The sequence below is a fragment of the Anabrus simplex genome, chromosome 1, assembly GCF_040414725.1.
Source record: "Anabrus simplex isolate iqAnaSimp1 chromosome 1, ASM4041472v1, whole genome shotgun sequence".
NCBI classification, from domain to species: Eukaryota; Metazoa; Arthropoda; class Insecta; order Orthoptera; family Tettigoniidae; genus Anabrus; species Anabrus simplex.
In genome coordinates, this window is record NC_090265.1 from 1,727,254,236 (window position 1) to 1,727,398,414 (window position 144,179).

Sequence of the window (144,179 nt, forward strand, 5' to 3'; positions counted from 1 at the left end):
AGGAGTCTGCACAAGGTTTAACGTCCCCATCAACATCCCTTACTTAATGCTGGCTTTTTTTGCATGCCCTCGAAACTACCTGAGAATGTAATATGCAACAGTAGGATCGCCCCCATCCGACAAATGAATCACCCTCAAACACTCTTGTACCCGCTATCATTCTCGCTACTTCGGGAGGTAGCGGATTCGAACTCCTACTGTCGGAAGCCGTAAAAAATAGCAAATGCTAGGTGAGGGACCTGCGCGATCGTCATAACGTTTAATTACATGATCTGGCCGGATGCCCTTCCTGATGGCATAAGTTGCCAGGATTTGAATCACGGTATCCATCATTGTGTCTGACTTGCGTGTATGCAAGCTCACGCGTATTTTTTTTGCTGAGATATCATGCTACTTCCGTACGCCAGCTATAGCGGAAACTCGCGTTCTGCGTCTATTTCGTCTTACAACTAGGAGGAGACAACATGTGTACATATAATTTATGATCTTTCATCCCCCTATTTTTTTAAGAAAACATGTAAGTATGTAGTATCTCGCAACATTCTTATCCGTGTGTGTGTGTTTCGAGAAAAAAAGAGTAACGTGCATCAGTGTTCTAGTCGTGTTGCAATTACTAAGCGAGTGGCCGAGCGAGTTGGCTACGCAGTGTGCTTTCTTGATTTTCGCATGACGTATATCAGTGTATTTGCAATTACTAAGCGTCTTAGCAGTGCGGTGAACGAGTTAGCTACGCGGTAGAGATTTTTTATTTTCGCACTAAGCAAATCATTTGAAGTGTTGCCGAGTTAGCTATGCGATATGTGCACAGTGTGTTCTTGATTTTCGTACTAGGCAAGTGATAGGCGAGATAGCTATGCGATATGTGCACAGTGTGTGTTTTTGGTTTTTTACACCAGGTAAATCATTGAAGTTGTACTTTTGCTCTGAACACATCAAACAATGTTCTAATCACATACTGTATCGAGTACAGTGTTCGATTCTAGTCTTGCTATGTTTCAATCTAATGTTCTCAGAACAAAGGTATCCCCTAACATGTTGTATCGGATCACATGTTAAGGTTAACGACATCGAGTGTTCGATTCTAGTCTTGTTATGTTTCAATCTAATTTTCTTAGAACAAAGGTACCCCCTGACATGTTGTACAGTGTTCGGTTCTACTTGTTTAGTGATCTGAACACATCAATCAATGTTCTGATCACATGTTAAGGTTAACGACATCGAGTGCAGTGTTCGATTCTAGTCTTGTTATGTTTCAATCTAATTTTCTTAGAACAAAGGTATCCCCTAACATGTTGTATCGAGTACAGTGTTCGGTTCTAGTCTTGTTATGTTTCAATCTAATTTTCTTAGAACAAAGGTATCCCCTGACATGTTGTACAGTGTTCGGTTCTACTTGTTTAGTGATCCGAACACATCAATCAATGTTCTGATCACATGTTAAGGTTAACGACATCGAGTGCAGTGTTCGATTCTAGTCTTGTTATGTTTCAATCTAATTTTCTTAGAACAAAGGTATCCCCTAACATGTTGTATCGAGTACAGTGTTCGGTTCTAGTCTTGTTATGTTTCAATCTAATTTTTTTAGAACAAAGGTATCCCCTGACATGTTGTACAGTGTTCGGTTCTACTTGTTTAGTGATTTGAACACATCAATCAGTGTTCTGGTCACATGTTAAGGTTAACGACATCGAGTGCAGTGTTCGATTCTAGTCTTGTTATGTTTCAATCTAATTTTCTTAGAACAAAGATATCCCCTGACATGTTGTACAGTGTTCGGTTCTACTTGTTTAGTGATACGAACACATCAATCAATGTTCTGATCACATGTTAAGGTTAACGACATCGAGTGCAGTGTTCGATTCTAGTCTTGTTATGTTTCAATCTAATTTTCTTAGAACAAAGGTATCCCCTAACATGTTGTATCGAGTACAGTGTTCGGTTCTAGTCTTGTTATGTTTCAATCTAATTTTCTTAGAACAAAGGTACCCCCTGACATGTTGTACAGTGTTCGGTTCTACTTGTTTAGTGATCCGAACACATCAATCAATGTTCTGATCACATGTTAAGGTTAACGACATCGAGTGCAGTGTTCGATTCTAGTCTTGTTATGTTTCAATCTAATTTTCTTAGAACAAAGGTATCCCCTAACATGTTGTATCGAGTACAGTGTTCGGTTCTAGTCTTGTTATGTTTCAATCTAATTTTTTTAGAACAAAGGTATCCCCTGACATGTTGTACAGTGTTCGGTTCTACTTGTTTAGTGATTTGAACACATCAATCAGTGTTCTGGTCACATGTTAAGGTTAACGACATCGAGTGCAGTGTTCGATTCTAGTCTTGTTATGTTTCAATCTAATTTTTTTAGAACAAAGGTATCCCCTAACATGTTGTATCGAGTACAGTGTTCGGTTCTAGTCTTGTTATGTTTCAATCTAATTTTTTTAGAACAAAGGTATCCCCTGACATGTTGTACAGTGTTCGGTTCTACTTGTTTAGTGATTTGAACACATCAATCAGTGTTCTGGTCACATGTTAAGGTTAACGACATCGAGTGCAGTGTTCGATTCTAGTCTTGTTATGTTTCAATCTAATTTTCTTAGAACAAAGGTTTCCCCTAACATGTTGTATCGAGTATAGTGTTCGGTTCTACTTGTTTAGTGATCTGAACACGTCAATCAAGGTTCTGATCATATGTTAAGGTTAACGACATCGAGTGCCGTGTTCAATTCTAGTCTTGTTATGTTTCAATCTGATCTTCTTAGAACAAAGGTATCCCCTAACATGTTGTATTAAGTACAGCGTTCGATTCTAGTCTTGATCACTTATGTAGTGTTCTGAACACACCAGACAATGTTTTAATCACATGTTGAAGTTAACGACATCGAGTGCAGTGTTCGATTCAAGTCTCGTTATGTTTCTTTCGTAATCCGCAAGTCTAAACATGCATATCGCTGCACACTCTTGCCTTCGCGATGCGTGTTCGATAAAGCTATGCCTAGACAGAGGAGGAGGAGGAGGAGGAGGCGGAGGTGGTAGGGGAGGAGGAGGTGGAGGAAGAGCAGGAGGTAGAGGAGGTGTCGTATAGTCTCCTTCAAGATAGTAGATGAGAGGTTAGGTTAGCGAATGCACTAATGTTTAATGATGATAGCTAACGAAATTTCAAATTATCCGTCACCACAATTCAAAGGGGTAGCAGCACGGTGCTCTGTTGATTAAAGATGGGATCTAAATAGAATTTGAAATTGCCGCCACCGCATGTTAAATGTATGTAGCTAGAGATAGCACCACGATGCTCTGTTGAATAAAGATGGTGGATGATAGCTAACGGAAGTTTTTCCAAATTATCCGCCACCACATGTTAAATGTATGTAGCTAAAGATAGCAGTACGATGCTTTGTTGATTAAAGATGACGGATGACAAGTAACAGAACTTTTCAAATTGCCCGCTACTACAGAGAGCAGCACGGCGCTCTGTAGATTAAAGATGGCGGATGACAGCTGACGAAATTACCCGCATGATAGCAGCACAGTGCTCTATTGATTAAAGATGGCGGATGATAGCTGTCAAAAAAGCACGTGGCTTTGTTTACTAAACAAGAGCACGTAGAATTTTTCAATTTGCCGCCACCACATTTCAAAGGCATCTAGCTAAAGAAGGCAGCACGTTGCTCTCTTGATTAAAGATGGCGGATGACAGCTAACAGAACTTTTCAAATTGCTCGCTGGTACAGAGAGCAGCACGGCGCTCTGTAGATTAAAGATGGCTGATGACAGCTGATGAAATTACCCGCATGATAGCAGCACAGTGCTCTATTGATTAAAGATGGCGGATGATAGCTATCAAAAAGCACGTGGCTTTGTTTCCAAACAAGAGCACGTGGAATTTGCCGCCACCACATTTCAAAGGTATCTAGCTAAAGAGTACAGCACTGAGGTTTGTGATGCAAGATATCGGATGACAGCTGTCAAAAGGCACGTGAGTTTGTAAAGCACGTGGAATTTGCCACCGGCACAAAGAGGGCAGCACGGTGCTCTCTGGCGTTTGACAGCTGTCAGAAAAGCACATAGGTTTGTTTCTAAACAAGAGCGTGTAGAATTTACTACCACCACATAGAGGGCAGCACGGTGCTCTCTGGATTAAAGATGGCGGATGATAGCTGACAAAAAAGCGCATAGGTTTGTTTCCACACAAGAGCATAAAGAATTTTTCAAATTGCCGCCACTACATTTCAAAGGTATGTAGCTAAAGAGTGCACCATTGAGGTTTGCGATGCAAGATGGTGGATGACAGCTGTGACGTACCGGTACCACATTTCAAAGGTAAGTAGCTAAAGAGGGCAGCACGGTGCTCTCTGGATTAAAGATGGCGGATGACAGCTGTCAAAAAAGCACGTTGCTTTGTTTCCAAAGAAGAGCATAAAGAATTTCTGAAATTGTCCCCACTACATTTCAAAGGTATCTAGCTAAAGAGTGCAGCACTGAGGTTTGCGATGCAAGATGGCGGATGACAGCTGTGACGTACTACATTTCAAAGGCAAGTAGCTAAAGAGGGCACCACTGTGCTCTCTGGATTAAAGATGGCGGATGACAGCTGTCAAAAAAGCACGTAGATTTGTTTATCTCACGCTAGTGAGGTTAAGTTGGTAGCACTAAGGTTTAGGCCCGCCAAGATGGCAGCACTGCCGATGACAGGTAATGAATTTACATCTACTACGATAAAGAGGGCAGCACGGTGCTCTCTGGATTAAAGATGGCGGATGACAGCTGTCAAAAAGCACGTGGATTAGTTTATCTCACGCTAGTTAGGTTAAGTTGGTACCACTGAGGTTTAGGCCTGTCAAGATGGCAGTACTGAGGTTAGCGATGCGTTGTTGTCGATGATAGCTGTCAAAAAGCACGTGGCTTTGTTTACAAATTCAAATTTCCCGCGGGTGGTGGAGGAGACCTCTGGGAGGCCTCTGGCTGTGGTGGTGGTGTAGGAGGCCTCTAGGAGGCCTCTGGCTGTGGTGGTGGTGGATGTGGCCTCTGGGAGCCTGCGGTGGCGGTGGCGCTCGAATCCCTGTATTATACTACTAGCATGGGTTTGTGCACCGCGCGAGTTGGCCGGGCGGTTAGGGGCGCGCAGCTGAGTTCTAGCGGCTGGAAGGTATTGAGTTCGAACCCCACTGTCGGCAACCCAGAAAATGGTTTTCCGTTGTTTCCCATTTTCACACCAGACAAATGCTGGGGCTGTACGTTAATTATGGCCACGGCCGCTTTCTTCCATTTCCCAGGCCTTTCCTATCCTATCGTCGCCATAAGACCTATCTGTGTCGGTGCGACGTGTGCACTACCTCCAACGGTAATATTCCATACAATTATGTGTAGTAAGTACATTAATTTACCTGTATTGGTGCAAAATTGCTACACAGACACTTTTAAAGTCCGCAACAGGTTTCGATTTGTTCTAATGGATTAACTCCAATACGACCGTAGTGATAACAATTATTATTGTTTCTGTTGTACTGAACCCCCACTCCAAAATCTCCTTTTTAATTTAGAATAATTTGCATGTATTTTTACTGACGCCAAGATATGAACTAACATTCTTACAGAAGTCATGACTGGAAGAGTGCCAAGGTCTCTCTCTCTGATAATGTCTTGGCTCGCAATGATTGCAGCCAGGAATTATAAATACTATCGCGTTCTCAGCTGTTAACCTGAGGTCAGCTCATAGAAAATGAGAGAACACATCTCAATTGTTTTGGTAAAGGTTCAGAAGATACTTTCACGCACTTTTAACTATCCAGCGAACTTCTGTGGTCTGTCTCCGTACAAAGCGCTGTAGAAGGTTTCACCATACTTGTCCCTTACACTTGTTATGTTGACATTTATCCTCTTAGAAAAGGAGAAACCCCAATACAAATTCATTTTTCAAAACGAAACTGAATTTAAACGAAGTTATTTGAGGACGGGCTTCTGCACACACCTCTCAGGTCTAACGGGCATGTCTCTGATGAAAAGAAGGAGAAAGACCCTAAAAGTGTCAAGGAGGGTAAATTAAACAGCCCGCGCTAGGTTCGGAACACTCCTGACGTGTTCCTTATTGTATTGGCTCATGAAGGTCACTTCTAACATAAGTTAAACTAATAACACAATGGCGTCTCCTAGATGCCGCGCGACTTATCGTGTCGAAATTAGAGCGCGACCGACGGAGGGTTAAAGTACATTGCTGGGTCTTTTCAAGGTTGATTCTGAGTCCATTTTTATGGCCCATGTTTTACGGGATGTTCCAAGGGTCAGAATGTTCGTGATCCTGCACATAAAGGGTATACTTTTAGTTTTTTTTTTTTGCTAGTTGTTTTACGTCGCACCGACACAGATAGGTCTTACGGCGACGATGGGACAGGAAAGGGCTAGGAGTGGGAAGGAAGCGGCCGTGGCCTTAATTAAGGTACAGCCCCAGCATTTGCCTGGTGTGAAAATGGGAAACCTCGGAAAACCATTTTCAGGGCTGCCGACAGTGGGGTTCGAACCTACTATCTCCCGAATATTGGATACTGGCCGCACTTAAGCGACTGCAGCTATCGAGCTCGGTATATATACCTTTAGTTACTGGAAGGCTGTTGTTAATGACTTAGAAATATCTATCTATATAAATAAAGTGGAAGGGGCCCATGTCTGTAATTTTGTGCAGTTTGCCAAGTTTTGAGTTATTTATTCCGTTTCAGGTTAAAGACCGCATCAGAGGTTTTTTATTTTCGTGTCTGTTTGCCTGTTCGTCTATTTGTCCGTTTGTTGCACCATCGCAGCGAAACTGCTCGATAGCTCAACCAAAGTGTGTATTTAGAGACCACTTTTCCAGGAGCAGGTTTTCATATGCATAGATCTAAAAATCACTTAATAGACTGGATATTTTTTGGAAGACCAGAAAATATTATTCCACTTTTCTCTTATTCTATTTAGACTATAGTACAAAGCACGTAAAACTTTACACAGGCAATGGCTCATCACTGCTGCCAACTTGACTGGTTACATATTAAAACTACGAGACAACAAACTAACCTTAATGTAAGTATCAATAATGGAGATGACCTTACCCAAGTAAATGATAATAAATTATCAATCAAAATATTCGTAATTAAGTCGGTTTTCAAGATTAATGAGGATTTAAGGATATACACACACTCTCTCTCACCCTCACTCAATTTATTATATTTCTGCCTTTATTTTGATACACGCAGTACTATAACCGTATTCTTTGGTGTTTGGCTAGTGTAAATAATTGAGCTCCCTTCTTGAAATTTTCTATTGCTCGTCGGACTGAAGAGAAACCACGCTGTAATAATACACAAAAGCAAATATATTACATGTTCATATGCCGTAAGTCAATAAGAATGCACAAAGGCTAAGTCTGCAAACCGTACCAAAGTCGTTACAAAACAAGTTTAGGTTGATAACGTTAATTCCTTCCTTTTGGACTGAACTGATCTTTATAGAAGAGGTAAAGTTGCTTTAATTTACGGAGGAGTTCTTGCTGATTTTTCTTTTGCTTAGGTGTACTTGTCACAGGTGAACAATGTAGTGGAAGTAGAAAATGTTTATTGAAGTCTTTATTTGTAAAGTGTAGTAATATGTTTTATTTTTAACGACCTAACCTGTACAGTGTAATATTTATAACATGTGTATTTGTAAATAGTAGATTTCAGTTCTGTACTTACTGGAAGTATCTAGAAAATTGTTACATGAATTTTTGAACAGGATGTGTTGCCTTTTGTTGGTTATGTGTTCTAGAAGGTATTTTCTAACTATTCTGGAAATGCGTATTCGAGAAACTTAGTTAAAGTTCGCGACTGAAAGTAGGAGTTGTGATTGGTGGATCTAGGTGGCGATTGGCGAACTCATGCATTCTGATTGGCTACTCCAAGGCCAGGGTTTACCTTCATATAGAGTGCGAGGCAGCATTTCGTCGTCTTGTCAGGTCTTGACTAGTCTGTCTTGGTCTTGTCTTGGCCTGGTCTGCCTTAGTCTGTCTGAAGTTTTACGTCGTATGCGATGCCTCGCTAACGGGATGGGCCACCTTCGGGCAAGCACTCTTGAATTCCGTTTCGGCTAAAATTTCCGTAATGTTCGGTTGTTATTTCGTACAGGAGTCTGCCCTAGCCTAACCTAGATTCGCCAAATTAATTATTTATGACGCCGTAGCTTTTCATCTGGGCTTGCCTGTTTGTTTTCGAGGCATTCCCATTTCTTGTTTGACTAAATATGTAGATGATAGTTTAATATATTTACCTTGCGGTTTGCCTCTGGTAGTTCAGTGTCACTTGATGTATGCTAGAGTCTTGGAGAGTACGTTTACTTCACTGTAAATTGCATTGTACAACTGAATTTGTAACTAGATATATCGTTGGTCTAAAATTTTGAACTTGTACGAAGGTATTATCAAAGTATCTCTAAGTTATGTGTATCACAGAACTTATAGTTCGTAAGTTGCAAGTTGGCGGATTTTGTTCGGAAAGTTTTTGTAAGTTCCATTTGTAAATAATATTTTTCAAATTTAAGGATCACGGTTGCTTATTTCGGAATCTGCAATCTAAGCCATGTCCATGCCCTCGGTAGGCTCTAGCTCCTTCCACCTTCCTGGTTTATTGTCCACTAGTTGGCCCTACTAATATTTACGTATGTTGTTGTCGCGGAGATCCGCGTACTTTCAGCTAATGTTTCGCAGAGTGTGTAGTGGTTTCTGATATTATGTAGTTGCTCTTACAATATGTGTTTAGAGATTTGTTTTGTGTAACCACTGTAGTAAGGTTACAGTACTAATTGAATTCTATACGTAAATATTGGACGAAATAAGATCGTGATTAATTAACTGCTTCGTTCATAATTTCACACCCACTACGTCATTAAATGTATTATTCGAACCTCCCACAATTCTTCTCACCTGGTATTACAAAAACCCATTTACAAACTCACAGGAAAGGAAAATAATATGCTTTAAATAAAGACGTGAATGTAACCCTAGTAATTTATCAATACGGCAGTGACAATACGTAATTCGCCAAATCAGGAAATAAACCATGACTACATTTTGCCAACGTGCCAGATTGACAGTCACTGTAAGACGTCGTATCAGCAAGTAGGGTCCCTTGCCTACTTCAGTGCCAGTTAACGACACTGAATCGAACCCAACAGTTGGAAAATGAACTATACATCACTAACTTTACTATCAACAGGGGAGAAAGAGTAAGGTTGTACCCTGAGTGTACAGGCGTACGTGCCAGGGAGTATGTACGTAAAACGTCCCTCATTTAACATATTTTTGTTGTCTACATAATTTCGCTTACTCTTCAAATAACAGAGAAACTTACTATCTTCTACGGGCTTCGTTTCCCCCAGACAGTGACGGACGCCCTCACAGATCGACAGCGAACCTACCGGTAGCGTGCTTGCCTTTCATATGCAAACTCTTCCTACTGGTCACGTGCCTCAGAAATGGCTCCTCATTGGCTGCATGGCTCATGCTTTGGACAATTCACCTCGCGTTATTTGGTACTTATTGACATGAAGCGAGATTTGGTCCGTTATGAAGCTCCCTGCCATCATCACCTTTAGGGAATAGGCTTCTCAGATGTGTGATGGTCCTCGTCTTTTTCCTTAAATTAGAGCCCGTCGTGTGTTCCAGCTAAAAGGGGACCCGTATCACAGGGAATTGGCTATATTCCTAAGATGACGAGTAACAAGCCAGTTCTCTTGCTGCGCAACCACCTTCTGTTAACACTAATAACAGGGAAAATATTAAGAGGCCTGGCATTTCGAGAATTGCAGATATCGGTGAAAGAAAGACACGGGCCTCGAAGGACTTGAAACAGATAATTCCTAGGTCTCGAAAACCTGACATAGTCGGGGTCAGACAAGAACAAGAGTTGACCAGCAGATGCCAGCTAGGAAGGATGAAAGCTAGGAGCTCAACGTCATATCCAGAATCAGCTACAAGAACCGTCGTTCGCCAACTCACTATCCTATCTTCAGAGCCCCTGGTCCCCGATACCGCCCGCACTCCCGGTGTGTCCCTAGGTTGAACAGTGAATACATGTAAAGTATAATGTCCCTAGGCTGAATAAGGTTTAGACGTAAAGAACAAAGTCTCCAGGCCAGCTGAACAATGAGTACATGCAAGATACAAAGTTCCTAGGCTGAACAATAAGTACATGTAAAGCACAACTTCCCTAGGTCAGCTGACCAATAAGTACGTGTAAAGTACAAAATCCCCAGGCCAGCTGAACAATGAGAACTTGTAAACTACAAACTACCTACGTCAGCTGAACAATTAGTACATTTAAAGTACAAAGTCTCTCGGTCAGCTGAACAATGAGTACATATAAAGTTCAAAGTCCCTAGGTCAGCTGACCAATAAGTACGTGTAAAGTACAAAATCCCTAGACTGAACAATAAGTACATGTAAAGTACAAAGTCACCAGGCCAGCTGAACAAGGAGTACATGCAAGGTACAAAGTCTCTAGCCTGAACAATAAGTACATGTAAAGTACAAAACCTCTAGGTCAGCTGATAAATGAGTACATGCAAGGTAAAATATCCCTAGTCTGAACAATAAGTACGTGTAAAACACAAAGTCCCTAGGTCAGCTGAACAATGAGAACATGTAAAGTACAAAATCCCTACGTCAGCTGAACAGTTAGTACGGTACATGTACAGTACAAAGTCCCTTGGATGAACAATAAGTATATGTAAAGTACAAAGTTCCTAAGCCAGCTGAACATTGAGTGCATGTAAAACACAAAGTCCCTAGGACAACTGAACAATGAGTACATGTAAAGTACAAAGTCCCTAGGCTAGCTGAACAAGGAGTACATGCAAGGTACAAAGTCTCTAGCCTGAACAATAAGTACATGTAAAGTACAAAGTCACCAGGCCAGCTAAACAAGGAGTACATGCAAGGTACAAAGTCTCTAGCCTGAACAATAAGTACATGTAAAGTACAAAGTCCCTAGGCCAATAGAGCAACGAGTATTTGTAAAGTAAATAGTTCCTAGGCCAGCTGAAATATGAGTACAAAGGAACAAAGTCCCCAGGCCAGCTAAACAATGAGTACATATAAAGTACAAAGTCACTAGGCTAGCTGAACCTTGAGTATTTTTAAAGTACAAAGTCCCTATGCCAGCTGAATAATAAGTACACGTAAGGTACAAAGTTCCTTAGGCCAACTGAACAATAAGTACATGTAAGGTACAAAGTTCTCTGACCAGTTGGACAAGGAGTACATGTAAAACACAAAGTCCCTAGGCCAAATGAACAACAAGTATTAGTAAGGTACAATTTGCCTAGGCCAGCCGAACAATGAGAACATGTAAGGTACAAAGTCCTCAGTCCAGCTGAACAATGATTACGTGTAAGGAAAAAAGTCCCTAGGCCACCCGAACAGTGAGTACATGTAAAGTACAAGGTCCCTAGGCCACCTGAACAATAAGTACATATAAGATACAAAGTCCCTAGGGCAGCTGAACATTAAGTACATGCAAAACACGAAGTCCCATGTCTAACGGAACAATGAATGCGTGTAAAGTACAAAGTCCCTAGGCCATCTGAGCAATGAGAACATGTAAGGTACAAAGTCCCTAGGCCAGCTGAGCAATGAGAACATGTAAGGTACAAAGTCCCTAGGCCAGCTGAGCAATGAGAACATGTAAGGTACAAAGTCCCTAGGCCAGCTGAGCAATGAGAACATGTAAGGTACAAAGTCCCTAGGCCAGCTGAGCAATGAGAACATGTAAGGTACAAAGTCCCTAGGCCAGCTGAGCAATGAGAACATGTAAGGTACAAAGTCCCTAGGCCAGCTGAGCAATGAGAACATGTAAGGTACAAAGTCCCTAGGCCAGCTGAGCAATGAGAACATGTAAGGTACAAAGTCCCTAGGCCAGCTGAGCAATGAGAACATGTAAGGTACAAAGTCCCTAGGCCAGCTGAGCAATGAGAACATGTAAGGTACAAAGTCCCTAGGCCAGCTGAGCAATGAGAACATGTAAGGTACAAAGTCCCTAGGCCAGCTGAGCAATGAGAACATGTAAGGTACAAAGTCCCTAGGCCAGCTGAGCAATGAGAACATGTAAGGTACAAAGTCCCTAGGCCAGCTGAGCAATGAGAACATGTAAGGTACAAAGTCCCTAGGCTAGCTGAGCAATGAGAACATGTAAGGTACAAAGTCCCTAGGCCAGCTGAGCAATGAGAACATGTAAGGTACAAAGTCCCTAGGCCAGCTGAGCAAAGAGAACATGTAAGGTACAAAGTCCTTAGGCCAGCTGAGCAATGAGAACATGTAAGGTACAAAGTCCCTAGGCCAGTTGAGCAATGAGAACATGTAAGGTACAAAGTCCCTAGGCCAGCTGAGCAATGAGTACATATACAGAGGTGTGAAAATTATTAGACTCAACACTAACTTTTGAAAATTTCCTTTGTCACATTACGTATTGTTTGCTTGACATTAGAAAAAAATGTGCTGCAGTGGAGCTCTTGTACGTCTTGCTTGTTGTCTGTGTAAAGTAAATTACAGAACTCAGGTTATATTTTCTTTCAATTGCGTCAGTGACGATATTATAGTCAGTAGACTCGTCTATCAATATTAAATTCCAGTATTGAGGATTTTCAATTTCTCTTTTGAGTGTAATTGGATAAAATGGAATTACATGAAGTGGTTCTGTGATATTTTGCGTCACTTGAGCGCTGGTGCTTTATAGCTCACTATTTACTATCCAAACTCTTCGAAACTGATGTAGGATTAGCAACAGACAAAAGAGAAATATTTAATCTCAACGTAATATTTTAAAAAATACGAAAATGCAGTATTTCACAAAGTTTAGGAAGTGGGATGAATATTTGACCGAGAGATAGGGGGTTCATGGAACAAAATAGAAAGGCAAATGCTGGGGCTGTAACGTAATTAAAACCCTTTCGTGGCCAGTGGGTGATATAATTCCCACTAACTTTCTTCCGCTATTGGGCCACTAGGTGACCTGATTCCCACATTATTTGTGCTGCTACCTGGTGTGGACAGCAGAAAATCTTGGAAAAAAATCTGCTCGGGTATATTTGCAGTTTCTAGGTTGGTGGACGTGTTTGTTTACATATGTGTAGTGTAATGATTGACAGGAGCGCGCATTTTTGGGAAGTGAAGTGATTTTCTGCAGCAGAAAGCTGGATATTTGTACTTCTAAACTACAGTATTTACGTTATCATAAATTATTCTTTAGTGCTTCAGACATACTAGATTGAGCATATTTTTGTCTCAGTATTGGTAAATAAATAGGATTTACACAAAAGTGAAATACAGGAACATAAGTTCTTCATACGGCCATGATTACTCATCTCCAGAATTATTTTATTTCATTTTACTATGTTCCTGAATTCCAGAAATTCCATGAAAAGTAAACTATTTTATTAGTAGCTTGTTTCATAACAAATAAATGTGTTCAGATTACCTTTCCAATATATAATTGTGGATCTATTATTCGTTTGGCTTTATATTTGTAGACCCCTTATTCTACCTGAACTTATGGTTACAGCTGTATTCAATGTAAATTAGTTACACTTCTTGTAGTATAAGATAAATGCACATATTCACATTCTATGTCTTGATTTTTGTGTGCTAGCATTTGGCTATTGGAAAGTATTGTTCCCACATTTTTTCACAGTTCCAGTTTAAAAAAATATTTTTAAAATAGCCTCTCTTTCTTTGACATTCCATCACTATAAAAATATATTTTGTTCCCCAAAATTCATTTCTTAAATAATTTGGCCATGAAAGGGTTGACCACAGCTGCTTCCTTCCTTTCCTATCCCACCATCGCTATAAGACCTATCTGTGTCGGTGCGACGTAAAGCAAAATAGCAAAAAAGAAAAACTAGAAAAGCAAATGAGGGCAAAAAACAAAAACTAAGGCAATTTAATTTGTGTCTTCTCCTTTGAGTCTAATAATTTTCACACTTCTGTATAAAAAGAAGAATAACATGAAGGATCTTATCTCAAACTGCTTATGTTTCCTTCAATCCTTTATCTCTAAGTGCACACACACACACACACACGCACACACACACACACACACACACAGAGCGAGAGAGAGAGAGAGAGAGAGACTTTCGAAGAAAATTAATTCATTTATAACATTAAATTCAAAAAGACTCGTTGTAGTTTCAACCAATACCAGTTCTGGCATTTATCACGTCTAGTTGTGTTCTGTAAGTTACAAAGTCCCTAGGCCAGCTGAACAATAAGAATATGTAAAATACGAAGTCCCTAGGCCAGCTGTACAATTAGTTGATGTAACTTACAAAGTCCCTATGCCAGCTGATTAATGAGTACATTTAAAACACAAAGTACTTACGCCAGTTGAAAAACGAGTACTGGTAAGGTACAAAGTCCCTAGGCCAGCTGAACAAAATTGTACATGTAAGGTACAAAGTCAATAGGCCAGCTGAAAAATGAAGCATGTAAGGTACAAATTCCCCAGTCCAGCTGAACAATAAGTACATTTAAGGTACAAATTCCCTAAGTCAGCTGAACAAAATTGTACATGTAAGGTACAAAGTCCCTAGGCCAGCTGACCAACGAGTACATGTAAGTTAGAAAGTCCCTAGGCCAGCTGAACCATGAGTACATGTAAAGTACAAAGTCCCTAGGCCAGCCGTACAATTAGTACATGTAAAGTACAATGTCCCTAGGCCAGCTGAACAATTAGTACATGTGAAGTACAAAGTCCCTAGGCCAGTTGAACAATTAGTACATGTAAAGTACAAAGTCCCTAGGCCAGCTGAACAATTAGTACATGTAAAGTACAAAGTCCCTAGGCCAGCTGAACAATGAGTACATGTAAGGTACAAATTCCCTAGGTCAGCTGAACAATTAGTACATGTGAAGTACAAAGTCCCTAGGCCAGTTGAACAATTAGTACATGTAAAGTACAAAGTCCCTAGGCCAGCTGAACAATTAGTACATGTAAAGTACAAAGTCCCTAGGCCAGCTGAACAATGAGTACATGTAAGGTACAAATTCCCTAGGTCAGCTGAATAATGTGTACATTAAAATACGAAGTCCATTGAGGGTGAGGTGATGATCTATTGGGGATCTATTGAGGAGCATTTGAGGGTCAGGTGAGTATCTACTGAGGAGTGTGATGATCTAGTGAGAATCTAGTGAAGAGTAGGTGAGATTCTAGTTAGGAACATGTGAGGATCTGGTGAAGAGCAGGTGTGATCAAGTGTGGATCTTATGAGGAGCAGGTGATGATGAAGTGAGTATCAGGCGAGGATCTAGTGAGGAGAAGGTGAGGTTCAAGTGAGGATTTAGTAAGGAGCAAGTCTCGATCTAGTGAGGATCAGGCGAGGGCTTAACAATGAATATTTATAAGGTACAAAGTCAATAGGCCAGATGAACAATGAGTACATGTAAGTTAGAAAGTCCCTAGGGCAGCTGAACAATGAGTACATGTAAAGTACGAAGTCCCTAGGCCAGCTGAACAATGTGTACATTAAAGTACGAAGTCCAGTGAGGATGAGGGGATACTCTATTGGGGATCTAGTTAGGAGCATGTGAGGGTCAGGTGAGCATCTAGTGAGGATCACATGAGGCTCTAGTGAGGATCTAGTGAGGAGCAAGTGGGGAACTAGTGAGAATCAAGTGCGATTGTGTGAGGATCTAGTAAGGATCAGGTGAGGATCTAATGAGGATCAGATGAGGATCTAGTGCGGATCATGTGAGGATCTAGCGATGAGCAGGTGAGGAGCAACTGAGTACCAAGTGAGATCAGGTGATGATCTAGTGAGGATCTAGTGAGGAGCAGATGAGAATCTAGTGAGGAACAGGTGAGAATCTAGTGAGGAGCAAGTGGGGACCTAGTGAGGATCAAGTGAGATCATGTGAGGATCTACTAAGGATCAGGTGTGGATCTAATGATCAGGTGAGGATCTCGTGCAGATCAGGTGAGGATCTAGTGATGAGCAGGTGAGGAGCAAGTGAGTATCAAGTGAGATCTTGTGATGGTCAAGTGAGGATCTAATGAGGAGCAGGCGAGAATCTAGTGAGGAGCAAGTAGGGACCTAGTGAGGATCAAGTGAGTTCAGGTGAGGATCTAGTGAGGATCAGGTGAGGATCTAGTGAGGACCTAATAAGAAGCAGCTGGGGAGCAAGTGAGTATCAAGTGAGCTTAAGTAGGGATCTAGTGAGGAGCAAGTGAGTATTAAGTGAGGTTAGGTGACGATCTAGTGAGGATCAAATGATGAACAATTGAGGAACTGGTGAGGATCAGGTGAAGATCTAGTGAGGATCAGGTGAGGATCTAGTGAGGAGCAGGTGGGGAGCTAGTGATTATCAAGTGAGATTGGGTTAGGATCTAGTGAGGAACAAGTGAGGAGTAAGTGAGGATCTAGTGAGGATCAGGTGAGGAACTAGTAAGGATCAGGTTAGGATCTTGTGAGGATCATGTGAGAATCTAGTGAGGAGCAGGTGGAGAGCAAGTGAGTATCAAGTGGAATTAGGTGAGTGTCTAGTGAGGATCAGGTGAGGATCTTGTGAGGATCAGGTGAGTATGTAGTGAGGATCAGGTGAGGATCTTGTGTGATCAGGTAAGGATGTAGTGAATATCTATTGAGGAACAGGTGAGGAGCAAGTGAGTATAAGGTGAGATCAGGTGAGGATCTAGTGAGATCAGGTGTGGATCTTGTGAGGAACAAGTAATGATCTAGTGAGTATCAGGTGAGGATCTAGTGAGGATCAAGTGAGGATCTATTTAAGATCCAGTCAGGATCAAGTAAGGATCTAGTGAGGATTGGGTTTGGATCTAGTGCAGATCTAGTGAGGAGCAAGTAAGGGTCTTGTGAAGATCAGGTGAGAAGCAAGTGAGTATATAGTGAGGATCAAGTGAAGATCAGGTGAGGATCAGGAGCCCTTGTTCTTAATAGTTTATTCTTCCTGACATACTGTATGTCTTGGGTGACTTAATTCCTTTACAGCTGAATTTAAGGAAGAACCTCATTTTTCAGTAAAATACTCCCTGTTGTAGCGAGGGGCACGGGAGCTGACGAGACTCACTCTTGTCTGAGACATTCTTTATTGTGGCAACTTTCATTGACAACCAATATGGAGTCAACCTTAGGGGAGATCACAGGATATTGGTGAAGGTCAGAACAACGAGATTGATATCTCGGGTCGACCCTGCTCTTATAGGCCACATCTACCCTGACATTCAACACACTGACCAGTTGCGTAGTGAAATTAATTTACTGACCCCTACGGATGTGTCACGTTCAGAAATTAGGTGCCACTTTTTGCATATTTAGTCACCTTAGGTTCTAAGAGGAAGGAAGGAATATTTTGTTCAGTTAGTCGTGGTCAGTATCCACTCATGTACTTATATTTGGTAGTTTGTGAACAACTTCTATGCACATGTTTCTTGTCCCCCTTAACGTCAAACTGCAAACATGTGTTCACTATTTTACTATCACTTTTGTTATGACCAACAACAAGTGTGTCTCGTAGCTGGGGGCAGTCCTGAAGGTGATTTCCGTGGTTTCTTATATTCGCACCAGCCAAATGATTGGCTGTACTCAGTCCTTGTCCCGTTCTGTAACGTAAAACAAAAGCAACAACAACAACAACACAGAGAACTTCTTCCAGAGGAATAAAAGTGAAAATTTACGGCCGGATGCCCTTCCTGACTAAACCCTACTATTCTGTAATAATAGAGAAAATGGCAAACACTCAGTCCCCCAGATCGTGGAGTATCTGGTCAGCTCTGGTTATCGTCCACATGGTCATTGATTCTCACACGTGTTACCACTTCACGTGTGCCGAGTGGTGATCTTTCAATGACGGAATCCGGTCCGGATTTGGACTCCCATGCCTCTCTTTTTCGGAGCTGGGAGGTTTATACGATGCCAAGAGTAACAAAGAAAGTAAGGGGTTAATACAATTACAACGGTAAAAATAGCTCAGGGAGTGATTTAGGACTAACACCATATTTCCTCTAGAAATGGCGATGTGAGTTTACTTTTCTCTAGTCTGCCTCAGTTATAAGTTAGCACAATTAGCTTTATCGCGGCGTCTGCACCTTAACTTTTCGGTCATAACTTCATGAAATAAAACGAGAATCTCATGCCACTAATTAGCTGTGCCTCCTTTATCATAGATTAAATGCAGCCTTGAAGATCAGCGTTAAATTAAATTTCTTTCCGCATAAAATATAACCACATAACTCCTGCTATCATAATGCGCGTAAATTATTATATCATTACTTTTACAGAACGTCATGACGATCAATCATACTAAAATTAAACTGGAACGAAGAAGAATTCTCTGTCGTGTTCTCTCAGACACGTGGCTCATAAGGAGAAATGTTTCAAGGCTACTGCCACGTATGCCCTTCACTGATCATACCCGTGTGTATAGGTCATCAACAGGGCTCGGATGTGTAGAAAAAGTCATATTTTTTCTTTGTCTCTATTTTCTTGCCTGATTGGATTTTGGTCCAAACCAGGTGATTATCGTCATAATTAAGTGAATTTTAATTGTCATACAAATGCATATTTTGGCAATTTTTTGGTCATAAGGCCATATTTTGAGTTATTTTCGTAGAAACGTCATATATGGGTAATATTTTGGGCGATTTGGTGACAGCTGTAGCTGTGCAAAATCATCGTCAACTTCCGAATGAGAACTGGTATTTTTACAACTGCTTTTCCGTATCACATCTGTAGTTAATACAGTGGAATACTCTGCCTCTTCTATCAAGATTGCGCAGGAATTGCTTTCCAACAGTTTGTTAGAAAGTCTGGCATATATTCAGTCGAACTTAAGAATTATATGGAGGGCGATTACTCGCTAAGAAGATGCTAGCTTAGAAATTCATGCAAGTATTAAAATTGTGAGAAGTATTGAACTTTCAGTACAACAATATCAATCAATACTGATCTGCATTTAGGGCAGTCGCCCAGGTGGCAGATTCCCTATCTGTTGCTTTCCTAGCCTTTTCTTAAATGATTTCAATGAGATTGGAAATTTTTTGAACATCTCCCTTGGTAAGTTATTCCAATCCCTAACTCCCCTTCCTATAAATGAATATTTGCCCCAGTTTGTCCTCTTGAATTCCAAATTTATCTTCATATTGTGATCTTTCCTACTTTTATAAACGCCATTCAAACTTATTCGTCTACTAATGTCATTCCACGCCATCTCTCCGCTGACAGCTCGAAACATACCACTTAGTCGAGCAGCTCTTCTTCCTTCTCTCAATTCTTCCCAACCCAAACATTGCAACATTTTTGTAACGCTACTCTTTTGTCGGAAATCACTCAGAACAAATCGAGCTGCTTTTCTTTGGATTTTTTCCAGTTCTTGAATCAGGTAATCCTGGTGAGGGTCCCATACACTGGAACCATACTCTAGTTGAGGTCTTACCAGAGACTCTCCTTTACATCCTTACTACAACCCCTAAACACCCTCATAACCATGTGCAGAGATCGGTACCCTTTATTTACAATCCCATTTATGTGATTACCCCAATGAAGATCTTTCCTTATATTAACACCTAGATACTTACAATGATCGCCATAAGGAACTTTCACCCCATCAACGCAGTAATTAAAACTGAGAGGACTTTTCCTATTTGTGAAACTCACAACCTGACTTTTAACCCCGTTTATCATCATACCATTGCCTGCTGTCCATCTCACAACATTTTTGAGGTCACGTTGCAGTTGCTCACAATCTTGTAACTTATTTATCACTCTATAGAGAATAACATCATCCACAAAAAGCCTTACCTCCGATTCCACTCCTCTACTCATATCATTTATATATATAAGAAAACATAAAGGTCCGATAACACTGCCCTGAGGAGTTCCCCTCTCAACTATTACAGGGTCAGACAAAGCTTCACCTACTCTAACTCTCTGAGATCTATTTTGTAGAAATATAGCAATCCATTCAGTCACTCTTTTGTCTAGTCCAATTGCACTCATTTTGCCAGTAGTCTCCCATGATCCACCCTATCAAATGCTTTAGACAGGTCAATCGCGATACAGTCCATTTGACCTCCAGAATCCAAGATATCTACTATATCTTGCTGGAATCCTACAAGTTGAGCTTAAGTGGAATAACCTTTCCTAAAACCGAATTGCCTTCTATCGAACCAGTTATTAATTTCACAAACATGTCTAATATAATCAGAAAGAATGCCTTCTCAAAGCTTACATACAATGCATGTCAAACTTACTGGCCTGTAATTTTCAGCTTTATGTCTATCACCCTTTCCTTTATACACAGGGGCTACTATAGCAACTCTCCATTCATCTGGTATAGCTCCTACGACCAAACAATAATCAAATAAGTACTTCAGATATGGTACTATATCCCAACCCATTGTCTTTAGTATATCCCCAGAAATCTGATCAATTCCAGCCGCTTTTCTAGTTTTCAACTTTTGTATCTTATTGTAAATGTCATTGTTATCATACCGGTATGTAAATTTTATTACTTCTTTGGCCTTAGTCTCCTCCTCTATCTCGACATTATCCTTGTAACCAACAATCTTTACATACTGCTGACTGAATACTTCTGCCTTTTGAAGATCCTCACATACACACTCCCCTTGTTCATTAATTATTCCTGGAATGTCCTTCTTGGAACCTGTTTCTGCCTTAAAATACCTATACATACCCTTCCATTTTTCACTAAAATTTGTATGACTGCCAATTATGTTTGCCATCATGTTATCCTTAGCTGCCTTCTTTGCTAGATTCAATTTTCTAGTAAGTTCCTTCAATTTCTCCTTACTTCCACAGCCATTTCTAACTCTATTTCTTTCCAGTCTGCACCTCCTTCTTAGTCTTTATTTCTCTATTATAATAAGATGGGTCTTTACCATTCCTTACCACCCTTAAAGGTACAAACCTGTTTTTGCATTCCTCAACAATTTCTTTAAACCCATCCCCGAGTCTGTTTACATTTTTATTTATCGTTTTCCACCGATCATAGTTACTTTTTAGAAAGTGCCTCATGCCTGCTTTATCAGCCATATGGTACTGCCTAACAGTCCTACTTTTAAGACCTTCCTTTCTATCACATTTATTTTTAACTACCACAAAAACAGCTTCATGATCACTAATACCATCTATTAGTTCAGTTTCCCTATAGAGCTCATCTGGTTTTATCAGCACCACATCCAGGATATTTTCCCCTCTGGTTGGTTCCATCACTTTCAGAATCAGCTGTCCTTCCCATATTAACTTATTTGCCATTTGTTGGTCATGCTTCCTGTAGTTCGCATTTCCTTCCCAATTTACATCTGGCAAATTCAGATCTCCCGCTACAATCACATTTCTTTCCATGTCGTTTCCCACATAGCTGACTATCCTATCAAATAATTCCGAATCCGCGTCAGTGCTACCCTTTCCCGATCTGTACACTCCAAATATATCAAGTTGCCTATTATCTTTAGAAATGAGCCTTACAACTAGAATTTCATGTGTCTCATCTTTAACTTTTTCGAAGCTTACAAATTCTTCTTTCACCAGAATGAACACTCCCCCTCCCACCATTCCTATCCTATCTCTACGATACACACTCCAGTGCCGTGAGAAAATTTCTGCATCCATTATATCATTTCTCAGCCACGATTCAACTCCTATTACAATATCTGGTAAATATATATCTATTAAATTAATTCTATTCCTTTCTTTACAATACTTCTACAGTTCAACACTAACAATTTTATGTCATCCCTACTTGATTTCCAGTTCTCTGTTCCCTTATCACCGCTCCCTAGACCATCCCGTTTCCCTGAATGTACCTCCCTATTACCCTTCCAAACAAATTTCCTAACTTATACGTACCACTGCGGTTTAAATGAAGGCCATCCGAGCGCAGATCCCTATCTCCTACCCACCCATTAGGATCTAGAAATTTCGCTCCCAGTTTCCCACATACCCAGTCCATAGTCTAGTTTAAATCCCCAACCACCCTCCAGTCAGTATTCCTCCTACACAGTATTCCACTAATAACAATCTCCGCTTTCTTAAACTTCACCCGTGCTGCATTTACCAGATCCCACACATCTCCAACTATGTTGGTACTTATATCAGCTTGCCTTACGTTGTTGGTACCAACGTGAAACACTACCACCTTCCCCTTCCCCTCCTCCCTCTCTTCTACTTTCCTCAACATTTTCATTTAGTATTTTTATTAAGCTTATTAGTATTTTTACATTCTTATTTCTTTTGTTGTGTATTGATTTTTTTTTCTTTTTCCTCAAACCTGTATTATGTAGGCAGTTACTTTTTCTTTCATTCTTCTTTGCATGTATATATTGTATGGAATAATAATAATAATATGTGTGTGGTTAAGTGTAAGAAAGGGCCAAGAGCCCTAACTTCGCCACAGAAAATAAAGGATTTTTCTATCTATCTGCCTCAACCTAATTCCTGGATAACATTCTACCCTGGTTCCCTTTCCTCCACACACTTTCCCCACGTGTCTAACGATGGAATCCCCCATGACCAGAGCCTCAACCCTACCCACCTCATTTGATCCCCTCCCCTCCTGGTCAGCCCTATCTTTCCTTATAGCTGCAGAAGCTACTTCCTCCTCCCTTTTCTCCTTCCCATGACCCTGTTCCACCTGTATTTTCCTATCCTCTACTCTAAATTTCCCTTTCCTACCTTTTCCCTTCCTCCTACTCCCACGCATCTCAGCAACAGTTCCCTGTCCCTCATCTTCCCTCTGTTGTTCTACCTGGAGTGACTCGTACCGATTTCGCACAGACACCTGTCCTGAATTCTGATCCTGAATAGAGCCCTTAGCCTGCAATCTCCTTCCCCTTAGAACATTAGACCACCTGTCTTCTCCAACTCCTCCCTTTCCTTCCCCTCCCTCTTGTACACCTACTGTAACCTGTACATTGTTTGAGGGAGTCCTATCTTCCTTCCTGTCTTCTGTGAGAATCCTAATTATCTCCCTCAAACTTTCCAACTCCTCCCTCATACCCCTCAATGCCTCACCACACCCACAATAAGTACACTCGCGCTCCTTAGCCATTCTTTACGGGGAGAAAAATTAAATTAAAAAATAAAATAACTTATTTGCAAAAAAAAATGAACGGAGGGATATATTGTCTGAGATAGTACACAACAATAAGGTATTTAATATACTACTACACTACAATACTACTTAGTCGTGCTCTATTTTTATTTGTTATCCTACAACCCCTGACAGGATAAAAACTGCTGTTAATTACTGAATGTCGAAAGTACGGTAATACACAAGAACTACACAATTCCAAACTGCAATTAAGCCTATCCTAATTACAACAACAGTATTTTAGTAAGAGTTTCTACGGATACCTCTACTACACCAGTACTACACAAATATTTTACAATAATAAAATAAGCACACTAAATTCTAATATGATATTACTCGTATACTACTGTAGAGTACACTACAGTAATTTGTAAACTACTTTCAGACGTATCCTAATTACGATACCGGTACCGTACCGTATGTCACTACTAAGCACAACAGAAATGAAATTTGCAAGAACTACTGTACTCAAAGATTACCAACGAAGCTAAATGCTTAGACAAATTATTATTAGTATTACGGTCTAATAGATACACACGAAATATAACACACGAATATAGCGGGCAAGATACGGCACTATCTAAATGTACTGTATCTATACTACAATGTATCTACACTACACTACACTGCGTTTAGTTAAATGCTTAAGTATCAAAAGGATTGCCGTACAATAATAAAAACACGAATATAACTGGCAAGATACTATCTAATATATTATACCTTATCTTCACTACAATTCTACTGAAATGTGGTTATGTGATTATTACAGCTGGTGGATTACTATTATTTTCCCTACTCCACGGGACGGAGAAAAAGAAAAGTGTCCTTAATTAGGCCTACTGAAAAATACGAGGTTGTCTACAATAATTTCTCAAATATTTCTATCAAAACTACTACTACTACTACTACTCCAGGGACTTGAACTCCAATTACTGGGATATATGAACTTTATTATTATTAGCTAACCGCTCATAAATACTGAAAGATCGAGGGAGCGAAATATAAATTACGGATACTAACTACCTACTCAGAAGTACAAATGAATAGAATACAAGGTCAGCTGATTTTTATTTATATTTACTTGACTACACTACACCCTTTGTTCACGACTGTAGCCAACAATGCAATATTTGAATATGAGGAGCGGCAATAATCAATAACAATACAACGACTGTTAACTATTACCGTGTACTCTCTTTAACTTCTTTTTAAATGGAAGTTTACAGGCGTATCGTGTTTTTTAATGTAGTAAATTATTACCTTCGCGATAGTTTGAACGTATATCTATACGAAATACCGAAGAAGTTGCTGCAGAAGTTACGGTACTATTCCTTATGATAATCTGCCTTTGTAAGTACAACCAACGAACCTACAGATATTTACAAATATTTTTAAAGTTAATATTATTACCTAAAGTATTTCCTAAACCTAAATTCGAAACAAGGTACACTAGCTAGCCTACTTAACCTAGAAAACATAATTTACTGAAGACCAACTGAACAATCACATTGACTTTTAAAATGTTGTGTGATCTGATAATCTTAGCGAACTTAGTACTTTATAGGCATGTACTCACAAATGTTTGATAAGTGAATCAAGGACAATAGACTGTGAACAACTGATAAACATGTATATTCAGAAAATGAATATGAAAGTAAGAATAAAGAACTTAGTTAACAAATACGTATCAAAGGATTTGCCGTTTCGAAGTATAACTTATTTTACAATTGCCATATTTAGATTAATTTTTTCGGGTCATATTTTGTCACCTTTACGTCATATTTCGTCAATTTTGAGGTCATAATCCGTCACTTTTGAGGTAATATTTGCTTGCTTATTTGGGATATTTTTAGGTCTTAAACATCCGAGCCCTTGTCATCAACTACGCTCATACATCCCTTTTAATGAAATCGGGATTTCACTTCACTTCAGCTTATTTGTCTGTAAAGATTATCACCTTTAAATTACTGTTTTTGGAAGTAGTTCTTAAAATGTTTACAGTCTTTTGCTAGAATTTGTTGCGAATCTCACGTTGTTTCCTCTTCAGATTCTTTACTGTAGCTACTAGAATTCTGTTTTCTTTTCTGAGTCTGCGATTTGCACGTTTCAAATTTCTCTATTCCCTGCAATTATGAACAAGAACAAGACAGAACTGTCTGTTGGCGACACAACACTGCTTTTTATCACATTGCTGTCACAGCACACAAAATCAGAAATTCTAGTATCTACACTAAAGAAGACGACACTGCTCATTATCGCATCACTGTCACAGCACAGAAAATCCGAAATTCTTGTATCTACACTAAAGAATACTTTTTGCAAGTTGCTTCACGTCGCACTGATACAGATAGGTCTTATGGCGACGATGGGACAGGAAAGGGCTGGGAGTGGAAAGAAAGTGGCCGTGGCCTTAGTTAAGGTACAGCCCCAGCATTTGCCTGGTGTGAAAATGGGAAACCACGGAAAACCATCTTCAGGGCTGCCGACAGTGGGGTTCGAATCTACTATCTCCCGAATACTGGATACTGGCCGCACTTAAGCGACTGCAGCTATCGAGCTTGGTACACTAAAGAAGACGACACTCCTCTTTATCTCATCACTGCCACAGGACACAAAATACGAAATTCTAATATCTACACTAAAGAAGGCAATACAGTGAGGTTTACAACAACTTCAAATATTTGATCCTAGAAAAACTGTTTCCGAAAGTGATAATCCAAAGGTGATTTTATTCGAGGACAAGTTGCCTGCTTTCGGACAACTTAGGCTGAAGTGAAGTAGCCGTCAAATACCGCACTTCCTGGCTAGGCCAACGTCTGTCTCCGTTCACACTTCACAGCGCTAGCTTGACATGTACTCAAAAGGAAACATTGTCGGGATTTTATCGCAGTGACTATCAGGCTTGGTTGTCTTACTATTCATGTTTATTTATTTATTTATTTAATTTATTTATTTATTCATTCGTATCAGAAGCAATACATCTATAAATAATTAGTTAAGAATGAGAAATAATTAGATAGGCCTAACTGGTAAAAAAAAACACTGTGTCAGTAACAGTTACATCATATCGGACCAGAATTTGGCGAGATCTCGACCATTTGGTGTGGCCTTCACTAAATCTTGCATAGTGCAAATGAGAGATGGCCGGAGTTGCAATGAAAGAGGTGCGCCATGGTTTTATTCTTCTCCGCAGGCACAGGGGGTTGACTCTTCAGATAGACCCAACTTCTTCATGTTGTTCTTAGATTGAGCGACCGCAGTCTGTTCAGACTCTTTATAACCGGCTGGAAGAGTTTCAGATAGATCCATCCATCCACTGAGATGAAGGTTTCTGGATCTCCAGGAAGGTAGTCTTGATGATTGAGGTGACTCCGAAAGGCACTCAGTAGAATGAACAAAACTTCTCCTCGATTTCACTTGTTGTTGAGCAGGTTGACAATCATGTAATGGATGTGTTTGGGAAATGTCTACTTTAGAGTTTTCATGTCTGGGAGCTACTTCACGTCTAATATCTGGAGGAGCAATTCCAGCCAAGCAATATACCTTATCACAAGGTGTAGATCTTAGGCAACCAGTTATAAGCCGGCAAGTTTCATTTGAAGCAATATCTACCTGCTTGGCATGACACGATCTATACCAAACAGGGCATGCATATTCTGCTGCAGAGTAGCTCAGTGCTAAAGCAGTAGTTCTCATTGTTTGACTATTCATGTTATGACTATTCGGTCTGTGGTTCAGTATTTACTTTCAGGAGATTCTGAAAGTAATACAGTGAATTTGGACGGACTTGAGAAAGTCAGTTACATTCTATGTCTTCGAAGGTTTAGCAGCTCATTTTGTAAATTCTTCAGTGACAATGCGACAGAGTCTGAGTTTAAAGAACTCACACTGAAAGTCATTACTGAAGTAGAAGTCACTGTTTTTACTTTTATTATAATAGTGGTGGTGGTGATCATTGTTTAAGGGGGAAGAATATCTGGGCAAACACCCTCTATTATCAGCAATCAGAGGGAAAGAATGAAAGGTGTCTGACACTTCGAAAAATGAAGGTATCGGCCGAAAGAATACAGGCCAAGAAGGATTTGAATTGAGAGACTTCTAACACCACTGGAATGGGAAAAGAGCAAGAGTTGACCAAGGGAGGTTGGATAGCATACAGCAAAGTGAGGATAGCCTAACGCACTGCGAGGAACCAGCTATGAGCGCCACGGTCGCCTACCCACAATTGGAAATTAAGAGCCCCTGAGGCCATATTCAGTCGTCTTTTACGACAGGAAGGACATACAGCCCGCAACCTCGGCCGGTGTGATCATATCAGGCATAAGAACGTGAAGAGTGTGCATTGTCCCTGAGCAGTTCTAGCTCTGAATGCTGTACGAAAGGTGTAGTGTGGCGATCTGTTAGTTTATTGATAGGCAAGAATCTTCCAGCTATCAATGTGAATGTGAAGTCCGCTCTGACTAGATTCACACGACAGTCACGTTTTGTGAACAGAGCACACACATCATGCCTTCCGTTTCATTGAAACGTCAAAACGTTGTGACCGCGCTTGGACCATCGTTAACCAATGTGAGAAAAAGACAAATGTGGGTAAAGAAATGGCTAGTGGAACGAGAAGCATTTAGCCACGTGATGTTATTAAAATAACTGGATTATGATGACTTCCGTAATTATTTGAGCACGGACTACAAACGTTTCAGTACATTGTTACACCTAGTGAGTCCAACAGCCAATGCGTCGCTTTCTATAACTTTTAATTCCTCCAGCAGGATCTGAAGAGTATCCTTGTTATTCGACTTATCCCACAAACAAGTTCCAAAAGCTCCGCAATGACTTCCCGTTCAGCAGTCACGGACTCTATGTAGGTCTTCTCTGGTCAACTGACAAAGTTCCAGACGATCTGATGGGAAAGGTGGCCATCTGACGTCGGACGACGCAACTACACACAACAAGATTTAGCGCCCCATCTGCCCAAATACACGTGACTGCCTGATCAAATCAGGTCGTCTGTACGGCCTTTTAGTTTCACCGATTTATGTGATGCAGACAATGAAGCTCTGTAACTGCTTTGCCTCGGTCAGTAGTATCCGAAAGCATCGGAGTAGCGCTGTAATCGCATTATCCGATGCAATCAACAGAAGGGCCGCCTCCAGTTCAGAAAATTCGCTCCTGCTTACCGTGAACACCGAGCTTGTGTTTCATCTGGTACAGATAGGAGTGCTGATTCCTGAGTGCTAAGTGTACAATACTGAGCTCCCACATACTAGGAACTTCGAGCTTGGTTTACATCTGATACAGATAGGAGTGTTGAGTGTACACTCTGAGCTCTCTCTCTTGGTAGGAACACTGAGCTTATGTTTCATCTGAGTTCATCTGATACCGATAGAAGTGCTGAGTGTGCACAATTGAGCTCCCACTTACTAGGAACACTCAGCTTGTGTATTACCTGATACAGATAGGCGTGCTGAGAGCTGAGAGTGCACAACCGAGCACCCACTTACTAGGAACACTCAGCTTCTGTATCTTCTGATACAGATAGGAGTGCTGAGTGCTGAGTGTACACTACTGAGCTCCCACTTTAGGAAAAATCAGCTTGTGTATCATCTGATACAGATAGGAGTGCTGAGAGTGCACTACTGAGTTGCCACTTGCTAGGAACGCTCATCTTGTGTATCACCTGATCTAGATAGAAGTGCTCAGTTTCTGAGTGTGCACTACTGAGCTCCCAAATAGTAGGAACACTCAGCTTGTGAATCATCTGATACAGATAGGAGTGCAGAGTGCTGAGTGTGCACTACTGAGCTCCCACTTACTAGGAACACTCAGCTTGTGTATCACCTGATACAGATAGGAGTGCTGAGTGAGCACTACTGAGCTCCCACTTACTAGGAACACTCAGCTTGTGTATCACCTGATACAGATAGGAGTGCTGAGTGTGCACTACTGAGTTGCCACTTGCTAGGAACGCTCATCTTGTGTATCACCTGATCTAGATAGAAGTGCTCAGTTTCTGAGTGTGCACTACTGAGCTCCCAAATAGTAGGAACACTCAGCTTGTGAATCATCTGATACAGATAGGAGTGCAGAGTGCTGAGTGTGCACTACTGAGCTCCCACTTACTAGGAACACTCAGCTTGTGTATCACCTGATACAGATAGGAGTGCAGAGTGCTGAGTGTGCACTACTGAGCTCACACTTACTAGGAACACTCAGCTTGTGTATCACCTGATACAGATAGGAGTGCAGAGTGCTGAGTGTGCACTACTGAGCTCCCACTTACTAGGAACACTCAGCTTGTGTATCACCTGATACAGATAGGAGTGCTGAGTGAGCACTACTGAGCTCCCACTTACTAGGAACACTCAGCTTGTGTATCAGCTGATACAGATAGGAGTGCAGAGTGCTGAGTGTGCACTACTGAGCTCCCACTTACTAGGAACACTCAGCTTGTGTATCACCTGATACAGATAGGAGTGCAGAGTGCTGAGTGTGCACTACTGAGCTCCCACTTACTAGGAACACTCAGCTTGTGTATCAGCTGATACAGATAGGAGTGCAGAGTGCTGAGTGTGCACTACTGAGCTCCCACTAACTAGGAACACTCAGCTTGTGTATCACCTGATACAGATAGGAGTGCTGAGTGAGCACTACTGAGCTCCCACTTACTAGGAACACTCAGCTTGTGAATCATCTGATACAGATAGGAGTGCTGAGTGTGCACTACTGAGCACCCACTTACTAGGAACACTCAGCTTGTGTATCAGCTGATACAGATAGGAGTGCAGAGTGCTGAGTGAGCACTACTGAGCTCCCACTTACTAGGAACACTCAGCTTGTGTATCACCTGATACAGATAGGAGTGCAGAGTGCTGAGTGTGCACTACTGAGCTCCCACTTACTAGGAACACTCAGCTTGTGTATCACCTGATACAGATAGGAGTGCAGAGTGCTGAGTGTGCACTACTGAGCTCCCACTTACTAGGAACACTCAGCTTGTGTATCAGCTGATACAGATAGGAGTGCAGAGTGCTGAGTGTGCACTACTGAGCTCCCACTTACTAGGAACACTCAGCTTGGGTATCACCTGATATAGATAGGAGTGCTGAGTGCTGGGTGTGCACTACTGAGCTCCTACTTACTAGGAACACTCAGCTTGTGTATCACCTGATACAGACAGGAGTGCTGAGTGCTGGGTGTGCACTACTGAGCTCCCACTTACTAGGAACACTCAGCTTGTGTATCACCTGATATAGATAGGAGTGCTGAGTGCTGGGTGTGCACTACTGAGCTCCTACTTACTAGGAACACTCAGCTTGTGTATCACCTGATACAGATAGGAGTGCTGAGTGCTGGGTGTGCACTACTGAGCTCCTACTTACTAGGAACACTCAGCTTGTGTATCACCTGATACAGATAGGAGTGCTGAGTGCTGAGTGTGCACTACTGAGCTCCTACTTACTAGGAACACTCAGCTTGTGTATCACCTGATACAGATAGGAGTGCAGAGTGCTGAGTGTGCACTACTGAGCTCCCACTTACTAGGAACACTCAGCTTGTGTATCACCTGATACAGATAGGAGTGCTGAGTGCTGAGTGTGCACTACTGAGCTCCTACTTACTAGGAACACTCAGCTTGTGTATCACCTGATACAGATAGGAGTGCTGAGTGCTGAGTGTGCACTACTGAGCTCACACTTACTAGGAACACTCAGCTTGTGTATCAGCTGATACAGATAGGAGTGCTGAGTGCTGAGTGTGCACTACTGAGCTCCCACTTACTAGGAACACTCAGCTTGTGTATCACCTGATACAGATAGGAGTGCAGAGTGCTGAGTGTGCACTACTGAGCTCCCACTTACTAGGAACACTCAGCTTGTGTATCAGCTGATACAGATAGGAGTGCAGAGTGCTGAGTGTGCACTACTGAGCTCCCACTTACTAGGAACACTCAGCTTGTGTATCACCTGATACAGATAGGAGTGCTGAGTGAGCACTACTGAGCTCCCACTTACTAGGAACACTCAGCTTGTGTATCACCTGATACAGATAGGAGTGCAGAGTGCTGAGTGTGCACTACTGAGCTCCCACTTACTAGGAACACTCAGCTTGTGTATCAGCTGATACAGATAGGAGTGCAGAGTGCTGAGTGTGCACTACTGAGCTCCCACTTACTAGGAACACTCAGCTTGTGTATCACCTGATACAGATAGGAGTGCTGAGTGAGCACTACTGAGCTCCCACTTACTAGGAACACTCAGCTTGTGTATCACCTGATACAGATAGGAGTGCAGAGTGCTGAGTGTGCACTACTGAGCTCCCACTTACTAGGAACACTCAGCTTGTGTATCACCTGATACAGATAGGAGTGCAGAGTGCTGAGTGTGCACTACTGAGCTCCTACTTACTGGGAACACTCAGCTTGTGTATCACCTGATACAGATAGGAGTGCAGAGTGCTGAGTGTGCACTACTGAGCTCCTACTTACTAGGAACACTCAGCTTGTGTATCACCTGATACAGATAGGAGTGCAGAGTGCTGAGTGTGCACTACTGAGCTCCCACTTACTAGGAACACTCAGCTTGTGTATCAGCTGATACAGATAGGAGTGCAGAGTGCTGAGTGTGCACTACTGAGCTCCCACTTACTAGGAACACTCAGCTTGTGTATCACCTGATATAGATAGGAGTGCTGAGTGCTGGGTGTGCACTACTGAGCTCCTACTTACTAGGAACACTCAGCTTGTGTATCACCTGATACAGACAGGAGTGCTGAGTGCTGGGTGTGCACTACTGAGCTCCCACTTACTAGGAACACTCAGCTTGTGTATCACCTGATATAGATAGGAGTGCTGAGTGCTGGGTGTGCACTACTGAGCTCCTACTTACTAGGAACACTCAGCTTGTGTATCACCTGATACAGATAGGAGTGCTGAGTGCTGGGTGTGCACTACTGAGCTCCTACTTACTAGGAACACTCAGCTTGTGTATCACCTGATACAGATAGGAGTGCTGAGTGCTGAGTGTGCACTACTGAGCTCCTACTTACTAGGAACACTCAGCTTGTGTATCACCTGATACAGATAGGAGTGCAGAGTGCTGAGTGTGCACTACTGAGCTCCCACTTACTAGGAACACTCAGCTTGTGTATCACCTGATACAGATAGGAGTGCTGAGTGCTGAGTGTGCACTACTGAGCTCCTACTTACTAGGAACACTCAGCTTGTGTATCACCTGATACAGATAGGAGTGCTGAGTGCTGAGTGTGCACTACTGAGCTCACACTTACTAGGAACACTCAGCTTGTGTATCAGCTGATACAGATAGGAGTGCTGAGTGCTGAGTGTGCACTACTGAGCTCCCACTTACTAGGAACACTCAGCTTGTGTATCACCTGATACAGATAGGAGTGCAGAGTGCTGAGTGTGCACTACTGAGCTCCCACTTACTAGGAACACTCAGCTTGTGTATCAGCTGATACAGATAGGAGTGCAGAGTGCTGAGTGTGCACTACTGAGCTCCCACTTACTAGGAACACTCAGCTTGTGTATCACCTGATACAGATAGGAGTGCTGAGTGAGCACTACTGAGCTCCCACTTACTAGGAACACTCAGCTTGTGTATCACCTGATACAGATAGGAGTGCAGAGTGCTGAGTGTGCACTACTGAGCTCCCACTTACTAGGAACACTCAGCTTGTGTATCACCTGATACAGATAGGAGTGCTGAGTGTGCACTACTGAGCTCCCACTTACTAGGAACACTCAGCTTGTGTATCAGCTGATCCAGATAGGAGTGCAAAGTGCTGAGTGTGCACTACTGAGCTCCCACTTACTAGGAACATTCAGCTTGTGTATCAGCTGATACAGATAGGAGTGCAGAGTGCTGAGTGTGCACTACTGAGCTCCCACTTACTAGGAACACTCAGCTTGTGTATCACCTGATACAGATAGGAGTGCTGAGTGAGCACTACTGAGCTCCCACTTACTAGGAACACTCAGCTTGTGTATCACCTGATACAGATAGGAGTGCAGAGTGCTGAGTGTGCACTACTGAGCTCCCACTTACTAGGAACACTCAGCTTGTGTATCACCTGATACAGATAGGAGTGCAGAGTGCTGAGTGTGCACTACTGAGCTCCTACTTACTGGGAACACTCAGCTTGTGTATCACCTGATACAGATAGGAGTGCAGAGTGCTGAGTGTGCACTACTGAGCTCCTACTTACTAGGAACACTCAGCTTGTGTATCACCTGATACAGATAGGAGTGCTGAGTGAGCACTACTGAGCTCCCACTTACTAGGAACACTCAGCTTGTGTATCAGCTGATACAGATAGGAGTGCAGAGTGCTGAGTGTGCACTACTGAGCTCCCACTTACTAGGAACACTCAGCTTGTGTATCACCTGATACAGATAGGAGTGCAGAGTGCTGAGTGTGCACTACTGAGCTCCCACTTACTAGGAACACTCAGCTTGTGTATCAGCTGATACAGATAGGAGTGCAGAGTGCTGAGTGTGCACTACTGAGCTCCCACTTACTAGGAACACTCAGCTTGTGTATCACCTGATACAGATAGGAGTGCTGAGTGAGCACTACTGAGCTCCCACTTACTAGGAACACTCAGCTTGTGAATCATCTGATACAGATAGGAGTGCAGAGTGCTGAGTGTGCACTACTGAGCTCCCACTTACTAGGAACACTCAGCTTGTGTATCACCTGATACAGATAGGAGTGCAGAGTGCTGAGTGTGCACTACTGAGCTCACACTTACTAGGAACACTCAGCTTGTGTATCAGCTGATACAGATAGGAGTGCAGAGTGCTGAGTGAGCACTACTGAGCTCCCACTTACTAGGAACACTCAGCTTGTGTATCACCTGATACAGATAGGAGTGCAGAGTGCTGAGTGTGCACTACTGAGCTCCTACTTACTGGGAACACTCAGCTTGTGTATCAGCTGATACAGATAGGAGTGCTGAGTGCTGGGTGTGCACTACTGAGCTCCCACTTACTAGGAACACTCAGCTTGTGTATCACCTGATACAGATAGGAGTGCAAAGTGCTGAGTGTGCACTACTGAGCTCCCACTTACTAGGAACACTCAGCTTGTGTATCACCTGATACAGATAGGAGTGCAAAGTTCTGAGTGTGCACTACTGAGCTCCCACTTACTAGGAACACTCAGCTTGTGTATCACCTGATACAGATAGGAGTGCAGAGTGCTGAGTGTGCACTACTGAGCTCACACTTACTAGGAACACTCAGCTTGTGTATCACCTGATACAGATAGGAGTGCAGAGTGCTGAGTGTGCACTACTGAGCTCCCACTTACTAGGAATACTCAGCTTGTGTATCACCTGATACAGATAGGAGTGCAGAGTGCTGAGTGTGCACTACTGAGCTCCCACTTACTAGGAACACTCAGCTTGTGTATCACCTGATACAGATAGGAGTGCAGAGTGCTGAGTGTGCACTACTGAGCTCCCACTTACTAGGAACACTCAGCTTGTGTATCAGCTGATACAGATAGGAGTGCAGAGTGCTGAGTGTGCACTACTGAGCTCCCACTTACTAGGAACACTCAGCTTGTGTATCACCTGATACAGATAGGAGTGCTGAGTGAGCACTACTGAGCTCCCACTTACTAGGAACACTCAGCTTGTGTATCAGCTGATACAGATAGGAGTGCTGAGTGCTGGGTGTGCACTACTGAGCTCCTACTTACTAGGAACACTCAGCTTGTGTATCACCTGATACAGACAGGAGTGCTGAGTGCTGGGTGTGCACTACTGAGCTCCCACTTACTAGGAACACTCAGCTTGTGTATCACCTGATATAGATAGGAGTGCTGAGTGCTGGGTGTGCACTACTGAGCTCCTACTTACTAGGAACACTCAGCTTGTGTATCACCTGATACAGATAGGAGTGCTGAGTGCTGGGTGTGCACTACTGAGCTCCTACTTACTAGGAACACTCAGCTTGTGTATCACCTGATACAGATAGGAGTGCTGAGTGCTGAGTGTGCACTACTGAGCTCCTACTTACTAGGAACACTCAGCTTGTGTATCACCTGATACAGATAGGAGTGCAGAGTGCTGAGTGTGCACTACTGAGCTCCCACTTACTAGGAACACTCAGCTTGTGTATCACCTGATACAGATAGGAGTGCTGAGTGCTGAGTGTGCACTACTGAGCTCCTACTTACTAGGAACACTCAGCTTGTGTATCACCTGATACAGATAGGAGTGCTGAGTGCTGAGTGTGCACTACTGAGCTCACACTTACTAGGAACACTCAGCTTGTGTATCAGCTGATACAGATAGGAGTGCTGAGTGCTGAGTGTGCACTACTGAGCTCCCACTTACTAGGAACACTCAGCTTGTGTATCACCTGATACAGATAGGAGTGCAGAGTGCTGAGTGTGCACTACTGAGCTCCCACTTACTAGGAACACTCAGCTTGTGTATCAGCTGATACAGATAGGAGTGCAGAGTGCTGAGTGTGCACTACTGAGCTCCCACTTACTAGGAACACTCAGCTTGTGTATCACCTGATACAGATAGGAGTGCTGAGTGAGCACTACTGAGCTCCCACTTAGTAGGAACACTCAGCTTGTGTATCACCTGATACAGATAGGAGTGCAGAGTGCTGAGTGTGCACTACTGAGCTCCCACTTACTAGGAACACTCAGCTTGTGTATCAGCTGATACAGATAGGAGTGCAGAGTGCTGAGTGTGCACTACTGAGCTCCCACTTACTAGGAACACTCAGCTTGTGTATCACCTGATACAGATAGGAGTGCAGAGTGCTGAGTGAGCACTACTGAGCTCCCACTTACTAGGAACACTCAGCTTGTGTATCACCTGATACAGATAGGAGTGCAGAGTGCTGAGTGTGCACTACTGAGCTCCCACTTACTAGGAACACTCAGCTTGTGTATCACCTGATACAGATAGGAGTGCAGAGTGCTGAGTGTGCACTACTGAGCTCCTACTTACTGGGAACACTCAGCTTGTGTATCACCTGATACAGATAGGAGTGCAGAGTGCTGAGTGTGCACTACTGAGCTCCTACTTACTAGGAACACTCAGCTTGTGTATCACCTGATACAGATAGGAGTGCTGAGTGAGCACTACTGAGCTCCCACTTACTAGGAACACTCAGCTTGTGTATCAGCTGATACAGATAGGAGTGCAAAGTGCTGAGTCTGCATTACTGAGCTCCCACTTACTAGGAACACTCAGCTTGTGTATCAGCTGATACAGATAGGAGTGCTGAGTGAGCACTACTGAGCTCCCACTTACTAGGAACACTCAGCTTGTGTAACACCTGATACAGATAGGAGTGCAGAGTGCTGAGTGTGCACTACTGAGCACCCACTTACTAGGAACACTCAGCTTGTGTATCAGCTGATACAGATAGGAGTGCTGAGTGTGCACTACTGAGCTCCCACTTACTAGGAACACTCAGCTTGTGTATCAGCTGATCCAGATAGGAGTGCAAAGTGCTGAGTGTGCACTACTGAGCTCCCACTTACTAGGAACACTCAGCTTGTGTATCAGCTGATCCAGATAGGAGTGCAGAGTGCTGAGTGTGCACTACTGAGCTCCCACTTACTAGGAACACTCAGCTTGTGTATCAGCTGATACAGATAGGAGTGCAAAGTGCTGAGTGTGCATTACTGAGCTCCCACTTACTAGGAACACTCAGCTTGTGTATCACCTGATACAGATAGGAGTGCAGAGTGCTGAGTGTGCACTACTGAGCACCCACTTACTAGGAACACTCAGCTTGTGTATCAGCTGATACAGATAGGAGTGCTGAGTGTGCACTACTGAGCTCCCACTTACTAGGAACACTCAGCTTGTGTATCAGCTGATCCAGATAGGAGTGCAAAGTGCTGAGTGTGCACTACTGAGCTCCCACTTACTAGGAACATTCAGCTTGTGTATCAGCTGATCCAGATAGGAGTGCAAAGTGCTGAGTGTGCATTACTGATCTCCCACTTACTAGGAACACTCAGCTTGTGTATCACCTGATACAGATAGGAGTGCAGAGTGCTGAGTGTGCACTACTGAGCTGTCTCTTACTAGGAACACTCAGCTTGTGTATCACCTGATACAGATAGGAGTGCAGAGTGCTGAGTGTGCACTACTGAGCTCCCACTTACTAGGAACACTCAGCTTGTGTATCATCTGATACAGACAGGAGTGCTGAGTGCTGGGTGTGCACTACTGAGCTCCCACTTACTAGGAACACTCAGCTTGTGTATCACCTGATACAGATAGGAGTGCAAAGTGCTGAGTGTGCACTACTGAGCTCCCACTTACTAGGAACACTCAGCTTGTGTATCACCTGATACAGATAGGAGTGCAAAGTTCTGAGTGTGCACTACTGAGCTCCCACTTACTAGGAACACTCAGCTTGTGTATCACCTGATACAGATAGGAGTGCAGAGTGCTGAGTGTGCACTACTGAGCTCACACTTACTAGGAACACTCAGCTTGTGTATCACCTGATACAGATAGGAGTGCAGAGTGCTGAGTGTGCACTACTGAGCTCCCACTTACTAGGAATACTCAGCTTGTGTATCACCTGATACAGATAGGAGTGCAGAGTGCTGAGTGTGCACTACTGAGCTCCCACTTACTAGGAACACTTAGCTTGTGTATCAGCTGATATAGATAGGAGTGCTCAATGCTAGGTGTGCACTACTGTGCTCCCATCAAACGTCTTTCTTATCAATGTGTACTTCTACTTTGAGGAGTATCTTTAAGACATTCCAGTTCATTATCACGTCGCAGCTTTCGTCATGGATCAGTGGAAGGGTGTCTGTCTCTGGAACTCATCATCTCGGGTTTGATCCTTGCGAACTTGTGTTCGGCCTCAGATGATACAACAGAGAACAGCCGGCAGATGGAGTCCAGAGAGACGCGCTCGTAATTGCAATGGCGTGAAATTAAAACCTTATGTGTTATTATTATTATTACCGTCATCATTGTTTTATGTCGCAATCAAATATTTACGACAATATTTAAATCTCTGTAGATGACCTTTCATATTGTGGAATAGAACTAAAGCCTGGTTTCTACAAGACCTAGAATATCAATATCTTTGTTTACTCAGAAGGTTCTCACCTGGCTTTAAAATCTTTGTTGAAAGCGAATTACACCTTTTATATATGTCAGTGTCTTTGGGGAATTAATTAAATTATACGTTTCGCTCTTTTGTGCGTCTGCAGTCCAGGATGGCGTATACTGATCACAATTACTGCTTTTTACGTAGAACACACGCCTTCTTTTACACCGCAGATATGCTACTGTCGTGTAGCATAGCGATTGGACCTACCTCTATCTGGTTCACGGTCTCCCTTTTGGTACCTACCTCCAAATACCCTGTATTTGCTACCTCTTATTATACGCACCTTGTTAAAAAAGAACTCATTTGTTTAATTTGTTCAGGTATTTCACAGTCATACATATAAAGATTACAACGCGTCCAAAAGCACAATTTTCCAACCATCCTATGCTGTTACCTTAAAGAATTGGTAAGATTTTTTGTTCTGGGAAACACACTATCGGCGATTGTGTGGGTACAGAAATATGTAGGCAACAAAAGATCCGTGGGATATCGCGTTGTGGTGGGGGGAGTGGACATCAACACTGAAATAGATTGCTATGATATGGTATACAACTCTCACTAAAGGAACAATGATTTCACACGTATTGCAATTAAATAGAAGTACGGTGAGATTATACAATTTAAAAGTAATTTAACACTAACAAAATGAGCAGACTCTAGATAGAAGTGAACAGACACATTGACTGAATGCTTGCGGCAAGCGGGTGACACCTGACACCCTTCGTCGCAGAAGATGCTAAATATTGCCCCAATACTTTTAACTTGAATATTATTACAATGAACAACAACAACAACAACAACAACAACAACAACAACAACAGCACAACGGTAATAATAATAATAATAATAATAATAATAATAATAATAATAATAATAATAATAATAATAATAATAATAATTACATAATTTATTTTTCAAATTCGAATGAATTAAAATATTATACTAATATGGTACGAACTCACACACAAATGCATATTCCAGTTATAGTAACCAAAACACGCTGACCATCGCAATATTAAGTAATCTCGTTCCTAGGATGTCTTTGTAGTCGCAGAACTGACTAATTACTTCAAGAGCCTTGTTGATTGTTGTGAGTGACAGCAAGGGATGCTTATTGTTCAGGTTGGAAAACACACATTTTTCAGATATAACTACCGTACTCCTATTGACGAAAGAAGCTCTGCACTAAGATGCCCTAAGTTTGGAATAACCGTCTGTAATACAAATATTACTGCGTTGTGTGATTGTAGCTTTATCAATACGTAAAATCACTATTCAGCTACTGAAGAAACAGTCACGGGCTCCTCACAAACCATGGGCCCCTTACCACCGCCACTGGAAGCTAATAACTATGTTAACTTTCATAAAAGAAATCACGAATGTGTGACATTTTCAATGTAGCCAACTGAACGAACATAGGCGTTGCCGTTGTCTGAAATTTTTTCAGTGAGGCATCACTCTCAGAATTTAACTCAGACAGATCTCGTCACTACCTGGGGAGCAATACAAACTCTTAAACATTTCGATAATGGTCTGTCTCGAAACTCCCTTGCAGAGGTTCACTGCTTAGCACCCCCAGTTTTTGTCATTAGTCAGAAAGACGTTCATGGGGCAATAAAGAAAACAGTGTTGAATCCATACTTTTCAGGGTCACTGAAATGAACAGTGACCCTCCCGATGTCGTTTAAGTCCAAGTTGAGCCCCAATCGGCAGGGGCGTGAGAAGGGGTGGAAAAAAAATATGCAAATGACAGAGATTATGGATATGTGTATGTATGCTCCTCCGTAGGAGTCAACTAAACTTGTTACAAATACTATCTACTATCTGGAAAAAATACTGTGGGGGAAAGACACATCTAGAAGCCCCAGGGAAGGGGACGCAATATAATTATAATTAAAAACGACCAATATTTGTGTTGAATCCATACTTTTCTGGACTACGGGCGTGATTTCAAACAACAAACATAATACCTTTATGACTTACTATCAGGAGACAAACTCCGAGGAGGTATGGTAAAACTAGCATGCTTAGGGGTGGGGTGGGAAGTGCTGTGATGTAAAAACAATCGAAAATAGTGTGGAATCCATAGCTTTCATGATCGCTGAGATGAATACTAAGTAGTGACACTCCAGACGACATTGAGGCCTATGTTCAACCTCACAGGCATGGAGATTAGAAGGGTTGATAAAGAAATTGTCCAAAATGATCAAAATTACGGATGTATGTGTGTTTCTTAAAATATAACCCTCATAGAAAATTGGTACACATATGACTTACTACCCGAAAAAGTACTGTTGGGTAAAACACTCGTAGCACTCCTAGCGGAGGTGGCAAAATATAAAAATAAACGAAAATGGCTGATATTATTGTCGAGTAACATCGTTTACGAGTTCGCTGAGTTTGACGCAAGTGCAATAGAGTAATATAACTTGCATAAAATGTTATTTAACCCACGAGCTCGAATTATTATTATTATTATTATTATTATTATTATTATTATTATTATTATTATTATTATTATTATTATTATGCCTTGTGAGGTATGGCCATGAATTGTTTACATCCATTTATTAGTATTAGTATTATTATTACTTACGTAATAAGGTACGGACGATCGTATTATTTGTGAAGTTATGTCATGAAACATGTGCTGTAAATATATTAATATGAGTTTAGTTAATGTAAAAATCGGTAATTAATAGTATATAATTCATTATTACCTGTATACAATCCACTAAAATATTGTGCAACACACCGTAATATCCAGAATGTACGACGAGAACTATATAGAACCTTTCTTACATTGTAACTATGTTATCGGACACACTAGAATTCACGAGAAGATATGTTGTGGCATATGCTTCTAGAAGCCTGGCCAGGCACATATGTAAGAAGGCGGTCTTGATGGTGGAGTGGAGTTATTGTTTAAGAGGTGTTGTATCTGTGATCTCTTGTTGTGATTCTGCTGACATTTTATTATATCAGTCAAATGTTCACGATGACATTCGTATTTTTCTTATTCTTTCGGAGTTGTGTTTTGTTATGATGGCAGTATTAGGTTATGTGCTTAGAATTTGTGTAATAATTTATAAATAAATCGTGTACTCAACTGACAGCAGTTTGTGTACGTCTTTGTGGATACATTAAGTTGAACTGTGACACTCTGAATGGTTAAGTCATACTTCACCGCAATTAGTATGGAGATTGAGAAGTAGTGAAAATGAGTAAAAATAATCATGATATATGGGTGTATGTGGGTATGTTCCTGAATATCTCTCAGCGAAACTTGGTACACATAACATTTACCATGTAGAAAAAAATTCAAAATAATGGAAAATAACCGATGTTAATATGGATACATTGTTTATGTGTCTCTGAGACGAATTGTGGCGTTCTGAATACCGTTTAAGTCCACGTTCAGCCTCCATAGAGACAGGACGCTGAAAGGGGGTTAGTAGTAAATCGTCTGAAATGACCGATATTAGTCTTGAATCCACTGCTTTTGGGGACGCAAGGCTGATTGGTGAGAGTCTCAATGGCAGTTGAAATCGTGTAGATCATATCAATAGCGGGACGTGTAATAACATGTAGTTATCACTTATTGTTTTTTGAAAGGATCAAATACTTTCTAATCATTCGAGCTTCCACAAGGACAAAGTTTTATTTGAGAATTAAATAATCTAAAACTTGAAATCAAACACATCTCAATAACTCTAAAACTACATAATAGATGGTAAATATCAATATCCCAAAAAGAACTTGTATACAAATTTACTTCAGCATAATTAACTGGTAGTACTTATATTAAAGTCAACATTCAAAAAGCAACCAGTCAACGCCTGGTAGTTTAATATAATATAATATAATATAATATAATATAATATAATATAATATAATATAATATAATATAATATAATATAATATAATATAATATAATATAATATAATATTTTACCGGAGGTGCACCTTCTCCGTACATTTGAACTGACCGCCTTTCAGAAAAGGCCGTCTGTGTTATCTATCTGAAACTATGTTTTGGAACGAGTTTGAACCTTTACTCTCCAGAGGTGTCTACTATCGACTTATACGCTCCGTCTGCAGGGAGGACGGATAATTGTTTTTAAGGGAAATTAATAGTGTCTACTTTGGTAAACCTTATGCGTTTGTAGATTTTTTAATATGCTGAAGGTGTCAGCACTACATGGCTTATGGCTTCCTTCTTCCTGATGTTGTCAACCAATGAGAACATTTTTTAAGTATTGATGTAGCCAAATAAATTTTGGGGGTGTGTACAGGCCGTCTGCCTGGAGAGTTCTGAAACTTTCCCATCGGCTATACAAGCCATTCTGTCTTCTTCATCGCTCCAGTCTAGAGTGCATACGGTGTTAGTAGAGGCAGGGAAAAGCCTTGTTTGTCGTCGCACCACCAGCTCAAGGTAATGGCAGACATCCTTTAATTATGTGATAGCTCCAGAAAGTTAATTTAAGGGGAAGGTTTTCAAATTGTTCCTTAACGTAAATTTCTAAAGTTTAATATCATCGCTAAAATGTACATTTTCAGGCACGCCTAAGGCCTCTATTCAAATCCCTGCTGGGAAAGATGTAACGTAGGAAATAAAGAGTGTTTACCCTCTATTAATTCCAATTCAACTTAGTATGGGGGTGACTATGATTTCCTAAAACTCTAAATTTCTTAAAACATTTTTGGAACTTAATATTTTCGCCATCTACTCACCCTCTGTTGTATAGGTTCAGCCTTAGTAACTTCGGGCCATAAGTCCGTACATGATCTTAAGTGTTTTTCAATGTATATCAAAAGGAGTGCAAGTGTTTCACCTCCTAGCATTTTGTTTATGGCCGATTTATTAAACCTTTTATTTTGGCCACTAAGGCCATTTAGAATAGACAGTTATTGGCTCTGTTTAAAATGTCATTAATTATGAATGAGTGTGTAATAGACTGTCGAGCTGAAATGTCAGTGAACAAGGTTTATCTAGTGTAAAATTTGGATAAGAAAATTGTGCCTTTGAGAGGTCGGACGGTAGTAAATTTCGGAGCTCAGTCTCCTAGAGTGTAAATTCAGTGGAGCAAAGCTCAATTTTGTAAATTATTGTGTACCTTAAGTTTGACTTAAATCATTCCTATTCAACTGTCATTTGTTGTTGTTCATTCAGATCACTTACCAAAGTTTAAATTAAAAAGGAAAGAAATAATATTTCAAATTTTAGTGTTTTAAATTATACTTTGAAATTTTATCTGTCCACCCGTTTACGCCCACTCATTCTTACACCTCTGCAATCCACGATATTTCCGTAACAACTGGTAGCAGAACGTGGTTGAATGGGTCTGCACAAAGTTCCCTTTTGATGGCTTTTCGTAGAATTTGGAATTTAGTCATTGTGTCTGGTACTAGAGAAGTCCTTGCTCCGTGATATCTGCGCAAGGAAGAACTAACTTTTGAAGTGTCCGTTAGAATGGTCCAGTCTGGTGGCACGGTTCCAATAGACGCAGCTAGGCTTAAAGATACTTTAGAGTTTCCCATCAGTAATCCGGCGTATGGGGAGAAATAAATTGATGATGCTCTATCCAAATCACTCCTAATATTACTTAAATTGCCTCGGTTCTTAGTTTTGAAAGAGGTGAACCCTCTGGAAATCAACTTAAGCGTCTTCAAGTTATGCTATTCCATTTTCACAATAGAGCGGGGGAGCTGTTGTGTCTGAAAATTAATGATGGTCATTCTAGTATTGCTAACACTCTGGCTAACATATTTCTCAGTTGTTGAATAAGAGTGACTACCCTTCCCCATTAAATATACAAACTGAAGGGCAACCTAACAAGTCTTCCGAGAATGGGGAATCTGTTGACCCACAACAAGCGTCAGCCCCAACCAAACAAGTCGTTAGTAATCCACAACAACTTCCCCCTACTTTATCAGTAACGCAGCTTTCGAATCTCCTTAACCTCCGGTGCCCTCTCCGGTTATATCACCAAGTTTCAGCAGTTTGCCTCACCTCCTTAGCAATGTTGATTAAGGGCATTTCGAAATTCTCAGTGAATTTTACTAACGACGTAATAGCCTTTCTAAGATTTCTTGTGGAATTTTAGGACCATGACTTAGTGTTTGCCCTTTCGCATTCAGAAATATTACAGCTCATTTACCCATAATCTGTTGGTGACCTCTCAGACCAAATCGTAAAAGCCATAGCGGATAGAAATTCTATAGAAAATTTTGATGCTGATCTCTTAGCTAATTTAATCCCTGCAAAGAGCCAAGCCATCATTAGTGCAAAAGTAGTACATCCGAGTCCAAAGGCCACACGAGAATCTAGCAGATTTCGTCCAGGACATCAAATTTTATACAAGAGTATTTGTCCTCCACTCTTCTGAAGGTCAAAGTGTACAGACCATTGTTGAAGGGATTTTTCCATCTTACCGGCCGTATTTATGTTTTGCTTCCCGGCCACAACCATTTTCAGAACTCGAGGCTATGGCAGTCTCCGCGGAGGGAGTTATATCAGTACCTACTAATACTACAGGCCTTACAACAGATGTGTCGTGAGGTATGTGACGTCACGGGGATAGGCAGACGTGGCCAGTCGACGACCCAGCGTTTAGATAACAGCAAGGAGAGAGAATCCCTGGCATTGAAAGGAGGAACTAAGCATACTAGAGGTGCCAATGTCTATGATTTCACCCCACGTATGGAATATTAATTCCACGCTCAGCATCGTAAATAAATGTGATTATGATGAACTACAAAGAACAGCGAAGTTCATTGATGAATAAAAACAGTTAAATGTACTTCGAATCAATTTATTTTCCCTTCCATGACTCTTCACCTGGAGAAAAATGGAAGTTTCCAAGTTGGCACCACTGCTGTAATGAGTATCATCAAACATGGCTGCTACGTTGAGGAACATGTGACTAAATAATGCTGTGCTGAATCTGTTTAATACTGGTGTATGGTTGAAAAATGAGTGTAGTGTATTACAGTTCGTAGAAGAATGGTGTTTAAATGTACCGTTCGCAAGATATGGGTTAACGCAATACGCCGAGACAATTTCCAGGCCACGCAGAATTCAAAGGTAAGCTCAGTACTGATATTTTGAAAATTGTGTTCGTTTTAGGTTGTGAGCTCTTATTTTTCACTTAAAGGTCTAGGACACTTGTTGTACTGTATTCATTATCTCTCAAACTGAACCACGTCATAAACTTGAACATTTAAGATTTATAATATTTGAGTCTAAGACCACCCTAATTTGAACTACACACATCAAGTTGCTGTCCTGTTCCACATTTTAACTGCCCACCTTGAGGTAAGTATCCGTAGTTAATTACTTCACTGTTTTCTAAGGTACTGGTATAATAAATTAGAATTTTTTTCTTTTTAAGGTCTGTGAACTGCATTTCAGTGAGGACCAAATCCTGAGACATAGTGACTGCTATGACAGTAAGACTGGAAATAAGTATTGTATACCTCTTCAGAAACCTCATCAATTAATATAAAGAGTTCATTGCTATCACAATGGGAACAGAACCAAAAGATGTATGTGTTCCTGCCAAGGAGAAAAAATCTTAAAATTTTGAAGTACTGCCTTCGTGAAGAACTTACTAGTTCACTTTCGAGCTCTATGCCAAGGTTGAAATCGAAATTAAATCACATGATGTTTTTAATGAACCTAAATCTTTGCACAGTTTCAGTAATGGGTTTCCTTGAAAAATATTAGGTGCTTGCATACCCTTTTAAATGTGTCTTGTAAATTTTAAGAATTAATATCTTGCAGAGACTATGGTTTGGATGCATGATTATTTCAACAATAAAGATAGTGTGTTGGGAAGGACACGAAGGCAAAAGAGTTGTAAGAATTTGCATAGAGCAGGTTATGAATTATGCGGAAATTCCAGAACAATACAAATTGGAGACTGGTGGTATCAAAGGTGCAGCCTTCAGAAATGAAATACCTCACTTAATGATTGGCTTTCTTTCCATATTACCTTGTATGCTGTTAATTATTTCTTTAAAAATATACTCCAAACCTTTGTATACTTCTATTGGCAATGAAAAAATAGTTTTCAAACATTCTTAAAATATTTTCAAATAAATACTTTTAATTGTTTACATTTTGAGTTTGAGAGTACATAATTCAGTATCAGTACTTTCATGTAATCTGAATTTAATCAGGCATTTCTGGGCTCTAATTTTGTGATAATATTGAGCCCATGTACTCATATTCTGAGTGTATTGTAGTTAATTCACTGTTTAAACGTTAGTCTATTGCCATAAAAAGCTTTTCTTTCCCCATCCTAATTGTATGCTAGTTTCTAAGTTGATTTGTCTTCAACAAAACATATTTAAAAATGTTCTTGTAATTTGAGCAAAATATGCACTTATTTGAAATTTCTTATGCTAAGATTTTTCCATATTATGCTAGTTTCTTAGTTAGCCTAAATTGTCTTCCACAATAAAAACATATTTAACATCTTTCCTGCAATTCGAGCAAAATATGCACTTATTGGAATTTTTAGATTTCTTGTGCTTAGAATTTTTCCTATGTTATGCCAGTTTTTAAGTTAAATTGTCTTCCATAAAAACATATTTAACACTTTTCTTGCTATTTGAGTAAAATATGTTTAAACCAGTGTGTTGAAGAGAAAGAGAGCTTTTACATTAATGGAATGTGATTGACAGGGTTTTACTTGAAAAGTCAAAAATTAAGTAAATTACTGCATCTTGCCAGTAATGGACAAAAGAAATACTGAACATCTAGGATAAATGTCAGATTATTTCACTGGAAGACTTAAGGAAAATTTCAGTGGATTTTCAGTAATGTTTGTGGAATTATCATTATATTATTATTATTATTATTATTATTATTAATATTATTATTATACATTGAAAATGTTGAAGGTTTAATTTCATCTAAATAACAACAAATGAGTTTAAACAAGTTTCCATGAGAAAATTCCCTTGATTAAATTAACCGTTCAGAAATTTGTATTGATGTAATTTTTATACAGAAGAATTAAGTTATTTAACTAAAACTATGTTATTATTGTTAAATTGTTGTATTTCCTATGAATTCTAGCATAATTTCATCATCCTGTGTGAATCATTCCCTCCTTTGTATTCTATATTTCATTTGTAACTAATTATTTCCATTATGTATAATCTCCGATTTGTTTCTAAGTCAGCACTAAGACAGGAATATTTAGCAAAATTGTAAAAATTAAATGTTCTAAATAAGAAATAAAGGAAGGTTTCCGGCACGTTAACGAGTCTTAAATGGGACGAAATTCCAGTTTATTTTAGCTTCTAATTAGTAGTGTATACGAAGGACCTTAATTATTAATTCATATAATTATTTTATTTTCCAGTAAAATATTAACTGATTCTTCATGAGTAAAACGCAGGTTAATTACTAATCACCAAGGTTCATAAAATTATTATTAAGTAAAAAATAGTAACAATCAAATTAAAACCCCTTGTTGCTATTTACTATCAATCTGAACTTTTACCATATATCCAGAAAACGGAGTGCGCCATCTCTCCGTCTTTCTTCTGCTTTAATTGGTCTCGGTTCAACTGAAATAAATATATTACCAATACGCTTTAATACCCTGAAAGATCATCTTTTGAAAACGTTTTGTAAAGCACACAAGTTTTCATCATCAAAGTAGTTCGTTCAACAAATATTGAATTGCCGTTACGCGCTTCAGGAGAGACTGCCTATCCTTGTGACGTCATCTGCTGTGAGGCCTGTAGTATTAGTAGGTACTGGTTATATACGCAGACAACCTGCGAGTAGCTAGGGAGCCTCCACCATCGTCTAATAGTTCTCGGCCACCACCTCGCCGAATCTTCTCGGCCCGTAAATGCTATGTGTGTGGATCGGCGGATCATCTTCGAAATAAAAGTCCTGTTGTAAAATCTAATGGGCCTAGGAGTGGAGCAGGGCCGTCTCAAGGAGGTTTTAAGTGCGAACCGTTCTCACACCTTGTTAAAAACCATAATTCACCTAACAGTGCACATTCCTGTTCTACTTCTGGTGCTGCCTCCGGTAATCTAGGCGATAGAAAGTGACTAGTGTGCCCGGCTGCGTTACCAAGCCTTTGGAGGCTCAACCCAGGTTAATTCGCGCATCGAATTTTCTTACGAGGGAAGACCCTTTAATACAGTTTTGAAGGTCCTAGGGAATGTCCGAAAATCGCCTTCGAGACTCCAGGATTTGTACCCTTCGTCAAAATTGAAATAAATAATGAACCGGTCACGGCACTGTTAGACTCAGCATACTGAGAATTGGTATTTCAAATTGAAAGTTCGTTGTAAATTTTCAGAACACATTTTTCTTTTGTTGTATGTGTGTCGGCAAATTCTTCCTTCCCCTTTAGAAATTTTAGGGTTTATTCATTCTAAAATTCGCATTTCTAAATTGACATGGAATATTAAGTTTTTGTTGCCAAACAATTGTCATTCCCTGTGATATTAGAAGCAGATTTCATGTCTCATTCTGGTTTTGTGCTCGATCTGCAAAGTAAATCTTGTACATTCAAATTTGAGAGTAATTTCCGTTCCGTATTCCCCTCTTAAAATTTAACTCTGCATCATCTTCTGTGATTTCGCCTACCCAGAGTGAGAAGTTGTTAGACCTTACACATCTACCTGAGGATCAGGCTATTAGTATTCGCAAGTTATGTCAGTCATTTCCTGATGTATTTTCGGAAACGCTTATTGACACTGATTTAATCGAATATAAGATCGAGGTGACGGATTCGGTTCCTGTAACGTTTCGGCCATATAGGCTATATCCACCTAAAATGAAGGCCCTCAAGGAAATTATTGATCAAATGTTGAATGATGGTATATTCGGCCCTCAAAGTCGGCGTACTCATCACCCATTTTGCTGGTGCCGAAACCTCAAGGTGGCTTCAGTCCAGTCATTGATTATAGGACGTTAAAGCGTAAAATTGCATTACAATCAATACCCGTTCCTGACTTTCACTCTTGTTTTTCTTGGTTTCGTAAGGCTAAGTTCTTCACCATCCTAGATCTTAATCAAGCATATAATAAGATGCCTCTCGTGGAAGAATCGAAATATCTGACTGCTTTTGCTACAGACTGGAACTTGTAAGAATACAAACGCGTGCCCTTCGAGATACCCGCGGGCGCGGCTGTTCTTACGACACTGCTAGGTAGGGTCTTCTTCGGAGTCAAATTTTAATACTCGTACCATTATGTAGATGACGTCGTTATTTACTCCGAAATCTTTGAAGAACACTTAGGTCATCTAGAGGAAGTCCTAAATCGCCTTCACAAGGCTGGATTGCCATTCAAGTTATGAAAGATATATTTTGATAAGTCATCTATGTCCTTCTTAGGGCATATTGTGTCACCTGACGGAGATTCAATCGATCACTCCAGAATGCAGGCAATTCGCGACTTTAAGCATCCCAAAGATGTTAACATGATTGACAGATTCATCGACATGGTGAATTTCTTTAGGAAATTTGTTCCCAATTTTGCTAATAGGTTGGCGCCCCTAAACCTCCACCGTAGGGAAGGCGTCAAGGTTGATTGGGCCATCGCAAAAAGCTGAGTTCGAAAACTTGAAGTTAGCTCTTTGTAATTCCCCAGTCAGAGCACTGCCAGATTTCTCTAAGAAATTCATTGAACAGGCAGACACCTCATCATCTACGGTCGCTGATGTTCTTCAGGAATCTGAACTCGGAAGGCGGCCAATTGCCTATGCGTGTAGGACCTTATCATCTCAAGAAGCCAAGTGCACCATATACGAGTTAGAAGGAATGGCCCTTCTTTTCTGCCTTGGAAAAATTCCGCCTTTATCTTGAACATGTTAAGTTCGAATCAGAGACCGACAATCAGGCTCTCAGCAGGGTCTTGGCTAGGCCTCGTTGTACAGGGTGAATCGCCCGTTAAGCTATCGAATTTGGGCGTTTCAGTTTGACGTGCGACATGTGTGTGTGATGCAGTTTAAGTGTTTTAATACACAATTACATATATATGTATATATATACATGTACTGTTTTTATACCATGATAAGTTATCGCAATTGTTCGTTTGTTTATTTCATGCATATCAGAATCGCATAGTGCATTAACTTTATTTGGTAAAAACACTTTAAAATCCTCATATGCACATAAAATTATCTCACCAAATCTTGTTGTTATTCCTTGAAGTGAAATAACACGGAATTGATGATCGACAGGAAGACCACTAAGTCTGCGCGTTGGAATTCCTACGAACCGACTGAGATTGTTATTTGCCTCCATTCTAAAAACACGTTTACTAATACTAGTCTATTCAAATATCAATGACGTGTGCTCGGTTTGTATAAAAGATTAATAGATACCTTGAAAATATAATGCAGATGTGGTGTGCGCTGACTGCTGCGATCAGGCTACACAACTGCTAAAAATATCTAACAGTGTACGTTCTTGAACAGCGTTGAGTCTTTGATAATTTGCGTTCCTTTTTTGTGTTTGTAGACTTGTTTTCACAAGTACTGTTAACACCTGAAATAAAAAACGAAAACATTAAAAATAAAAATTAAGAAAAATAATAGTACGTAATATTATATAAAATGTATAATCAGCCTTCAGATGAACGCTCAAATCAAGTCACTAGATTTGAAGAAGAGTCTGATCAGCAAATGGATATATTTGACATATAGATTAATTCTCTCTCTTTGATGATGTTGATGATAGTGATGATGATAATGATGATTTTCTGTAAAAGAAAATAATAAAAATTATAAAAATATAATAATATAATTCATTTATTTTAAAATAATATATATATTTTTTTCACACACACGTATCTGCTTACCTTCAGAAAGCAGCACTGTTTGTGAGCTGCTCTGCTTGTAAACGAGAAGCTTGAGTATCGATCGAATACTGATATATAGAACCGTATCGATTAAAAGTCCATCTACCGTCATCATTTTCGAACAGATATACGCACGCCGGTTGTAGGGGTTACACACATAGTAAGTTTGAACACTGCTGTCCGCACACATAAAATAGTTTCTATTTTGTTACAAGTTGAAAGCTGTGACTGATGTTTAAATATATATCTATCTGGTTTGTTTATTTTCTCGTACTGTTTTTATTCTTGTGTAAGTTTATGTTCCTATACCGTAAATGTTAATTTAAAAAGAAATTAATCTTTTCGGTTAGTATTAGTGTATGTTAATTAAATCGAAATAGGTAGTGCACACACAGCTCCCCGGGACAACCTTCTAGCAGCTAAGGCTGTACTGTGTATGCGGTTTTTATTCTCTCACACACTGATAAGCCACTTCTATTCGATTAACGATGAAAGGGGTGTACATATCACATTAAAAGCTGACAATAGCCGTGCTCTTTTGCTCAAACGGTTGAGACGACGACCTCTCGTCGCGAACTTAGCAGTCTTGGCTCAGTTCAACAATTTTTAAAGGTGGTCAAATACGGCAACATTGTGTCAGTGTAATAAAGTGAAACCACAAAAAAATATTTTCATGGGTAGCAGCAGTAGGGTTCGAAACCGCTATCTCCCGGCTGCAAGCTTACAGCTGCGCACACGAAGCTGCACGACCAACACACTCTAAGAGTAGGAAAGAAGCGGCTGTGCTTTTAATTAAGGTACAGCTCCAGTATTCGCCCAGTATTAAACTGGAAAAACGACGGAAAATCATCTTCATGGCTGTCGGCAGAAGGGTTCGAAACCGCTATCTCCCGGATGCAAGCTTACAGCTGAGCGACCGCCTTCGTGTTGGAATTTTATTCAGCAAAATGTTCTTTTATGTGATAGTAAACCTACTGACATGCGACAGACGTATTTTATCACATTCAAATACCGAAAGACGGTGTGTTAAAATCGAAGACAGCAAGTACTGCAACAGGTTAATAACCCTTACTTTACAATAGTACGCGGAATAAATAACATTATTAGCTTTTCATTCCAAACTATAGAATGTTTTAAACTGATATAGTAACAGAAGGTCTACAATTTGCTTCCATGAAGCGAGTCTATACCTTTGTACAACTCTATTTCCTGTAACGTAATTTTTGATGACGGTGCTGCTATCTATTCAGCAACTGTAGCATTAGGTGACTTCACACGATGCATAGCTTTAAGAAGCAGATTTTCATCAGTTACACGTCGTAGTTCAGGTTTGTTTTGACGATAAGCATTGCCATGCTCTTTGCTGGCAGCATCTAACATATTAATAACAGGATCACCACGTGCCAACCGTACGTCAATTCGAGTTCCAGGGTCACAGTACTGGTAACTAGGAAAATGATGCTCAAAGGGAAGAATATCTGTCACCTTATTGATGAGTTCATGCCCAGCATGCCTCCCCACCTTTCTCCCAGCACGTTTCTTCACCTTTTTCTGCGACAGACTGCATACACTTTTCGTAGCCATGATAAGTGTTCATAAGCGAAGTCAACTATTAGTTTTAGGCCGGTGATACAGTTTAATGAGTTGACATGCACAGCACTGTCTCACTGAAGATCTGTCAGCTAAACTCACTTGTTCAAGATGTAAAATACAAGTTTGAAGCTCTGACAAAACAGGATTTTGAGTACACTCACGCGGCACCTAATCCCAGATCTTCTTTACTGCATTCGCAGCTACATTGACCAAAAATGCCTTTGTAAATGCATTCACCTCTCCTTCAGTAAAGGTGTTTAGTTCCTTTTTACAAACATAAATCTTTACGGTTGCCTTTTCAACTGCGTCACACTTAGTATCAGATAGAAATGACATGATGTCTTTACTCTACAAATGTTTCTTTCATACCGTTGTCATTTGGACACTGCAATTTATATATGTTGTTCACCTTGCGGCATGCACTGCGACACAACCATTCAAAGACCATGTACACTATGCTCCTTGTGAATAATTTTAAATGATGGACATCCTAATTCATGCATGTAGATAATTTCACATGTTGTTGGTAGCTACTCACGCAACCATTCCTTCTTTTCACAACACTTCAAAAATCAAAATCCGCTCTTGACAAATTAGCGTTTATGATCATAGGTAGAAAGCGATCAGGTATTCCTTTTACTTCCCACTGCAGACCTACATATTTTTCTATACATTGTGTCTGCTTTTTATCTTTATCTGTTTGCAAACAGTAAGGGAATTGTGGGCTAAATACTAAACTGACGAGTTTTGGCGCCTACAACACACTGCAAACACAGACACCTCTTTGAACACAAAATTATTGCCGTTCAATTTAAAGCCTTGTACATCAACTATTAATGTTTTCATCATGATAAAAAATAAAGCGCTCTAATCTCCATCACAGTATCTTAAAGACTAAAGAAAATATTCTCACTTACAGTATATATAAAGGCTTGAGTTTACTAGAGAGTGAACTTGATAACGAACAAGTCTAAACATGCATAACCATGTCAACGTGATCGCTGCATGTTAAAACAGTGTGACTTTGGTACGGAACATGCTCAGTAGCGCTATTATAGAACTACACGTAAAGTATGTACGATGTGTTTGATTCTCAGCTCTTTTACGAAATTTGAAAAGTGGTACAAGACCTGAAACAGTCAACTCTGGCACAGGTGCTCAACTAAGTAGAGATGCGTTTTAGTAGGAGGAAGAAGAAGAGTAGGAGGGTCGATGGTTATTTGCCCGTCGGATGGAGACGTAAAACCTTGAGCAGACCTCTTGATGCTATTCGACAGGAGAAGGCTAGGTGCCACGACCGGGTTTACCCTCTCCCTTCCTGTTATCATACATCATGTCATTTATCTCATATTATTATCTTCCCTGATTATGTTGACGTCAAGAAGGGCATCCGATTATAAAAATCGATCTTGACAGGTCCAACCCTGGTCCCGTTTCTCTACGGTGCCGTCTATAAGGTGAGGTGAACCTGCAAAGTTTGTGATGGAAGGTCAGCCTCTCAACCGTCTGAGCCATTCAGCCTGGTAGGGTAAGGTAGGTAGTGGTATACGATTTTTAATTACTAGATTGTGTGCCCAAAAAAGCCTTGATTAAATTCCAATCCTCTCCGCAGTGCTCATATGGAGTGAGGCATATAACGCTGTTGATGGTTATTTGTCCGTCGGATGGACGTAAAACGTTGAACAGATCTGTCGATGCTATTGTCCGACACCGTAGAGAAACGGGACCATGAGATGGACTCACGTTACGTTATAACGTCATGCATCCTTAGCCAGCAGTCCACATTTCAAATCACCTACCCCGTGACGTCACAGCTCTATCAGGAGAAGGCCTGAGCGTTCTGTTATGTAAAGATAAGCATGCATTTTTAATCGCCAGTGCTTATTGCGTCACAGCTTCGTCACTACACCAAAGGGGAGAGGTGCAAAGAGCCTGTGAGTGCCTGAGTAATCCGTTTTAGAGTAACAAACGCGCCGTCAGAGTGTACCTCAAGCTGATGTACATGTGCACTAGACATTCCCCCTGTTTATGTCTCTAGCGGGATCTAATAGTCATATGTTTACAGTAGCACACGAAGTCACGGCGAGAGTACACTGTTATGTCTCTAGCGGAATCTGATAGTCTTTTGATTGCAGTAACTCACGAAGTCGCCGCGAGAATGCACTGTTATGTCTGTAACGCGATCTGAAACTCATTTGTCACGCTGTGGCGTCACAGCTCTGTCAGTAGAAGACCTGCGTGTTCGGTTATATAAAGATAAGCATGCATTTTTAAATTGCGCGCGCCTATAGCGTACGTCACAGCACCGCCACTACTCCAAGGGGGAGACGATAAATAGCGTGTGTGAGGTTAGGTCTTCGTTCGTGGCCAAGGTTAGGTTAACACACGTGTTAACCACACCTAAAAGTAACCTCGCTAGTTTGGCTCCTCCAAGGGGAACCCGTCTGAGGTAAGGTTGGCGTTCCTCGTAGCGAGGTTAGGTTAACACGACATAACCTCAACTACCAGTCACCCAACCGATCGGACTTCTCCAAGGGGAGCCTGTGTGTGAGTTTAGGTTAGCGTTCGAGCGCAAGGTTAGTTTAAAACGTCATAATGACGTCTTAAACTTATCTGCAGGTCACCTAACCGATTTGTGGCTGTCCGTTTCGGCTCCTCCAAAGTATCCCGTGAGGTTAGCATTGCCCTCGCACGTATTGGTATGACGTCATTACCTCACCTAGCGATCAAAAATACCCCAGGTTACCCAGCGAGGTTATCATTGCCTTCGTACGTATGCGTATGATGTCATAACCTCACTAGGTGTCAAAATGCACCCCCAGATCATTCCCTGACCAATTAGGCCCCTCTAATAGAGTCTGTGAGGTTAGGCTTGATGTCGTACGCAAGGTTATAACGTTATTCTGCGTTGAATGGTCTAGAACCTACATAGTCTTACTACTCAACTAGGGTTCAATGAACTCGTGGGAAAATGCTGATTCAGCACCGAATGTTTTAGAATATACATTGCTCACACTACTTGTAATGTATAATACATGAACTACATACTACCGACTTGAAAAGTGTATATATTTATATCTTGAACTATTCTTCAAAGTACCGGTACTTCAAACTCGCCTGTTTGTTCTTCGTCCGCAGCCGCCGTAAATAAACCTCTGGTATTCACCGATGTTCTTGGCGAAGTAGAAGCCCACACACTTCCCAGTCACAGGGAGAAGATCACAGATATTAGCCAGTAGAATTGCAGAATGTGCAAAGATCATATTATACTTGTCTAGTTGTCAGTGATTCAGAAGGAGAGTTGAAAGCATCAAGAGCAATTGAAATTTTCAGGACACTGCGCACTTCCGAGAGTGCGAATTTCTATATACTGTAGGTATTGCAGTGAAAGTGGAAGCTTTGATCAAGCTGTGATCCCTGCCGACCGTACACCTTCACTTACCCCTTTCAGTTTTGACTGGCAATACACATTCACTGGGGACAGTGAACGGTGACTGCATTCCTTCAGCACTTTCAGGCAGGCGATGTGAACAGAAGTACTACAGCAATAACATATAATCATCTGGCTGTATCTTATTTTTTAATATTAAACAACTCAGAATTGAAATGAAGAACAGTGAAAAGCTGCTAGTATTGTCCCACTGAAGCACTTGTTTTTATTTATCTGGGCACTTCCTGGCCAGTGACACGTCTCATCGATTTAACACGTCAGGGGTACTTAGCCTCTCTACGGGAATGTGCTCCCCTCCCAGCAGGGGCGTTATTTCGTATCACATTTTTGGCCTAACAACAATTTTATCTCTTAAATTTAGGGATATTTAATTTGTGTGACGATATTTCATGATTTTTGCTTTTAAAACGAAAATATTTGGAAATTGTGACAATATTTCATGATATTTAAGGATGAAGAGAAAAGGTTTTCAGGGGCGTATGCAGACATTATTTTCGGAGAGGAGATATTAAATATAAAAATTTGAGGACTTTATTTTGCGTGCATATTGTGAAATTTTTAAATTTAACTGAAACTTTCAAAATAATACAATTATTTAATTGACACATTTGAATTCATGTTGATTACAATAGCAGACGACCCCTGGCCAGCTCATGGATTAAATTTTCTACGGCCTCATGTTCTTCTTTGTGTAAATACAAAAGAGCTGACACATTCAATCTTTCCTCTTCAGTCATATTCTGCAAATGACCTTCTAAATATTTCAGGAATGAAAAAGAGCATTCTGGTGTGGCAGTGGTTACTGGTAAGAGACCAAACAGTTCCAGTAATCGATGTATTGTTGGGAAAATATCACTGTCGGAGACTGTTAAGTGCGGAGATGAAGTCCATTGGTTCCGAAGGTAAATTGGAAGCATCAGATACGTACGCAGTTCAAATTAAAAGCAAAACAATGAGTAACCTTAAATATTCATTTACATGGCTGCCACAAGTTCTCGACTTCTAAATTTCTAGGGGTTATTTATCGCACTAATCACCCCGCCCATCCCCCTGTGTACGCCCGTGAAGGTATTTGTTAAGTACATTCATTATTTAAGAGTAATGGACGAAAATAGTAATATTTGTTGTTTCAAGACTGGCAAAGAGGGAAGAAAGTATGTTCAACCATGAGGGCGAGTTTCTACATAAATTATTGCAAATCATTGTTTTGTGATAGACTTAGAGGATGGCTGCCCAGTTTTATTTCCTCTTAAAACAATAATCGCCACCACCTCCACCATATGGCAATTTTACTGATAAACGATTTTTCTATCAGTCATTAATATACTGAATGCACGTAATATTGTTGCTACATTTACAACAGGAGTAATCGTGATACTAGCCGTAGAAAATTTTGGCATTTGGAACTTCCTTAATTAAAAAGTAATTTCTACTTTAGTAGAGAAGAATGCTATGGACCATCTGCTAACTCTGAGGTTGAAATGGGTCCTGGTTTTTCAGATAGCACGCGGCTGTGAGCTTGCATCCGGGAGATAGTGGGTTCGAACCCCACTGTCGGCAGCCCTGAAGATGGTTTTCCGTGGTTTCCCATTTTCTTGCCAGGCAAATGCTCGGGCTGTACCTTAATTAAGGCCACCGCTGCTTCCTTTCAGTTCCTAGGCCTTTCCTATCCCTTCATCGCCATAATACCTATCTGTGTAGGTGCGACGTAAAGCCACCACGACCGAGCTCGATAGCTGCAGTCACTTAAGTGCGACCAGTATCCAGTAATCGGGAGATAGTGGGTTCGAACCCCCCACTGTCAGCAGCCCTGAAGATGGTTTTCCGTGGTTTCCCATTTTCACACCAGGCAAATGCTGGGGCTGTACCTTAATTAAGGCCACGGCCACTTCCTTCCCATTCCTAGGCCTTTCCTCTCCCATCGTCGCCAAAGACCTATCTGTGTCGGTGCGACGTAAAGCAAATAGCAAAAGAGCCACCACGAAAAAATTCAGATAGTTTAAAAGGCTTGTAGAATTATCTATCAATGTTTTTATTGATGAAAGTAATATTTCTTATCTGCTGTAGTCAACAAAAGCAAGAAGAAAACCGATGTCTTCGAGTAGCCCAATGTTACTGTCCTTTGTCAGCAGTTCTGAGAGATTTCCTATTTAATAAGCAATTAGCTAACCTTTAACTACATCAACTACACGCCTAGTTTCCGGTAATCTGTGGTAGTACAGTTAAACAACAAACAGTACTAAGTTATCGATAGATCTCTGTTCTGTGTTCATCGTGGTTTCCTGTCTCAAAAATTCTGTCGATGGATACTGTATGTTGGATGCTACGCCTTAAGGTGGGTCCGCACTTGTTTCATATCACCATATATGTATCATGATCGGCCCCTGATACGTCAAGCGTACGTAGAGTCATTCTTTACGGGCGCGCACCTGCGTGCAATATCTCTACCCTACGCTTCTCTATACGTCAAATGCGATGAAGCGATTTTGAGAAATCTTAACGAATCGTACGATTCTGGTTAAAAATATAGCTATTTTTCATTCGCGAATTAAAGCGATAAAGACAATTTAAAGCTAAATCTACTTATTTTGCGATAAGTGCGAAATTCCAGTGAAATTCAAAGAAAATAATGAGCTTGAAATGTTATTCAAAACGTTACGCGTGTCACGATAAATGGAAGAGAGAAGTAATTCTCAATACCCGCTCCCTTAATCCCTACACCATGAATATGTCACTTTCATTGTATCCGGAGCCTGAGTTGAGTAGCCTGGCTGAGTGCTTCAGACGGTTGAGGTGCTGGTCCTCTGACTCCCACTGGGCAGGTTCGATCCTTCGTCAGTTCATTGCTACTTGAAGGTGCTAAAATACGTGAGCCTCTTGTCTGTAGATTTACTAGCACGTAAAAGATCCCTTGCGGGGCAAAATTCCGGCACCTCGGTGACTCCGAAAACCGTAAAAGTGGTTAGTCGGGACGTAAAGCCATTATTATTATTATTATTATTATTATTATTATTATTATTATTATTATTATTATTATTATTATTTGTTGAGTAGATGGGGAAGTATGTTTGAAGCTACCTCTTACATACGTTCAAATTTAAATATCCTCCACTCATTTTTCAAACCATCGTTACTAACAGTAGCGGCGATTAGGGAGGGCGAGGGTGGGAAGTGGGCCCCCCTATTTTGTGGAGAAAACTTTGCATTTGTATTCCATTTTAGCTGGATGAAACAAGGAATTATAGGAATTATTAAAACAAGCAATTTGTACAAGCCCTGTTGTTTTATCAGCTAATTATTTGCTTTAATTAATAACGAAACTATTAGCGGAAATACGCAACAAAGTCGTTCACGCGGTTAACCGACTTGTATAGCCCCAGTGGAGACTTATTATGTGCTGTGAGGAAGGGTACGCGCGCATTCGTTAGTCTAGCAGTCTCTTTAGTGTCTGTTAGTTTTGTTAGTTTTTAGTCAAATACTAACATACATACATACATTATCATTATAGACTGTTATGCCTTTCAGCGTTCAGTATGCAAGCCTCTGAGAATTTACTAAACGTCGCCACAATCCTCATTTAGTTCTATACCTCTTAAATCGTTAGAAACCGAGTCTAACCATCGTCGTCTTGGTCTCCCTCTACTTCTCTTACCCGCCATAGCAATGTCCATTATTCTCCTAGGTAACCTATCCTCCTCCATTCGCCTCACATGACGCCACCACCGAAGCCGGTTAATGCGCACAGCTTCATCCATAGAGTTCATTCCTAAATTAGCCTTTATCTCCTCATTCCGAGTACCCTCCTGCCATTGTTCCCACCTGATTGTACCAGCAATCATTCTTGCTACTTTCATGTCTGTTACTTCTAACTTATGAATAAGATATCCTGAGTCCACCCAGTTTTCGCTCCAGTAAAGCAAAGTTGGTCTGAAAACAGACCGATGTAAAGATAGTTTAATCTGGGAGCTGACTTCCTTCTTACAGAATACTGCTGATAGCAACTGTGAACTCACTGCATTAGCTTTATTACACCTTGATTCAATCTAACTTACTATATTACCATCCTGGGAGAACACACAACCTAAATACTTGAAATTATTGACCTGTTCTAGCTTTGTATCACCAATCTGACATTCAATTCTGTTGAATTTCTTACCTACTGACATCAATTTATTCTTCGAGAGGCTAATTTTCATACCATACTCATTGCACCTATTTTCAAGTTCCAAGATATTAGACTACAGGCTATCGGCACAGTCTACCATTAAGACAAAATCGTCAGCATAGGCCAAACTGCTTACTACATTTCCACCTAACTGAATCCCTCCCTGCCATTTTATACCTTTCAGCAGATGATCCATGTAAACTACAAACAGCAAAGGTGAAAGGTTACAGCCTTGTCTAACCCCTGTAAATAAGCTGAATCAAGAACTCATTCTACCATCAATTCTCACTGAAGCCCAATTGTCAACATAAATGCCTTTGATTGATTTTAATAATCTACCTTTAATTTCATAGTCCCCCAGTATAGTGAACATCTTTTCCCACGGTACCCAGTCATATGCTTTCTCTAGATCTACGAAACATAAACACAACTGCCTATTCCTCTCGTAGCATTTTTCAATGACCTGGCTCATACTGAAAATCTGATCCTGACAGCCTCTCTGTGGTCTGAAGCCACACTGGTTTCCATCCAACTTCCTCTCAACGACTGATCGCACCCTCCCTTCCAAGATGCCAGTGAATACTTTGCCTGGTATACTAATCAATGAGATACCTCGATAGTTGTTGCTATCTTTTCTGTTCCCTTGCTTATAGATAAGTGTAATTACTGCTTTTGTCCAATCTGAAGGTACCTTACCAACACTCCACACTAATTTTACTACTCTATGAAGCCATTTCATCCCTGCCTTCCCACTATACTTCACCATTTCAGGTCTAATTTCATCTATTCCTGCTGCCTTATGACAATGGAGTTTATTTACCATCCTTTCCACTTCCTCAAGCATAATTTCACCAACACCATTTTCCTCCTCCCCATGAGCTTGGCTGTTTGCAACACCACCAAGATTATTTCTTTTTACATTGAGAAGATGTTCAAAATATTCCCTCCACCTCTCCAGTGATTCCCTGGGATCTATTATGAGTTCACCTGAATTACTCAAAACACTGTTCATTTCCTTAAACAACTATTTGTTTCGCTCTGTTTCTTTCATCTACGTACAAATCCCTGTCTACCTCGGCCCTTGTTTGGAGCCATTTCTGATAAGCCTTCTTTTTACGTTTACAGGCTGCTCTCACTTCATCATTCCACCAAGATGTTTGCCTTTTCCCATCTTTACACACAGTTGTTCCTAGGCATTCCCTTGCTGTTTCCACTACAGCATCCCTGTATGCCACCCATTCACTTTCTATATCCTGAACCTGCTTACTGTCTACTGTTCGAAACTTCTCACTAATCATATCCATGTACTTCTGTCTAATTTCCTCGTCCTGGAGATTTTCTACCCTTATTCGTTTGCAGACAGATTTCACTTTCTCTACCCTAGGCCTAGAGATACTTAGTTCACTACAGATCAGATAGTGGTCTGTATCATCGAAAATTCTGCGAAAAACTCGTACATTCCTAACAGATTTCCTGAATTCGAAGTCTGTTAAGATATAGTCTATTATGGATCTAGTACCCCTAGCCTCCCATGTGTAGCGGTGAATAGCCTTATTTTTGAAGAATGTATTCGTAACAGCTAAACCCATATTAGCACAGAAGTCCAGCAAACGCTTCCCATTCCCATTAGCTTCCATATATTCCCCACATTTACCAATCACCCTTTCGTATCCTTCAGTCAAATACTAAATGATTTTTAATTATATAATCATTTAATTATAATACATGTGTAATATTGTTCCTCTCGTGAAAGTATTATTGTATAGTATTGAATCAAAATCTTAAATAAATATTATCAACACAGTTTTGTTAGGCTGAGAATCTTTACCTCTCTGTCGAAATTCCATTTAGTAGCTTTCTGTTCCAGTTTTAATGTATAACGTATATACACCCCCCCCCCTCTATATCCCACAAACTGGGGTACTTTGTTGTCTTTACATTTTTTGCCCCCCTACTTCTAATTCCCAATCGCCGCTACTTGTTACTAAAATCTGTTCCCGTCGTGAATTGCTTGGCAATAATGGAAGATACCAGATTTTACAACTTAGTAAAGCCCCAAGCAAAATTTGTTTTAGAAAATTGTAAGTTTATTATGGATATTGTTTATGAACCAGGTACCGGGCGAGTTGGCCGTGCGCGTAGAGGCGCGCGGCTGTGAGCTTGCATCCGGGAGATAGTAGGTTCGAATCCCACTATCGGCAGCCCTGAAGATGGTTTTCCGTGGTTTCCCATTTTCACACCAGGCAAATGCTGGGGCTGTACCTTAATTAAGGCCACGGCCGCTTCCTTCCAACTCCTAGGCCTTTCCTATCCCATCGTCGCCATAAGACCTATCTGTGTCGGTGCGACGTAAAGCCCCTAGCAAAAAAAAAAAAAAATATGAACCAGAAGGTTTTAATTTATCCATATTCTCACTTGTTGGTTTCAAAAATAACGGAACTGAAGGTTAGGATCACTGAAATTGCTTCCGGTCATTTTGGTGAACTAGATGGGTTCAGTGACGCGTTAATAAGTGTACCGACTCTCCTCTTGCCATAGCTTAGTGTCTTAGTGGTAAACAGAATTGCGAACACATGTCCCCAAGACATGCTAAGATGTTACGTTAAATTTTGATTAATTGACTTCGATTCAATCAAATATACAAATGTTCCGGCAATATGTGAAAAAGTTTAAAAACATTGTCTGGCATTAAAATGTAGAATCAGTCTGATATTATTCCGGGGGACTTCGGTTTTAAAGGTATTCTGATAAACCAAGTTGAAAAAAATACTGGTCAGCAAGTTGAAGTAATTCAGTCACTGCAAGCATTGAAATTAATGCACTGAAATTGCAAATTCTGTTTTTAAACGTGTTTGGGTTGCCTGTTAATCTGTTGATGCAGGGAGATTTTTAGTAGTATAATTTGATTGTCAAAGACCGGAGGCGACTAATGAACCAGGAAATGGGTAGAACGGCCCATTGGCAATGTTAATGTAATGTGTTATGCAATCTTAATCAGGAATATAATAATATTGGATGTTTATTAGTAATTTATACATCTACAATTCATATAAATAATTAATAACAGCCATAATAAAACCTCTAATTACTCATTAAAGGGAAATTATAGCGATAGCGCGGGTAACGTTCCCGCGAAATCGTACAGTAGGTGATGTGAAGAATTCCTGCCTCTGCCTCTACAGCTTCACACCGACTTTGTTTAGATTGTAATCAAACTTTGTTGGAAGGGATTCAGACCGATCAACACAAAAAATGCAAGAATTAAGTTGTTACCAACAGTAGGCCGTGGTGTGGTCCTAAGGGATCCTCGTCATATTTATTCCTTCTAATCAACGTTAACACAGTAGATATTCGAACTGACTGGAATTGAAGCCGCCACAGGTCACGGTTACTAAGTTACGAGATAATAAAAGGAAACTTCTTAACTTTTCGAAATGGGCAGTTAACACTTTGTTTTTCTGTACACAACCTCTTCCCCGATATAAATGAAACGCATTTGATTATGCTGACTGCATGTGCATACAATAGATAAATTCCACAAGAAAAACAAAATATTATATTCTGCCAATACTTGTTGTTGAAAAACCAACAGATTCGATATTGTGATTGTTCATTCTTCACTCAAATCGAAAGTTTCCAATTTAATTTGTGTCTACTTATTATGTAAGGGCTGCCTGGCCGAGGCGGTAAAGGCGTGCTCGGTTCGCCCGGAAGGATGTGAGTTCGAATCCCCGTCAGGAAGTCGTAAAATTTAAGAAACAAGATACCCACTTCCGGAGGTGAATATGGCCCTGAGGTTCACTCAGCCTACGCCAAAAATGATTACCAGGTTAATTCCTGGGGGCAAAGGCGGTCGGGCGTAAAACTAACCACTCTACCCCATCACGTGCCGAGTTTAACAATGGTGGAAGCCTTTACCTTCCACTCCTCCAAGGGCCTTCATGGCCTGTACGGAGATTACTTTGCTTTGCTACTGATTATGTCCCGATTGAGATTGTAGCCTCGTTGACTAAGACTTGGTTCACACCATCGCTCAGCTCGCCTGACGCGTGTCCATATATGATATTCTACTGCCGATCCTCATGGATTTCATTGGGACATGTCGTGTGGTTGAGAACTTATAGGACCTGCTTGGATTGGGGCACCTTGCTGCCAGCTTGCATTCGAGAGATAGAAGGGTTCGAACCCCACTGCCACAGCCCTGTTGAAGGTTTCGCGTGGTTATCCATTTGCACTTCAGGCGAAGGCTCTACCATAATTAAGGCAACGGTCGCTTCTTTCCTATTCCTAGCCCTTTCTTACTCCATCGTCTCCATAAAACCTATTTGTATCGGTGTGACGTAAAGGGATAAAAAGAAAGGGTATGACAAAACTCGCCTGAGGACGTGTCGGTGGAATTTCTGGGACCAAAATTATTGACCTCATTCATTCAGATAAAAATAACAAAACTTTGAAATTACCGCTGAATTGTCAAATCGTCGTGGTTTCTTGTAATTGGTTATGTATAGTGCTATCCGTAACTGGCCATTTGCTCAGCAGATGTTACTTTACGATTACGTCTTGTCACTGATTGTTATCAGCATTCACCTACGCTTCAAACTGGTGAAAACATTTACTAAGACCATAGCGTAGTGCAGTGAAATTGTCAGGACTGAATGAAGTGTGGCAGGTCATATATTATACGAAACGTTTTCGACGGTATATTTTTCTTTTTACATCAATGGTGTTGTGCACCATCTCGGTTCATCATGTTTCTTTTTGTTAGTTGTTTTACGTCGCACCGACACAGATAGGTCTTACGGCGACGATGGGACAGGAAAGGGCTAGGAGTGGGAAGGAAGCGGCCGTGGCCTTAATTAAGGTACAGCCCCAGAATTTGCCTGGTGTGAAAATGGGAAACCACGGAAAACCATTCTCAGGGCTGCCGACAGTGCATCATGTTTCAATAGTCAATAACTCAACCCCGACATCCTCAAGCAGCCAACTGCTTTGGCTGTATATGGGTGGTAGGCCTTCAGAGGAGGAAATGCCACTGAAATCTATAGGATAGAGTCTGTACTGCAGGTTAGAGATGCCTTAATACAAAACCTAGCAGTAGATGTACGGACACGTCACATTGTATTCCTCTATCTCGATGTGCAAGAAAGAAGGCCTTTTGGGCGAGAAGAGTTACGTTGACAAGACAACATCAACTTAGATATGAGAAAAGCAAAATTGCTGCTTGAGGATGTCGGGGTTGAGTTATTGACTGTATTGAACCATGATGAACCGAGATGGTGCACAACACCATCGATGTATAAATAAAAATATAGCGTCGAAAAAGTTTCGTATAATCCTCACCTCCATGACTTCACTTAGAAGAAGGAAAAGAATAAATTCCTACCTGTGGTCAAACATGAACCACTGATGTTATCTCGAATTATCCAGACGTTCGAAAGACCGCTGGTGGTTTGTAAAATTTTGGCGAACACGAAGACAACGGTTCTTCCTCATCCACCCTATTCAATTGACATAGCTCCAGCAGACTTCTTCCTATTCCACAAATATAAATAATCACTGTGAAAGGAAGGGCTGAAGAGATCGAACTTAAATCGTGGGCAAAACTACTCGCGATCCCAAGACTGCTACCATAAGTGGAACTGGCGTTGGAAGCATGGCATGAATACGGAAGCGGAGTGCAACAAACTCCACATTATCTGGTTTGTGGATTACCCGTACATAGTTCGGCGATTTAAACAATAAAAGCCAAGAATAAAATACTATATTATTCTTCTCCTTCTTCTTTTTAAGGAGGTCAGAGTCACGACATTCTTCTGAAGGTAAAATGAGAAACGAGAGAAAATATTTCAGGGACGACCGACGATGGGAAGGGTGCTCGTAGCTTAAAACGTGAGTCACATAGGGTTTTCTAAACGGGAACATTTGTTCTAATAATAACAGGATATAGGAATGGAAAAATGAAAAAAATGAATGCCCCTCAAGCACGTTACGGTGACATTGGCTGAAACACACGGTACGTTTGTGTTTCATGCTCATTTCTCGGCGTGGCTCTCAAACCCGACCAAGCCGCATGCAACACCGCCTCGTACAGCCGTTTGAATCTGATCGACCGGGCGAGTTGGCCGTGCGGTTAGAGGCGCGCGGCTGTGAGTTTGCATCCGGGAGATAGTGGGCTCGAATCCCATTGTCGGCAGCCCTGAAGAGGGTTTTCCGTGGTTTCCCATTTTCACACTAGGCAAATGCTGGGGCTGTACCTTAATTAAGGCCACGGCCGCTTCCTTCCAACTCCTAGGTCTTTCCTATTCCGTCGTCGCCATAAGATCTATCTGTGTCGGTGCGACGTAAGGGCACTAGCAAAAACAGCGATCTGATCGGCTAACTTCAACAGCTGATAAAATGGCAAGGACGCGAGATATTGATGGAATATTTTAAAAAATTACTTATCAGTATGACCAACGCTGTAACGCCCATGTTTCCGACCATTTCGTATATTTGACAAACCATTTCCGTACGAGCTAAACATAGTTCATTTCCAAGCGACAGTAAAAGATTCAAGTTGTATTTTTGGATGGTTCACTTCAGACACCTTGTTCTGTGTGGATACGAAGTGAACGCATAACCTAATATTAAATATAACCAGGAGGAGTGCATTTTAACCGCAGATCTCCATGAGAGCTTTTAAAATGTAGCACCTGTTGAGCGCGTATACACCAAAATAATAAAAAATAAATAAATGAATTGGAAAATATATCAATGTAGCGGCAGCTTCACATTTAGGCTGGAAAATGAGACGGTTAACTTATCAAAATAATCAAAATCAAACCATACGCGAAGTAAACATATCTTACACGTTTAACAAACGACAACTACGGAAAGACGTGGAAGGTGAAAGGAGCCCTATTGAGGTCCGTGGGAAAGTATAGCGTTATGGGGAAGAAAAGGTTCACGATAGTCACCCTCAAACTACTAATTATTAACAAAAGAAAATGTTTACAAAATCAAAACAAAACAGGCAAATGACAATAGTAGGTGGCAATTCAGAGCACTAAATGAAAGTATTTAAATGCACTTAAACAAAGTAAATAATAGGTGGAAAATGAAGGAAATTGAAATGTTAATAAACATGAAATAATTTTAACTTTAAAGAAAATAAAATGTTAACGGACAAAAGTGCTGAAAGCGGGAATCTAGAGGAAACTGCGACACGCAAAATTTAAATAGTGAAAAATTACGTTAAATGAGCAAATGCCGAAACTCAAGAATGAATTAAATCAAATCAAACACAATAGATTTAGTGCTTACTAAGAGAGACCGGGACCCCGGACGGGGATAGACCCCGAGCGCTTGCGATCGCTAGGTCGGTCAGGTGGAAAAAACACGGACAAATTGCATTCCTCTCACGAAGCCGGTGGCGGCTGGAAATGGACAGATCACAAAGTAACCAATAGAAACACCGAGTTTCCGTGGATTCCCGTTTTCGCCAATTGGAAAGGTCGTTATTCCGACCAATAAAAGTATATTTCCTTATATGAGCAAATTCAAGACTGCTGATGTAATTAGAATTACATCACCTATTTCCTCCAAGTGCTAATACATACTGTCCCAAAAGTTATGTACCGCACGCGTTTTACCAAAAGCACAATTTTACAAATTCTCTTACATTTCCTAACATATAATTTTCTTCAAGTTACATTCAACAATTTCTTTTTCAGAGTCCAGAGCCCATATTCTTCATAGGCCTAAAATTGATAATTTTAAGTATTACACACAATTGCTTTTTTGTCAAACAGATTAAAATGACGATATATTTTGTCCTTCTTAATGTCTTTTTCTTGATTTTTTCCGGAATGCATAAGACAAATACTTACAATAGTTTTTTAAAACCCAAAACAAAATTCTGCTGTCCTCTTTTGATGACGCACAGGTCACATAAAAAGTCATTCACAATGAGTGTTAAGCTGTATCACATCTCCTGTCATGAATGAAAAAGAAAAGATAGACGATCATTTTCCGATACTAAGGTGAACACTATTCATAAGAAATTCAATGTTTATAAGTTAACTTTCTAAATGTTGTTTGTTTCCGGCGAGTTACACGGCGGTGTTACAGATGGCTTTCAAATGTAATCTGTAGCATATTCAGTAAATCGGTAGTTTCCGAGATGAGCGCGTCTATTTTCCGATTATTCGTGCAGCTTCGGTTAATCGAGAGTTGTCTCTATTTTTCAAAGGAGACAAAGCTAACTAGGCTGCAGTAAGCTGGTGACTTCCGGTTCCCTAACAGAGTCCTGCAATGCTTCCAATTAATTGTGTCAGACTCTTCGTCTTTCCTCAAATCTTGTTCTTGCTGACCACGACGGAATTACGTTCGCAAGGCCTAGGAAAGTCCGTGGCCCTTTTCATTCTTTCTCCGATACTGTCATTTTTGAAGTGTTGAACTTCTCTCTAACTAGTTTAACACAGAATGATAGGACGGTTTTACACCCCCTTAAATTATTACCGCTGTAGGTAAGCTCTCTAAAATGTTATTTTCGTAGTTCGTATATGAAATTGCTGATTTTGTCCTCTATGCTCACATTACCCTTACGTCAAGATGGAGCACGGCAAGCCGTCACAGTTTCCATATCTTAAGAATAGGGAAGAGGATGTTGGAATGTAACCAAAGCGCAAGAGTGTCCCTGCCCGCAAAACAGTTCTGCAGTGAGATTTGCATAACTATCAGCGATCTGGATTATCAGAACCCCTGGAATTTATGCAACTCACAGATAAAACTGTAGAGCGTCTTTTTCAAATACGATTGCATTATAACCTACTAGTGCCTAAAATCCTTTCAGTACTTGTGAATGATCTAGACCTCCTCAGTTCATGCCCCTTGTTCAAATAGGATTGCATTATAACCTACTAGTGCCTAAAATACCTTCACTACTTGTGAATGATCTGGACCTCCTCAGTTGATGCGCCTTGTTAAAGATACGATTGAATTATAACCTACTAGTGCCTAAGATACTTTCACTACTTGTGAATGATCTGGGACCTCCTCAGTCCATGCCCCTTGTTCAGATACGATTGAATTATAACCTACTAGTGCCTAAGATACTTTCAGTACTCGTGAATGATCTAGACTTTCTCAGTTCACGCGCCTTGTTCAGATACGATTGAATTATAACCGACTAGTGCCTAAAATACTTTCAGTACTTGTGAATGATCTAGACCTTCTCAGTTCACGCGCCTTGTTCAGATACGATTGAATTATAACCTACTAGTGCCTAAAATACTTTCACTACTTGTGAATGATCTGGACCTCCTCAGTTGATGCGCCTTGTTAAAGATACGATTGAATTATAACCTACTAGTGCCTAAAATACTTTCACTACTTGTGAATGATCTGGACCTTCTCAGTTCATGCGCCTTGCTCAGATACGATTGAATTATAACCTACTAGTGCCTAAAATACTTTCAGTACTTGTGAATCATCTGGACCTCCTCAGTTCATGCGCCTTGTTCAGATACGATTGAATTATAACCTACTAGTGCCTAAGATACTTTCACTACTTGTGAATGATCTGGACCTCCTCAGTTCACGCGCCTTGTTCAGATACGATTGAATTAAAACCTACTAGTGCCTAAAATACTTTCAGTACTTGTGAATGATCTAGACCTTCTCAGTTCACGCGCCTTGTTCAGATACGATTGAATTATAAGCTACTAGTGCCTAAAACACTTTCAGTACTTGTGAATGATCTAGACCTTCTCAGTTCACGCGCCTTGTTCAGATACGATTGAATTATAACCTACTAGTGCCTAAAACACTTAAACTACTTGTGAATGATCTGGACCTCCTCAGTTGATGCGCCTTGTTCAGATACAATTGAATTATAACCTACTAGTGCCTAAAATACTTCAACTACTTGTGAATGATCTGGACCTCCTTAGTTCATGCCCCTTGCTCAGATACGATTGAATTAAAATCTACTAGTGCCTAAAATACTTTAACTACTTCTGAATGATCTGGACGTCCTTAGTTCATGCCCCTTGTTCAGATACGATTGAATTATAACCTACTAGTGCCTAAAATATTTTAAATACTTGTGAATGATCTGGACCTCCTCAGTTCATGCCCCTTGTTCAGATACGATTGAATTATAACCTACTAGTGCCTAAAATCCTTTAACTACTTGTGAATGATCTGGACCTCCTCAGTTGATGCGCCTTGTTCAGACACGATTATTTTATAACCTACTAGTGCCTAAAATACTTTCACTACTTGTGAATGATCTACACCTCCTCAGTTCATGCGCCTTGTTCAGATACGATTGAATTATAACCTACTAGTGCCTAAAATCCTTTAACTACTTGTGAATGATCTGGACCTCCTCAGTTGATGCGCCTTGTTCAGACACGATTTAATTATAACCTACTAGTGCCTAAAATCCTTTCAGTACTTGTGAATGATCTAGACCTCCTCAGTTCATGCGCCTTGTTCAGATACGATTGAATTATAACCGACTAGTGCCTAAAATACTTTCACTACTTGTGAATGATCTGGACCTCCTTAGTTCATGCCCTTGTTCAGATACGATTGAATTATAACCTACTAGTGTATAAAATCCTTTCAGTACTTGTGAATGATCTAGAACTTTCAGTTCACGCGCCTTGTTCAGATACGATTGAATTATAAGCTACTAGTGCCTAAAACACTTTCAGTACTTGTGAATGATCTAGACCTTCTCAGTTCACGCGCCTTGTTCAGATACGATTGAATTATAACCTACTAGTGCCTAAAATCCTTTAACTACTTGTGAATGATCTGGACCTCCTTAGTTCATGCCCCTTGTTCAGATACGATTGAATTAAAACCTACTAGTGCCTAAAATACTTTAACTACTTATGAATGATCTGGACCTCCTTAGTTCATGCCCCTTGTTCAGATACGATTGAATTATAACCTACTAGTGCCTAAAATCCTTTAACTACTTGTGAATGATCTGGACCTCCTCAGTCGATGCGCCTTGTTCAGGCACGATTTAATTATAACCTACTAGTGCCTAAAATACTTTCACTACTTGTGAATGATCTACACCTCCTCAGTTCATGCGCCTTGTTCAGATACGATTGAATTATAACCTACTAGTGCCTAAAATCCTTTAACTACTTGTGAATGATCTGGACCTCCTCAGTTGATGCGCCTTGTTCAGACAGGATTTAATTATAACCTACTAGTGCCTAAAATCCTTTCAGTACTTGTGAATGATCTAGACCTCCTCAGTTCATGCGCCTTGTTCAGATACGATTGAATTATAACCGACTAGTGTCTAAAGTACTTTCACTACTTGTGAATGATCTGGACCTCCTTAGTTCATGCCCCTTGTTCAGATACGATTGAATTATAACCTACTAGTGTATAAAATCCTTTCAGTACTTGTGAATGATCTACACCTCCTCAGTTCATGCGCCTTGTTCAGATACGATTGAATTATAACCGACAAGTGCCTAAAATACCTTCACTACTTGTGAATGATCTGGGACCTCCTCAGTCCATGCCCCTTGTTCAGATACGATTGAATTATAACCTACTAATGCCTAAAATACTTTCAGTACTCGTGAATGATCTAGACTTTCTCAGTTCACGCGCCTTGTTCAGATACGATTGAATTATAAGCTACTAGTGCCTAAAATACTTTCACTACTTGTGAATGATCTAGACCTTCTCAGTTCACGCGCCTTGTTCAGATACGATTGAATTATAACCTACTAGTGCCTAAAATACTTTCACTACTTGTGAATGATCTGGACCTCCTCAGTTCATGCGCCTAGTTCAGATACGATTGAATTATAACCTACTAGTGCCTAAAATACTTTCACTACTTGTGAATGATCTACACCTCCTCAGTTCATGCGCCTTGTTCAGATACGATTGAATTATAACCTACTAGTGCCTAAAATATTTTAAATACTTGTGAATGATCTGGACCTCCTCAGTTCATGCGCCTTGTTCAGATACGATTGAATTATAACCTACTAGTGTGTAAAATACTTTAACTACTTGTGAATGATATGTACCTCTTCAGTTCATGCCCCTTGTTCAGATACGATTGAATTTTAACCTACTAGTGCCTAAAATCCTTTAACTACTTGTGAATACTCTGGACCTCCTCAGTTGATGCGCCTTGTTCAGATACGAATGAATTATAACCTACTAGTGCCTAATCCTTTAACTACTTGTGAATGATCTGGACCTCCTTAGTTCATGCGCCTTGTTCAGATACGATTGAATTATAACCTACTAGTTCCTAAAATCCTTTAACTACTTGTGAATGATTTAGACCTCCTCAGTTCATGCGCCTTTTTCAGATAAGATTGCGTTTTATTTAACCTGCTAGTGCCTAAAATCCTTTCAGTACTTGTGAATGATCTGGCCCTCCTCAGTTCACGCGCCTTGTTCAGATACGATTGAATTATAACCTACTAGTGCCTAAAATACTTTCACTACTTTTGAATGATCTGGACCTCCTCAGTTCGTGAGCCTTGTTCAAATACGATTGCGTTATAACCTGCTAGTGCCTAAAATGCTTTCAGTACTTGTAAATGATCTAGACCTCCGCAGTTCATGCTTTTTGTTCAGATACTGTTGAATTATAACTTGCTAGTGCCTAAAATCCTTTCAGTAACTGTGAATGATCTGGACCTCCTCAGTTGATGCGCCTTTTTCAGATACGATTGAATTATAACCTACTAGTCCCTAAACTCCTTTCACTACTTGTGTATGATCTGGACCTTTTCTGTCCACCAATTCGCCCCAACACAATCTTACACTTCAGAGTTCCATGATATTTCCGTAATAATAATAATAATAATAATAATAATAATAATAATAATAATAATAATAATAATAATAATAACAATAATAATAAGAATAAGAATAATAATAATAATAATATTAATAATAATAATAATAATGTCTCTCCACGTTAAGATTAAACATTACAATACTGTAATCAAAACCTGAGGCTTTATACGCAGGGGAAACTCTAACGCTTCATAAAAAGGGCAAGCTTGAAAATATCCTAAAAGAAGAGCGAAAAATCATGAGGAAAATTTTAGGACCTAGACACACGGAACAAGGGTACTGCCTCCAATCCCGGATATCCATAAAAATGTTATCTAATATTGCGTCAGACCTCAGGAAAAGAAGGCTAAAATTTTATGGACATGTTAAGAGGCATCCAGAAACCAGACTAACCCACCAAATTCTAGAAAGAGTTGATAAACTGAAGAATTTCACTTGGACACAACAAAGGAAAGAGGATATGTAGAACGCACAAATTCAACCTGGAGAAAATTTGAATCGAAATATATATAGAAAGAAAATTGACAAGTGGGAAGTTACTCCAGAGAATGAAGTACCAAAAAGGGGAGGTACCCAGTGGACTGAAGAACGGAAGAGAAGCTTTAGTGAACAGATGAAAGCATCCTGGATCCTCAGCAAACGAAATCATGAATAAAGCTTCGTGTGTTCCGAAAGGGAGCATTCACGCATACTACTACTACTACTACTACTACTACTACTACTACTACTACTAACAGAGTTCACAACGTACACAATATAAAGTGCTATACAATAAAAATTGCTTGTCCCGCCATGCATTGATCAGACACTGTAATGCACAATAAGAGTACAACGACCTAACTGAAATATATATGAATATACTGTTAAGATTTAGACACATACAGGAAACTTAAAAGGTATATCACACTTCAAAGTACACACGTGTGTCTTAGGCATTGACGTGATGATTACGGCTATAGGTGTTATGTGACTGATGATTGTCACCACAGGCTCTCCCTTTTTAGCGGAATATTCGCTACTAAATTCCACTTGTACCTGTTCCAGTCAATGTTCCATAAACAGGAAATCAAATCTCAAACTTCTCATAAAACATCGACCACCTTACAAACTAGACAAAGCCGCTGGTGGATTAGGGTACAAATCCTGATGCTTAGTAAGCCGCACTCTAAAACTCATATAACAAGGCCACAAAATAGTAAATTTAGGGAAGGATGTCGACATTGAATTATTTTTCTATCTCTTTTTTCAGCTCACGACAAGTCTAGAAAATTTAAAAATCCGTAGATATTTTTACTATTGATCGAATCACACCTAAAGTTAAACTAATTTTTATCTTCTTATTATACAATAAAAGTAATATTTCTTGTCAAAAAAGGCACGATTTTTGTATAAATCTGGTCCTTTTTTCACAGCCTTTTTTGTTACAGGTTATCGGAATATGACGTCAAATTTTCTGAGAGGTCATCCAGTCGGCCAATGAGCTGGCTGCATTCAGCATGCGGAATTTTATTACCAATTAAGTCAGTGAAACAGCAAGGCAGAGCTAATGATACCACTATCAACGCTCGTAACGATGTCGCTTCACTTGGTGAGTTCCGTTTTGCTTCTCTGTAGCTGATAACAATGGGTCAAGGGAGAGCTGATATCAGGCTTGGTAGTGGAAATTCAATAATAATAATAATAATAATAATAATAATAATAATAATAATAATAATAATAATAATAATAATAATAATAATAGACTGGTGACCACGATCTTTACGGCGTTGAAGTCAAAACGGTCTGACACCGAGGTTAGTCAGTTCGAGTCCCGTAGGTCGAAAAAATGTCCACTATCAGAATGTTGGCCGGCAGGGTAGGGGAGTTGGTGGCTTACAATTTTTAATCCCTAGATTGCATGTCAAAAGCCTGGCTTAGCTTCTAAACGTATCCGCAGTGCTCATAGGGGGTGAGGGATTATGTCGCTGTTGATTGTGATTCGACCGTCGGGTGGAAACGATAAGCTTTGAGCAGCCCCGTTGATGCTATTTGACAGGAGTAGGCTATGCTGCGGCACCCAGTCTCACCCTCTCCTTTATTACTATCATATATCACTTAATTTCATCTCATTAACTCCTCTGATAATGTTGAAGTCAGGAAGGGCATAGGTCGTAAAAACCCTCCACGACAGAATCATCTCACCTCATACACGACCCCGTAGAGAAACGGGACAAGAGTTGGACAAATAATAATAATAATAATAATAATAATAATAATAATAATAATAATAATAATAATAATAATAATAATAATAATAATAATAATAATAATAATAATAATAACAATAATAATAATATTAATATTAATAATAATAATAATAATAATAATAATATTAATATTAATAATAATAATAATAATAATAATAATAATAATAATAATAATAATATAGGTGACCTGCATGTCTCTGGGGATGCGGCCCCTACTTAAGAAGGCATCACAAACACTCAGCCTCCGATTAACCAATTAAGGTTAAAATCCCGACACGGCAGGGAAGCGATCCCGGTACCTGTTGTACCAAACCATTTCGTCAGGGAGCCTGGCAATTTAAGGATGAAATACACTAGCGGAAATGGAAAGTGTTACACCATGAATTACCAATCCGATATTTATCAAAATTTGTGGAGATGTTCATCACATTACATTTTCAATCATTCGGATCTGTCCATCACCATCATCATCAGTAGGGGATATGACCCCCACGGGCACGAATAACTCTTGTATTGGGTGTGGCATGAAAGAAAACAGCTTCCGAATGTCATCTTGAGGGATTTCTTGCCATGCCCGAAACAGATGCTGTGTCAATTCATGAAGATTGCTGGCTGGAGACTGGTATGACTGTATACGTCTTCCCATCACATCCCAGACATGCTTTGTGGGTGACAAATAATGGAACCGGGCAGACCTATTCCTCAAGGCATTTCTGGTGTGATCTGCACTGTGGGTTCTTGCATTATACTGCAGGAATATGCCATTTGGTACCCTCGTCATGAGGGTGTGACAACAGGGTTTACGATACTTGCCACATACTGGCGAGCATTTAGTTTCCCTTCAACAAGCACCAAATCCGTCCTGTTGTCATAACCAATTGCTCCCCACACCATAATTCCAGGATTTGGAGAGGTATGTGCCTCGATAATCGCTTCTTCCTGTTACCTTTGACTACGTCTACGGACAAGTTCACGTCTATCGGACCTCCACAAACAGAAGCGATACTGATCGCTGAACACCACAGAATGCCACTCGATGCCCCAGTTGACTCTGGCTCTATTCCATGCAAGTCTCTGCTGTCCGTGGTTTGGTGTCAGCGATAAACCACGCATGACAATTCGAGACTCAACATAGCTTCCAGTAATCTGTTCCCGACGGTTCGTGGTGACACTCTGCCTGTAACCTCTGGCCAGATTTCAGCTGTTGTCACCTGTCTGTTCGTCAGAGTCAGCCGACGAAACCTACGATCTCCTCGTCGTGTACTCCTCCTGGAAGGACCCGTGCCTGATCTTCCTGCCACACTGTTGTTCTGAGTCCATCTCGTTACCTCTCGTTCTTCAGTTATTGCACTACAGCCAACTGCCTGGACAATATGTCGGTATAATGCTCCCATATCTCTCTTGCCTATGATTCGACCATTCACAAAATCCGAAAGATGGCGATAAGCTGCATGAGCATGTACTCTAGGCATACTGTGTTGCGATTTCTACTTGAAAAGAGAGAGTAACGTTAGACACACCCAAAAGCCATATTTATGAATGGCGTTTCCTGTACTAACAATTACGTCGTATGAGGATGAAATTTTAATCAACATGTCTCACAGGCATAAAAATACTGGGGTATCAGTTTGGTGGCATTCGCCCAAGGTATTCATGGTGTAACACTTCCCATTTCCGATAATGTATCCTTACACAGTAATGGAATTTTCATAGAATTTTAGTGGGGTATTTTCTAATTGATGAATGTTCAAACAAGGGAACGTGGTGTAACACAAGAGTGTGCTGTCAACGGTGGAGATACTGTAAGACGGAGGAGAGCAACGAGGGGCTTTCAGGAGCTCATTTTCAGCAGACACCGAGCTATACATTTTTGATAAGTGCGACCTCTCCATGCGAGAAATAGAGGGACAATCCGTTATTAATATTAAATTATTCTGTGCATGTAGGAATGATCAGTTCCACGTTTATCCTACTGTCTCTTTGGACGCTCAGTCTACCGGAATAATCGCCACACTGGATAGAGACCTAGTGCCGTATCCGGCATCGGATGTTGGCGATCTAACTCTTTCTGTTCGCTGAACCAAAGTCGCAGGTTCCGCAGCCAAGACGTGTGGGATCTCCCAGGACCCCTCCTCCATCGATCTCGCGTTGTATATTTATTTGGAGGAGGGCACCTCATGATATGTCCAAAGTAGGAGAGCTTGTTGATCTTAGCAGGGCTGCACATTTCTACACATCCTCTACCCAGCATGCCACGGGAGACGCACATTTCAAAAGCTTCTAATCTTCTGGCGGTGGCATTCCTCACAGTCCAGAACTCTACTCCACACGCCACACAGCACCGCGCTATCCTAACCCGCAGCTGCACTTTGGTCCCAGCGCTCGTTGACGATGATATTCTCGACCCTCTGTATCGAAGCTCCGTTGACCCACAGGACCCTTGCTCACAATAATGTATTTGGTCTTCTTTAAGTTCAGGTTTAGACGAAGGTTTTTACATGTCTCCACCACTTTCGGCAAGATCTGCTGCATGTCGTCAGTCTATTTCCACAACATTTGTGCATATAAAGCGTGCTAAGGGGCCGCGCAACGAGGACTGTGATGGCGTTTAGGTGATGCACAGAATCTTGCAGTCATAACACTTAAAAGTCTATCCCTGACAAATTCCATGTATAGAGTTAAGTGCGTGTAATATTATTGTCCATGTGGTGATGTATTACTAATCAAACGGCTCAGCTGTTTGTCTCATTACCCAAGTCTTCCCAGCCGAAAGTTTCCAACATTTTCATAACACAACTCTCTGTCGGACGCCGCCCAGAGCAAATCGCGCTCTCTTGCGGATCTTTTCATGTTGTTCTTGAGTTAAGAAATCCTGGTGAGTCTCTCATACGCTGAATGGGTCTTACCAGTAACTCGTATGCCTCTGTTCTACATCCTCACTGCTACCCCTAAATACTCCTTTAACCATATGAAGAGTTCTGTAAACCTCACCTAGGTACTCGCAGTGATCCACATGTGCTACTTTCATAGCATAGACACAGTAAATAATATAAAAGAAAACACCGCCGTCGAGTAACAGTGCCTTGGTGATAAACATAAAGAGAATAGTTGTGGGCAAGTCAGCTTGACATGTGATGTGCGGAAACCGAGGAAAGCATTCTTTCTGGTTATTTTGCACACATTTTAAAAATTTCAAACTGTTCTGATAGAACGAAATTTGTGTTCAGGAAGGGTCATTCCTGTGAGGATCAACTAGCAGGGTTCAAGCAAGATATAGCAGATATTTTATATTCAGGAGGACAAATGGACTGCATCGCTATTAAGCTACGCAAGGCCAATTAACAGAGCAGAACTGCGTTAAGGGTCTGCGATTTCACACAATTGTGAATAACGTACTCTACCGCCCAGACAACCGGCGTATTGTAAAATAATTTTGAACTAGAATCGACGGTTCGAGTCCCGTCTATTGTAAAACTGAAGCCACAACTCTTTCCAATTTTGTATATGTTTTAAACCCAAATATAAAGTGAACTCCAGGGTTCGAGGCACGACCTAGATAATGAGCTCTGGAAGCTACGGCTTCTTCCCTTGAAGAATGTGTTCTAGAATCCTAAACGCTAGCCTAATAATTTCCCGAGACTTACGGGTCATCATACTGTGATAGACAGGAGTACTCTCCCCAAAATATGCTGTGAAGTATCAGAGACTTCGAGCTCCTCATTGCACAGTTCTGAAGCGTTCAAATTCCACTTGTTGGTTCACGTTCAAATAGTTAGAAAATATAATTCCGAATAAATTGTTTTAGTAAATATTGCTTACGCACCCATTGCCCCAATGCTCTCTGCTCCGCGGAAAAAGTTGCAATCAGTGTTCAGTGTCCGACTCGTTGGCTGAATGGTCAGCGTACTGGCCTTCGGTTCAGAGGGTCCCGGGTTCGATTCCCGGCAGGGTCGGGGATTTTAACATTCATTGGTTAATTCCAATGGCCCTGGGGCTGGGTATTTGTGCTGTCCCCAACATGCCTGCAACTCACACACCACACATAACACTATCCTCCACCACAATAACACGCAGTTACCTACACATGGCAGATGCCGCCCACCCTCATCGGAGGGTCTCCCTTACAAGGGCTGCACTCGGCTAGAAATAGCCACACGAAATTAAATTAAATTAGTGTTCAGTGAGAAATTATTATTACAGGACGAGTTCTCCCTACAAGGCTAGTTACTTAGACTATACGAGGCTGAAGTCTTATTATCCATAGTTTTCCACTCTCCGTTACAGAAATATAGGCCACGACAGGGAGAAAATGTGTCAAGTGACGTGAAATAGATCATTTAACAATACCTCCGAAAGAAATTAAGGCCTTACATTAGCATGTAATGATACAACGTAAGATTACATAACTTTCCAGTATAGCTGTTTAAAAGTTTGGTTATTTTATGACACAAATAACTACTAAACTATTTGGAAGTTACGCTGGCGCTTATATTTTCCTGTTCACCGGTATTCTGACGTAGCTTATTTTAACGAATTTTACAAACAGATATTATTACGGTCTAATTTTTTCATGGAGATCTATCTATCGATAGGTCTCTGAGGTTTTATGACTTGCAGAAGGTCACTGAAGACAACTGATTGCAACACTACTGCACTTATACCAAAATTATCACATACCTTTGTGATCGTTAATCACAGCCAGCATAATACAGGAATATCAAATGTTCATGCTAAAGCCTGTGTTTTGGGCATATTATATGCCCTTTCACCGTCTGGTCCCAATTTTCCACCTCTCCACAGTAGATGCAGGTGGGTCGGGACCTCTTCATTGGGGAGAATTTTCTCGGAGTTGGCGTTTTTCTCTTCTGAGCCTTACTTGTACTTTTCGGCGTTACACTTTTTGAAGAAGATGATGGTATAATCATTGGCAGAGGAAGAGAAACAGAAGCCGGCTCTCTAAGATTTTCATTTGAGGTGGTTGGTGGTGGCGTTGTTGGGGCTGGGAAAGATGTTACAGAAGAACATAGTATACCTTTCTTATCTTCTGATAGGAAGGGTCTAATTTTTTAAAGGAAATACATCTGTCTATCGATGCTAAGTCCTTGAGGTTTGATGACTTTGGGAAGGTTACTGAATTCAGGTGGTGGATCTTGTGGAAGGATGGTGTAGGGTACTTCGTCAGAAAGTATGGATTTCTTTGTCAACACTACACCAGGGTGCTCTTTCATATACACAAAATGATGTATCTGGGTTATTTGTAGAATATTTTTCATTCCAGCATGGAACTTGTTTTGGCAATCATAAGTAGGAATTGTTACATTTCCGGATTTTGTGCCAACAGCGACAGGAAATAAGAGCAAGGAACTTGACAACTTTTATGGGTGACCTTAATTACATCTTCAATAAATGCATCTTCATTTTTCTGGAATGCTGTCTTGAAACATCCAAAATACTAATCAGGTTGAAATTTCATGTGTCCCACTGGCAAAAATAACATTTTTCAACCGCTGTTCCTACCTGCCATAACTCCCCACATGATGTATCTCATTAAGATGATGTTTTTATTTCGCCCAACACAGTTATCAGCATGAAATTCTAAATGCTCCTCACCTAATGAAAATTTTCCAAAAAGTGATGTACAAGGGTAAGACAGTATTTGCTCCTTTACCCACAGTACAAGCTTCTGGAATAATGTAGATATAAATTTGTTACGCGGTTCGCACGCTACACCAAAGGGACTAACTTTGTAGTCTGTAAGAAAGAAAATGGGTCCAACTTGCTGTGGATCGTAAGGTAAATGCGCCTGTTGGGCAAAATCAAAGCTATAATACATTGTGCCTTTGTATGTGTTACAACTATGTGGCTCAAGGGACAAAAGAGTGTCCAGTTGTCTAATCCCTTGTCTGCAGTTGCCTATGGTGTTTTCATAAACAGTCAGCTCTGCTTGGACGTGATTAAGTTGTTGTATAGCCTTCTCCATCAGATTTCATATTTTCCTTCTTATCCATAATTGACACCCTGTTACAGTTTGATTGCTTCTACAAGTCATACAAAGATCAGTCTTGGGCTTCTGAACGACTACGTTACTGCAAAATGTACGCCAGGTGGAATACCTGGACGAGAATGCTACAGGAATTATTTCTAATGATTTACAATTTTCAGAGTATAATGTATGAACGTACTTCTTAGACATGCTGATTGAGAGAAGCTTGAGATCACTTCTCCGTTTTTTAGCCATCCGACCTGGGATGACAAGTGCAGTTTGTTCACTGAAATTATTCATAAAGTTGACTGCATGTTTACGTCATCAAAAGGAATAGATTTTATCTGAGAAGTCTTTAATACGTTTTGTTGAATTTTGGGCTGCACTCCTTCTTTCTTGAACTGTTTCTTTGAACTTTTTAGCCTGTTAGAGCCACAAGCGTATACAAATTGAGAGAATGACTGACACACCTCCGGCCCTATGAAGTTATAAATTGTGTAAGTTTCATTCGTGTCACATTTTTTCTCTTATTTATTATCGCCATTGGCTGTTTTCGAACTAATGCATTCATCGCACTTAAATATGTTGGGGTGATTGACATTTTCTCTACGATTGTAATCCAGTTCCTGACATTCTATTCTGGAAGAATGAATGAAGCTTTCATGAAAAAGACCAGTGCAGTTTCTTGTACAACCACAACACTTGTTTACAAATTCTTTAACCTCCTCTGTATATTCGGAGGCTGTTTGAACTAATGCATTCATCGCACTTAAATATGTTGGGGTGATTGACATTTTCTCTACGATTGTAATCCAGTTGCTGACATTCTATTCTGGAAGAATGAATGAAGCTTTCATGAAAAAGACCAGTGCAGTTTCTTGTACAACTACAACACTTGTTTACAAATTCTTTAACCTCCTCCGCATATTCGGAGGCTATTTGAACTTTGGTAACATCATGTAGAACTTACGTCAACATAAACAGAGTCCTTCCCGCAACTAGTCTGTTGTGGAAATTTCAGAAGGTTTATTTTCTTAAAAATCACTATCCTCACCACAATTTTCACTTTCAAATTCGAGAGGTGTCCTGAAGTAGTCCGAAATAATATTCGATAGTTGCAGCGCGAGTCACTATCTGTATATTGTTTTAAAGCCTTGACAATAACATCTGCTGCATCACTAGTCCCTGACATAGTGAGAATTATTACTCCTTATTTTCGAACCGAATCTATTTTAATAAATGGAATCAACTTAAATTCACAACTATAAGAATAATAAGGAAAACATCACACTTCTCTACACTATGAAATACACTGAAAGACTGCATCGGTATCATAAATGTTTGGAGAAGACAGGATGTTTATTAAACCTTTAAAAGTGCCCAGCTAGAGTTTATCCATACTAATACATAAAGAGGTAAAGTTGGTTTGTATGTAATGGCTAATCTCAGGAACTACTCGAACGATTCTAAAAATTCTTTCACAAATAGAAAGATACATTACCCCTGAGTGCTATAGGCTATATTTTATTATCAAAACAATTCAAGGGGGCAACGTGGGGAGATATAAAAATACTACGCTAATATAGGAAATATCGAATTTGTCGTACAAGGACAAGACAAAGCTCATTTTAAGCCCCTTGACACAAAGAGCAAAACTCGGTAAGTCTTACGGGTCCGAAAACCATGTTTTAAGGCCCTAAAACCAACCGTTATTGAGATATTGGCACCACACTACCCCTGCTCTAGGAATCATATAAAGAAATGAACTGCCGTATCCATGGCAACATCAACTCCAGTGTGCTTACAGCATCGAGATTATCTACAATATATCACAAAAACATAACATGTTATAGACATAAAATTAGGTATTTGGAATCTCCTTTAAAACAAAAAAAACACATTTTTTTGTTTTCAGAAAATCCACTAAAGGGGTGAGGGTTGAAAAGAAGTGAGGATGGAATTGAATTCTTTATATAAGGATACATATATCTCAGAAACAGAAGGTGTTACAGACGTTAAAATTGGTAGGCCGTAATTGGAATCACTTTAAAAAATAAATGAACGCTCTTTTTCTGGAAAATCCATTTAAGGGAGTGATTTTAAAAAAGCGGATTATATTTTAAAATGAGTATCTTCTTCTCTTCTACCGGTTTTTCCACACCTTGGGGTCCCACATGTGGATCTGACGCTATTTTACGACTGGATGATCTCCTATGTGCAGGGATGTAATTACTATTGCGTATTCCTGTTGTGATTAGTAATGTTGTGTGTTGAGTGAATATGAAGAGGAGAATGTTGGGACAAACACAAACAACCTGTCCTCGAGCCAGAAGAATTAATCACACGCAATTAAAATATCTGACCCAGGCTGAATCGAAGCCGGAGCTCTGTGAACTGAAGGCCTCAACGATAAACTCTCAGCCAAGGAGTGGAGCAGTTTTTAAAATTAGTATATCTACAGTATATCTCATAAACTTAACATGTTGCAGGCGTGAAAATTGGTATTAATAACCTCCTTTAGAAATAAAGAAACCCTTTTTTGACTGTTTCTCACATGAAGAGTTCCATGTCGCATGATCCAGATTTAGCTCTGCCAGTAGCCTGGTCATCTTAGCACCAAAAGGTAATGCCACAAACGTGGTTCACAAGGAGGATCTTGCGTAAATGAAATGCAATTTTTCGGCGAGTTTTTATACTTTAGGGATTTTCAGATAACGTCTTAGTGCAGTACCAGGGTACAATTAATTTTTATCAACTTACGAAATCCTCACGAGCGAAGCCGAGGGTAAAAGCTAGTTTATCATAAGATAAGATATTAGAATCATCTTATCTTATGTTCGCGCAGCTATGAGCGCGAGCGAGTGATTATGTGGAACCTCGCTTACCATGCGAAAAGTGGTTCCTTTTCTTAGTATTAAATAAACCTCATGTTTTAGCAGTGATTATTTCAGAGGGCTTTTAAATTCACGAAGTGAGTAGATGACGATCTATGCAACACATACTGTACGTATCTAAAACGAAAATTCGACATTAGGTTGAGGCAGATGTTGAGGAAAGTAGAAGAGAGGGAGGAGGGGAAGGAGAAGGTGGTAGTGTTTCACGTTGGTACCAACAACGTAAGGCAAGCTGATATAAGTACCAACATAGTTGGAGATGTGTGGGATTTGGTAAATGCAGCACGGGTGAAGTTTAAGAAAGCGGAGATTGTTATTAGTGGAATACTGTGTAGGAGGGATACTGACTGGAGGGTGATTGGGGATTTAAATGAGACTATGGAGTGGGTATGTGGGAAACTGGGAGTGAAATTTCTAGATCCTAATGGGTGGGTAGGAGATAGGGATCTGCGCTCGGATGGCCTTCATTTAAACCGCAGTGGTACGTATAAGTTAGGAAATTTGTTTGGAAGGGTAATAGGGAGGTACATTCAGGGAAACGGGATGGCCTAGGGAGCGGTGATAAGGGAACAGGGAACTGGAAATCAAGTAGGGATGACATAAAATTGTTAGTGCTGAACTGTAGAAGTATTGTAAAGAAAGGAATAGAATTAAGTAATTTAATAGATATATATTTACCAGATATTGTAATAGGAGTTGAATCATGGCTGAGAAATGATATAATGGATGCAGAAATTTTCTCACGGCACTGGAGTGTGTATCGTAGAGATAGGATAGGAAAGGTAGGAGGGGGAGTTTTCATTCTGGTGAAAGAAGAATTTGTAAGCTACGAAAAAGTTAAAGATGAGACACATGAAATTCTAGGTGTAAGGCTCATTTCTAAAGATAATAGGCAACTTGATATACTTGGAGTGTACAGATCGGGAAAGGGTAGCACTGATGCGGATTCGGAATTATTTGATAGGATAGTCAGCTATGTGGGAAACGACATGGAAAGAAATGTGATTGTAGCGGGAGATCTGAATTTGCCAGATGTCAATTGGGAAGGAAATGCGAACGACAGGAAGCATGACCAACAAATGGCAAATAAGTTAATATGGGAAGGACAGCTGATTCAGAAAGTGATGGAACCAACCAGAGGGAAAAATATTCTGGATGTGGTGCTGATAAAACCAGATGAGCTCTATAGGGAAACTGAAGTAATAGATGGTATTAGTGATCATGAAGCTGTTTTTGTGGTAGTTAAAAATAAATGCGATAGAAAGGAAGGTCTTAAAAGTAGGACTGTTAGGCAGTACCATATGGCTGATAAAGCAGGTATGAGGCAGTTTCTAAAAAGTAACTATGATCGGTGGAAAACGGTAAATAAAAATGTAAACAGACTCTGGGATGGGTTTAAAGAAATTGTTGAGGAATGCGAAAACAGGTTTGTACCTTTAAGGGTGGTAAGGAATGGTAAAGACCCACCTTATTATAATAGAGAAATAAAGAGACTAAGAAGGAGGTGCAGACTGGAAAGAAATAGAGTTAGAAATGGCTGTGGAAGTAAGGAGAAATTGAAGGAACTTACTAGAAAATTGAATCTAGCAAAGAAGACAGCTAAGGATAACATGATGGCAAGCATAATTGGCAGTCATACAAATTTTAGTGAAAAATGGAAGGGTATGTATAGGTATTTTAAGGCAGAAACAGGTTCCAAGAAGGACATTCCAGGAATAATTAGTGAACAAGGGGAGTGTGTATGTGAGGATCTTCAAAAGGCAGAAGTATTCAGTCAGCAGTATGTAAAGATTGTTGGTTACAAGGATAATGTCGAGATAGAGGAAGAGACTAAGGCCAAAGAAGTAATAAAATTTACATATGATAACAATGACATTTACAATAAGATACAAAAGTTGAAAACTAGAAAAGCGGCTGGAATTGATCAGATTTCTGGGGATATACTAAAGACAATGGGTTGGGATATAGTACCATATCTGAAGTACTTATTTGATTATTGTTTGGTCAAAGGAGCTATACCAGATGAATGGAGAGTTGATATAGTAGCCCCTGTGTATAAAGGAAAGGGTGATAGACATAAAGCTGAAAATTACAGGCCAGTAAGTTTGACATGCATTGTATGTAAGCTTTGGGAAGGCATTCTTTCTGATTATATTAGACATGTTTGTGAAATTAATAACTGGTTCGATAGAAGGCAATTCGGTTTTAGGAAAGGTTATTCCACTGAAGCTCAACTTGTAGGATTCCAGCAAGATATAGCAGATATCTTGGATTCTGGAGGTCAAATGGACTGTATCGCGATTGACATGTCTAAAGCATTTGATAGGGTGGATCATGGGAGACTACTGGCAAAAATGAGTGCAATTGGACTAGACAAAATAGTGACTGAATGGGTTACTATATTTCTAGAAAATAGATCTCAGAGAGTTAGAGTAGGTGAAGCTTTGTCTGACCCTCTAATAGTTGAGAGGAGAGTTCCTCAGGGCAGTGTTATCGGACCTTTATGTTTTCTTATATATATAAATGATATGAGTAAAGGAGTGGAATCGGAGGTAAGGCTTTTTGCGGATGATGTTATTCTCTATAGAGTGATAAATAAGTTACAAGATTGTGAGCAACTGCAACGTGACCTCGAAAATGTTGTGAGATGGACAGCAGGCAATGGTATGTTGATAAATGGGGCTAAAAGTCAGGTTGTGAGTTTCACAAATAGGAAAAGTCCTCTCAGTTTTAATTACTGCATTGATGGGGTGAAAGTTCCTTTTGGGGATCATTGTAAGTATCTAGGTGTTAGTATAAGGAAAGATCTCCACTGGGGTAATCACATAAATGGGATTGTAAATAAAGGGTACCAATCTTTACACATGGTTATGAGGGTGTTTAGGGGTTTAGTAAGGATGTAAAGGAGAGTGCATATAAGTCTCTGGTAAGACCCCAACTAGAGTATGGTTCCAGTGTATGGGACCCTCACCAGGATTACCTGATTCAAGAACTGAAAAAAAATCCAAAGAAAAGCAGCTCGATTTGTTCTGGTTGATTTCCGACAAAAGAGTAGCGTTACAAAAATGTTGCAATGTTTGGGTTGGGAAGAATTGAGAGAAAGAAGAAGAGCTGCTCGACTAAGTGGTATGTTCCGAGCTGTCAGCGGAGAGATGGCGTGGAATGACATTAGTAGACGAATAGGTTTGAATGGCGTTTATAAAGGTAGGAAAGATCACGATATGAAGATAAAGTTGGAATTCAAGAGGACAAACTGGGGCAAATATTCATTTATAGGAAGGGGAGTTAGGGAGTGGAATAACTTACCAAGGGAGATGTTCAATAAATTTCCAATTTCTTTGAAATCATTTCGGAAAAGGCTAGGAAAGCAACAGATAGGGAATCTGCCACCTGGGCGACTGCCCTAAATGCAGATCAGTATTGATTGATTTAGTGGTCTTTTACAATAATTTGGCGAAATGTTGACCGAGAATTGGTTCCTTGTCTTACGCACGCACAAATATACTTAGAACTACGTTCATGATGTTCTTATCACGATAATTAACAAATACTTAAGACTAAGTACATAAATCCTCTCAGAATACATAAAATTGTAGGGGGAAACAGACGAGAGGAAAATGATTTGTGCGCTGGTTTGTTAACTGACCATCAAGGTTTTCAAACTAGGCTGACGATCTAAGGTAATGTGTTTGTTTGGTAGAGGATGGATGGTGAATGAAGCTGAAATCATTATTCTGCACAGAAGTGCCAAATTTTCCGTCATAACCTCATTTGGAAAGTCATTTTAGTCATAGTTAACTTTTGAACTCTGTATTTGTTCCAGGTTCTCTTGCTCGTGATGCTAGGATTTTCACTGGCGGGCCGAGATCACTGTGCAACGATTGTGTACTCGAAGTTGGACGTGTATGTCCGTGGCCGAAAAGACGCCTGGGGAGAATGGGTGATAACGGTACCGTATATACTCAACTGCAGAGTTGGAAGGATAATATTGTGTGTGATTAATACACGTAACTTAGTGCTTTGTATTCAAAATGTTTGCAAGCACCATTCAAATTTAAGCCAACTTTCATACCAAAGTAATACAGTTTCCTTGATATCAAAGTGTATCAAACCCAAACCTGCTTTACATGTGCTAACCACTAACGGCTTTAGGAAGAGACAACGAATTGCAGTAAAGTACCTCATTGCAGAAGTAATTACTCACGTTTCTTGTGTTATTGCAGGGACAGGCAGGCATTTAAAATTCTATCTGCCATGTTCCTAACTTGCTTGCCGCAAGACAAGCATCCTGCTAGTTCGCGAGCTCGTCACGGGATGCGCTAGTACTTAGTAGCTGAATTTATAGTTCACAAACTCTGTAAAATTTCACACTGGTTGTCTTTGTGACAAACAGCCTATGTTAGGCCCGCATTGAATGTGTTAAATAATATCGATACTACAGAGGTTGTGGAGATATGGAAAATAGATGGGGGAGAAACTAGTCCTTTCCTTTAACAAATCATTCAAGGGACATCAGTCTGGCTGGAAATACATCGTACTGGTCACTCCCTGCTTTACGGTGAAGTCTCAAAGGTGTGCTCGGTTCAGATGGAATCCTTGAGAAGAAAGTGTAACGTGAATAAGTGAAACTCTATTTATTGGAACAGATTTAACTTGTGTACTGGGATATTTACGGTAATTTAATTTCGTGTGGCTATTTCTAGCCGGGTGAAGCCCTTGCAAGGCAGACCCTCCGACGAAGGTGGGCGGCATCTGCCATTTGTAGGTAACTGCGTGTTATTGTGGTGGAGGATAGTGTTATGTGTGGTGTGTGAGTTGCAGGGATGTTGGGGGCAGCACAAACATCCAGCCCCGAGCCATTGGAATTAACTAATGAAGGTTAAAATCACCGACCCGGCCGGGAATCGAACCGAAGGCCAGTACGCTGACCATTCAGCCAACGAGTCGGACGTGTACAGGGATACTATTTCCGTTTTATGGTCTATTGTTTGGTGTGCTTATTTAATTGGTGCAATCTACCGTTCTCATTATGTAAATGTAAGATATGTAATTATTGGGTCGTGGCTGAGATGAACGTTATTGGTCCCTTGAAAAATCAATACTGGCGTGCATGCGCTGAATGGGTCGTCTTCACTCCCAGCACCAGTGCACTGTCTGGAATCCAAGATGGATGTGTGCACGCTTGCGTCCGAGAGGACACGTTCGGTAGTCGGCGGAATGGAATGTGATACTTCAGGATAACCTAACAGATATTAAAGCCATGCCTTAATTTCTACATATTCGGAATTATTTTCATTTTCTCCGTTTTCCTTCGGTGTGGATAGTAGTGATGTCGGTTATTATTTGCTTACGGATGTGTGCCGGTCTTCAATTGAGTGCTGTGTGAAGGGTTGGATTACCTTCATTAATATTAATCGAAAATGGAACTCTACTATCCGTTGGTTTATTCAATCAATCAATCAATCAATCAATCAATCAATCAATCAATCAATCAATCAATCAATACTGATCTGCATTTAGGGCAGTCGCCCAGGTGGCAGATTCCCTATCTGTTGCTTTCCTAGCCCTTTCCGAAATGATTTCAAAGAAATTGGAAATTTATTGAACATCTCCCTTGGTAAGTTATTCCAATCCCTAACTCCCCTTCCTATAAATGAATATTTGCCCCAGTTTGTCCTCTTGAATTCCAACTTTATCTTCATATTGTGATCTTTCCTACTTTTATAAACGCCATTCAAACCTATTCGTCTACTAATGTCATTCCACGCCATCTCTCCGCTGACAGCTCGGAACATACCACTTAGTCGAGCAGCTCTTCTTCTTTCTCTCAATTCTTCCCAACCCAAACATTGCAACATTTTTGTAACGCTACTCTTTTGTCGGAAATCACCCAGAACAAATCGAGCTGCTTTTCTTTGGATTTTTTCCAGTTCTTGAATCAGGTAATCCTGGTGAGGGTCCCATACACTGGAACCATACTCTAGTTGGGGTCTTACCAGAGACTTATATGCACTCTCCTTTACATCCTTACTACAACCCCTGAACACCCTCATAACCATGTGCAGAGATCGGTACCCTTTATTTACAATCCCATTTATGTGATTACCCCAGTGAAGATCTTTCCTTATATTAACACCTAGATACTTACAATGATCCCCAAAAGGAACTTTCACCCCATCAATGCAGTAATTAAAACTGAGAGGACTTTTCCTATTTGTGAAACTCACAACCTGACTTTTAGCCTCGTTTATCAACATACCATTGTCTGCTGTCCATCTCACAACATTTTCGAGGTCACGTTGCAGTTGCTCACAATCTTGTAACTTATTTATCACTCTATAGTGAATAACATCATCCGCAAAAAGCCTTACCTCTGATTCCACTCCTTTACTCATATCATTTATATATATAAGAAAACATAAAGGTCCGATAACACTGCCCTGAGGAACTCCCCTCTCAACTATTACAAGAATACATGGCTTTAAATTGACTCAACAAAGAAAACCGTTATGGAATCTGTTCACTTCATTTATGACGCCGTGGGAAAAAAACTAACGTTACTATGTAACTAAAAAAGGATTTATCGGCAGCGAATTTCTGCACTTGATTTGTTTGACTATTTTTCACCGACCGAAGCATTGTTTAACATGCATTAATTCGTGACTTCTGTTTGTTAAAAAATCTGAAGCCATTTTATCTGAAAGTAATTATATTATTAATGGGATAACTGAGATAATTTGGAATCGCGGTATATGGGTCTATGAGTGTAAAAGTCATCCTGTAAGTTTTATATTTATTTGGGGTTCTTGCTTTGTTTAACACTTACTCCGGATTTTTGGGATATCTTCTTATTGTTATCGTGTATTTTATTCAAGCAATATTTTCCTATGCTTGGAATGTGATCCCTAATTTTAGCATTATTTTATTGTGGGTTTGGTCTGTGTTGGTGATTTTCTCGTGATGGGATCGTTCTTCTTTTCATTCTTCTTCTGGTGTTGGGTTTTAAATTCTACCTCATATGTGCATCATGCCACTTCCAAGGCCACCTCACAGTAAATTTAATAACCACGATTTTGCCCTGTGTTAAATTTAATGTTTATGTGCAATGACATTTCACACAGGTTGTCATTGTGACTAACACCGTATGGTAAGCCCGCATTCAATTTGTTAAACATAATCGCTACTACACAGGTTGTGGAGATATGGAAAACAGATGAGGGGAAAAACTAATCCTTTCCTTTAACAAATCATTCAAGGAACATCGGTCTGTGTGGAAATACACCGTATTGGTCGCTCCCTGCTTTACGGGAAAGTCTCAAAGGCATGTTCGGCGCAGATGGAATCCTTGAGAAAAAAGAACTCGATGGAAGTGGGGATGCCACCTTCCTGGGTTTCATGAAGAGGTACAGCCAGCTCATATCCACTACTACATTGAGTGGAACCGTAAGAAGTAGTCCATCCAGGCGATATCCACTGTGACACTGCCTGGAGCCGTAACAAGTAGTGCATCCAGGCGATATCAAGTGCTACACTGCCTGGAGCCGGAATAAGTAGTTCACCTAGGTCATATCCACTGTTACACAGCCCGGAGCAGTAAAAAATAGTCCAGAGTAAAAGGGCAAAACCGGTTCAAACCCCGAGCCAATCAGAAGCCGCGGAGCGGGTCACGTGACTGCGCGCGGGAAATTTGAATTCGGCGCGCGCGAAGTTTGAAATTGTAAACAAAGCCACGTGCTCTTCAAAGCCACGTGCTTTTTTGGCAGCTGACAGGTGCCATCTTTAAACAACAGAGCATCGCTAACCTCATTGTTGCCATCTTTACGGCACTAAACCTTATAGCTGCTACATTAGCCACGTGCTCTTGTTTGTAAACAATGCTACGTGCTTTTTTGACAGCTGACAGCCGCCATATTTAAATAACAGAGCATTGCTAACCCCAGTGCTGCCATCTTTACGACACTAGAACATTATAGCTGCTACCTTAGCCACGTGCTCTTGTTTGTAAACAAAGCCACGTGCTTTTTTGACAGCTGACAGCTGCCATCTTTAAACAACATAGCATCGCTAACCTCAGTGCTGCCGTCTTTACAGCACTAAACCTTATGGCTACTACCTTAGGCATGTGGTAGCGGGCAATTTGAAAAATTCCATGTGCTTTTTTGACAGCTGTCAAGGTGACATCTTTAAACAAGAGAGCATCGTGCTGGCATCTTGACGGGGCTATATCTTCATAGCTGCTACTTTATGCACGTAGTAGCGGACATTTTAAAAAATTCTACATGCTTTTTTGACATCTGTCAAGATAACAGCCGCTATCTTTAACTACGTGCACATGGCCTACTTGAGTCCTGCATTCTTGACAGAAGTAAACTTTATAGCGCGGAATTTAAAGGGACTTTGCTACGCTGCGGACAAGCAAGCTGCAATTGTAACAAAATAAGAATCGAACACTATAGTCGATCAACAGGTGTTTAGAACACTGATTGTTGTGGTTAGAACATGTTTACTTATTAGCAGGGGATGCCTATGTCCTGAGAAGACCGATTCGAACAGAGAGAAAACAATTGCCTTCTCAGCATACTTACTGAGCTGCTCTTCTCAACATACTATTCTCTTAGATAACTTATTTTTTAAACGAAGCTGCTGTTTTTAGCATGTTATAGAACATAGATTTAAAGCAAGCTGCTCTTCTGAACACCCTTAGACTTTAACCTGACTGCTGTTATCTTAACTATGTTGTCTATGGAATTTTTGAAAAATGTGACAACCTAGTTTTTCTTATGAATAAACCAAGCTACTATTTTCAACACTCTAAGACTTTGTTCACATTCTTACTATCTTAAACGAAGCTGCTGTTACAGGTGTTGTGAACACTGATTGCTGTGTTCAGAACATGTTTATTGCATAACAGGAGATACTTTTGTAGATAGATTCGAAGAGAGAAAAAATATATTGCTTACTCCAATGGTAATAAGACTAGAATCGAACAACAGGTGTTCATAACACTGAATGTTCTGTTAAGAACATGTTTACTGCTTAGCAAGAGATAAATTTTTCCTAAGAAGATCGATTCGAACAGAGAAAAAATTTGCCTTCTCAATATAATTACTGAGCTGCTCTTCTCAACATACTATTCTGTTAGAGAAAGTTTTCAAAGGAAGCTGGTGTTTTTTTTGAAGCAAGCTGCTCTTCTGAACCCTCTTAGACGTTAACTTGACTGCTGTTATCTTAACTGTGTTGTTTATGGAATTTTTAAGAAAATGTAACAGTCTCTTCCTCCTCCTCCTCTTCCTCGAGTGTTGTGCAGACGTAGAATTTATGCCTATCATCCTAACCTTATCTTGAAAACAAGAGGAGGGGGCGGTAGGAAGAGGGGGAGAAGAAGGTAATACACATGTGGACAAAAGGAATACATAATCTAAAATAAAATAATAATAATATTTCTTAACATTGCATTTTGTATGTATAAGTTTCATCTTGAATTATTTGCTGTACTAGTGCATTAGTAATTTCCTCTTCTTATATGTACAACTTAATCATTCTCTTCATCGTGAATGATAATGTAATTTTTACACGTACCTCTCCCTTCTTAAATGATCATGCAATTCCCTCTTTCTTACAAGTTAATTATGCATCTTATTGCTGTACCCCCATGGAATATTGGTAAGGGAATCACTATCCCATACACGATTGTCATCGAAAGGAAGCAATGAACATTTATTTTGCTCGATCGTATATACATGATGTTTGCGTTATTGAATCCTCTTTTGCGCACAGAAAGCGGCGTTTCTAGATATGAGTGCATCGTGATAGTGTTGAACGTGTAAACAGTTAACGACGCTTGAACGTACGTCCTTTGCTTTTTTAAGAGATTGTGAATTTTGAGTGTCATGGACATACATTTTTGGTGTTAAACCAATAAACTCAGTCATGATATTCATGCTACATTCATCTTTCATAAGCCCTATCACTTTCTTGTTCTGTGGCGTAATGTTAAATGGATTAATAGGTGAAAAGAAAGAAGTGTCAACGTATTGAGAATAGTATCGCATCACATCGTAGACGTCCGTCTTCCGAATATGGTAAATGAAACTATCTGTATTTTATACAAAAGTGTAAGATTAGAAAACCGTTGCTTTGCAAATCTATAATGAAAATCATACATTTCTAATTTTGAAAAATCAAGTATAGCCATCTCAGTTTTTTCAATTCAACAGAAATAAGGCCACGATCAATAACATGATAAGCTTTAAATTTGATTTTGAGAGGTACTTCCGTGCCCCATAACGGCCATCCCATTGATTAATTAAATGAATGTCGCGATGTTTGCGTACATTTCCCATGCCTTTGCCATAGATCGAGTTATTCATCAGTTCGAAAAACGTACTCTCAAACGTTGTTGTACCACGTTGACGATGTTCAGTATTCAAATCCATGTACGGTTTAAGCCATGCTTCGGGGCCGATGACCTTCGATGTTAGGCCCCTTTAAACAACAAGCATCATCATCATCATCTAAGCCATGCTCCCTGCTTAAACGCAACGATACGATGAATACACTCTAACTGTAAGCCGTATTCGAGACATTGAACAAGACATTACATGTGGATAACATAGCCCTTTTTCGGAAAAAGAGTGGCTAGCATTTTACTAAGTTTTGATGTATCATTAGGTGGAATCATTTTTTCAACACAAAAAGGAACGTCGGAATGTGAATCATGCAGAAGAGAAGGGTATGCAAGAGAATGTTCCAGCACGTAGCCGCAATTAGGATCTTTAGCAGCTTTAAAAACATCAAAATGCTGAATTTCAGTTTCTGTTAGCCATACAAAATCTTTACATGGTAATGGCTGTGACATGGCCCACCCATACAGATTATTGAGATCGAAATACATCAGATAAGAATCTTCTTTCTTCGAGTTATAATTGTCTAGGTAGGGATTATTTGCGATCGCATCTCGTTCACAAGTGAAACTAGTCCGCCGCGAATGCCCCGTTCAAAAATCATAAGCATGTCGACATCCGTAAAAAGATCAAGTTGAACACCGGTACACTTTACCATCGCATCCCATGACAGACCGGGTGTTGTGTAGTAATAGCAAGGTTCTAATCCGTAAATAGTTTAACACATTTTACGCAACTTTTCAAACACATCACAGAGTAAAAGTGTATCTACCTTCAAATACAAGTCTACATATTCACCTAGTGTGTGTAGATGAAACGTTGACCACACCTGGCGGGCATGTAAATAGTCTTCATCAGAAATCAATACCGTATGCTTATCGTATGACAATGAGATGTGTGCCGGTGTACAACATTCACTTAACACACTTGCAAATGCAGACTGAGGAGGTAATTTTGTTTCTTTTAATGTTTGACAGCTCTGAATATAGTCATAGGTCAGAATACCTTTCCTTATACAAAATTTAAATTGTTGAGGATCTGGATAATACTCTTGAATGTATTTCAAGTCGTCGCTTGAAAACTCATTTACAAGTGCATCAAGTGAAAATTGCATATATTTATAGGAATATAGAAAGCGAATTCTAATATCGTCTACATGATAACTGAATGAAATAAAGCTTTCATGATTTTGCGCAATCACAGTGAAGTTTGTACAATTTAATTGTGCAAACTCACGAACGATGAAGCGATTCTGGGATGGATTTAAAGCAATTGTTGAGAAATGTGAAAATAGGTTTGTACCTTTAAAGGTGGTAAGAAATGGTAAAGATACACTATATTATAGCAGAGAGGTAAAGAGGCTCAGAAGTAAACAGACTAAGAAGGAGGTGCAGGTTGGAAAGAAATAGAGTTAGAAATAGTTGTGGAAGTAAGGAGAAATTGAAGGAACTTACTAGGAAATTGAATCTAGCAAAGAAGTCAGCTAAGGATAACATGATGTCAAGCATAAGTGGCGCCATACAAATTTTGGTGAAAAATGGAAGAGTATGTATAGAAACTTTAAGGCAGAAACAGGTTCCAAGAAGGACATTCCAGGAATCATTACAGAATAAGGGGAGTGTGTATGCGAGGATCTTCAAAAGGCAGAAGAATTCAGACAGCAGTATGTAAAGATTGTTTGTTACAAGGATAATGTCCAGATAGAGGAGGTGACTAATACTAAAGAAGTATTAAAATTTACCTATGGCATCAATGACATTTACAGTAAGATACAGAAGTTGAAAACTAGAAAAGCAGCTGGAATTGATAAGGTTTCGGGGGATATACTAAAGACAGTGGGTTGGGATATAGTACCATATCTGAAGTACTCATTTGATTATTGTTTGTATGAAGCAACTTTACCAAATGAATGGAGAGTTGCTATAGTAGCCCCTGTATATAAAGGAAAGGGTGATAGACATAAAGCTGAAAATTACAGGCCAGTCAGTTTGACATGCATTGCATGTAAGCTTCAGGAAAGCATTCTTTCATATAAGACATGTTTCCGACATTAATAACTAGTTGGATAGAAGGTAGTTTGGGTTTAGGAAAGGTTATTCCACTGAAGCCCAACTTGTAGGATTCCAGCAAGATATAGCAGATATCCTGGATTCAGGAGGTCAAATGAACTGTATCACGATTGACCTGTCTAAGGCAATTGATAGAGTAGATCATGGAAGACTACTGGCAAAAAATGAGTGCAGTTGGGCTTGACAAAATAGTGACTGAATGGGTGGCTCTGTTTCTAGAAAATAGAACTCAGAGAATTAGAGTAGGTGAAGCTTTATCTGTCCCTTTAATAATTAAGTGGGGAATTCCTCAAGGCAGTATTCTTGGACTTTTATGTTGTCATATATATATCAATGATATGTGTAAAGAAGTGGAATCAGAGATAAGGCTTTTTGCAGATGATGCTATTTTGTACAGAGTAATACATAAATTACAAGATGGTGAGCAACTGCAAAATGACCTCGATAATGTGGTGAGATGGACAGTTGGCAATGGTATGATGATAAACGGGGATAAAAGTCAAGTTGTTTCACAAATAAGAAAAGTTCTCTCAGTTTTAATTACTGCGTTGATGGGGTGAAAGTTCCCTTAGGTGATCTTTGTAAATACCTAGGTATTAATATAAGGAAAGATCTCCATTGGGGTAATCTCACAAATATGATTGTAAATAAAGGATACAGATCTCTGCACATGGTTATGAGAGTATTTAGGGGTTGTAGTAAGGATGTAAAGGACAGAGCATATTTGGCTCTGTTGAGACCCCAACTAGAGTATGGTTCCAGTGTATGGGACCCTCACCAGGATTACTTGATTCAGGAACTGCAATAATTCCAAAGAAAAGCAGTTCGATTTGTTCTGGGCGATTTCCGACAAAAGAGTAGTGTTACAAAAACCTTACAAAGTTTGGATTGGGAAGACTTGGGAGAAAGGAGACGAGCTGCTCGACGAAGTGGTATGTTCCGAGCTGTCAGTGGAGAGATGGCGTGGGAGGACATCAGTAGACGAATAAGTATGAGTGGTGTCTTTAAAAGTAGGAAACATCACAATATAAAGGTAAAGTTGGAATTCAAGAGGTCAAATTGGGGCAAATATTCGTTTATAGGAAGAGGAGTTAGGGATTAGAATAACTTACCAAGGGAGATGTTCAATAAATTTCCAATTTCTTTGCAATCATTTAAGGGAAGTCTAGGAAAACAACAGAAGTCCTCACAGACGCACAAAATTCTTTCACCAAATTTTGTTTTTATTTTCAGAAGCGAAATGACTTTAAATAGCTCATTTAGCGGAAGACTGGTAAATGGCCTGGTTGTAGGCGCTGAAACATGATCTAGCTGGTTAATCCTCTCCATTTTTTCTACAAAAAAGCGAAATACTATTTTTAGAATTAAAAACAATGTATACATATCAGTTTAATAAAAAGGAAGAACATACCTTAAGATGTGAACGTTCAATATAGATATACCTTGCGTAGACAGCAAACTGTGACTCGGATGAAGAAAACAGCCAATATTAATCACGATGATAATCTTCGTTGTGTTAGAAACACACACAGAAATATTAATGTACGTCTGTAGCTCGAAGGATAGTTAAATCCTCAACAGCTTTGTTATCAGCTGTTATAGATAGCCTAGGTGTCACTGAAGAGGCGTACTAGGCATGGTAGCTTCCTCACTGAGCTAAGCCTACTAAAATGCATGCAACCCTATAAGCATTAGTTTTTACACCAGGCGCTCAGCTCGATGGTTAGTCGGATCCTCAACAGCTCCGCTATCAGCTGTTATAGATATTGTAGGCATCACTAAAGAAGCGTACAAAGTAAATGAAGATGAAGGTAGTTTCCTGTTGTTTCCCTCACCGAGCGAAAAGTTGTAGTCTGCGAAAATGCAACCACTAACCGACCGTATAAGCAACAGGTTTTTTACGTCAGACACTAGCTCAAAGGCTAGTTAAATCCTCAACAGCTACGCAATCAGCTGTTATAGATAGCGTAGGCATCACTGAAGAGTCGTACTAGGTAAGGTAGCTTTCCTCACTGAGCTAGAATTTGCTACAGCTAAGCCTACTAAAGTGCATGCAACCCTATAAGCATTAGTTTTTACACGATTTATAGCAAGCACTCAGCTCGAAGGTTAGTGGAATCCTCAACCGCTCCGCTATGGCTGTTATAGATAGCCTAGCCATTACTAAAGAGGTGTACAAAGTAAGGCAGTTTCCTGTTGCTTTCTTCACCACCGAGATCGATAGCTGCAGTCGCTTAAGTGCGGCCAGTATCCAGTATTCGGAAGATACTGGGTTCGAACCCCACTGTCGGCAGACCTGAAAATGGTTTTCCGTGGTTTCCCATTTTCACACCAGGTAAATGCTGGGGCTGTACCTTAATTAAGGCCATGGCCGCTTCCTTCCCATTCCTAGCCCTTTCCACTCCCATCGTCGCCATAAAACCTATCTGTGTCGGTGCGACGTAAAGCCACTTGAAAAAACTTTCTTCACCGAGCCAAAATGCAAGCACTAACCGACTTTATAAGCAACAATTTTACACCAGACACTAGCTCAAAGTCTAGTTAAATCCTCAACAGCTCTGCTATGATAGTATAGTCATCACTAAAGAGGCGTACTGAGTGTGGTAGTGTTTTCACCGAGCTAGAAGTTGTATAGCTCAAAGGCTAGTTAAATCTTCAACAGCTCCGCTTTCAGCTGTTATAAATAGCCTAGGCATCACTAAAGAAGCGTACTGAGTGAGGTAGTTTTTTAACAGAGCTAGAAGTTTGTAGCCGTATGCATTACATGATTTACAGCAGGCACTCAGCTCGAAGGTTAGTCGGATCCTCAACAGCTCCGCTATGAACACCTTTGTTACTTAAAGCCAGGTATAAAACAGAGACAGATCAATAAACTTACTTTTTAGCGGATAGTACTCGGATGAAGTAGACGACAAATATAAATGACGATGATGATTATCTGAAAAGGAAGAAAAAAATCGTAAATACACAAAAAATCGAAAATAATAATAATATTCAAAGAATTAAACTTACTGTTTTTAGCAAATAGCACATAAATAATGTAGACGGCAGATACGAATCACGATGAATAGCTTCGATCAAAGTGAGAGAATACAGTAATTTGCCTGTTCGTTCATATATACACAAATTAATACGATCGGCACTTAACACACGCACACTGTGATTACGTCTGCCATGCGTTTCACACAGAGTACTTCCTGTCCACTGTCTTGTTGCTAGGCAGAGAGCAGAAAAGTGTTTATGTCAGCAAGCACACACACGTACAGTCGTAACAAAAGTTTGCTCACAACATGATCTGACTTCCTTGGTTAACTCCTGTTCTTTTCTAACTTAACAGCTAAGTGTCCTAATCTAACACTGCTATTTCTAAAAGAAGCGGTCGGTACTATGCTTAGTCAAGAAACTACTTCTACGACAGATAAAGTACGATTCAAACTTACCACTTGACGGTATAATTTGGGTTAGCAACTACAAGGCTCCTGACCTGATTCTTGACTCGGACGAAAGCCCTGCAAAGAATTGTGCTGTTTCTAGCCCGCATGTGTAAAACTATAGGATTTGAACACACTATATTGTATAACGCTTAGCGAGAAACCGAACAGGGAGTATCTGTGTACCGCTGCAAACCTCTGTCTTTACTGAGAATCAAACCGCTGCAGAGACGGCGAAGTGCCGGAATTTTGTCCTGCAAGTATTCGAGGCTGACGTATTTAAAACAAATCTCTGTCTTTACTGAAAATCAAACTGCTGCAGAGACAGTGAAGTGCCGAAAATTTCTCCTGCAAGTGTTCGAGGCTAGCGTACTATCGAACTGACCTAGGATCGAACTTGTCAAGTCGAACCCGAAGTCTAACCGCTGCAGAGACGGCGAAGTGCCGGAATTGAGTCCTGTAAGTGTTCGAGGCTAGCGTATTTGAAAACATTTTATACAAACTCCCCTTGTAGATAGAAGTTGGAATTTTGTCCTGCAAGTGTTCGAGGCTAGCGTACTATCGAACTGAGCTAGGATCGAACTTGTTAAGTCGAACCCGAAGTCTAACCGCTGCAGAGACGGTGAAGTGCCGGAATTTAGTCCTGGAAGTGTTCAAAGCTGATGTACTATCGAACTGAGCTAGGATCGAACTTGTTAAGTCGAACCCGAAGTCTAACCGCTGCAGAGACGGTGAAGTGCCGGAATTTAGTCCTGGAAGTGTTCGAGGCTGACGTATTTGAAACAAATCTCTGTCTTTACTGAGAATCAAACCGCTGCAGAGACGGTGAAGTGCCCGAATTTAGTCCTGGAAGTGTTCGAGGCTGACGTATTTAAAACAAATCTCTGTCTTTACTGAGAATCAAACCGCTGCAGAGACAGTGAAGTGCCGGAATTTTGTCCCGCAAGTGTTCGGGGATGACGTATTTGAAATACTATCGAACTTGTCAAGTTGATCCGCTGCAGAGATGGTAAATTGCCGGAATTTAGTCCTGCAAGTGTTCGAGGATGGCGTATTTGGAATACTACTGGACTGAGTTAGGATCGAACATGCCAAGTTAAAACAGCTATTTACGCTAGCTTCTCTTTCGGGGGTCTACGAAGCATCTGCTGAAGTGCCGCTGAGCATCCAAGGCCCTTTCGAAAAGCTGTTGTGGCGTAGAGGATTAGATTTTCTTATTGTTAATGTCAGCGCCGGTGTTATGCTACCTACAAAGGGAGTTTGTACAAAATGTGCCGAACAACGTGCTGTAAGAGACGACTAAAAGGGACTCCAAGGGCTTTGAACTGGAGAGCGTAAGTTGGCGACTACAGTGGCCTTAACTGAGTCATGGCATTGCTTTTACAACTTACTTGTGCTAGGCTCCTCTCTTTGATCTAAACTATCTGACCTCCCTTAGTCGCTTGCCTCTTAGTCGGACGTCCCGGGTTTGATTCTCGGCCAGGTCAGTACTACCAGAATATGCAGTAGTAGTAATCACATCTTAAAGTTGAAGGGGATAAGGCTAGTTCGAGGTCTACTTAGAAATCGAACCCGGAGTTTACCAAGCAACTGCTAGTATTCCCGATTTACCTGGCAGGAGATACTGTACCTATTAACTACTTAATCGGCTCGTAGTGTAGCGTGCCTGTTTGCTTCTTGCCCGAACAGCTCGAGTTCGATTCCTGGTTAGGTAGAGGATACAGTAAAATAGCGGCTCCTGGTCTAGAATAACAGTCGCGCAGACACCCAGGCCTTGGTGCTGAGCAGCAGCCACTTCGAAGACCAAGGCTGTAGTGTTGAAGAACTTAAGTTTTTCTGCCAGCCCCCGTAGTGTAGCGTGCGTGCTTTTTGCCCGGAGACTCCGAGTTCGATTCCTTACCAGGTCAGACATTTTTCCCCAGTCGACCTAAGAGCAGAATTTGAAATTGCCCACTAAGTGCATAAGGTAGCAGCCTCGAAGTTTTAACCCCGTCAGCACTGAAGTTAGCCATGTTTAAATTCTATGCCGACATAATTGAAAGATGCTACCTGTCAGAAAAAATCACGTAGAATTTTTCAAATTGTCCTGCTATCACATGCATAAGGTAGCAGCTATGAGGATTTAGCCCCATCAAGATGCCAGCACTAAAGTTAGCGATTGTCTGTTGTTTAAAGATGTCACCTTGACAGCTGTCGAAAAAGCATATCGAATTTTTTATATTGCCCGCTACTATGTGCATAAGGTAGCAGCTGTGAAGATTTAACCCCGTCAAGATGCCAGCACTGAAGTTAGCGATATTCTGTTGTTTAAAGATGTCACATTGCCAGCTGTCAAAAAAGCACCTAGAATTTTTCAAATTGCCCACTACCACATGCCTAAGGTAGTAGACATAAGGTTTAGTGCCTTAAAGATGGCAGCACTGACGTTAGCGATGCTCTGTTATTAAAGATGGCAGCTGTCAGCTGTCAAAAAAGTACGTGGCTTCGTTTACAAACAAGAGCACGTGACTAAGGTAGCAGCTATAATGACTAGTGCCGTAAAGATGGCAGCACTGAAGTTAGCGTTGCTCTGTTATTTAAAGATGGCAGCTGTCAGATGTAAAAAGAAGCACGTGGCTTTCAAGAGCACGTGGCTTTGTTTACAATTTCAAACTTCGCGCGCGCCGAATTCAAATTTCCCGCGCGCAGTCACGTGACCCACTCCGCGGCTTCTGATTGGCTCAGGGTTTGAACCGGCTTTGCCCTTGTACTGTACAGCCAGGACATATCCACTGTTACACTGCCTGTAATCGTAACAAGTAGTCCAGCCAGCTCATATTTACTGCTACACTGCCAGAAGCCATAAGGAGTAGTCCCTCCAGGCGATATCTACTGCTACATTGCCTGGAATCGTAACGAGAGGTCCTTCCAGGCGATATCTACTGCTACATTGCCTGGAATCGTAACGAGAAGTCCTTCCAGGCGATATCTACTGCTACACTGCCAGGAGCCGAAGGAGTAGTCCCTCCAGGCGATATCTACTGCTACACTGCCTGGAATCTTAACGAGTAATCCCTCCAGCGATATCTACTGCTACACTGCCTGAAAACGCATCTACTTCTGTACCGTATTTCCCCAACCGCTCTCTCAAACTTTCCCTCATATTCACTGTGATTGGCTGTTGATTTCCTCTACTTCTTACATTGGTATCACCTGTGGCCAGCAGATGTTGAAGACTTTCAGTTCGTCATCAATCTTCTCAGTTAGCTTAATATTTTCACAACTACACGGAGCAAACGGACACGAATTCTTATTTAATATTTAAAAGCTAATTCGTGGACATGATTACGTAGAAGACGCCTTCTTTTACCTCGGAACTTCGGTCACTGAAGCCGGACATGGAAACAGCATAAGCCTCGTTTGAAAAATAAATGGCTTGTTGGACCAGTGGTCCGTTTTTACAGCAAGGGAATGATGTCCAGAAAAAATGAAATTCCGTTCTTTAAACCTTATGTTTTAGAACACACGAACAATAGTACTGAATTAATTGGAACTGCGATTTTTAGAGTAATATCTAAGAATAAAGAACAAACAGCATCTCTGGGAGTACAAGATTGGTTATCCGTAAGTTGCGACTCCGATTGCCACTCTATGGTACGGCGAAACGTAGAACAAAGCACCAATAATCGTTGTGTGAAGTGCTAGCTGGGATTAATGGAATCTCTTTTGACGTGCGAGGAAGTAAACACTAGTGTAAGTGTGAGGAGGAAGGACTGTTTCAAAGTGGGTGCTTCACACTCACCTTGAAATTACAGTGGATTGTGAACTAAATGTAGGCTATAATTTCCTATGTCTAAGGTTTTCGACCTTCGTTTCAGGTTGAACCGCGACGATGCACATCGTCGAGGAAGCGATTTGAATTAGCCGCAAATGTCCACCAAGGAACACCATTTAATACCCATTATAAACTTGAGCACCTTATTTCGGTGACTCTTGTATATCCACCAGTACACGGTAAGACCAAGTGTTGTAATTCATGATCGTTGTAATAGAACTCTTATTCACACTCGGTATCCCCTAACTCAAAGAAGTAGGACCCCAGTGCGTAGACTGGACTACGCGTTCTGATATTCTTGGGAGGATTTTAATTAATTACAAGGAACGAAGAATAACAGAAACTGCAGTGGTCAGAGTAACAGAAACAACAAGCCACCAGGGAGTGAGGCAGGTATGTAGTCTGCCTCTCCTGCAGTTTAAAATGTATGTTGAGCAGGCAAGGTGGGATATGGAAAAGTAGTCTTCGTTCTTTGGGAAATCAAGTAAATCCTAGACATGGGCAGTGGAATGTAGTAGGTAAGGTCAAGTGAAGTAAGTGATATAAGATTAGGATATGTACTCATTAAGGAAGTGGAAGAATCTGGGGAGTTAAGAAGCAACATAACCAACGACAGAAAAAATTAGCAGGCCATTTATCGAAGAACAGCATTTGCTAGAGGAAGCCTTCTTGTAAACGAAGGTTCTACTCACCATAAATATACTGGCTGTCGTTTGTGGAAGTATTTGTCTGGGAAGAGAGACTGCATGATATAGAAATATGCTTATCAGAGAAAGAGAGTAGAGGCCTTTAGAATGTGGTGTTACAGAAGAATATTAAGGTAAGTAATGGAATCTTGTGTCCTTGCAGTTCTTTCCAGCAGCACTCCCAATGGAGGTGAGCGTATTTAACTACATGCCTGCTGTCCTGCCAACGTTAAATTTCTCAAAGTCGTGGGAAAAATAAAAGCGTGGGCCCACTTTCATTGCAAATAATTGTGTTAACCGTAACACCACGGAGCTTAAGGTGAGATTGGACGAGCATAGCACAAACGAAGTGCATATGACAGGAAGGAGATATGGGATATGGGATTTTGACGGAAAACAGGAACAATGTGCAGGGTGCGATGAGAGCGAAGGTGGCGAAGGACAGGTACGCTAATATTTTCAGGGGAAGGAAATGGAGGGCAAAGGGTTCAAGTCAAGGGGAGATTTCACGAGGGTATCTGTGAGTCACCGCTGGTAAAATACAAAGCGAAATAGAGGGAAATGAAAGTGTTACAGAAAGGTGGGAGATAAGAGCGAGGAGAAACGTAGAGTACAGGATAGGAAGAGGCCGTGAAAGAGGGTCACGAGAAGGAGAAAACAGAGCTGGAAGCAGGATATGAAAACATCAGGGAATATTAGGGAGACTAGTAGGAGAGGGGATTTAATAAGGTGGATGGGGTCGAGGATCTGGTCATTGAGGACTCGAGAGTTAGGATCGTGGAGAAAGTGCATGGAGGAAAGAGAACCAAGGTAGAGCAATTAGGTTAAGACAGAAGTTGAGGATAGAGGAGGGTACGGATTGTGTAGTAGTTTTCCATGTTGGTACGAACAACGTACGACAAGCATGTGTAACTACCAACATAGTTTGGTATCTTTTTATGAAGTTGAAGGGAGAGGAGATTATTATCATTGGGATATATTCTAGGTGGGGTATTGAGTGCAGGGGTACTTTAAATGAAACTAAGGAGTAGGTATGTGTGAGACTGGGAGTGAGATTTGTAGTGCGTGGGTATGTATAAGTAAAGGGTTTGTCCATAAGAGATATTTTATTATTATTATTATTATTATTATTATTATTATTATTATTATTATTATTATTATTATTAACAAATACATCGCAAATATCCTGGTGGCAATGGTCACTTACAGTAAAGGAATAATGCAGTCAAGTTAACATAATTACCCAACAACTAACAAACAAACAAACAAACAAACAAACAACAAGAGTACAACAAGCAAATCCATTGAAAGAAAATGTTACTACTGGTTTAACATTCTAAATCCAGCATCATCATTTACAAATTCACACACAAATTAAGTATTTCCAGTGCTTAACACTACGGCTTACAATACTATAGGTTGACCTTACTACTAGCTTAACATTATAAATTATAATAATGTGAAGTTAAACCACAATTAACCTCCAACAGCAACAACAACAAGAAAAGTACAACAATCAATTCTATAGAAATAAAATATGTCTAGAAATGCTACTACTGTAACTTTCTAAATCCAGCGTCATTATATACAAATTCGCACACAACGTAAGTATTTCCAGCACTTAACACTACGACTTAAATACAATAGATTGAACTTATTGTTAGCTTAACACTACAGGTGATTATAAAGTCAAGTTAAAAAGATAACTACCCAACAACTACAACAACATGAGTACAAAAAGCAATTTCATGGAAAAAAAGTATTACAAGAAATACTACTAGTTTAATATTCTAAATCTTGGGATCTTGTTATGGAGGTCTAGGCAGTGGAGGTGTGAATGCAGGGACATTGTAAGGAAAATGATAAAATTAGGTAATTCAGTAGATATTGTGTAAGGCCTCCTCTGCGAACCATGTGACCTTGCCGCGGTGGGGAGGCTTGCGTGTCCCAATGATGCAGATAGCCGAGCCGCAGGTGCAACCATATCGGATGGGTATCTGTTGAGAGACCAGACTAACGAATGGTTCATCGAAAGGGGGGTAGCAGCCTTTCGGTAGTTGCAAGGGCGGCAGTCTAGATGATTGACTGATACGGCCTTGTAATAATACTCAACATGGCTTAGCTGTGTTGATACTGCTACACGGCTGAAAGCAACGGGAAACTACAGTCGTAACCACCTCCCGAGGACATGCAGCTCTCTCTGTATGAATGATGGACTGATGATGGCTTCCTCCCGGGTAAAATATTCCGGAGGTAAACTAGTCCCCCATTCGGATCTCCGGGTGGGGACTACACGAGAGGGGGCGATCATCAGGAAGATGGATACTGACATTCTGCGAGTCGGAGCGTGGAATGTTAGAAGTTTGAATCGTTGTAGTAGGTTAGAGAATCTGAAAAGGGAGATGGATAGGCTAAAGTTAGATGTAGTTGGTATAAGTGAAGTACGTTGGCAGGAAGAACAGGATTTTTGGTCAGGCGACTACCGAATTATCAACACGAAATCAAACAGGGGTAATGCAGGAGTTGGTTTAATAATGAATAAGAAAATAGGGCAGCAGATAAGCTACTACGACCAGCATAGTGAAAGAATTATTGTCGCCAAGATAGACACCAAACCAATGCCCACCACAATGGTGCAGGTCTATATGCCTACTAGTTCAGCGGATGATGAAGAAATTGAAAGAATATATGAGGAGATAGAAGATTTAATACAATATGTCAAAGGTGACGAGAATCTAATTGTGATGGGAGACTGGAACGCAGTGGTAGGCCAAGGAAGAGAAGGTAGCACAGTAGGAGAATTTGGATTGGGACAAAGGAACGAAAGAGGAAGTCGGCTGGTTGAATTCTGCACTGACCATAATTTAGTCCTCACCAATACTTGGTTCAAACACCACAAACGACGGCTGTATACGTGGACGAGACCTGGAGACACTGGAAGGTATCAAATAGACTTCATTATGATTAGGCAGAGATTCAGAAACCAGGTGTTGGATTGCAAAACTTTCCCAGGAGCAGACGTGGACTCTGACCACAACTTGTTGGTCATGAAATGCCGTCTGAAGTTGAAGAAATTGAAGAAAGGAAAGAATGCAAAAAGATGGGATCTAGACAAGTTGAAAGAAAAGAGTGTGATGGATTGTTTCAAGGAACATGTTGCACAAGGACTAAATGAAAAGGCCGATGGAAACACAGTAGAGGAAGAGTGGAGAGTCATGAAAAATGAAGTCAGTAGGGCTGCTGAAGAAATGTTAGGAAGGAAGAAAAGATCAACTAAGAATCAGTGGATAACTCAGGAGATACTAGACCTGATTGATGAACGACGAAAATACAAGAATGCTAGAAATGAAGAGGGCAGAAAAGAATACAGGCGATTAAAGAATCAAGTGGATAGAAAGTGCAAGGTAGCTAAGGAAGAGTGGCTGAAGGAGAAGTGCAAGGATGTCGAAGGCTGTATGGTCCTGGGAAAGGTAGATGCTGCATACAGGAAAATCAAGGAAACCTTTGGAGAAAGGAAATCTAGGTGCATGAATATTAAGAGCTCAGATGGAAAGCCACTTCTAGGGAAAGAAGACAAAGCAGAAAGATGGCAGGAGCATATCCAACAGTTGTATCAAGGTAACGATGTAGATAATTTCGTTCTGGAACATGAAGAGGCTGTTGATGCTGATGAAATGGGAGACCCAATTTTGAGGTCAGAGTTTGACAGAGCTGTGAGTGACCTAAATAGGAGCAAGGCACCTGGAATTGATGATATTCCCTCTGAATTACTGACTGCCTTAGGAGAAACCAGCATGGTAAGGTTATTTCATTTAGTGTGCAAGATGTATGAGACAGGAGAAGTCCCATCCGATTTTCGGCAGAATGTTGTTATACCTATTCCCAAGAAAGCCGGTGCTGACAGGTGTGAAAACTACCGCACTATTAGTTTAGTATCTCATGCCTGCAAAATTTTAACACGTATTATTCACAGAAGAATGGAAAAACAAGTTGAAGCTGAGTTGGGGGAAGATCAATTTGGCTTCAGAAGAAATGTAGGAACACGTGAAGCAATCCTGACTTTACGTCTGATCTTAGAGGATCGAATCAAGAAGGACAAGCCCACGTACATGGCATTCGTAGATCTAGAAAAGGCATTCGATAATGTTGATTGGACCAGGCTATTTATGATTCTGAAGATGATAGGGATCAGATACCGTGAACGAAGAATTATCTACAACCTGTATAAAAATCAGTCTGCAGTGATAAGAATCGAGGGCTTTGAAAAAGAAGCAGCAATCCAGAAAGGAGTGAGGCAAGGCTGCAGTTTGTCTCCTCTCCTTTTCAATGTTTACATAGAACAAGCAGTAAAGGAAATCAAAGAGAAATTTGGAAAGGGAATCACAGTCCAAGGAGAGGAAATCAAAACCTTGAGATTTGCCGATGATATTGTTATTTTATCTGAGACTGCAGAAGATCTTGAGAAGTTGCTGAATGGTATGGATGAAGTCTTGGGTAAGGAGTACAAGATGAAAATAAATAAGTCCAAAACAAAAGTATTGGAGTGCTGTCGAACGAAGGCAGGTGATGTAGGAAATATTAGATTAGGAAACGAAGTCTTAAAGGAAGTAGATGAATACTGTTACTTGGGTAGTAAAATAACCAACAATGGCAGAAGTAAGGAGGACATAAAATGCAGACTAGCACAAGCAAGGAAGAGCTTTCTTAAGAAAAGAAATTTGCTCATTTCAAACATTGATATCGGAATTAGAAAGATGTTTTTGAAGACTTTTGTGTGGAGCGTGGCATTGTATGGAAGTGAAACATGGACGATAACTAGCTCAAAAAGAAAGAGAATAGAAGCTTTTGAAATGTGGTGTTATAGAAGAATGCTGAAGGTGAGATGGATAGATCGAATCACGAATGAAGAGATACTGAATCGAATTGGTGAGAGGAGATCGATTTGGCTAAATTTGACGAGAAGAAGAGATAGAATGATAGGACACATCTTAAGACACCCAGGACTTGTTCAGTTGGTTTTTGAAGGAAGTGTAGGTGGCAAGAACGGTAGGGGTAGACCAAGGTATGAATATGACAAACAGATTAGAGCAGATGTAGGATGCAATAGTTACGTAGAAATGAAAAGGTTAGCACAGGATAGGGTGGCATGGAGGGCTGCATCAAACCAGTCTATGGACTGATGACTCAAACAACAACATTGTGTAAGGAGTTGAATCATGGTTAAGAAATCTCTTACGGAACTGGAGTGTTTATTGTAGAGATAGGATGTAACCGATAGGAGGGAGAGTAGCCTATTTATACGATATGAAAGAAGAATTTGTTAGCTATTAAAAAGTTAAAGATGAGAAACATGTGGTACAGACATGGATAGATTGATACAAACGCGGAAATATTTAATCAGCGATGTAGGTAACGAAACAGAAAATAATATGATTGTAGTGAGTAATATAAGTGGAGAGTTCAAGCGCCACTTCCGCCTCCGGCTCTCCGGCCGCCTCCAACTCCACACACTCTCGGGAGAGGCTTCCGCTTCATTGACTGCGCTGGCTAAAACAGCATGCTTAACCTCACATCCGCAATCTAGGAAGGGCTTAACCTAACTTTTGAATATAAGAGAGCAAGCCTAACCTCATGGAAGTGCCTAACCTCAGTTTTACAGCAGAATGCCCTTCCTGACGCCTAAGAGAGCAAATCTAACCTCACAACCGCTATCTTGGAGGGGCTTAACCTTTCTTTTTACGCACAAGACAGCAAGCCTAACCTCATGGAGGGGCCTAACCTCAGTTTTACGGCCGGATGCCCTTCCCGACGCAATCTTGAGTAGTAGGTCAATGGCTATTCTCGAGACGTTATTTTGAGTAGTAGCGCAATGGAGATTAGCGTAAGAGAGCACATCTAAGCGCATGGAGGAGCCTAACCTCAGTTTTACGGCCGGATGCCCTTCCCCACGCCAATTGTACAAGATGGCGGCTAAACATGAGCTCTTATGAGACGGCTTAAGGCCGCTTGCGCAAGATGGCGGCTATCTAATTGCACAAGATGGCTGCTATACATAGGCTCTTATGAGACACCCTAGGGACGCTTGCGCAAGGTGGTGGCTATGTAACTCTACAAGATGGCGGCTATACATAGGCTCTTATGAGAAGGCTTAAGTGCGCTTGCTCAAGATGGCTACTTTTACATAGGCTCTTATGAGACGGCTTAAGGGCGCTTGCGCAAGATGGCTGCTATCTAATTTTGTAGGGCAATGGCGATTAGCATAAGAGAGCACACCTAACACATGGAGGAGCCTAACCTCAATTTTACAGCCGGATGCCCTTCCAAACGCTAATTGTACAAGATGGCTGCTATACACAGCTCCTTATGAGACGACTTAAGGGTGCTTGCGCAAGATGGCTGCTATACATAGGCTCTTATGAGACGCTCTAGGGACGCTTGAGCAAGATGGCGGCTATCTAAGTCTACAAGATGGCGGTTAAACATGGGCTCTTATGAGACGGCTTAAGGGCGCTTGCGCAAGATGGCTGCAATACATAGGCTCTTATGAGACTCCCTAGGGATGCTTGCGCAAGATGGCAGCTATCTAATTGCACAAGATAGCGACTGCTCTTATGAGACGGCTTAAGGGCACTTGCGCAAGATGGCGGCTATACATAAGCTCTTATGAGATGACCATAGGCGATTGCACAAGATGGCGACTATACATGGACACTTATGGAGAAAGATGATGGCTATGGACGCTTGTGCAAGATGGCGGCTATACACAGCTCCTTATGAGACGGCTTGAGGGTGCTTGCGCAAGATGGCTGCTATACATAGCTCTAAGGGATGCACACATCGTCCGTCACTCTCACTATAAGGTAAATATGTCGTAACATAATAGATGTACTGGAAAGTGTATTTAGAATGCAAAATAAAGCTTAAAGTGAAGCATTTCAATTACACTGAGAGGATGTTCGTGCGATTCGAATTATTTTGAAAGTATCAATTTAAAATAAGTGAATAAGAAGGAATTTATTTAATTGAAATAACATTAATTGTTTATGTTTCGGTATAGGAATAGAACAAATTTATTTATTTATAGTGAAGTAGTACTGTGAATGAAAATTGAAAAAGTTGAAAATAATTTTTTTGAAAAGTAGATTAATATTTTACCTTGTGTAACAGGGTTTATTAAAATTGGAATAGAGATCTATTTTTCTCGAATTAAAAAGGGTTAATTTGTTATGTTGGTTAATGTAATATTATTATCAAGAATAACAAGTTTGTAATGAAATATTAATCGGTTTTTAAACATCTGGTTCTCCAAGAAATGAATTTAAATCAGTATTTAATGCTATTTTTATATTAGTGTATTAACTGTTAACTGGATATAATATTTTAAGGGATAAGCTTTAGAATAAGAATTACAATTATTATAGGAATTGTAAAGCATTGTAGGCTTTAAATTAGCCATCAGTTGAATAATGATATAAGTTATTTTATTTTAATATAAGTTTATAATAATGTTAAGTTCCATATTGGAGTAAGTTTAATAACGTAAGTTTAACTGTATTAATGATAAAATTAGTACATAAAAATGTAAGATATTTATTAAATCTTAATTTATAAAAAGGAACTACGCAAAATTATAATGTTCTCCTGTTTATGAAAAACATGTTCTTTAGAGATGTATTTAAGGTCGGGCCTGCCCCCTGATGATAATGAAAGGGCCGCGGTATTTTGACTGTGCAGAGGTAGCTTAATCATTTGTCTTTTGATTGAAGGCTGGAATGAATGGTTTGACGAAACATTAACTGTCTCTGTATAATAAATAGAATTTAACTTTTGAGTCAAAAGGCTTAAATAAATACAAAAGACGAGAAGACCCTATAGATCTTTATATGAGATTATATTTATTTTGTTTAGTGGTATTATTAATAAATATATTATTGTATTTTGTTGGGGTGACACAAAGATAAACGTAACTCTTTGTAATTTAAACATTGATTTATGGATGTTTGATCCGTTAATAACGATTATAAGATAAAGTTACCTTAGAGATAACAGCGTATTTTTTGAGAGTTCATACCGACAAGAAAGATTGCGACCTCGATGTTGGATTAAGGAATATGATTAGGTGTAGAGGTTTAATTAATAAGACTGTTCGACTTTTAAATCCTTACATGATCTGTGTTCAGACCGGCGTAAGTCAGGTCGGTTTTCTACCTTTATAGAGGATGAATATTTTAGTACGAAAGGACCAAATATTCAAAATAATTTTTAATTTAGAGTGATAAATATTAATACTACTTTGGCAGAGAAGTGCATTGGATTTTGAATTAAAAAATGTAAGAGTATTAGAGGTAGTATTGTTGATAGAAGTTTTAATAAGACTGTTAGGGGTTGTTATGTTAATTATTTGTGTGTTAATTGGGGTAGCTTTCCTTACTTTATTGGAGCGTAAGGTTTTAGGTTATATTCAGATTCGTAAAGGGCCCAATATTGGATTATCTCAGCCCTTTGCTGATGCAATTAAGTTACTTTCTAAGGAGGGAACTATCCAGTAGCGTCAAATTATTTGATATATTATTTTTCTCCTATTTCTAGATTTTTTTTTACTTTGATAACTTTAATGATTTACCCTTTTATAACTACTTTGTTTACTTTTAACCTGGGGATTTTTTGTATGTACGAGTTTAGGAGTGTATACTGTTATAATTGCGGGATGATCTTCTAATTCTAATTATGTGTTGCTAGGTGGTTTACGGGCTGTTGCTCAAACGATTTCTTAAGAGGTGAGGTTAGTACTAATTTTATTGAGCTTTATGTTTTAGTTGATAATTATTGTCTTATGAGATTTATAAGTTACCAAGGGTACGTGTGATTTATTTTTTAACTTTTCCCCTCATATTGGCGTGATTTGCATCTTGCTTAGCTGTGACTAATCGTACTCCTTTTGATTTCGCGGAAGGAAAGTCAGAATTGGTTTCAGGCTTTAATGTTGAACATAGAAGAGGAGGATTTGCTTTGATTTTTTAGCTGAGTATACTAGAATTTTATTTATAAGAATGTTATTTTGTATAATTTTGTTAGGGGGTGATGTTTTGTCAATTTTTTTTAAAGTTAACTTTTTATCTTTTATATTTATTTGGGTTCGAGGAACTCTACCCTGATTTCGTTATGATAAATTAATATATTTGGCGTGAAAGGCTTATTTGCACTTATCAATTAATTTTTGTTGTTTTTTAGGCTTGAAGAGTTTTTTATATTTTCTTTACTTATTTAATGTATTCCATTCAGTAAAGTTAATAGAAGAACTGAACTTCTGTCTTATGTTTTCAAAACATAAGCTTAATAACTAATTTACTAGGTTATCTGAAATGTAAAAGGTTAGCGGGTTTAAAATATAATAAAGAATATATAGGACAGTGAGGATTTGACCAGTTAAAATATATGGGTCTTCAACAGGTCGAGCACCAATTCATGTTAGGAGGATAACAATAGATACTATAGAACAAAATAGAATTTGGTTAATTGGATAAAATTGAATACCACGAAATTTATTGTTTGCAGTAAAAGGAAGGATAAGAAGGATGGCAATAGATATCACTAATGCAATAACACCTCCTAGTTTATTAGGAATAGATCGTAGAATTGCATAAGCAGAAAGGAAATACCATTCGGGTTGAATGTGGACAGGAATAACTAAAGGATTAGCGGGTGTAAAATTATCAGGATCTCCTAATACATATGGTTCAAGTAAGGTTAATAGTAGTAAAATGGCTACTATAATGATAAATCCGAAGATGTCCTTGAAAGAGAAATAAGGGTCAAATGGGATTTTATCTGAATTTCTATTTAGACCTAAAGGGTTATTTGATCCTGTTTGATGTAAAAATAAAAGGTGAATTATAACCATTATGGCTACAATAAATAGTAGAACGAAGTGGAAGGTAAAAATTCGGGTAAGAGTAGCATTATCAAGAGCGAGTCCCTTTCAAACTCATTGTACTAAATCAATACCTAAATAGGGAATGGCTGATAAGAGATTTGTAATTACTGTTGCTCCTCAGAAAGATATTTGTCCTCAAGGTAGAACATATCCCATAAAAGTCGTCCCTATTACTAGGAATAGAATTACGACACCTATGGATCAAGTGTGTATATAATTGTATGAACCATAATATATCCCACGGCCTACATGAAGGTAAAGACAGATAAAGAAGAAGGGTGCACCGTTAGCATGCAAGGTACGTAATAATCAACTGTAGTTTACATCACGGCAAATGTGAGCTACACTAGAAAAGGCTAGATCTACATTTGCAGTATAGTGCATGGCTAAGAAAAGACCAGTGGCAGTTTGGATTATTAAACATAGCCCAAGGAGGGAATCAATATTTCATCAAGCAGAAATACTGGAAAGTGCTGGAAGATCTACTAGAGCGTTATTGCCAATTTTAAATAAAGGGTGTTATACTCGTATAGGTTTGGCCATTAAAATTTTTGTCGTAGAAGACCTTGGAAGATATTTGTCATTTTTACAATTACGATTAAAGTGAGAAATAAGTAATTTACTAATATTAAAGTGATTAAGTGATTAGGTTTATTATAAAGTTTAATTAAATGAGGGGTGGCTTTTGTATTTAAGAAACTAGGTATTAGATCAGTGGGTATAAGACCCATATTTTTGGTGAGTATATTTGTAAAATATGGATCCCTTATTGCTGAAATTATTAGGATTAAGGTGATTGATAATGCCGATGAAAAGAATTTTTTATGGAAGTATATAAAAGTTCATTATAAGCTAAACTAGTAATGTAAATAAATAGGACTAATATTCCTCCCAAAAAGATTTAAAATAGGATATAGGAGAATCAAAAAAGGATGATGCTATTCCAATGGTTATGGAAATAATACATGTTTTTAAAATGATAATAAGGGTTATTGTAAGAGGGTGATTGCTTTGTATAAAAATGAAACTATTAAGGAGGTTAAAAACAAGGATTCTCAGATTTATGATTCAGAGGGTAGTTTAGTGTAAAAAATATTAATTTTGGGGATTAGTGAGAAGAAGTTTCTTTCCTCTGAGTTTTAGAACAGATATCTAAATATTGGTTTACAAGTCCAGTGTTTTTATTGAACTACTAAAACAATGGTAATAAAAGTTGAGTTATCTTAATTTTAGTGTTTTTAATAGGAGTGTGAATCTTTTGTTCTCAACGTAAACATTTATTGTCTATGTTGTTAAGTTTCGAATTTATTGTATTAAGTTTATTTGGGTTAGTTTATTTATATTTAATTTCTTTTGATTATGAATTGTATTTTAGTATAATTTGTTAACATTTTCTGTTTGCGAGGGGGCACTGGGGCTATCTGTATTGGTCTCTATAATTCATACTCATGGTAATGATTTTTCACACATTTAGAGTTTTACAATGTTAAAGTTTATACACTGACTGACAGAGCAAATGCAACACCAAGAAGGAGTGGTCAGAACTTTATGCCAATTGCAGGGTAGACTGACGTCACTGAGGTATGCTCATGATGTGAAATGCGCCGCTGTGCTGCGCACGTAGCTAACGATAAATGGGACACGGCGTTGGCGAATGGCCCACTTCGTACCGTGATTTCTCAGCCGACAGTCATTGTAGAACGTGTTGTCGTGTGCCACAGGACACGTGTATAGCTAAGAATGCCAGGCCGCCGTCAACGGAGGCATTTCCAGCAGACAGACGACTTTACGAGGGGTATGGTGATCGGGCTGAGAAGGGCAGGTTGGTGGCTTCGTCAAATCGCAGCCGATACCCATAGGGATGTGTCCACGGTGCAGCTCCTGTGGCGAAGATGGTTGGCGCAGGGACATGTGGCACGTGCGAGGGGTCCAGGCGCAGCCCGAGTGACGTCAGCACGCGAGGATCGGCGCATCCGCCGCCAAGCGGTGGCAGCCCCGCACGCCACGTCAACCGCCATTCTTCAGCATGTGCAAGACACCCTGGCTGTTCCACTATCGACCAGAACAATTTCCCGTCGATTGGTTGAAGGAGGCCTGCACTCCCGGCGTCCGCTCAGAAGACTACCATTGACTCCACAGCATAGACGTGCACGCCTGGCATGGTGCCGGGCTAGAGCGACTTGGATGAGGGAATGGCGGAACGTCGTGTTCTCCGATGAGTCACGCTTCTGTTCTGTCAGTGATAGTCACCGCAGACGAGTGTGGCGTCGGCGTGGAGAAAGGTCAAATCCGGCAGTAACTGTGGAGCGCCCTACCGCTAGACAACGCGGCATCATGGTTTGGGGCGCTATTGCGTATGATTCCACGTCACCTCTAGTGCGTATTCAAGGCACTTTAAATGCCCACCGCTACGTGCAGCATGTGCTGCGGCCGGTGGCACTCCCGTACCTTCAGGGGCTGCCCAATGCTCTGTTTCAGCAGGATAATGCCCGCATCTCCCAACAGGCTCTACGAGGTGTACAGATGCTTCCGTGGCCAGCGTACTCTCCGGATCTCTCACCAATCGAACACGTGTGGGATCTCATTGGACACCGTTTGCAAACTCTGCCCTAGCCTCGTACGGACGACCAACTGTGGTAAATGGTTGACAGAGAATGGAGAACCATCCCTCAGGACACCATCCGCACTCTTATTGACTCTGTACCTCGACGTGTTTCTGCGTGCATCGCCGCTCGCGGTGGTCCTACAGCCTACTGAGTCGATGCCGTGCGCATTGTGTAACCTGCATATCGGTTTGAAATAAACATCAATTATTCGTCCGTGCCGTCTCTGTTTTTTCCCCAACTTACATCCCTTTCGAACCACTCCTTCTTAGTGTTGCATTTGCTCTGTCAGTCAGTGTATTTATAATTGTATTTTTAATCCCTTTATATTTTATTGATTATTGGTGGGTGGTTCAATCCTTGATGTATTTTATAACTTTTATATGTTTAGGATGTATTTTATCTGGTGATTTTGGTAATTAATGTTATTGTTTTGGGGGTGATATTTTATCCTATGGGCTTATTTTATTTTTTGAATTTTTGCATTAATGACTACGGCAAGAGAGTCAGTTTATCGTGTTAAATTCTATAATCAATTATTTCAAGTTTAGGTTTATTTTTGTTGTTAATATTATATTGTACTTTTAGAAGAATAAGTATATTTTCTCTTTATCTATTTTTTAAAGTAGTTTAATTACAACTTTGTTTTTAATTTTAGGTTGAGGGTACCAACCCGAGCGTCCACAGGCCGGCGTATATTTACTATTTTATACCTTGTTTGCTTCATTACCTTTATTAGTTGGATTGTTTAACGTTTACAGAATTTATGGTAATTTAGATTTAAGATTACTAATAAATGTGAACTTATTTAATGTTATGTTTTATTTGGTTTTGATTTTGGCCTTTTTAGTAAAAATTCCGATGTTTCTTGTTCATTTATGATTACCTAAAGCACACGTAGAAGCCCCTGTCTCTGGGTCTATAATTTTGGCAGGTGTATTATTGAAACTAGGGGGATATGGATTATTACGTGTTTATTCAATAAAAATTTCATTAGGATTAAAGTATAATTATATTTGAGTTGCAATTAGTTTAGTTGGGGTGTATTAGTTAGATTAGTATGTTTATATTAAACGGATTTGAAGGCTTTAATTGCTTACTCTTCAGTTTCTCATATAGGAATTGTTCTAGGTGGTTTAATAACATCGAGTATTTGAGGTTTTAGTGGGAGCTATACGCTTATAATTGCTCATGGATTATGTTCTTCTGGGTTATTTTCATTTGCATATGAGCGACTTGGTAGACGAAGAATATTGGTGAGTAAGGGTTTGATGAATTTTATACCTTCAATGGCTATATGGTGATCTTTTCTTAGTTTTTCAAATATGGCTGCGCCTCCTTCTTTAAATTTAATAGGTGAAATTGGATTGTTTAATAGATTAGTAGTGTGATCATGGGTAACCATGGTTGCTTTGATGTTGTTATCATTCTTTAGAGCGGTGTATACACTATATTTGTATGCTTATAGTCAACATGGTATAATATATTCTGGAATGTATTTATGTTCTAGAGGATATAGCCGTGAATTTATTTTGTTATTACTTTATTGATTACCATTAAATATTTTAGTATTAAAGGGAGATTTATGTATGTTGTGATTGTGTTTAAATAGTTTAATATAAAAATGTTAGTTTGTGATTCCAATGATGTGGGCAACTACTTTAAACCATTTTATGGTCATTGTCTGTGTGTTTTTTGAGTTTTTTATTTTTGTTTGTTGTAGAAATAATTTTAATTATAATAGGGTTTTATTTTATTATATATGATTTAGTGATTTTTGTTGAATGGGAAGTATTAAATTTGAATAGAAGTTCAATTGGTATGACCTTTTTGTTTGATTGGATGTCACTTTTATTTATAGGATTTGTATTGTAATTTTTTATAGTGATGAATATTTGCGTGGTGATTTAACTATTAATCGATTTATTATTTTGGTATTAATATTTGTTTTATCAATAATGTTTTTAATTATTAGACCAAATTTGATTAGAATTTTATTGGGATGAGATGGGTTAGGTCTAGTTTCCTATTGTTTGGTTATTTACTATGAAAATGTTAAATCTTATAATGCGGGGTTATTAACGGCACTATAAAATCGAATTGGGGATCTAGCGTTGTCAATAGCCATTGCGTGAATAATAACGTATGGGAGCTGAAATTATGTATACTATTTAGATTTCGGTAGGGATTATTTTATTATAATATTGATTAGTACTATAGTGGTGTTAGCTGCTATAACTAAAAGTGCCCAGATTTCTTTTTTCTTCGTGATTACCAGCAGCTATAGCTGCTCCGACACCTGTGTCAGCTTTGGTTCACTCATCAACGTTGGTTACAGTAGGAGTTTATTTACTAATTCGATTTAATAGAGCATTTGTTGATACTTGATTGTCTAGATTTTTACTACTTATGGCCGGTCTTACTATGTTTATGGCAGGGTTGGGGGCCAACTTTGAATTTGACTTAAAAAAGATTATTGCTTTATCAACTCTAAGTCAATTAGGTTTAATAATAAGAATTTTGGCCATGGGGTATCCTAAGCTGGCTATTTGTCATCTTTTACACATGCGCTCTTTAAGGCTCTTTTATTTATATGTGCTGGTTCAATGATTCATAATATAAAGGAATCTCAAGAGATTCGGTTTATAGGAAATATTTGCAATCAAATACCATTAACAGCCGTATGTTTTAACATTTCTAATCTTGCACTTTGCAGTATACCTTTTTTTGGCTGGATTCTATTCTAAGGACTTCATTTTAGAGATTGTTAGTTTATCTTATATTAATATATTTAGTTTTTTAATTTTTTCTACAGGCTTAACTGTATGTTATTCATTACGATTAGTGTATTATTATATAACAGGTGAATTTAATTCTACATCATTTCATCCATTAAATGATAAGGGACGAATTTCATTAAAGAGAATATTAATGTTGGTTATAATAGCAATTTTGGGGGGGTGTGTATTAAGTTGGGTTATATTCCCATCACCCTCTATAGTCCGTTTACCAGTTACTTTACATTTACTAGCGTTGATTGTAAGAGTATTAGGAGGTTGATTGGGATATGAGATTTCAAAGTTTTCTTTATCTTATAACTTATTGTCGTTAAGGGCGTTCATGATATCTAAATTTTGGGATCAATATGATTTATACCTTTTATTAGAACTTATGGAGTAAGTTATTTACCTTTAATCTTGGGGAAGCAAATTTTTAAAACTATAGATCAAGGTTGAAGTGAGGATTGAGGTGGTCAAATAATCTATAAGCAGTATGTTCAATATTCTCGAGTGGTTCAGAATTGACAGAATAATAAAATCAAAATTTATTTAATTAGTTTTGTTTTATGAGTGACTATGTTCATCATATTGATTTTTTACTTAAATAGCTTATATAGAGCACGACACTGAAGATTTGGGGAAATTAATTGACTTTATGTATTTATAAATATAATTATATATTATTTATACAATGAAAATGTATTGTTTTATTTAAACTATATAAATTAAAAAATGTCAATGGAATTAAAGCATTAAAATAAAAAGTTATCAGATTTAATTTGATTAACACATTACTTTAATTGGAAATAAAATATCAATAAAATTATTAACAGTAATATACCTCTGCTTTCGTTTCTATTAAAGGTAAATAAGGATGTAATCATCTAAGATCAGGTCGAAACTTATTGCAATATATCGCTTCTTATTTAAGGTAGATTGAGAGATCAATACTCTTTGAGTGCAAATCAAACGTTATAATTAACTACAACCCTAATATGCTCATTCTAAAGCACCCTGGTTTCATTCATGGTATAATCCTAATAGTAAAATAACTAAGAAAAGGTGCTGATAACTGATCATGATATAATATTTGATCAGTTTATAATAATAATAAGTGGAAGGAGTAGGGAAATTTCTACGTCGAAAATAATGAAGATTACAGCAATTAGAAGGAATCGTAAAGAAAGGAGAAGACGATCTGAACTCTTAGAGTCAAACCCACATTCAAAAGGAGAAGTTAATGGTTTTATTGGATAGGGGTGAAGCCAGAATTATTACAATTGATGTTAAGATGATTGTGAATAGTGAAACAATAAATATAATTCAGATTATTTAATTTGAATTAATCAATCTTTTCGATTGGATGTCAAATATACTCATATACTAAATAAATAAATCAGCTTCCCCATCAGTAGATAGAAATATATAAAAATAATCATACTACATCGACACAATGTCAATATCATGCGGCAGCTTCGAACCCAAAATGATGATTAAATGAGAAATGACATATTAAATGTCGTAGTAAACAAGTTAGGAGGAATATAATACCAATAATTACGTGTAAACCATGAAACCCTGTTGCTATAAAGAAAGTTGACCCATATACAGCATCACTGATGGTAAAAGGGGCTTCAATATATTTATAGGCTTGAAGGATAGTGAAGTAAATACCCAGTAATTGTAAAAAATAATCTTTGGGTAGCTTGACTATAATTTCTTCTATTAAGCTGTGATGTGCTCAAGTGACGGTTACCCCTGAAGCAAGAAGAATAGTGGTGTTAAGAAGGGGGATTTGAAGGGGGTTAAAGGGTTGAATACTTAAAGGTGGTCAAAGTCTCCCTAACTCAATACTAGACGAGCGACTTCTATGGAAAAAAGCCCAGAAGAAGGAGATAAAGAAGAATACCTCAGAAATAATAAATAAAATTATACCCCATCGTAATCCCTTCCTTACTGGTAAGGTAATATCTATGTATAGCAGCCATCTTGCTCAAGCACCCTTAAGCCGTCTCATAAGGAGCTGTGTATAGCCGCCATCTTGTGCAATTAGCGTTGGGAAGGGCATCCGGCTGTGAAACTGAGGATAGGCTCCTCCATGTGATTAGGTGTGTTCTCTTATGCTAACCTCCATTGCTCTACTAAATTAGATAGCAGTCATCTTGCGCAAGCACCCTTAAGCCGTCTCATAAGAGCAGCCACCATCTTGTAGAATTAGATAGCCGCCATCTTGCGCAAGCGCCCTTAAGCCGTCTCATAAAAGCCTATGTATAGCAGCCATCTTGAGCAAGCGCCCTTAAGCCTTCTCATAAGTGCCTATGTATAGCCGCCATCTTGTAGAATTAAATAGCCACCATCTTGCGCAAGAGACTCTAGGTAGTCTCATAAGAGCCTATGTATAGCAGCCATCTTGTACAATTAGATAGACGCCATCTTGCACAAGCGCCCTTAAGCCATCTCATAAGAGCCCATGTATAGCCACCATCTTGTGCAATTGGCGTCTGGAAGGGCATCCGGCCGTAAAACTGAGGTTAGGCTCCTCCATGCGTTTAGGTGTGCACTCTTACGCTAATCTCCATTGCCCTACTACCCAAAACAACTACTCAAGATGGCGTCGGGAAGGGCATCCGACCATAAAACTGAGGTTAGGCCTTCCATGAAGTTAGGCTCGCTGTCTTGCGTGTAAAAAGTAAGGTTAAGCGCCTCCAAGATAGCGTCTGTAAAGTTAAGCTCACACTTTTATTCGTCAGGAAGGGCATCCGGCCGCAAGTATGGGGTTAGGCCCTTCCATGAGGTTAGGCTTGCTGCCTTGCGCATAAAAAGTTAGGTTAAGCCCCTCCAAGATAGCGGGTCTAAGGTTAAGCTTGCTCTCTTAGGCGTCAGGTAGGGCATCCGGCCGTAAAACTGAGGTTAGGCTCCTCCATGAGGTTAGACTTGGTGTCTTGTGCGTAAAACGTAAGGTTAAGCCCCTCCAAGATAGCGGATGTGAGGTTAGGCTCGCTCTCTCAGGCGTCAGGAAGGGCATTCGGCTGTAAAACTGAGGTAGGCCCCTCCATGAGGTTAAGCTTGCTCTCTTACGCATCAAAAGTTAGGTTAAGCCCATCCAAGATGGCGGGTGTGAGGTTAAGCATGCAGTTTAGCCAGCACAGTCAGTGAGGTGGAAGCCTCTCCCGAGAGCGTGTGGAGGTGGATGCAGCCGGAGTTGGAAGTGGTGCTTGAACTCTCCACTTGTACTACTGTAGTGATTGTTCAAAATTAAAAAGACTGTTAACTCGCAAGGTAATGCGAATAACAGAAATTAAAATTAATTTGGGTGGAGGAGGTGGATCAGAAAGTGACGGAATCAAATAGGTGAATTAATATCTTTGATGAGAAGGTGGTATAACCAGATGAGCATTTTGAGAATATACGGTGAAAGACGGTACAGGTGATCACGAAACTCTTTTAGCCGTAGCTAGATATAAATGTGATAAAACCAAGATTATAAAAGTCAAACATGTAAACTGGTCGATATTAACGCATAGCATGAATTCTATAGACTGGATTGTAAGTATGGAAAAAGTTCACATGGTTATGGGGAATTAAGGTGGTGTTTTAAGAGGTAGTACAACCTGTATTTACAGCAATCAGAAGGAAGATGGAAGACTCCCTTATACCGTCAGGGCCGGAAAAGTACAAGTGTTGACCAAGGGACGTCGGATGGTAACCCGTTCATTTGACTCTTAGAAATCCAAGGGATACCGTGTGTGTCTTCTACTGTACCCTCGACCCCGGGTCACAGATTTGGTTTAATTTGAGATTAGAAATGACGTAGAATATCAATAATGAGGTGATGTGGGTAATGACCGTGGTGAGCACGGCGAACTGGGGGGTCTGTAGCGAGGAGGGTAGTGTGCAGATTAATTGGAAGAGTAATTAACAGAGAGAGGTGGACCTCCATTGGCCTCTTGGCCTAGGGAGTCCTTCAATTTCATGTCAGTTGTTACTTTTACCTTTCTTTTGGCGATAGTTTCGACCTTCCTTTTTTTCCTTTGTGGTTAGAGATGAGCGAGGAAAGTACCTCTTAAGGAGAGCTAGAAAGAACAAACGGTCCATATTTTTATCCCTTTGTCCCTGAAACTTCTCTACCCAGAACTTTGAGATGAGCAGAGACTTTCTTTTCATCTATTGTAAGACCTCCCTATCGGAATTCAACATTTTGAATAATTTTTATGATTTCTTTTCACTGGACAAAAATCTAAGAATGTTTCCTGTTTTTAGCATTCTGAGTCTCCGTAAGAAACACGCGGTGCATCTCACTGCTTGGTGAATGCTGGTATGGTACCTATTTGTCAGTGTTCCCTCTGTAAGCTACAGTTCATACGGCGTTGGGCTCTAGCTGTGTTCCGAACAGACGTGACTCTCCTAACATAGGATACGGGAGTTTCGAGTGAAGACTTCGATTACTCGTCACCACCCGGGAACCAGCTGTTTAAAATGTGCACGTCCTATTATTTATAGAAAGTACCTCAGCTCAGAACTCGCAAACTTATGTTCCCCTTTTCTTTCAAGTCAGGCCGAAAATAAAATGTTCGACATTAGATTTATAACTTATTTACGTGGCATCAGCTATAACTGAGACGATTTAGATCTTGCTGTAAAACCAAGGTTACTTCCGGTAAAACTGGTACAGGAATTAACGTCCTGTGTAAGAGAGAACTGGGATATAATAAGGCCGTTGCTTCATAACCCTGCTTTGAAAATACAGTAATATCAACTGTAAATATCCTTATTTGTCATCAAACTAAACCTTCTAGGTTTGAAGTTTTTAATTCTTTGTAAAAGGAACCACATAAGAAAACAATTTAAGCTTTCTTCACGTTCAAGAATGATAAAATAAACCAAATAGACCATTCTGGAGCAATATTAGCATAACAAATAATTTTTCCACACAATAAAAATTAATCTTTACATGAATGAGAGAAACACATACACTTTCCAAATCTTGGTACAGACCTGTTTTCTAACATAACCATATTTTGAAGCAGACATTGTCGGTGACCGTGAAATAATTCTGTATGGATTTTATTTACACATATTCTGATAGACTCTCAGGATTAGTGCTTATCAGAAATTAATTAATTCGTGCGTGTTTTTGTTCTTGGTACCTCGACGTTTCAAGATAGCAGCCAGACCCAAGCCTAAACCAGAAAAACCTGGTGCTAGAAAGAGATGTCGTCATTCAGGTAAGTTAAGTAGATTATCAGTGAATGGTGTACATGTGTCTCTTGGAGATATGCATCTAGAATAATATTCATTTATGGCTCTCATATTCGAACAGAAACCACCAAGAGACGTTCTAAGTATAGTTAAAATAAGGCAGAAACAGATTCCAAAAATGACATTCCAGGAATTATTAATGAACAAGGTGAGTGTTTATGCGAGGATCGTCAAAAGGCAGAAGTATTCAGTCAGCAGTATGTAAAGATTCTTGGTTACAAATATAATGTCCAGATAGAGGAGGTGACTAATACAAAAGAAGTATTAAAATTTACCTCTGATAACAATGCCATTTACAGTAAGATACATAAATTAAAAACTAGGAAAGCAGCCGAAATTGGTAAGCTTTCGGGGGATATGCTAAAGTCAATGAATTGGGATATAGTACCACATCTGAAGTACGTATTTGATGATTTCTTGCATGAATGGAGAGTTGCTATAGTAGCCCCTGTGTATAAAAGAAAAAGTGATAGATACAAAGCTGAAAATTACAGGTCAGTCAGTTCGACATTTATTGCATGTCAGATTTGGGAAACCATTGTTTCTGATTATATTAGACATGTTTGAGAAATTAATAACTGGTTCGATAGAGAACAGTACGGGTTTAGGAAATATTATTCCACTGAAGCTCAACTTGTAGGATTCCAGCAAGGTATAGCAGATATCCTGGATTCAGGAGGTCAAGTGGACTGTATCGTGATTGACCTATCTAAGGCATTTGATAGGGTGGACCATGGGAGACTACTGCCAAAAATGAGTGCAATTGGACTTGACAAAAGAGTGACTGAATGGGTGGCTATATTTCCAGAAAATAGATCTTATTGTATTAGAGTAGGTGAAGCTTTATTGGTTTCTGTAATAATTAAGAGGGGAATTCCTCAAGGCAGTATTATTGGACCCTTATGTATTCTTATATACTGTATATAAATGATATGGGTAATAAAGTGGAATAAGAGGTAAGGCATTTTGCAGGCAATGTTATTCGGTAAGAAGCAAAGCAAGATCTTGCGTACAGGCCATGAAGGCCCTGGGAGTGGTGGAAGGTAAAGGCTTCCACTATCCGTAACTTCGGTGGTTAGCTCTACGCCCGGCCATCTTTTGCCCCCAGGAATTAACCTGGTAATCATTTTTGATGTAGGCTGAGTGAACCTTAGGGCCATGTGCACCTCCGAAAGTGGAAATCTCGTTTCTTAAATTTTACTACCTCATGACGGGAATTCGAACCCACGTCCTTCCGGGCGAACCGAGCACGCCTTTACCATCTCGGTACAGAGTAATAAATTAGTTACAAGATTGTCAGCAACTGCAAAAAGACCTCGATAATGTTGTGAGATGGACCGCAGGCAATGGTATAATGATCAACGTGGTTGTGAGTTTTAATTACTGCGCTGATAATGCGGAAGTTCCTTTTGGGATCATTCTAAGTACCTAGGTGCTAATATAAGGAATGATCTTCATTGGGATAATCACAAAAATATGATTGTAAATAAAGGGTACAGATCTCTGTACATGGTTATGAGAATGTTTAGAGGTCATAGTAGGGATATAAAGGAGAGGGCATTAAAGTCACTAGTTAGATCCCAACTAGAGTATATTTACAGTGTATGGGAACTCACCAGGATTACTTGATTCAAGAACTGGAAAAATTCCAAAGAAAAGCAGCTCGAATTGTTCTGGGTGATTCCCCACAAAAGAGTAGCGTTACAAAATTGTTGCGAAGTTTGGTCTGGGAAGACTTGGTCGAAAGGAGATGAGCTGGTCGACTATGTTCCTAGCTGTCAGTGGAGCGATGGCGTGGGAGGACATCAGTAGACGAATAAGTTTTTGAGTGGTGCCTTTTAAAGTAGGAAGGATCACGTTATTGAGCCCAATTGGCTCATAGCATTGTCTTTAGAATATGATAATTTAATATGGCATACAAGGGAATGAAACACAGTTACATTATAGGCCGGATGTGTGGCGCCATTTCGCTTGCACAAGTTTAAAGACGAGTTCCACGTGTCAGGGTCATTTGATGATGAAATGGGAAGTACTGGAATATTCCATGAGACGTGTGACCAAGGTCACAAAATTTTAAGTTGGCAACACTTTCAGGCAGTAAATAGCAGTATAGCAAGTTTGGAATGGTGGGAGTAAATTAAAGATGGATGCTGTCTAAATGACCTTTAAAAATAATTAAATCCACCAGGGGATAAGGTGAAAACAATATTGAACTATTTTGAGGATAATAATTAAAGACGGCATATTTGCAACAACCTATTGGAATAAATAATTGCAGGCATATGTGACGGGACGTTACATCATTGTCAATGGGGTTCCCCGAGCTCCCTATCTAGGATCCGGCGTGCCTGAAGAGGACGCGAGCCGCTAAGAACAGTCACTCTGCTACGGAAATTTGGACGGGTCGGACGCATCGTATATGTGGTTCATGAGGAACCCTAATCTGGAGCATTCTTTAGTCCGCTAATTGGTAGTCGATAGCATACTACGGGCAAAATAGACTACGTTGTTAATTCAATAACGACCAGAATCTGGTAAAACTCAAGAAAGTGATTTTTACGATATTATCCGAAAATAGGATCGGAGCGAGGTCGAAAACAAGGACGCTTTTCAGTGCCACGTGAAACTCGCGGAAAACAGAGCAGAGACAAAGTGTTTACTACAATTGTGAATAAGTGTTTGTGTGTTAGAATAACTTAATTATATCTGTGTTTTTTTTCTTCATATGTGTTTTAGTGTATTCAGAAGTGAAGTTGTGTAAAGTCATTTAAGTTACAAATGAAGACCATGGTGATGAAGAATGGTATTGGTTCAGGTATTGAGGCCGTTAGAATGATGGCTTAAGCACATCATGGGGCCAACCTGAAACCATGAGGCCGTGGAGCTGAGTATGGAGCGTCGCCGAGTCGATAAGTACCCTGATTTATTATATCTGGCATGTGCATGATTAGCTGTTAATGTGTAAATAAATTAATGCATGGTTATTCGTTTATTTTCTTTCTAGTACTGTAGCAAGGATAGTCAGATTTTTAGGTAATTTATACTGATGCCTAGGGGGGAATAAATCTGGTGATATTACAGCGTGTGTTGAGATGGTCTTCGCGAGTGAGGAAATAATGTGTGTAAATAATGATCTTCTATCACGTGTGTGAAATAATGAGTTTTCTTAGTGCGCGATCTTCTAATAAATACTAACGTGTGTGTGTGTGTGTGTGTGTGTGTGTGTGTGTGTAAACATTTAATGAGTTAGGAGGCATCAGTAAGATATTAGTCAGAGGGAGCAGATAGTTTAATTGGCATGTCGCATGAAAAGTTCGTCAAGAAAAATTTCACTGACCCAAGATTCGAACCCGGACTGTCTGGCACATTACAGTGGGATTTTGGAAAATATATGTCATCAGTAAGTAACGTGCACCGTTAATCAATGAGAAATTTTTGTGCTGTAGGGAATAATTGTCATCCTAAAATTTTTCCGAGAAGTAGTTAGCTAGTGTTGAAGTAGGGACCTCTAAGACACAAAATGCCGACCGTAAGAGTCGAACCAATGATTGTGTAGCGCCACATGTGTAAATAATACCGGCATAATGATATACGTGGTCCTGATAATGGAGTGAGAAATGTAGAATAATACGTGAAATATGAAATGAATAAAATATATTGAGAGTATTATATAATTAGTAACTGTTCGCACAGACGCATGATATTGTGGAGGAACATATGGCTTCATTTAGAGTAGAGAGAGAGAGAATTTAAGTGGGTGCGGACAAAGTTAAATGCCGTGTTGACGAAATGAGTCGGGGCGTGAGATAAGGCTACAGACCGGGTCGGCGCGTTGTGTATTAGAGAGAGAGCCTTGTAACGTTGGTAAGGTCTTATAAGTAACAAAATATCGCATTCATCCGTAAGAAAAATTCTGTTTGTGGAACTCAGGACAGCACAATTAGATTAAATAATGATAGCTAGACTTCGTGACAGATCATTGCGGCAAGTGTAATGATAGGTCACTGTAATGATGCCATGTTGAGGGTCGGAGTTCGTTGCCCGGCCGAGTCAGTGGATAAGGATTTCCCCTGTGACTATATGATTGTATTATGTTGTGTTTGTTATATTATATGTTCTTCAGTGTATGAGCAATGCAAATTCTGTTTTGCAGTTGCAATATATTTTTTTTTGTTTTGATGTTGAATTCAGTTCATGAGGTTGTATGTACTTGTGACAATGAGGTTCTAACCCTTGTCTGTAAATTCAGTGTAGGTTAAGGTGTACTATCATTGTTGTGTAGGTCTTGCTACAGGGTAGGATATGTTTTTGTGTTAATAAACAGCTAATTAAGCATATGCGAGATATTTATAATTTTAGATGAATTGGTGAATTAACTTAATTTAGTTATGTCAGGGTTACTATCGATTTCGTGCGTACGTTCCATATTATCGGCATTCATATGAGTGGAGGATGGTATTGAGAAAGAATAAGTAAATAGTTTCGGACTCAAATAATAATTGGGATTGTTTATATAAATTTTTGTGATGAATAATTTTAAGATATATCGAATTCTTGATTAATTTACCAAATATTACAAACGTAACCGGAAAAATTTTTGATTTTAGAGGTAACAAATTCTACTGACGTGATGGTCACGGATTTAGTGAATTATAATGAATTTAATGAATTAATTAATTTAAAATGACGAGTTCATGGATAACACGGCGGATGTTGTGCTTAATGAATTTACATAGCTTCATGCATTTAAAATGGAAGGTTGTAATCAAGTAGATAATTTGGTATTTAGTAATTGCAATTACAAGGTTTATAATAGTGATGTTAAAATTTTAAGGAGAGAGAGAGTAATTGAATTTGTTTACTCAGAAATGAATGAAGAAGTATGGTTGTATATTAATATTTCAAGGGTCACTATGACGAATTCACGAAAAATATGATGGTAAATTATTATAATGATTATTTGTTTTATGGTTGAAAATTTGAAATATGGTGATGACCAAATGTGAGTAGAATGGAATTGAGTTAAATTTGAGGTATTGGTGAAGAGTTGGAAAATAAGATAAAGGAAATAGTGGTCAAATTTGAAGAATGTCATTTGGGAGAAAATTTAAAGTTTTGAGTCATGATGTTAAAATTTATTGTCGGAGTGGATGAAGGTTACAAACAATATTTGGTCCGAAGGGTTTATTGATTTGTACAGAAATATTTTGCTTTGCCAAAGTCTAGTTTAATAAATTTTGTGTTCGTAAAGGTTCTCATTCAGATTTTATTTATTTTTTTCTTCTCTTTTATCCTTCCTGTATAATTAATTTAAGGTTAGTTTTATAATATTCGAAGAGGTTTCTGTGGGTAGTACCCAGTCAGCGACCCTGTGATGTCTCAAGCCGGTGCCACATTTCAAAGGCAGGAAGGGTAGAGGGTTGAGTTGGCGCCCAACGTGGGGCACGATTGTGTGTTTACCCATTAAGTGGAACCAAGTTGATCATGGTGATGATAGAAATTTTGGAAATTTTTTTGGAAAATCCTAAATTTCGGGTTTCACGATTTTTGGTAGATATTTTATGAGTGACATGTAAATGTAGATTATTTTGCGAAACTGAATGAGAACAGATCGTGAGTACCATTGTTATGGACATAGGCTCATGACAGTCACTTAATAGAAATGCCCAAAAGAATAGAGGGATTGTGTTAAATCCAAACGAGGTAAAAAAATGTCTGGTTTATTCTTCAAATAAATTCAGCCAGGGGCAATAGTTAAGAATAATTGTAGATTTTCGTGGAAGGATGAGATGACCTCAGTCTCAAGTTGTGGAAAATGGCAGTAACAAATGTTATGGTGTCAGTTTACGACGATATGGGCCATTGTTTCGGTCGTATCCGCCGTAATGCTGAGGGCATGTGTTTGTATACTGGCATGTACTGTATGTGAAGTACTTAATAATTCGAAAGCCCAATGATAGTATCGCGATATTCGGTGGTTCAATGTTAAACTTCTTTGGGGCTGTGTTAATTAGTGGTTTGTGAATTTTTTCCGGGTTTTGCTTTCTTTGTATAGAACTTTGGCAAAATGTAGATGAAATAGGGACAGCTTCTAGATGGCAATGTTTGGCCAAATTTTTGATTGATATTATCCACGTAACGTAAAGTAAAGAAGCTGGAATTAAATTATATGATAATGATTATGGAAATTTGAACTTATTCTTTCTCATATCCACGGCACATGGTTAGAGGGAAGGCCCGTCTTCTCAGAAAGATAATATGGTAGATGTGGAGGTGGTGAAGGGTCTTATGACCGAACTCATGAATGAACTGAGGGAGGACATGAATGAACGATTTAGGGAAGTTAAGGAGAGTGCGAATGAACAATTTCAAGGTGTCAATGAACAATTTAGGGAAGTTAAGGAGAGTGCGAATGAACAATTTCAAGGTGTCAATGAACAATTTAAAGAAGTTAGGGACCAGATGGTCAGTATCAAAGATCAGCTATCGACAGAGATAACTATAGTTAAAGAGGGCTGTGATAGGAATGCTCAAAGATTAGAGAAGCAGATAGAAGAGGTCCGAATGGAAGCAGTTACCCGCAGTGACAAGTTGGAAGAAAAGATAGATCAGGTCGCTTTAACAGTATCGCAAGTAGATGCCAGGTTGTCGGAGAAACTGAGTCAAGTCGAAATAAACGTCGAGGGTCAACAGAAAGCCGTAAATTCGATCAAGGATAAGATGGTTGATATCGAGGAAGCTATTGTATTGACAGACGCCAAAGTTACCAAGTTACAAATAGAAACACATGAATCGTTTGTTAAGACTGCCGAGGGATTTAATGACCGGTTGTTGCAATTAAGAGATAATGTCCATGGAGAAGTTAAGAAGGTAGAAGATCAACTGAAAGAAGAGATGGCTGAAAATAGGAAGGAACTCTTGGAGGAAATAAATGGAGTGCAAGCGGATCTTCGAGCTGAAAGTTGCGAAGTAACTAAGCAAATTAGTGAATGGACTCATAAATGCCATAAGACGGAAGTGAAGGTGGACATACACGAAGAATTAATGAAAGAAATGAAAGAGGAGATCGGACAAATCAAGGGACTTAAGGATGATGTCGAGATATTGAAATTTCAGGAGACTAAGGGCGAATTGCTTATGCGATCAATGATAAATAAACAGAACGTCTTAGAGCAAGCAGGAAGCCATTCTAGTAGTGTAGGATTGGGAAATGGAGTAGATCAGACCCGTTTACCTGAAACTACCAACCAACCATTTGAAGAACGAACTTCAACGCCACAGATTATGGGACCAATTCCATATTTTGAATTGATGAGATTATCAGAGGGAAAGCCAAGGAAATTCACTGGTGGACCTGAGATAACGCCAAAAAGTTTCCTTAGAGAGATGACGGAATATATTCAGGACAACAGAATTCATTCGGACAGACAGTTGAGAATCGTAGAGCGATTTCTAGATGGACAACCATTGATCTGGTTTAAAGCATTCAAATATTGTTTTGACGATTACGAAGGATTCAAGCGTGCCTTTTTGCAAAAATACTGGGGACAGGAGGTTCAACAAGGACTCAGACTTGAACTGTATTCACGAAAATACCAGAGCACTGTACCCACGAGATACGCAGACTTTTTCAGTGGGCAACTTTTGAAGCTTAGGGAGTTAGACTGTCCGCCTCCAGAAGAAGAGTTAATTGCATCAATCGAAAGACAGCTACCTGTGGATGTGCAAAGGACACTGATAGCTGCGAACGTGAAAACAGCTGTAGAGGCCGAAGTATTGTTAAGGCAATTAGATCAAACATCGAATTTGTATAATCCTAGGAGTCGGAACATTGAAACAGTCCATACCATTGACTTGACCAAGGAAGAAAATTCAACAGAGAAGAAGACCCAGGGAACCAACACGTACAGCAACAAGAGCAATGATAATCAGAATAGAGAGTATCGAGGAGGATACCAGGGAAGAAATTGGAAAGCTCAATCATTTGGAAGAGGACGAGTCAACGACAGAAGTCATGAATCAAATTATAATCAGAATTATGGAGGAAACAGAAGACAAGGGTACCGATATAGATATGGGAGGTTTGGAGAGATGAGAAGACCATATCCACCATATAATAGATCAGGTGATGCAAGAGGTCGACCACGAAGAGAAGAAAATGACAGAATGGATCTTCAAGAACGCAGGAATGAGTCTAGAAGATATGTTGAGGAGTTGGCCACGAAAGGAGTATCGTCGGACCAGTGGAAGAGTGCGATTCAACAAGGGAATCAGGACAGAAGTCATGGAGCTGAGAGTAGGGAATATCAGGCTCATAGACGTAGAGAGGAATCTGGTGGATTAAATATAGATGTTCCAAGGTTTTCAATGGAGGGAAATGGAGCTAAAAAAAAGCCGAAATGTAGTACTCCAAGATAGTGCAACCGCAGGACGTCGCCATCAGGATAATCATGGATGGGCAATTGCAACCATTGATTCTTGGATAGCTAGACCAGAAGATCTTGTAGAGGATAAAGACAAATTTGTAAATAATGAAGTAAAGAAGTTACCTGTTATTTATGTCAGAGTTGGGAGTTTGAGGGTCAGATGTTTGGTGGATACTGGAGCCAGCGTTAGTGTGGTATCACAAGTTTTAGTTGATGAATTGCAGAAGAAATGTCAAATACCAATTATACCAGTAGCATCAGTTAAAATTCGAGGCATAATACCAGACAAAGTCACAACATGTAAAAGTCAAGCTTATGTAGATGTAGAAGTTGGAAGTAATATCATGTCTCACCCATTCATTATAATGAATCGAATGGAATTCAACATGATTATAGGGGCTGACTTTCTCCGAGAATTTAAGGCAGTTATTGATATGTAAAAGGATGTAATAAACTTCAATCTCAGTGGTGATCAGTCAGAAATTCAGTTAAACCAACTACCAAACGTTGAGGGAGAAGAAAGAATTTGGTTGGCAGAACAATCGGTGGAAGAGATAGTTAGAAACATACATCAAAATCAGGATGTTATTTTAGAAGAATTCGAGGAAATGATCTTTGCATTGGAAAGGGAGACTGAGTTACCAGATTTCGGGGACAAAGTCAAAAATAAAGTATCCGAAAAAACCATGGGAAAGTATAATCCCGTTACCAAGTGATCCGAGACCTTCACATGAGCTTTGCGTTCAGAATACATCTCAACATCTCAAGGAACAAGCTGAACGACGTTTACAAAGAATGCGCAATAAGAGGTTCCACCGAAGTTTACGCGTGGGAGAATTGGTTCTCGTGAAGAAACCTGCCGTCTCAAATCCTAGTTCAAAATTCTATCATAAGTTTGCTGAACTTTATATTGGGCCATATGAAGTCATACAGGATTATGAGAATAATTCTTATAAAGTTAAAAACTTAGAGACAGGAGTCGAGAGCACTTATAATGCTGGAAATTTGAAATTATATTATCCCACAAGGAGAAATATTGACCAGGAAACAATGGTTGACGAAGACGATTTTGAAGGACATCCTGAAGAAGATGGAGGAGGAGAAGAAGACGGAGGAGAAGAAGATGATGAGATGGAAGATGAAGAAGAAGAAGAAGATGTTATGTTAACCTACGATACCACATATGAGATGCCCAGAGGAGAAATGGATGAAGACAAAAGTTCCGACGGAGAGTGTGCTTGTGAAGAATTAATTGAGCTTAGAGGAATGATGGAGAAGGTGGTTACTAAGTTAACAATGAATAATGCTTGTCTTAAAGAAGAAAATTTGAGTCTAAAATCTGGATTTGTTAGAAAATAATGTAAAGACAATGATAGGTTGGAAGATGTATGGTTGGAAAAATCCCTTGTCAGTAATTTTTCCAAAAAGAAAGTGGGGGAAAGATGAGCCCAATTGGCTCATAGCATTGTCTTTAGAATATGATAATTTAATATGGCATACAAGGGAATGAAACACAGTTACATTATAGGCCGGATGTGTGGCGCCATTTCGCTTGCACAAGTTTAAAGACGAGTTCCACGTGTCAGGGTCATTTGATGATGAAATGGGAAGTACTGGAATATTCCATGAGACGTGTGACCAAGGTCACAAAATTTTAAGTTGGCAACACTTTCAGGCAGCAAATAGCAGTATAGCAAGTTTGGAATGGTGGGAGTAAATTAAAGATGGATGCTGTCTAAATGACCTTTAAAAATAATTAAATCCACCAGGGGATAAGGTGAAAACAATATTGAACTATTTTGAGGATAATAATTGAAGACGGCATATTTGCAACAACCTATTGGAATAAATAATTGCAGGCATATGTGACGGGACGTTACATCATTGTCAATGGGGTTCCCCGAGCTCCCTATCTAGGATCCGGCGTGCCTGAAGAGGACGCGAGCCGCTAAGAACAGTCACTCTGCTACGGAAATTTGGACGGGTCGGACGCATCGTATATGTGGTTCATGAGGAACCCTAATCTGGAGCATTCTTTAGTCCGCTAATTGGTAGTCGATAGCATACTACGGGCAAAATAGACTACGTTGTTAATTCAATAACGACCAGAATCTGGTAAAACTCAAGAAAGTGATTTTTACGATATTATCCGAAAATAGGATCGGAGCGAGGTCGAAAACAAGGACGCTTTTCAGTGCCACGTGAAACTCGCGGAAAACAGAGCAGAGACAAAGTGTTTACTACAATTGTGAATAAGTGTTTGTGTGTTAGAATAACTTAATTATATCTGTGTTTTTTTCTTCATATGTGTTTTAGTGTATTCAGAAGTGAAGTTGTGTAAAGTCATTTAAGTTATAAATGAAGACCATGGTGATGAAGAATGGTATTGGTTCAGGTATTGAGGCCGTTAGAATGATGGCTTAAGCACATCATGGGGCCAACCTGAAACCATGAGGCCGTGGAGCTGAGTATGGAGCGTCGCCGAGTCGATAAGTACCCTGATTTATTATATCTGGCATGTGCATGATTAGCTGTTAATGTGTAAATAAATTAATGCATGGTTATTCGTTTATTTTCTTTCTAGTACTGTAGCAAGGATAGTCAGATTTTTAGGTAATTTATACTGATGCCTAGGGGGGAATAAATCTGGTGATATTACAGCGTGTGTTGAGATGGTCTTCGCGAGTGAGGAAATAATGTGTGTAAATAATGATCTTCTATCACGTGTGTGCAATAATGAGTTTTCTTAGCGCGATCTTCTAATAAATACTAACGTGTGTGTGTGTGTGTGTGTGTGTGTGTGTGTGTGTGTGTGTGTGTGTGTGTGTGTGTGTGTGTGTGTGTGTGTGTGTGTGTGTAAATATTTAATGAGTTAGGAGGCATCAGTAAGATATTAGTCAGAGGGAGCAGATAGTTTAATTGGCATGTCGCATGAAAAGTTCGTCAAGAAAAATTTCACTGACCCAAGATTCGAACCCGGACTGTCTGGCACATTACAGTGGGATTTTGGAAAATATATGTCATCAGTAAGTAACGTGCACCGTTAATCAATGAGAAATTTTTGTGCTGTAGGAAATAATTGTCATCCTAAAATTTTTCCGAGAAGTAGTTAGCTAGTGTTGAAGTAGGGACCTCTAAGACACAAAATGCCGACCGTAAGAGTCGAACCAATGATTGTGTAGCGCCACATGTGTGTAAATACCGGCATAATGATATACGTGGTCCTGATAATGGAGTGAGAAATGTAGAATAATACGTGAAATATGAAATGAATAAAATATATTGAGAGTATTATATAATTAGTAACTGGACGCAAAGATCAGACATTACAAGGCAACGGTGAGAAATGCTGTATTATATGCTGCTGAGACTATAGCACTAGGAAGAAATGGTGCGGAACAACTAGAGAAAGAAGAGAGAAAAATATTGAGGAAAATACTAGGCCCTAAGAGAGGAGGTGAGAGATGGATGAGGAGACCCAGGGAAGAACTATACCGGAACATGAGGACAATCTCAGAAGAAATCAGACTAAAAAGAGCACGGTTTGCGGGACATGTAATCAGGATGAATATGGATAGAATGACGAAAAGAGTATGGGAAACAACAGCGAGGACACGAGGAAAGACAGGAACCAAGTGGGTAGTTGAACTCCGGAAAGATTGGTCAGAATTGGGGATCAAGGTGGAAGAAAAGGAAAATTGGAAAAGGAAGTACATACCGACTAATATGCCAGAGATCAACGATAGGGATGGATACAGGAAAAGGATTGAGAGTCACCAGTGGAGTAGACAAGAGAAGAGGATACTGAATATCTCGGAAGAAGAGCGGGAGAGAAGAAGAGAAAGGATGAAGAGGTTCTGGGAGGAGAAGAAGAAAATGCAATCCATGAAGGAGCTGTCCGTGGTCCTACAGAGGCCGTAACGCAAGAAGAAGAAGAAGAATATAATTAGTAACTGTTCGCACAGACGCATGATATTGTGGAGGAACATATGGCTTCATTTAGAGTAGAGAGAGAGAGAATTTAAGTGGGTGCGGACAAAGTTAAATGCCGTGTTGACGAAATGAGTCGGGGCGTGAGATAATGCTACAGACCGGGTCGGCGCGTTGTGTATTAGAGAGAGAGCCTTGTAACGTTGGTAAGGTCTTATAAGTAACAAAATATCGCATTCATCCGTAAGAAAAATTCTGTTTGTGGAACTCAGGACAGCACAATTAGATTAAATAATGATAGCTAGACTTCGTGACAGATCATTGCGGCAAGTGTAATGATAGGTCACTGTAATGATGCCATGTTGAGGGTCGGAGTTCGTTGCCCGGCCGAGTCAGTGGATAAGGATTTCCCCTGTAACTATATGATTGTATTATGTTGTGTTTGTTATATTATATGTTCTTCAGTGTATGAGCAATGCAAATTCTGTTTTGCAGTTGCAATATATTTTTTTTGTTTTGATGTTGAATTCAGTTCATGAGGTTGTATGTACTTGTGACAATGAGGTTCTAACCCTTGTCTGTAAATTCAGTGTAGGTTAAGGTGTACTATCATTGTTGTGTAGGTCTTGCTACAGGGTAGGATATGTTTTTGTGTTAATAAACAGCTAATTAAGCATATGCGAGATATTTATAATTTTAGATGAATTGGTGAATTAACTTAATTTAGTTATGTCAGGGTTACTATCGATTTCGTGCGTACGTTCCATATTATCGGCATTCATATGAGTGGAGGATGGTATTGAGAAAGAATAAGTAAATAGTTTCGGACTCAAATAATAATTGGGATTGTTTATATAAATTTTTGTGATGAATAATTTTAAGATATATCGAATTCTTGATTAATTTACCAAATATTACAAACGTAACCGGAAAAATTTTTGATTTTAGAGGTAACAAATTCTACTGACGTGATGGTCACGGATTTAGTGAATTATAATGAATTTAATGAATTAATTAATTTAAAATGACGAGTTCATGGATAACACGGCGGATGTTGTGCTTAATGAATTTACATAGCTTCATGCATTTAAAATGGAAGGTTGTAATCAAGTAGATAATTTGGTATTTAGTAATTGCAATTACAAGGTTTATAATAGTGATGTTAAAATTTTAAGGAGAGAGAGAGTAATTGAATTTGTTTACTCAGAAATGAATGAAGAAGTATGGTTGTATATTAATATTTCAAGGGTCACTATGACGAATTCACGAAAAATATGATGGTAAATTATTATAATGATTATTTGTTTTATGGTTGAAAATTTGAAATATGGTGATGACCAAATGTGAGTAGAATGGAATTGAGTTAAATTTGAGGTATTGGTGAAGAGTTGGAAAATAAGATAAAGGAAATAGTGGTCAAATTTGAAGAATGTCATTTGGGAGAAAATTTAAAGTTTTGAGTCATGATGTTAAAATTTATTGTCGGAGTGGATGAAGGTTACAAACAATATTTGGTCCGAAGGGTTTATTGATTTGTACAGAAATATTTTGCTTTGCCAAAGTCTAGTTTAATAAATTTTGTGTTCGTAAAGGTTCTCATTCAGATTTTATTTATTTTTTTTCTTCTCTTTTATCCTTCCTGTATAATTAATTTAAGGTTAGTTTTATAATATTCGAAGAGGTTTCTGTGGGTAGTACCCAGTCAGCGACCCTGTGATGTCTCAAGCCGGTGCCACATTTCAAAGGCAGGAAGGGTAGAGGGTTGAATATGAATATAAATCTGGAATTCAAGAGGACAAATTGGAGCAAATATTCGTTTGTAGGACGGGTAGTTAGGGATTGGAATAATTTACCAAGGGAGATGTTCAATAAATTTCCAATTCCTTTGCAATCATTTAAGAAAAGGCTAGGAAAACAACAGATAAGGCGTCTGCCAGCTGGACGACTGTCCTAAATGCAGATCAGTAGTGACTGATTTACTGAAGTCCTACATATGAATAAATTTACTTCAATGGGAAGAGTAAACGAAGAGAAGTGTAATCACAAGCAAATCTTAAGGTGGCCTTGCATATCACTTTGGGTGTGAAGTGAAGGTGAGACCCGGTGAGTGTTCCATAGCTGATCGGCGTACTGCTGCGTATGGCACAGCTGCCCCACGCGCGAACCGATGATACTACCACTTTCAAAGAACTGTAGGCTTGTATTAGGGAGGTCGTGCGTTCGACAACACTCAAAGTTACTCCGTGGCTCCTCAGTTTTGCTCGTGACAAATATTTGGTTGTGTACCTTAAGGTACCTTCATGGCCCTTTCCAACGGTGACGTTATCTAAGTTTGTGTCTCGTTGTAGGGGAGGAAAGCAACAAGAAATTACACCAATGTAAATACTAGGGATCCATACTTCCTTACCTTTAGTTTGCAAGTGAAATTAATTTAGCAAGCAGCCTCCATGATGTGCTGAATTCTGCAGGTTTCGTCATGGATGTAGGCTCGTTTCTAGATGATGTAAGGGGGCTGCTAACTCTATGTACCCGTTCCTCGAACAGCAGGTTGCAGTGAAATATAAGTCTCCTCCAAGAATTTGCGCCGCCTCTGTGGTGTAGTGGTTAGTGTGATTAGCTGCCACCCCCGGAAGCCCGGGTTCGATTCCTGGCTCTGCCACGAAATTTGAAAAGTGATACGAGGACTGGAACGGGGTCCACTCAGCCTCGGGAGGTCAACTGAGTAGAGGGGGCTTCGATTCCCACCTCAGCCAACTTGGAAGTGGTTTTCCGTGGTTTCCCAATTCTCCTCCAGGCAAAAAATGCCGGGATGGTACCTAACTTAAGGCCACGGCCGCTTCCTTTCCTCCTCCTTGTCTATCCCTTCCAATCTCCCCATCCCCTACCAAGAAACCTGTTCTGCATAGCAGGTGAAAACGCCTGGGCGAGGTACTGGTCATTCTCCCCAGTTGTATCCCCGACCCAATGTTTCACACTCCAGGACACTGCCCTTGAGGCGGTAGAGGTGGGATCCCTCGCTGAGTCCGAGGGAAAAACCAACCCTGGAGGGTAAGCAGACTAAGAATAATAATAAGAAGAATTTGCGGCTCTGTTCGCATATTAATTACGGTTGAAATAATAATTTCTCCGGAAGCACGCGACAGTACTGTGAAGTACGACAATCTCAACCAAACCCTGACAGAATGTGAACTACGGCACAGTCAAACACTGTGACCAAACAGTCACGAAACCCGTTGTTAATGATGTCTTCCTTTTTTCTGCGCTATCAAAAAAGTAAAATGACTGCTTTGTTCCTTCCGTAACGTCGCTGCGAAGTGACGTGTACACAGCATGTCAAAGGACTGCAACTAGTAATCATCTCCGCTATTACCCGTAGTGAGATCAATTTGTATCTGGCATAATCGATCGAAACTTGCAATTCTTACGTCTTGTGTTACAACACATTTTTCAGTGAACTTAACTTTAATTCAGATAAATGTTTAAATCTCCCTGAAGGGAACTAGTCTTTGTGAAGATCCTAAAGTCACATGCACCCTATAACAGAATCCTGAATGCTTACACACCAGTGAATTATGTCCCACCGTGTTCCAGTTTTAAGAACACAAATATGCAAATGATCAACATGACGTATGGAACTAATAATTATCAAAATATATTACTGAAATAATAAATGTGCAGGCACCCAAAACTTGCGAAGTTTTTTATATAGAAAACTTGGTGAAGTTTGAATTATAGTTCACCTGTATGTCACGTCATTCCGTTCTTCCTTCGACGTGTTGACTCAGTCGATTCCTTGGACACTTGAGGAAACTGTGGAAGCCTTTTATAGATTTTGAGAGGTAGACAGTGGCCATGCAGAAGTTTCCCATGTGTCTATTGCGCTCGGTAACATTTGTTACTTCACTTCGTACATCTAAGGGTGCGATTCCGATGAGCAGTAGCGGGCGATTACGGGGGAGCGGGGGGGGGGGGGGGAACTTTTTGGAGAAAATATTCCATTTTAGCCGTCTGAAAGAAGGAGTTATGGGAACTATTGAAACAAACAACTTGTACAAACTCTGTTATCTTATCAGCTCATTATATCATTTATTAGCGGAAATACGCATAAAATGTCATTTGTGGCGGCCAACCGATTTGTAGTGGACACTTTGCATGTGCTGTTAGGAAGAGTATCAGGGGTATACCTTTATGCCAAGGTCATGGACTCTGAGGTACAATTCACCCGCTTGCCGCGCGCATTCGTCAGTCTGACAGTCTCTTTAGTGTCTGTTAAGTTTCTTAGTGTATAGTCAAACACTAAAGGATTCTTAATTGTATAATCACGCCGGACTTGTATTTAATTGTAATGCATTGTAATATTGGTCATTTGGTGAAAGTTCTACTGTATTTTGAAATCAAAATCTCAAAACATTATTATTACCACACTTTAGTTGGTAGGCTGCCATCCTCTATATCCGTGTTGAATTTCGCGTACCATTTTTGTTTTTATATATAACTCCCACCCCACCGCTATGTCCTAAAAACCCGGGCATTGTGTTGCCCCCCCCCCCCCTACTTCTAACTCCCGATCGCCACTATTGCCGATGACTGAGACTGTTTGGGTTCAGGGCATTCTAAGATGATATGGGTTGCCCTTTGTTTTCTTTCACAATCACAATCACGATCAGCCAGTTCTATCAATAACTGATGTGGCCTCTTGAAGTCTGAAACTTAGGTAAGTGTTTATAAGTTGCCTCCACTTCCAGCGATCTTGAGCGATGTTTTGCCAATGAATTCCGGCGATTGCGGATGTCTTTGTCCCAGCGATCCGGTGGCCTTCTTCGCTGTCCCACTTTATCTCTTGGGATCCATTCAAGAACAACCTTGGTCCATCTGTCATCCCTTCTTCGGGCCACATATCCTGCTCATTGCCACTTCAAGGTTGATATTGTCGTTATGATGTCAACGACATTTGTGACTGCTCTTATACCATGGGCCCTCTTCCTATGTCTTCTGGTAAACCCGAGCATAGACCTCTCCATTCCTCTCTGGGCAGTTCCTAGTTTCCGTTTAGTGAACTCATTCATTGCCCAGGTCTCACATGCATAAGTCATGACAGGGAGAATGCATTGGTCATGAACTTGCTTCTTTAGGTTTACTGACATGTTGGATTAGAAGATGGTTGAATATCATCCAAATGCCTGCCATCCTAATTTGATTCTTCGGAAAATTTTATGTCTCCTTCACAGTATTCTCATAATTTCGCCTGAGAACGTCGGTTCTTCTAAAACTGGGATTCTGTTGACCAATGCTGATGACTGTCATGTGTGCTCCCGTTTTGGTTAAGTCATCGTTCATTCTGCACTAATGCATAACATGGGCTTCGCAGGCCAAAACCATGTTAACTTATTTAAAAGCTGCATCTTTTGACTAAAAGGACGAAGTGAGGAAGACGTACTCATAAATACAGTGTTGCCAACCGCTCAGAGTTGCAATTTAAAATCTTCCGACCGGCTGGCGTAATTCAACCAAAATGTGAACCAACATTTGTAGACACGACCTAGTGCTGCCAATTATTGGAAGTAGATGGTAGAAACTTTGCAGTTACTGTTGTAGGCTGATCCGACTTTGACTAAACACTGCACCTTGGAAGAAAGCACTTCTAACAAATTATTTGTGTAGATTTAGGTGGCTTCAGAATTATTAATAGTAAGCAAAAGGAGGTGCCAACAAAACAGGGTAAAATGCAACTAAATTCAAGAGGTCATAAACAAATATTTATATTAATTAATTATCCTCCACATCTTTTACTCACGATACAATGTTAAGCCACTTTAGTCAGCCCCTACTCATGGAATTCACTTTATTGAAATTGTTACACACTTCAGTGGCGGGCCTCTCTCAGTCCAGGGAGGCTTTTGGTGTGAAGAAAGTTAGAGGCCTGTCCCAGAATTCAACTTAGATCAAGAGAATGATAAATTGTTCATTAGAGAATAGGGCGACCTGTGTTGTCTTACCGTGCTTGAAGACAGTGCCGCAATATGTCCATGTGTTTCATACAGATAACCGATCATCTTCAGATAGGCATTTCTTTTGATCCCCTAAAGGGAGCAGGCAGTGGGGAGAAGGCTGTCCGAGGAAAGGAAACAAATCTGATTCATAATTTTTCCGTGTGAGATATTAATTTTTGCCATTACTACCTAATAAAAGTATAATTTACGGCGATTGGTGAAATATCTCCCTACGACAGTCAAGAAACGTAACTCTCCCGTGAAGAGGCTGGCAGATATCTTTATTAAAAGCCTGGATCAAGGAACAGAAAATGATACTCAATGTAACGTTAAAATAATGTCAACTAAAATTGAGAAAGGAATGAGTTGTCTTCGATTCTCATCTTTTAAAAATAAAATCTCCCAGCGGTTATCCGCACCGCTTAATCATAACGATTCTGAAGCTCGTTTGAGAAAACTGGTGAAGGACCTTAAATAATCGTATGGCATATGTGATCGTGCTACTGCTGCCATAGTACAATGGTTTAATGGGCTGAAGGAGCATGAACGCCTAGCGATGCTGATATTTGATGA

The 144,179-nt window shown here is 39.9% G+C and overlaps 1 pseudogene; it reads left to right on the forward strand.

Annotated features, from left to right (window-relative positions):
* The first annotated feature begins 52,685 nt into the window (after positions 1–52,685).
* LOC137498898 (NADH-ubiquinone oxidoreductase chain 5-like) lies at positions 52,686–120,631 on the forward strand (annotated as a pseudogene).
* The last annotated feature ends 23,548 nt before the right edge of the window (positions 120,632–144,179 follow it).